Below are 112,809 nucleotides of genomic sequence, written 5' to 3'. Positions count from 1 at the left end.
TCTCTCCCCCTCTCTCTTCTCATCTCTCTCTCTCTCTCTCTCTCTCTTTCTCTCTCTCCTCTCTCTCTCTCTCTCTTCTCTCCCCACTCTCCCTCTCTCTCTCTCCTCTCTCTCTCTCTCTCTCTCTCTCTCTCTCTCTTTCTCTCCTCTCTCTCTCTCTCTCTCTCTCTCTCTCTCTCTCTCTCTCTCTCTCTCTCTCTCTCTCTCTCTCTCTCTCTCTCTCTCTCTCTCTCTCTCTCTCTCTCTCTCCTCTCTCTCTCTCTCTCTCTCTCTCTCTCTCTCTCTCTCTCTCCTCTCTCTCTCTCTCTCTCTCTCTCTCTCTCTCTCTCCATCTCTCCTCCTCCTCCCTCCTCACAGCCTCCCCGCCTGGCGCAGGCATCTCTCTCCTCCGGCGGCGTCATGACCAACGAGTCCCCGGAGCCGGAGAGCAGAGCACGACCGGCGGGGGACCATGCCACCATGCTCACCCTCACCTCCTCCTCCCCCGCATGGAGCCGTGCAGAGCCCGCAGCAGCGTCGCGTCCTCCTCCCTCCTCCTGGAGCTGTCCTCCTCCCTGGAGCTGTCCGTGCAGACGCGCATCTTCAAGATCATCGTGATCGGAGACTCGAACGTCGGGAAGACCTGCCTGACGTTCCGGTTCACCGGGGGCAGCTTCCCCGACAAGACCGAGGCCACGATCGGCGTGGATTTCAGAGAGAAAGCGGTGGAGATCGAAGGAGAGACCATCAAGGTAGATATATAGGAGGAGGACGGAGGAAAGGAGGGAAGGAGGAGAGGAGGTTAAAGGACGGATGGATGCCAACAACAGCAGCGCTTCGGTTTTGTGTTTCACACAGGCCGACATCACATATAGTTCATAACGCGACCAAAGAGGATTGTTTTCTCTGTCGATAAAAGCAGCTATTTCTGTTTTCCACCCAGAGACGAGAGCGCGCGTCATTATTCCACACGCGATGTGATTTGTTTATTTGTGTTCAACTCGACATTTAATATTGCGATCAGATTGACAAGCTGTGAAACAGGCGCCCTGTGTGTTTATTTCTTATGTATCAAAGATGCTTTGATGATGAAACACAGATCCTCATACATATCCCACATCACTTCGTTTGTTTGTGTTTTTATTTGATCCACAAATGACACAAGGTTGTTTTTTCTCTATTTCATCAAATTCCCCCCTATTAGAAACAGTCAGGATAAAATAGGCCTGCCTTGCGATCTGTCTTTACGTAACAGCAGAAAGATTTGTATATCAATCGATAATGATGACAACAGTGTTTTTATCTGTTTATTTGTGTTGATGTTTTTCCTGGTTTAATCTGGGAAGAAATTACCATCAGTCAAAGCAGATGGTTGGTGACGTCACACGCCATTTTTGTCTTCATTAAATCATCACTAAAGACAAAAAAAATCCTCCTTGCTTGGACGGACGGACGGACGAGCCAGACAGACAGGGTCAGAGCAGACACAAGGGCAATAGCCTCATGCTGCACAGGTTTGCTACTCTCTGGCACAGAGATAACGTTGTGTTGTAGTCGATATCGCCTACCTATGCATTAAAAACAAAAAAGAAAATGAGCTCATCTCTTAGTTTCATTTCAAACCTTTATTTAAACTCGAAAGGCAACTGAGGTTTCCCTCATTTACAGTCACGTCGAGTGTACCTAGTACAGAGTTTAGCAAAAAGAAACGGCATATAAAATCATAACAATAAGACAACAAGATGAGGCAAAAAGCAAGGATAACAAATCAATTAAAACATGTACAACTTTAATGACAAAGGTTGGAGATCGAGGTTTTAAACTGCAACAGAGGGGAGAATCTCAAGGGACAGTTGGAGTTCATTCCATGGGCTAGAGGGGCATCATAACAAAATGCAGATTCACTCTGTTCAGAGCAAAGTCAGGGACCTTAAATTAAGGACCGTCCACGAGTTAACGCGTGTTTCGATTCCACCCGTTGTGGACCAGAGCCACGAATTAACTCGTGGCAAGTTGTTATTGTTTTATTCCATATTAATAACGGTATTAACATCCCCGATCGACTTGCAGGATCTAACCGCATATTTGATTTCCGAAACATGCAATACCGGCCAGATCCTCTTAGGGGAGTCATCGCTCCACTGCAGTATCATTGAGGCAGAATGGGGGGGAAATTTTTTTTATTGTCTAGGGGCGTTTCATATGAGCCTGGATCCCAGCCGAACATCCTCCATCTTTGATCACGTTACCGAACGCAGATTTCAGCCTGGAATAATGGGATTTATGATCAGCCAATTGACATATCGATCTACCAGATGCCGATGAATAATGACAAAATGCTGCCGGCGATCACATGGGCTGACTGTAGGATACTATTCACCCAAATTACAGCCGGATTGGACATTGTTGTAACACGCAAGCGATCGATCAGTGAATGTGGCTACTTGAACGCACACTGTATTGCTAATCAATAATACTGATCGGCGTCCCCCGCCGCCCCCATTTCATCCATAGATGCTCTGTAATAGTCCGGATGCTAAGCAGTTTGTTTTATTTCATTCGTATATATAAAACAGAAATGGCGTTTGATATAACGTGACTAGCCTTTAGCCTCATATCTTCCCAGAAAAAAGACGAGACGAAAACTGCGATAAAGCTTATATTCACAACGCTATAAAATGACAACCAACCGATGGATTTTTATTTTCTTTAAGCCATTATGAAGGCACGGTTTATGCACTCAAGTGACAATGAGAATGGACAGATAGCAATACTATAAAGTATATATGTAGCTGTTAGAAAGTACATCGGTTTGTTGACAAACCCTGGTCGTCCAGAACCATATTACACTGTAAACCGTGGTCGCCAATGTGTTGGACCAGGCAGTCACTAGAACGAGTTCCATAAGTTCCAAAATTCCATTCCAATAATGATGTAGTATAAGGAGGTAGCTTACCAATAATGATGTAGTATAAGGAGGTAGCTTACCAATAATGATGTAGTATAAGGAGGTAGCTTACCAATAATGATGTAATATAAGGAGGTAGCTTACCAATAATGATGTAATATAAGGAGGTAGCTTACCAATAAGGGCCTTCGAAATGAACAAATACCAGTGTTTGATTGATTGATTAATTGCAAAAAAAAAATATTAAATTTTTTACCTACTTTCTATAGAAGCAGCTGGGAGGTGCACTGTTTTAAGTGAGCGTTGATTATTGAATTGATTGATTGATTGCTAATTTTATTACTGTCCGCCTTGTTTCCAACTGGTTAAGTTTAGGCACTCCTTCGAAGTCGCTCTCTTTCAAAGTTGGTTAAGGTTAGAGTTTGTCTTTAGAGCAGGGCGATAGACCACCAGCCCTGATTCCAAACTCTAACCTTAACCAACTTCGAAAGAGAGCGACTTCGAAAGAGTGCCTAAACTTAACCAGTTGGAAACAAGGCGGACAGTAATAGAATTAGCAATCAATCAATCAATCAATTCAATAATCCACGCTCACTTAAAACAGCGCACCTCCCAGCTGCTTCTATAGAAAGTAGGTTTACATTTTTTATTTTTTTTAATCCCCTCTTATAGGGCAAAGAAAACTTTTTTTTATTTGTTTTACCCAGTGGCATCCTTTCACTAAAAGGCAAGGTATGGCGAGGAGGGGGGGGGGGGCTTTTACCTACTTTCTATAGAAGCATCTAAGAATGAAGTTCTATAGAAAGTAGGTTCAAAACAAAAGAAAAGTTGGATGTGTTAGTTTGTTGGATGTCTAGTTGAAAGACAGTTGGATGTGTTAGTTTGCTGGATGTCTTAGTTGAAAGACAGTTGGATGTGTTAGTTTGTTGGATGTCTTAGTTGAGAGACAGTGAGAACAGTTGGATGCACTTCCGAGCTGCTTCCACATGGAGGCAACTTCTCTTTTTTTTTGGGAACAACTTTTTCTGCGGATGGTCTTTTCAATAAATCTTCAATTAATGTGTGTTTATTGTATAGCAATAAGGTTGGATGAATGCGCCAGTTGTATAAAAGCCATTACACCACGTGCAGTCGTGGATTGTGAGAATTAGACCATGCCTAGGGGGGTCTAACGACCACCCCTAGGCATGGTCTAATTCTCACAACCCACTCCTGCTCGTGATGTAATCAGTGTTGCAGTGCTGGTATAACGCGGTATAACGGCGTTTTACCTCGGTCACTGAGGCTGAAGTACGCGCAATTGCGCACGGATATGTTCCCGCGTGTACGCGCAGTCACGCACACAAAAATCCGCTGTTCCCATTCGTTGTAACTAAGTATCGGCTCGGCCCGCGGCCACCGTTTTTACATAACAAAAGCACAGGTAGAGTAGGCTGACCAAACGTCCTCTTTTGCCCGGACATGTCCTCTTTTCACGCCCTGTCCGGGGGGGGGGGTTATTAATTCATCGAAATGTCCGGGGTTTCACTGTTTTTCAGTTTCAGTTTCAGTTTCACGGCCCTTTGCGAGCATCTGAAGGCTCGGGGCTGCATTTTTCGCAGAACATATAAATTACCGAATAAAGCGCTATTCGTTGCCGTTCGAATGCCATCTGGATCGCCAAAATCCGTGCCTCGGTTCTCGAGTTACATGCCGATATGTCAGGCATGCGACTTTTTACATGGCATTATCCAACCGGACTCCCGGAGAAGCATGCAGCTGCAGAGCCGCAGAGCCAGCGGCGCTCTCTGGGCCGCGCGCTGACGGCCGCGCTGTGAGGCAATTGTATCCAGCTGCAGGACGAGAGCACCAACACTCTCAGGACCGCAACACTTTAAGGACCCACACTTTAAGGACCCTCGCTTCCATTGGCTGATTTGGGTCACATGACCGTCCCACCCAATGGCTGAATTGATTGATTGATTGATTGATTGATTGATTGATTGATTGATTGATTGATTGATTGAAAACTTTATTAACAGATTGCAGAATGGGTACAGTACAGCTAAATACATACAATTGTTAAGGGGATGCAGACCAGAGAAAGACTTTCGTCTTGTTTACATCAGGGTCCCCCATTTTCAATTCATCATAACATATAATGACATACACGACATACAGACAGTACTGCTACATCTATACATTTATGACATATACCAGATTTGCAAATACAGTACTGTTTGTGATACAAAAGTTTCATACGCTGCTACCTTTTTCAGCTTATCTATTTCAAGGCAAAAAAATAATAATAATAATCAGTGCCAAAAGAAACTGTGCATGCGCGCACGCGCGTGGAGCGTTTGACCTACTGTCAATTTGCCACTGCACCACTGGATGTAATGCTTTAATATCCTATATAATTGTATATGAATTCCTCTTGTTTCTTTGAAGTACATTGTTTACAGCTTGTTATGTTTTTTTGTTTTCTTTTTTGTGGCCATCTTGGTCTATATACTTATTGTTAAGTATACTATATACTTATTGTTTATGTGTCTTGTAATACCATATGGGCTGGGCATACATCTGTATGTAAGACAAACATATATATATATCAATCATATACATATCAATCAATCAATATAGAATATACAAATTGACAACAAGCACCCATTAATATCTACCAGGAATTCCAAGTCGGAAGCTTATAATCTTTCAAGACGTGTCGATACTCAGTTTTTTGTGTATAGCTGAAGCTAAATGTGTCAAGTTACCAAATATTGGACCATGAGAGGTCTGACCTATTGGTGACATCACACATGCAACTCAGATTTCAGGGAAGTGCAGAGAAGCTCTGCAGGAGAAGAATGTGAAAAAGATGCATAAACAAAGTCATAGATATCAATCTGTATAGACAAAGTCATAAATATCAATCTGTATAGACAAAGTCATAAATATCAATCTGTATAGACAAAGTCACAAATATCAATCTGTATAGACAAAGTCATAAATATCAATCTGTATAGACAAAGTCATAAATATCAATCTGTATAGACAAAGTCATAAATATCAATCTGTATAGTCAAAGTCACAAATAACAATCTGTATAGACAAAGTCACAAATAACAATCTGTAGGCTATAGTCAACGTCACAAATAACAATATGTATAGTCAACGTCACAAATAACAATCTATATAGTCAAAGTCACAAATAACAATCTGTATAGATAGTCACAAATAACAATCTGTAGGCTATAGTCAACGTCACAAATAACAATATGTATAGTCAACGTCACAAATAACAATCTATATAGTCAAAGTCACAAATAACAATCTGTATAGACAAAGTCACAAATAACAATATGTATAGACAAAGTCACAAATAACAATCTGTATAGACAAAGTCACAAATAACAATATGTATAGTCAAAGTCACAAATAACAATCTGTATAGACAAAGTCACAAATAACAATCTGTATAGACAAAGTCACAAATAACAATATGTATAGTCAAAGTCACAAATAACAATCTGTATAGACAAAGTCACAAATAACAATCTGTATAGACAAAGTCACAAATAACAATATGTATAGACAAAGTCACAAATAACAATCTGTATAGACAAAGTCATGCCTCCAAGATGAGTCAATCATAAAAAAAAACTCATTCTTGAGTGGAGGGGATGTTTAAGTATTTCATGTTTGTTATTGTCCATTTGGCTGTCTGTCATGTTGTTGTCAACCAGGACATGCTCATGTGAGACTTATTTGATACATCTAATGATCTAATATTAAAATGATTATTATTATTATTATTTATATTTATTTATATGCAGTACTTCACTTGCATCTTGGTAATTATACAATATATTAATTATTAATTATCATGTACTTATTCATTATAATAATATAATTTATATATAAATTATATATAGTGGCTCGGGAGGTAGAGCAGTCGTCTGGTAATCCGAAGGTTCCCGGTTCGATTCCCGCTCCTCCTGGGCAGCGTGTCGAAGTGTCCGGCGTGAGCAAGACGCTTAACCCCTAATTGCTCCTGATGAGCAGGTTGGCACCTTGCATGGTCGCCTCCGCCGTCGGTGTGTGTGAATGTGTGAGTGAATGGGTAAAATGAGAGGAACAAATTGTAAAGCGCTTTGGATAAAAGCGCTATATAAATGACGCCATTTACCATTTATATATATATATTATATATATTATTAATGACATAATAATACAATTCTCCCAGGTTCAGGTGTGGGACACTGCAGGTCAGGAGCGCTTCAGGAAGTCGATGGTGGAACATTATTACCGCAACGTTCACGCTGTGGTCTTCGTCTATGATGTTACCAAGATGACCTCCTTCCGTAACCTGCAGAGCTGGGTGGAGGTCTGTAACCATCACACTTTCTTTCTTTTTTTGTGAAAGGATGAAGGAAAAACCTGTTACATGTATAAACTGCTACAGCACCACTACTTAGAATGATTATTATTTCCGACAACCTGGTCTGAAACTGGGTCAGAGGTCAGGGGTCAGGGACAGACTGTTTATTGACTGGGTCCAGGCTGACTTCAGACTTGATGCACTGCCTGCTTTTTGTCTCTCTTGCTTGGTGTTACTAGCACACATACTGCTGCTACTACTACTACTAGTACTGCTGTTACTATTACTACTATACTACTACTACTACTACTACTACTACTACTACTACTACTACTACTACTACTACTACTACTACTACTACTACTACTACTACTACTACTATTACTACTATTACTACTACTACTACTACTACTACTACTACTACTACTACTACTACTACTACCACTATTACTACTACTACTACTACTACTACTACTACCACTATTACTACTACTACTACTACTACTACTACTATTACTACTACTACTACTATTACTACTATACTACTACTACTACTACTACTACTGCTATTACTGCTACTATTACTACTGCTACTACTACTACTACTACTACGACTACTATTACTACTACTACTGCTGCTACTACTACTACTATTACTACTACTACTACTACTACTACTACTGCTACTATTACTACTACTGCTACTACTACTACTACTATTACTACTACTACTACTACTACTACTACTACTACTACTACTACTACTACTACTACTACTACTACTGCTACTACTACTACTACTATTACTACTACTACTATTACTACTACTACTACTACTACTGCTGCTACTACTACTACTACTACTACTACTACTACTACTACTACTACTACTGTTACTACTACTACTACGACTACTATTATTAGTACTACTACTACTACTGATGCTGTTACTACTACTACAGCTGTTACTACTACTACAGCTGCTACTACTACTATTGCTGCTACTACTACTAATATAGCCTGACACATCAGAACCATGGCATGCAACAGAAGCTAGCCCTCCATAGGGTCGTAATGCAGCACACCAAGCCTCATTGATTTATGATAGTGAAGTGGTGGTGTCTCATCCTGTAATAAATGACTGGCTCTGTGATCACATTAAACAGTGGGGAAACAAACACTTACCTTGTATGCATAGATATAAAAGCCCCAGTGTGCTTCGTTACCAGTTACGAAATCATCTTTATTATCACAGCTCCAGGAATTCATTACTGGATGAGAGACAGGACACCACCACGTGACCATGGTAACAAGACACCACGTCACCATGGTAACTCACATTGACTTTATTGACGACTATTTCCGCTCAGAAGTTATTGGTTTAATTCTTGGTGTGCAGTGTTCAGACCCAATGGTCAAGTCAAGTTTATTTGTACTGTATAGCACATGATCATCATCATAGACATGACATGTCTCAATGGACGTCACCAGCCCACAATGGAACACATGTTCTATGGCGCGACCCCGGTCAGTCGCCTTTGGTTTAGCTCCGCGACGATTGTGCACATTTATAGCTATTATGTTTGTTTTTTTCTACTCTTTTTATTAAAACATCACTGGCGGGTATGTCATACGACCGCCAGACACTTATGGACCTAAACTCCGGACTCAAAGAGGAGTTTGGAGACACTTTATGCCCAGAATGGCTAACAGAAATCAAGCGGGAGAACGGCAACAAAGGAAACGGCAGAAAGAGGCATAGAGGAAGACGAGGAGGTATCAGGCTTAGATTAAAAAGATCTGCTTACCGTCCAGCAATTCCATCCATCTTTCTGGCGAATGCACGTTCGTTGGAGGGAAGGATGGACGACTTGAGAGCGAGGGTCCGATTCCAACGGGAGATGAGACACGTTAACATCATGTGTTTCACGGAGTCATGGCTCAAGCCAGCGACGCCGGACAACAGCGTCTCTCCATCGGACAACTTCACCGTCCTGAGAGCAGATCGCACGGCAGCCTCTGGGAAGAGCATCGGAGGTGGGGTCTGCATCCTCACGAACAATCTCTGGGTTAATCCCAAAGAAGTACATGTCCTCTCAAGTTCATGCTCCCCAGATATGGAACATCTCTCAATCCTGTGCCGTCCGTTCCACCTACCCCGTGAGTTTACCGCGGTCATCATGTCCGTCGTATATATCCCCCCACAGGCAAATACTGGCAAAGCGCTGGTGGAATTACACGACCACCTCAACAAACAACAGATCAAGCATCCGGAAGCCGCGATGATAGTGGCTGGTGACTTCAAACAGGCGAATCTGAAGAAAGTGATGCCGTCCTTTTTTCAGCACATCGCCTGCTCCACGAGGGGGAGGAACACACTCGACCATTGTTACACCCCGTTCAGAGCCGGCTACAAAGCTGTAGCGGCTCCGCCATTGATGGGTGCTGCAAGCGCGAGCGATCACGACTCCATTTTTTTAATCCCTGCATACAAACAAAGATCGCGTGACGCCGTCGTGTCACGTGAGACAAAAAAGTGGTCTGACGAATCAGAGGCCACGCTCCGGGATGCGCTCGCAGACACGGACTGGGACATGTTTAAAGGAAGCGCCAGTGACGTCAGCGAGTACGCTGATACCGTTGTGAGCTACATAACAACAGTAGCTGACGGTATTGTCCTCACAAAAAAGGCGCGGGTTTTCCCAAACCAGAAACCTTGGGTGGACAGCACTATTAGAGCAGCCCTGAACTCTCGCACCACGGCTTATAACCTGGGCAGAGAGTCAGGAAATATGGAAGAGTACAAGGCTTCAGTCTACACTCTGCGCAAGGCTGTTAAACTTGCTAAGAGGACATATGCTGAGAAACTGGAGACACAAATGGCACAAAACGACACAAGAGGCTTGTGGCGGGGACTGAAGACAATAACTGACTACAAAGTCAGCGCCCCCTCAATGGGGAGCGACGACGCCTCTCTCGCGGACAAACTCAACTCCTTCTACGCTCGGTTCGGTGTAGACAGTGTCGCCGCGAGCCCTCTGGCTAGTGACGTCACTGGCGCACCGGCTGTTGTGGAGGGGGGGGGCAACCGCGGGGGGGCGGGGGCGCTCTCTCGTTGTCGGAACACAGTGTGAGAAGAGCATTTATGCAGGTGAACACCAGGAAGGCTGCTGGCCCAGATGGTATAACAGGACGCATACTTAAGTCCTGTGCCAACCATCTTGCCCCGGTGTTCACCGCCATATTTAATCAATCCCTGGCGGAGTCAGTGGTCCCTGCCTGCTTCAAGATGTCTACCATCATCCCTGTACCGAAGAAACCCTCCCCAACATGTCCAAATGACTACAGACCGGTGGCACTCACCTCTGTGGTCATGAAATGTTTCGAGAGGCTGGTCAAGGACCACATTTGTGCCTCCCTCCCCAGTGATATGGACCCTATGCAATTTGCATACAGGACAAACAGGTCCACTGACGACGTGGTCTCCCAGGTACTGCACAGCACTCTCTCCCACCTTGACCGTCAGAAGGGGGGCTATGTGAGACTGTTGTTCATTGACTACAGCTCAGCGTTCAACACCATAGTCCCCACCAGACTGGTGGACAAGCTGATCGAGCTAGGTCTGAGCTCCGCCCTGAGCGCCTGGGTACTGGACTTTCTGAGTGAAAGACCCCAGGCGGTCAGGGTGGGGGTCAGACCTCCAACACCATCACCCTGAGCATCGGGTCCCCCCAGGGCTGTGTTCTAAGCCCCTTGCTGTACTCACTCTACACACACGATTGTGTGGCCAAGTTCAGCTCCAACTCCATAGTGAAGTTCGCAGACGACACGGTGGTGGTGGGGCTGATCTCGGACAACGACGAGAAGGCCTACCGGGAGGAGGTTGAGGTACTGGAACGCTGGTGCCAGGACAACAGCCTGCTCCTGAACATTGGTAAAACCAAGGAGCTGATCGTGGATTATAGGAGAGGACAGCAGGAGACACACACACCACTTCTCAGTTACAGTGGGTGACAATATTGTCACAAGGAAAGAAGATATTACCTACCTGGGTTCCATTCTAGAGGCAAATCTTTCCTGTGACAAAATGGCATCCAATGTAATAAAAAAAGTCAACCAACGAACACGATTCTTGTACCGGATCTCCTCACTGGTAAACAAGAATACCCTGAAGACTCTAGCAGGAGCACTCATTCAAGGGTACTACGACTATGCTTGCACCTCATGGTACCAAAGCACCTCAAAGGCGCTAAAAACAAAATTACAAACATCTCAAAACAAACTGGTCAGACTACTGCTTGACCTTACTCCTAGAACCCACCTCACCCCTGCCCACTTTGACAACCTAGGATGGCTTAGAGTAGACGACAGAGTACAGCAACTTGCAATGGGCCTGGTCTACAAGATACACTACACGACCAAGGTACCCATGTACATGACAAAATACTTCCCAAAGGTCAGTGAATACCACGATCACAACACCAGAGGGAGCTCCACAAATCATGTTAAACCCAGATTCGGCTCAAACAAGGGACTAAACACGTTTCGCAATTATGCCACATCAATGTGGAACGCCCTACCCAAAGCTGTAAAGGAATGTGAATCACTACCCACTTTCAAAAACACTCTCAAAAAACACCTAAGGGAGACTGCAACTCGAAACTGGCCCCTGTAAATGTCTGAACACAACCCCCTCCAATGTACAGTAAATTACCAAGTATGGTCCTGTCAATAATCCAATGTACAGTGTTGTTTGTACAGTTGTACAGTGTCCCCCACCCACCCCTCCTACCCAACCCCCCCCCCCCCCCCACTCCTACCCAACCCCTCCCCCCCCCCCACTCCTACCCAACCCCCCCCCCCACCCACCCACCCAACCACCTCCAATGTACAGTCCCCCCCCACCCCCACCTACCCAATCCAATGTACAGTTTCTACGCCTAATGTATATACTCTTTTCTTTCTGGACTCTTTTTGTATCACAAACAGTACTGTAATTGCAAATCTGGTATGTCATAAATGTATAGATGTAGCAGTACTGTCTATCTGTATGTCATATATGTTACGATGAATTGAAAATGGGGGACCCTGATGTAAACAAGACGAAAGTCTTTCTCTGGTCTGCATCCCCTTAACAATTGTATGTATTGAGCCGTACTGTACTGTACCCATTCTGCAATCTGTTAATAAAGTTTTCATTCATTCATTCATTCATTCACTGATGATTAACGGGGCTACCGTGGACAGGGTGAGCAGCTTTAAGTACCTGGGGGTCCACATCTCAGAGGATCTGACATGGTCAACACACATAGACACAGTAGTAAAGAAAGCGAAGCAGCGCCTCTACCACCTGAGACAGTTAAGGAAGTTCAGAGTATCGGGGAAGATACTCCAGTCCTTCTACTCAGGAGCTGTAGAGAGCATCTTGACCGGAAACATCACTGCCTGGTATGGAAACAGCACGGCACAGGACAAGAAGGCCCTACAGAGAGTGGTGCGCTCAGCCGAGCGTACCACGGGTATTGCGCTACCTACCCTGCAGGTTCTATACAACAAGAGGTGCAAATCCAGAGCCTGCAGAATAATGAAAGACCCCCACCACCCCAATAACAGCCTGTTCCAGCTGCTGAGGTCAGGCAGACGCCTGCGAACCCCAGCTACTAGGACGGAGAGGCTTAGGCTCAGCTTCTTCCCCCAGGCCATCAGAGCCTTGAACAATGAACATTGAGTGCCACAGAAACTGAACTACCCACACACAAGCACACACACGACACGCACGCTGTGCACGCTCACACACTAGCAGCCACTTTAACACTCATGCCACACACACGCACACTTATGGCCAAGAGGAAAGGCCACTTTAAATTAGTATAACAACAGGAACAGTGTATTGCACTACTAAAGCTACCTAGCATGTCCTATATGCTCTGTAAATACTATGTCCAGATACCGAGATGTCACACCATGTTACCTGTTTATTGCACAATGTTGTTTTTTTATTGGATTCTATTTTATGTTGTACCACTGTATTGCACATCGTCGCGGGCAAGACCACCCGCATTTCATTGTATACTTGTATGCCGTGACAATTAAAACTCTTGACTTGACTTGACTTGGAACACATCTACTGCCAAATGAAGATAAGGAAAAACCTACACAAAAACGTTATGGTCCCACTCCCAGGTTACATTGGTGACATTGTGAATCTGTATCCAGGTTACTGTACATATCAATGGCGGTGGGATCTTTACCCTGCCTTATCCTGGGAAAGTGCGTGTGTGAATGAAAGAACATACAAGGACACACTTCTCGGGGGGGATGATGACTGTAAACTACTGAGGAGTCGGTTGCAGTCAACCAGCACATGCTTGATTGATTGATTGAAAAGTTTATTAACAGATTGCAGAATGGGTACAGTACAGTACAGCTCGATACATACAATTGTTAAGAGGATGCAGACCTGAGAAAGACTTTCGTCTTGTTTCCATCAGGGTCCCCCATTTTCAATTCATCATATGACACACATGACATACAGATAGACAGTACTGCTACATCTATACATTTATGACATACCAGATTTTCAAATACAGTACTGTTTGTGATACTAAAAAAATTCAGAAGAAGAGTATATACATTTGACATAGAAACTGTGCATTGGGGAGGTTGGGTAGGTGGGGTGGGGCTGTACATTGGAGGTGGGGGGGGGGGACACTGTACATTGGAATACTGACATACATTTGACATGGAAACTGTACATTGGAGGAGGTTGGGTAGGTGGGGTGGGGTTGGGTGGGGCTGTACATTGGAATACTGACAACGCCATGCTTGGTCTTTATTGTACAACTGCTAACAGGTCTGACCCTTTAGCTCAGCTGGTTAGTGTAAACTACAGTCAACCAGCACCTGCTAACAGGTCTGACCCTTTAGCTCAGCTGGTTAATGTAAACTACAGTCAACCAGCACCTGCTAACAGGTCTGACCCTTTAGTTCAGCTGGTTAGTGTAAACTACAGTCAACCAGCACCTGCTAACAGGTCTGACCCTTTAGCTCAGCTGGTTAATGTAAACTACAGTCAACCAGCACCTGCTAACAGGTCTGACCCTTTAGTTCAGCTGGTTAGTGTAAACTACAGTCAACCAGCACCTGCTAACAGGTCTGACCCTTTAGCTCAGCTGGTTAGTGTAAACTACAGTCAACCAGCACCTGCTAACAGGTCTGACCCTTTAGCTCAGCTGGTTAATGTAAACTACAGTCAACCAGCACCTGCTAACAGGTCTGACCCTTTAGCTCAGCTGGTTAATGTAAACTACAGTCAACCAGCACCTGCTAACAGGTCTGACCCTTTAGCTCAGCTGGTTAATGTAAACTACAGTCAACCAGCACCTGCTAACAGGTCTGACCCTTTAGCTCAGCTGGTTAATGTAAACTACAGTCAACTAGCACCTGCTAACGGGTCTGACCCTTTAGCTCAGCTGGTTAGTGTAAACTACAGTCAACCAGCACCTGCTAACAGGTCTGACCCTTTAGCTCAGCTGGTTAATGTAAACTACAGTCAACTAGCACCTGCTAACGGGTCTGACCCTTTAGTTCAGCTGGTTAGTGTAAACTACAGTCAACCAGCACCAGCTAACAGGTCTGACCCTTTAGCTCAGCTGGTTAGTGTAAACTACAGTCAACCAGCACCTGCTAACAGGTCTGACCCTTTAGCTCAGCTGGTTAGTGTAAACTACAGTCAACCAGCACCTGCTAACAGGTCTGACCCTTTAGTTCAGCTGGTTAGTGTAAACTACAGTCAACCAGCACCTGCTAACAGGTCTGACCCTTTAGCTCAGCTGGTTAGTGTAAACTACAGTCAACCAGCACCTGCTAACAGGTCTGACCCTTTAGCTCAGCTGGTTAATGTAAACTACAGTCAACCAGCACCTGCTAACGGGTCTGACCCTTTAGCTCAGCTGGTTAATGTAAACTACAGTCAACTAGCACCTGCTAACGGGTCTGACCCTTTAGCTCAGCTGGTTAGTGTAAACTACAGTCAACCAGCACCTGCTAACAGGTCTGACCCTTTAGTTCAGCTGGTTAGTGTAAACTACAGTCAACCAGCACCTGCTAACAGGTCTGACCCTTTAGCTCAGCTGGTTAGTGTAAACTACAGTCAACCAGCACCTGCTAACAGGTCTGACCCTTTAGCTCAGCTGGTTAATGTAAACTACAGTCAACCAGCACCTGCTAACAGGTCTGACCCTTTAGCTCAGCTGGTTAATGTAAACTACAGTCAACTAGCACCTGCTAACGGGTCTGACCCTTTAGCTCAGCTGGTTAGTGTAAACTACAGTCAACCAGCACCTGCTAACAGGTCTGACCCTTTAGCTCAGCTGGTTAATGTAAACTACAGTCAACTAGCACCTGCTAACGGGTCTGACCCTTTAGTTCAGCTGGTTAGTGTAAACTACAGTCAACCAGCACCAGCTAACAGGTCTGACCCTTTAGCTCAGCTGGTTAGTGTAAACTACAGTCAACCAGCACCTGCTAACAGGTCTGACCCTTTAGCTCAGCTGGTTAGTGTAAACTACAGTCAACCAGCACCTGCTAACAGGTCTGACCCTTTAGTTCAGCTGGTTAGTGTAAACTACAGTCAACCAGCACCTGCTAACAGGTCTGACCCTTTAGCTCAGCTGGTTAATGTAAACTACAGTCAACCAGCACCTGCTAACGGGTCTGACCCTTTAGCTCAGCTGGTTAATGTAAACTACAGTCAACTAGCACCTGCTAACGGGTCTGACCCTTTAGCTCAGCTGGTTAGTGTAAACTACAGTCAACCAGCACCTGCTAACAGGTCTGACCCTTTAGCTCAGCTGGTTAGTGTAAACTACAGTCAACTAGCACCTGCTAACTGGTCTGACCCTTTAGCTCAGATGGTTAATGTAAACTACAGTCAACCAGCACCTGCTAACAGGTCTGACCCTTTAGCTCAGTTGGTTAGTGTAAACTACAGTCAACCAGCACCTGCTAACTGGTCTGACCCTTTAGCTCAGCTGGTTAGTGTAAACTACAGTCAACTAGCACCTGCTAACGGGTCTGACCCTTTAGCTCAGTTGGTTAGTGTAAACTACAGTCAACCAGCACCTGCTAACGGGTCTGACCCTTTAGCTCAGTTGGTTAGTATAAACTACAGTCAACCAGCACCTGCTAACACCTCCCAGGTTTCAAATCCACTTGGTTACAATAGGAAAGATAAAAGCTAAGAAACCCTAGAACGAGCATTTCCAGGGATATTCCTCCAACAAGGATGCCAAGACAAGCAATAGGTGTTGAAGTGGGCAACAATTTGGTAACAAATTATGTGAGTGAGGTAATAATAATAATAATAATAATAATAATAATAATAATAATAATAATAATAATAATAATAATAATAATAATAATAATAATAATAATAATAATAATAATAATAATAATAATAATAATAATAATAATAATAATAATAATAATAATAATAATAATAATAATAATAATAATAATAATAATAATAATAATAATAATAATAATAATAATAATAAATAAATAAATAATAATAATAATAATAATAATAATAATAATAATAATAATAATAATAATAATAATAATAATAATAATAATAATAATAATAATAATAATAATAATAATAATAATAACAACATTAACAATAATAATAATAATAATAATAATAATAATAATAATAATAATAATAATAATAATAATAATAATAATAATAATAATAATAATAATAATAATAATAATAATAATAATAATAATGATAATCAATACAAGGAAAATCATAGATAGGTAACAGGTAAACAGAGACAACAGCATAAACAAAGTACATGAAGTTAGCATAGATGTTGGCTTAGCGTTCCATGGGTCTTCACGGTTAGGCTGCTACTACTATTGATGTTAGCCAGAATAATAATAATGTAAATAGTAATGTTGCTTCATGTTGTCTTGTGTTCCAGGAGTGTAATGGTCACCGGGTGTCGGCCTCAGTGCCGCGAGTTCTGGTCGGAAACAAGTGTGACCTGGTGGAGCACGTTCAGGTCAGTGTGTCTGTTAGAACAACAACACAATATAACACAACATAACACGTTCAGGTCAGTGTGTCTGTTAGAACAACAACACAATATAACACAACATAACACGTTCAGGTCAGTGTGTCTGTTAGAACAACAACACAATATAACACAACATAACACGTTCAGGTCAGTGTGTCTGTTAGAACAACAACACAATATAACACAACATAACACGTTCAGGTCAGTGCCTTTCGTTTATACGGAAACGGTGTTTTTACGGGGTGAAACCGCAAAAAAGTGAGACTACCTTCCAGGGTGGAATTCCTAGAAACGCAAAAGCTTTGCGCTCTCGTCTAAACTGTCGAACCGTATAAATCTGTTAAAACGATGACGAAAGGGTTGTCACGGCTCTGGTCGCGCGTACTGCTTACGTCACAGGTAGCAGGTATGCGCCAGTAGCCGAGACGTAAACAAAGCAAGTATGTCTGACTATATCAACGGAGATCACCTGAAGGCTACATTGGCAGTACTTTTAACCCTTTCACTGCCACACGACAGAAGGTTAACCCTTTACTATCACACAACCGGCTGTCGTGTGGCAGTGAAAGGGTTAAATACACAAGAATCTGTCCCGCGGCGTGAGTGGACCCACTGTCTGTGAGTGACTCTGCTTTGGTCCAATCACATTCCCCATCCACAGTCTGCGAATCAGAGGCAGAGTAGGGCGGGTCTTCACAGCACGTCATGTGACATATGCGCCAATCGTGTGACAGCGGGGCTCCGTCGTTACAGCGTCGTCTGCACGGAGAATTCCACCCCAAAACGCTCGTCTAAACGTAAAATTAAAAGTGAAACCGCAAGACGACTTTTGCTGTTTCTGTTCACAAAACGCTCGTCTAAACGTAGCCTTAAACTAGAAAAGTAAATACAAACTAAATTAACAATGTAACTTACAGTTTACAGAAGGACAGTTTCCTTCTGAAGCACAACATAAGAAATGTCTCATCCTTCCAGTCGGGACCATTTTGTCACATAGTGAGAGGTTCCACAGCTCAGGCAAACCCCCACCAATTGGTACAGTGCTTGAATTTTGGTTTGGCTCTTCTCGTTCTTTGTTATGCTATTGGTATCCTATTGTTATGCAAAGACAAGTAGCTAGATAAGTACCGGTACTTGGCGCACGGCACGACGAGTCGAGTGAAAGTTGTGAACGCATTTTTGTGTGCACGCAGAAAAGTGGTGGAGCGGCGTGGTACCGCGTGGCATCGCGCGGCATGAGCACTGTACCTCTGGTTAGGGTTTGGGCGAGGCTATCAGAAACGTGGTGGAGCGGCGTGGTACCGCGTGGCATCGCGCGGCATGAGCACTGTACCTCTGGTTAGGGTTTGGGCGAGGCTATCAGAAACGTGTGTCTTGGTAGTTGGTAGAGTGCCCTGGGTTTGCTCCCCACCAGGGGAACTTCAATGTTTTCTGAAAACGTACATGTTTGATACAATTCATAAATATATTACTTATTGCTATAACATAATGTACAGTATGTACTTTCTTTTTCCTGTGGTCGATTAGTACTTTATTTACATCTTTTAAGCGAGATCAGGCCTCCGAGCTCCACACATGCACTTGGCAGAGACTATAGTCAAGACACACCCAACCAGCAGCTCATACAGAGACGCTTTTGTCCCAACAGAGTAGGCTACTTCTTCTTTCTTGTCTGCACACACACACACACACACACACGCACGCACGCACGCACGCACGCACGCACACACACACACACACACACACACACACACACACACACACACACACACACACACACACACACACACACACACACACACACACACACACACACACACACACACACACACACACACACACACACACACACACACACACACACACACGCACGCACACGGCGGTTCTATGGTTTAACACTAGAAGAGCATGGGGCTACGCCAATGGGCATTGAGATTCTAGAATTAAACGACTCTTGTACCATTTAAATCCTCTCTCCTTTCATGACTTCTCTTGAATAAGTAACAATAGTGGATAACTGCTGTACATTTGGGTGTAGCTTTTCAAATCATCTGGCTGCCCTCGGATTCTCAGAGACTCACATTATTATTCTGAGACTACCGGCCCAACTTAAAAAACAAACAGGCGTTCCCACTCACTTGGAATCGTTGACACGTATCAGAGTCCAGCTGTTTCTGATACCGCCGCTGGTTATGAAAAGCGTTCCTAGCGCTTCTATGACTCAAGTGTGGGGGAATAAACAAGGATGACAGCCACTTGTCAAGAAAGGTGCAGGCTAAGGAGCACATGTTTCCCAAGGAAACCACACCACTGAACCAAAGAAATCATGCAATTTCTGTATTTTGTGTGACAGAGAAGAACGGCCAGACATTTGCTTTGCCCAAGCGAAGGCTATTAAAGGTGTGAATAACAATAATAATAATAATAATAATAATAATAATAATAATAATAATAATAATAATAATAATAATAATAATAATAATAATAATAATAATAATAATAATAATAATAATAATAATAATAATAATAATAATAATAATAATAATAATAATAATAATAATAATAATAATAATAATAATAATAATAATAATAATAATAATAATAATAATAATAATAATAATAATAATAATAATAATAATAATAATAATAATAATAATAATAACAATAACAATAATAATAATAATAATAATAATAATAATAATAATAATAATAATAATAATAATAATAATAATAATAATAATAACAATAACAATAATAATAATAATAATAATAATAATAATAATAATAATAATAATAATAATAATAATAATAATAATAATAATAATAAACGTTATTGTATAGCATCTTTCATACAAGAATTGCAGAAGTGCTTCACAGCAGTACTGTAGACTAATAAACTAGTCATATTTGATTTAATTAGATTAAAATACAATGAGCATAACATTTGCATAAATATTAGCATATAATTTATCAAATAAAAGCAATGCATACAGTGCAGACATAAAATGAGTATATAAAATAGACAGAATAAAAGCAATGCATAAAGTGCAAACAGAATAAAAGCAGCACAATAAAGATTTACAGTGCAATAATCAGAATAACATAGTGCAATAGTGCAGTGCAATAAAATAGCTCTTATTTACAGTACAATAAATGAATGACAGCGTTCGTCACACTTCTGCATGTCTATGTAACAGAGAGGAATGGCAAGAGGAGAGGATGACTGACTGCTTTGCGTATATATACCTGGTAGGGCTGTCCCGACTAAGGATTTGGATGGTCGACTAGGATTGGCCAAAATTTGCCGTTCGTCGACTATTGGTCGACTTAAAAAAAAAGAATAATAATAATAATAATAATGTTTTTTAATTTTAATTTTTGTATCATTCCATTTGGGCTGTGGGGGGTGCTTAACCCATTCTCTGCCGGAGCTTATATCCATCCTTGTACCCTCTCTGCCAGCGCTATTTGTCTATGGAGATGTTCACCTTCTTTGCAGGGCTATAACTTTTTAAATTGTATTGCTAAATTGACATTACTATGGCCCATTCAACATCAATTATCTAGCGTTCAGGATGTAGGAACGTTTTACTTTTTCATTCACACATTCATACTAAAATACCGTCCAGAGTATAAATATGTTTTTATCGTTTTCTGCTGTATTTCATAGAACGTGAGATATAGGCACAAATCCCAGGGGTGCCCAACCTTTTTTGAACCAAGATCTACTTTTTTATTTACCACCTAGCCGAGAGCTACCAGCCAAGATTTTACCTGCTCTCGGCTAGTATTAGTATTAATAGTATTAGTAATACCCATTCAATATGCACATGACAAAACATATTATATGGCATATGGCATGTTGTGGGACTTGTACAGCACTTTGTTCAACTTTGTCAGTGCTGTAAAGTTTAAACCTTTTTAAATCTTAGACAAACAAAACACGTTGCTTTCATGAAATATTGTAAGCCGCCATTTGAGGCTTTATAAAAGCAGCACAATGAACACAAATCTGTCAGTGCCGAGTCCGACCTCATCTTAAATAACAAACAGCATTGCTTGTTGTAGTTAACAAAGAGAGGCAGAGTTGATTTTGCAAAAATAAAAAATAAAATTATAATCAAATTTTATTAATCGAGATCTACTTGAAATCAGCCCGCGATCTACCTGTCGATCGCGATCGACTGGTTGGGCACCACTGTATTAGATTATCAAATGCAGTTTGATACCGATCAACGTTATATTAAAAATGTCAACTGTACATGATCCTAAACGTCATGACTGGTCATCTGCTGGTGACCGGAGGGGGGGGGGGTCGTTTATAATTCAATGACCGACGTTAAATGATTAATGTAGTATGGGTGATATATAGATCAGAGCAGTTTGTATGGATAATAATAATCAAAAACGCTGAAACTCACGGCAGCTTCCTCTTAGCGATGGGGGATGATACTGGAGCAAAAAGATCGCTATTATGGGATGTTGATCTAGGTGATCCAGTTCCGGTTTGTATAATACTAATATACGTCCAAATAATGTTGTTTATTGAGTTATGGCAACGGATCGATATCCATGGTGTCTGGATTGAATCTCGGGAGCGATAGCGAGTGGCCGGACGGAATACGGGACGGACTAAGCACTTCCGGCCACTTCCAGTTTTGGTAACACGTTTGGTAACGAGGTGGCGGTATTGAAGCGTTGCAGAGTTGAGCGGAGTCCTACACCACCAGCCAAGACTCCGTGGGTGAAATGTGAATACCATGACGAAAATATGAAATATTGATCTCAAAGACGCCTTAACAAGTCATCGGCAGACAACGCATGGCGGAGAATGACGTGTTAACACGTCATCAGCAGAGAAAGGGTTAATGTCTGAAGGAGTCGACTGAAGGCTTCTTGTCTTCTGCAAAAGCATGCAATTGGTCCACTGATGGATACATCTTGATATTTGTCTATAGTCTAGTGTGTTCATTAGATGGGTGAAATGCTCTTTCAGTGCCTCTGTGCCTGTTTTCGTAGGCAGTTAGCCTCTGGTATGCGTGCCATTAGCGTTAGCCACGCTTCTAGGCCTATTTTCTTTTGGAAAGAATGATAAAAAAATAAATAAAATAATTTTTTTTTTTTTTATATTCGACTAAGAGGTTGGCCAGTCGACTACGGCTCCTTTCGACCGATTAGTCGACTAATCGATTAATAGGGGTCAGCCCTAATACCTGGTAATGAAACATAATTTGTTGGTGGATGAAATAGCGGGGTGCACATTCATGACCCCAAGAGGAAGAAATATCCTCTAGTGCCACCATCAGGCCAAACCGTCCATTTTCAAATGAGTGTATCGTCTCACATATATCATCGTACATGTGACTGTGACATAGTCGTACAGTCGCATAATTTGCTGTGAATATCCATGACCCTTGGAGGGAGAAGCCTGTTGATTTTAGTGACCCTGTGACCTTTCCTCTGGCACCACCATATCGCAATATCGGCAACTCTTCTTTCCAGCCATCTACCCAGTAAAATGTGAAAGTAATGGCAAAGTGTAGAGATTGTCAGGCCTCTGCGGAGTTCTGCACCCTACTGAGTGCATCCTTCTAGTTGTTAGACTGAGGTAGACTAAGGTAGACTAAGGTAGACTGAGAATGAATGAATGAATGAAAACTTTATTTAACAGATTGCAGAATGGGTACAATACAGTGCGGCTCGATACACACACTTGTTAAGGGGATGCAGACCAGAGAAAGACGTTTGTCTTGTTTACATCAGGGTCCCCCATTTTCAATTCATAGTGACATTTATGACATACACAACATACATGTCATCCTGTCCATACATGTCAGTATATCCTTCTACTTGTTAGCCTAAGGTAGACTGAGTGCATACTTCTACTTGTTAGCCTAAGGTAGACTAAGGTAGACTGAGTGCATACTTCTAGTTGTTTGACTAAGGTAGACTAAGGTAGACTAGTTGTGTTAGACCAGGGTAGAGTAAGTGGCTTACAGACTAACGTTCCTCTCCGCTGTGTTCAGGTCCCGTCCAACACGGCGCTGAAGTTCGCCGACGCCCACAACATGCTGCTGTTCGAGACGTCGGCCAAGGACCCGAAGGAGAAGCAGAACGTAGACTCCATCTTCATGTCTCTGGCCTGCAGGCTGAAGGCCCAGAAGACCCTGATGCACCGAGACGTGGAGAGAGAAGACGGGAGGGTCAGACTGACGCAGGAGGCAGAAGCAAAGAGTAACTGTCCCTGTTAAACAGCAGCGGAGGAGGAAGAGAGAGAGGGAGAGAGGGAGAGAGAGAGAGAGCGAGAGGGAGAGAGAGGGAGAGAGAGACAGAGAGACAGAGAGAGGGGGGGCAGAGAGAGAGAGAGAGAGAGAGAGAGAGAGAGAGAGAGAGAGAGAGAGAGAGAGAGGGAGAGAGGGAGGGGGCAGAGAGAGAGAGAGAGGGAGAGAGGGAGGGGGCAGAGAGAGAGAGAGAGAGGGGGGGGGGGGGGAGAGGGAGATGAGGGATGGAGAGGAAGAGATAGAGAGAGATAGGATGGGAGGAGAGGCTGAAACTAAAACTGAATCGAGGAGAAACTAGTCTCTAGATGTTACCCTGATGATGAAGTTAACACAGCGGAGAGAAGCAGAGATGATGGGAGAGGAGAGATGAGGAGAGAGGTGAAGACACAATAAACTGAAACCAGATGAATCTTCTTCACCGAGGAGGTGGAAGTATTCTCCTGCAGAAGTGAATAGAGCTTTAGACAGTACAGACAGCCGCGCAGGGCCTAAACGGAGTAAACATAAAGTCTCTCACCCTGGGAGCCAGGCTCATTAAAACATACCCATTCTGGAAACCCGGTGTGGTCCATGGACCGCGCTGGCAGAGTGAGCCCGTTTAGACCCGGCTAGCTCCTCTGTCACATCTAACGGTTGCTATTAAGAGGAGTTTTGGGGACATTTGTAATGTCTCGATAACAGACGTACTGTATACATGGCCAGTTATGTCTTCTCTATGCTATGACCAAGAGTAGTCTTTTAGTTTCTTCTGTCCTGCCGCGCATCTGCAGAGAACTGGGACCAACATTGTGAGTAACATTGTGGTTGTTATTAGCGAGTAGAATAAAAAGAAAATACAGTCGGATGGAATTGTCCCGTCTGTGTTGCCTCAACATGTCGGGCCACGGCTTAAAGGTGATGATATATACGGGCAGCTTTACCTCTCAGTTGATTCGCAGAGTTGGTCACCTTCAGCGTTGAGAAGATTATGAAGGCACGGCCTTTATCTGAGGTTTCACTGACTCTACTGTGATAATGTAATGTGTTCCGATCCTGTTAACGACTGTCTAAACAAAGCATTAGGTATCGGGACAGTGGGCTGAAGTAGGTAGGTCTTTTTGAAGTATTAGGTCAGTAAAGCTTAACTTGGTCTTCTTAAAAACGTCATTGACTGGTTGAATCGTCAACGACACTGTCGGTGAGTCAGTAGATGGGACCAAATCCAATGCTTAAGCCTTTTAGACCGTCCTCGGTGACTGAAATCATGAAGATCGTCACGCCCAGAGCCACGGATTCACATGGGTTTGCTACATCTCTGTTGATACGTAAAGGAACACGCCGACATTTGGGGAAATTCGCTTACCGTCTTCTCCAGTCAGAGACAAGAAGATAGATAGACAGCAGTTTCCTCTCTGTGCGTTCAGTAGAAAGCTATCTGGCTGCATGTTAGCCTAGCTTAGCACACAATGAATGGAAGTGGACATGACCGGTTAGCCTTCGGGAGAGGTGTTAGTTGGACAATGCCTATAGGCTAACCGGTCATGTCCGCTTCCATTCATTGTGTGCTAAGCTAGGCTAACGTGCAGCCAGATCGCTTTCTACTGAACGCACAGAGAGGAAACTGGTGTCTATCTTCTTGTCTCTCTCTTGAGAAGACGGCGAGCTAATTTCCCAAAATGTCGCCGTGCTCCTTTAAGTCCCGCAGATACTGGGCCATGTTCGCCGCACTGCTACAAACCGTCGCTTCTCCCCAGGAGGAAGGGTTTTGTATAATCCTGCATGCAGGACGGGGGAAGGGCTAACTCACCTGTCTTTTAACGTGACAGCCCGCAGAGCAATCATCTCTTTGAATACTAATAATTACTAATAATCTCACCACCACATGAACATATTCGCCCCGAGAAGGACGTCACTTTCTCGGGCGGTCGGAGCTTTAGTTTGGCCGACGTCTCGCGACGTCGAGTCCGATGTTTTTGTAGACCTTGATGTCACGACACGTGTCTCAATGGGTTTCACAAGAGGCCCGCCACGCAACACCCCCTGATGTAACCACTAACGGAGTTAACCCTTTCACAACAAGGTATACTAAGTAACCCTTTCACAACCACACTACAGAAGGTTAACCCTTTCACTGCAGAAGGTTAACCTTTCACTGGCACACGACAGAAGGTTAACCCTTTCACTACCACACTACAGACGGTTAACGGTCTGTAGTGTGGTCGTGAAAGGGTTAACCTTCCGTAGTGTGGTTGTGAAAGGGTTAACCATTTGTCGTGTGGCAGTGAAAGGGTTAACCTTCTGCATTGTCACGGTGAAAGGGTTAACCCTTTGGTAGTGTGGTAGTGAAAGGGTTAAGGAAGAACGTCAACAACAACATCAAGATAGATGGATAGATGATTCTCTCAGCTCCGTGAGATGGGGGGCAGGGTGGAGAGAGGCAGGGCGCCGGGACCAGGCACGCTCAGCAGAGACACTTTCCGTTCGTACGCAAAAGGAGGCAGGGCAGGACACTGCTTTCACCCCCAGGAGAGGACCCCATACTTACAGACATACAGACTCCACCACCACAGAGGGATAGACTCCACTAACAACAACACATACAGCGCTGAAGAACAATGAAGAACACGTGTCGTCCATCTGATGCTTAGTCATCAACCTGGGCTATGTTCCTGAATTCCTCGCTAAGGCCAGCAATATGTACGTTAAGATGGCTGAAGGTGGGAATGACTCAGAGACATACGGACAAGGCAGTGGGCGGGTGAAGGGGCCGGGCATCGACTGATAACCACGCAGCTCCACGGGATGGAGCACAGCACCACCTCAAGCACATGGAGGGACCAAACTCAGACTCCACCAACAGACACGAGAGAAGACAAACACACACACTCACACAGACACGCCCACTCACACAGACACGCCCACTCACAGAGACACGCCCACTCACAGAGACACGCCCACATACAGGGACACACACACTCACAGAGACACACCCACACACAGACACACCCACATACAGGGACACACACACAGAGACACACACACTCACATAGACACGCCCACTCACAGAGACACACGCTTACACAGAGACACACCCACACTCACAGAGACACGCCCACTCACAGAGACACGCCCACACACAGAGACACGCCCACTCACAGAGACACACCCCTACACAGAGACACACCCACTCGCAGGAGAGGCAGCCATGTTGACTCAGTCCTGCTCCAAGTGTCCTGCTCCTGTTTCTAAGCAGCTGGTCAGCTAAGTTAGCTGATGTTTAGAACCTTGGTCACCACGGTGATGCAGGACATTGTTCCATATTTACAGACAACAAACCTGACCTTTACTTGTAGAGCAGAGGTAGCAACATGGTGTCCACGCCGTGACCTGGACGAACTCTATCTATGGCTCTGAATTAGCTACAGTACGTTTGTTGAACTCTTGACTGTAACTCCGAATATACGCCTACAAGCATTAACCCTATGAAAACAACGTGCCTGTATTTTAATTTAAACTTTACTTTGAAGAATAGACATCTGAAATTAAGTTTCAAATGATTTGGAAAAAGAAGTAAGGTGTATCTCAGTTACTATTGATTACAGTGTATCACCTCTGACCCCGTACAACTGAATTTAGTACATTTTAAATAAATGCATCTTAAAATGATCACAAATAACCCAAATCCAGTGTCAGACTTTTTGTCAACGTGTGGTTTTTTCTTTCTCTCACAGCAGAGTATGTTGTGTATGTCATAAATGTCTATATGAATTGAAAATGGGGGACCCTGATGGAAACAAGACAAACGTCTTTCTCAGGTCTGCATCCCCTTAACAATTCTATGTATTGAGCCGTACTGTATTGTACCCATTCTGCAATCTGTTAAATAAAGTTTTCATTCATTCATTCATTCATTCATTCATTCATTCATTCATTCATTCATTCATTCATTCATTCATTCAGAGCAGAGGGCAGGGGGAGTTCACAGGTCAGCTCATCAAGGCTTCCTGAGATGGCCTCTAGAGCAGCGGTTCTCAACTGGTCTAGCCTCGGGACACAACATTTTCCTTAGTCATTAAGTCGCGACCCAATTTCTTTTTTTAACCACTCAGATTCTTTTTTGCAGTAATACACAATCTTTCATGCACTGTTAAAAACATGAAATAAACACAAAAAAGTGCAACAAAAGTGCAACTAGGGCTAAAAACCCAATGAAATTAAATAATAATAAATAATATATGCTGCTTCTCTTCAAGTTTCAAGTTTCTTTAATGGTTGTCATACAGAAGTACAGAATACTTTTATACAAAATGCTTCTTACTGTTACGCTCCAGAGACTGTGCTAGACAAGATAAGTATGAAATAAAATAGTATAGCATGTAAAATAGAAGTAAAAATAGAAGTCACAGTGTTCAGTATAGACATATGTACAATGTTCGATGCAGAATAGAAGTAACTGAGTTACCATACAATATACAATATACTATGCAATGTACTAATATATAATACTATATAGTGCAAAGCAGACTTCTTAGCTTAACATAACAGACCTAAGTTTGGGGGAACTAATGGGATAACTGGGGTAAGGGGTTGCACCAAAAGTGCAACTAGGGCTAAAAACACAATGAAATAAAATTATTATAATAATAATAAATAATATATGCTTCTTAGCAGACTTCTTAGCTTAACATAACAGACCTAAGTTTGGGGAACTAATGGGATAACTGGGGATGCAACAAAAGTGCAACTAGGGCTAAAAACCCAATGAAATACAATTCTAATAATAATAAATAATATATGCTTCTTAGCAGACTTCTTAGCTTAACATCCCAGCGAACTAATGGGATAACTGGGGATGTTGTTTGCTCCTGACAAGAGTCTCAAAGTCTGGGGTGATGGTAGACAAAGCAACTCTGAGGTCGTGCTCAATGTCCAATCTGTTCCTCTGCTTTGTCTTTATTTATATTTCTTTTATTTTTTTATTTTTATTTTTTTTGTCAGGCCACTGAACTTAGAAGCAGGCCAGGACAGTGTTTCTAGTTGTATTCTAAAATTCTATTCTATTGTATTCTAAAATGTGACTATATGGTTTTATATTAACTTAATAAATAAACAAAAACGAAAAATCTACTTATTTCAACGAACATTTCAAACTAAATAACAGATTATGCACATACAACGCTGAAAACAACCGAAGCAACAATAGTATTTTAATGAGGCTATTATTATTATCATTATTATTTTGCAACAAGTTAGCCCTCTCATAAATAGCACATATAAATGAATAACTAACTTGAACTAACTTAATAGGATTGAAGTGATATTTGGCTTAAAAAATCGGTCGCCTGGCAAAAAAAAATAAAATAAAAGCCAGACGATGTGCATTGGGCCGCGGCTCTCTGACGCCTTATTTTCTGGGCCCCGGCCTGAAAAGTTTGGGAACCCCTGAGATAGGAGTGGGTCTGAGGCGGCCAGAAGATGCAGAGCAGAGGGGTCTTGAGGGTGTCTTGAGTCTCTAACTGACCATGTTTGCATTGTACTTTAATTTTCAACTGTGTCATGCTTACAGTTCATCACAATGAATAAATAAAAAACGGATGAATATAAAGGTATAAAATTGTAAAAGTAAAACATGTACACAATGATAAAATAGGCATAGATAAAAATACAGGTAAAACACATATAGAAAGATTAGATCAAATCAGTTAAAGGTGCTATAGATACACATTTTATGTAGATTAATAATAAAATAAAAAAAAGCATAATAATAATAATTACATTCACAGAGCTTTTAGAAAGGTGTGGCATAAAATAATAGCTTTTCCCCAAAAACATTATTGACACATATATTGATACAAAGATTTTGGCACAGAACAGATTGCAGAATGGGTACAGTACAGTACAGCTCAATACACACAATTGTTAAGGGAATGCAGACCAGAGAAAGACTTTCGTCTTGTTTACATCTGGGTCCGCTATTTTCAATTCTGAAATGAATGTTGTTATGTGCATGTTGCATACATGTATCCCCTCCCTACTTCCCATTTCCCTGGGGAGGTCCCTGTTTCTAGAAGAAACTGGCTTGTTCACTCGTCAACTTTCTCTTTTGCAACCTAAAGTTGAACCTAAAATATGTTTATGACAACTAAATGGTAAATGGCTGCATTTATATAGCGCTTTTATCCAAAGCACTTTACAATTTGTTCCTCACATTTTACCCATTCACACACCGATGGCAGAGGCAACCATGCAAGGTGCCAACCTGCTCATCGGGAGCAATTAGGGGTTAAGTGTCTTGCTCAAGGACACTCCGACACGCTGCCCGGGAGGAGCGGGAATGGAACCAGGAACCTCCGGATAACCAGACGACTGCTCTACCTATACTGAGCCACTGTCGCATTGAACTAACTAGTATACATTCGTTTGTATAAACTAGTTTGACAGTTTTATCTGAACTTAGTTCAATGGTACAGTGTACGATAATTGCAATAATTACAATAATTGTCCTACCATATGCAATCCTATCTAAGCACACCATTGTTTTGGTCTGACATGCTGGTGCTCTAGTGCGACATCTAGTGATTAACTGTTAACTGAATGTTATCTATAGCACCTTTCAAAAGATTACAGTGTACCAGGAAGGTTTAAGATCATGGCCCTAAACTGACCATAGATCAGCAGATAATCAATTTTCAGCTCATGCTGAAGATCATTCCAGGATGGTGGTGCACTAAAACAAAAGGCTGACTTTCCAAGTTCAGACTGTGCATGAGGGACCTTAAAGGAACACGCCAACAATTGGGGAAATTAGCTTACCATCTTCTCCAGAGAGAGAGACAAGAAGATAGATACCAGTTTCCTCTCTGTGCGTTCAGTAGAAAGCTATCTGGCTGCACGTTAGCCTATAGCTTAGCACAATGAATGGAAGTGGATAGTGCCGGTTAGCCCCTAGGCATGGTCCAACTAACACCTCTCCCAAAGGCTAACCGGACATTTGTAGGAATAAATAGATAAAAATATGGTCATGTTTAAAAAGTGTTTAAAGTGTCTAAAGTGAATGTATAGACATGAATAGACAATGAATGTGGCTCTGAATTTATGGGACTATAAAAACACTTTCATTAATCCCATTGGAGAAATTCATCCTCTGCACTGGACCTATGCTAACTATTTAGGAGCAGTGGGCAGCCACACAGCATGGCGCCTGGGGACCAACTCCAGCTGTAATGTAATACAGGGCAATGGCAGGATATACCTAGCATGCAGGTCTATTTTATGATACCTGAAGGAAAGCCAGGCAAACACCCCACAGAAAGGCCCCCTGCTGTGGTTTGAACCCAGGACCTTCTTGCTGTGAGGCAACAGTGATAACCACAGCACCACCACGCTGCACTAATGGCCAGTTAAAGGTTCAGTATGTCTACTTTTTATTTTATTTTTTATTTACGATTGTTTAAAAGGACAGTGACATACTGTATGTTTGTTTTGCCTTCACTGATATAATGACTTGGCCAATGTGTTATATGCAATTTCTTTACTTTCACTTTTATTAATTTACTCATTCCTAATTTCTCATTGGCCAGTTGATTTTGTTCAACTTCTTTAGAGTAAAACATGTTTTTTTGGTAAGTTACAGTCTTTTTTAAATGTTAATTAAAAATGAATTCATACATATATACATGTATCACGTGTCGTGGCCTCTATCACGTTGTGGTAGGTAAGGCATGATTAATTGAAAATGGGGGACCCTGATGTAAACAAGACGAAAGTCTTTCTCTGGTCTGCATCCCCTTAACAATTGCGTGTGTATTGAGCTGTACTGTATTGTACCCATTCTGCAATCTGTTAATAAAATTGTCAATCAATCAATCAATCAATCAATCAATCAATCAATCAATCAATCAATCAATCAATCAAGGTCGCTTGTTTTGGAGAGCCAAGTCGCTTCCCAGTGAGCTGTGGTGTTCCACAAGGAAGCATACTAGGACCGCTACTGTTCCTAATTTATGTAAATGACATGTCGTCAGCTTGTGACTGCAACTTGTTCCTGTTTGCGGACGACTCAGCCCTGCTGGTCTCTGACAAGAACAAGTTACAGGTTGAAAAAACCCGATATGGCTCGCCGCTGGCCAATAACAAACTATCATTACACATGGGCAAAACAAAGTCCATTCTCTTCGGTTCAAATAACAAACTCAGCAAGACCGACAGCTTCTCAGTTACAGTGGGTGACAATATTGTCACAAGGAAAGATGAAATTACCTACCTGGGTTCCATCCTAGAGGCTAATCTTTCCTGTGACAAAATGGCATCCAATGTAATAATAAAAAGTCAACCAACGAACTCGATTCTTGTACCGGATCTCCTCTCTGGTAAACAAGAATACCCTGAAGACTCTGGCAGGAGCACTCATTCAAGGGTACTACGACTATGCTTGCACCTCATGGTACCAAAGCACCTCAAAGGCACTAAAAACGAAATTACAATCATCTCAAAACAAACTGGTCAGACTACTGCTTGACCTTACTCCTAGAACCCACCTCACCCCTGCCCACTTTGACAACCTAGAATGGCTTAGAGTAGACGACAGAGTACAGCAACTTGCAATGGGCCTGGTCTACAAGATACACTACACGACCAAGGTACCCATGTACATGTCAAAATACTTCCCAAAGGTCAGTGAATACCACGATCACAACACCAGAGGGAGCTCCACAAATCATGTTAAACCCAGATTCGGCTCAAACAAAGGACTAAACACGTTTTGCAATTATGCCACATCAATGTGGAACGCCCTACCCAAAGCACTTTCAAAAACACTCTCTAAGAACACCTACGGGAGACTGCAATTCAAAACTGGCCCCTGCAAATGTCCTAACCCAATCCCCTCCAATGTACAGTAAATTACCATGTATGGCTTTGTCAATATTCCAATGTAGTGTACAGTGTCCCCCACCCACCCCCTACCCAACCAACCTCCTCCAATGTAGCGTACTGTACCCATTCTGCAATCTGTTAATCAAGTTTTCAATCAATCAATCAATCAATCAATCAATCAATCAATCAATCAATCAATCAATCAATCAATCAATCAATTCCTTTGCACTTGTTTCACAAGTTGGTCCTTTCTCTCGCGAGATCTGACACAACACCGGTCAAGGGTCACGATGTGTGTTTACATCAGCAGCTGCTGCAGCCATATTATCATACTAGTATCCTCACAACAGTCTGTCCAGTTAACAAACGGACTGACTGACTGACTAACTAACTGACTGCTCTCTGCAGGAGAATAATCCCATCAAAACAAACCCGAGTCTCCCGAAGAGTAGACCCTGTTCAGGAGGAGGACAGGCTAACAGCAGCAGCAGGGCTAACAGCAAGCTAACTGCAGCTAGCTAACAAGCTAACGTTAGCATCCCGTCTAACTGGACGTTAGCATCGCTAGCTAGCTGCTAGTGCTAACGGAGCTAGCTGGCGCTCCTCTGCCCGGCCATGGAGGAGCTGGTGGTGGAGGTGAGGGGCAGCAGCGGCGCCTTCTACAAGGTAAGAACCATAACCATAACCATAAAACCATAACCATAAAACACACCTACTTTAAACACATTAAACACCTCACTAACAACCCCAACCCAACGTTAGCCTCCAGCTAACAGCTTATAGCAGCAGGGACGTTAGTTAGTTAGCAATGTACAGTTTTTACGTCAAATGTATATACTCTCTTTTCTGGACTCTTTTTGTATCACAAACAGTACTGTATTTGCAAATCTGGTATGTCATAAATGTATCTATGTAGCAGTACTGTCTACCTGTATGTCATGTATGTCATATATGTCATTATGAATTGAAAATGGGGGACCCTGATGTAAACAAGACTAAAGTCTCTCTCTCTGGTCTGCATCCCCTTAACAATTGTATGTATTGAGCCGTACTGTACTGTACCCATTCTGCAATCTGTTAATAAAGTTTTCAATCGATCAATCAATCAAGCTATTATAGAGTAACAACAGTAGACCGGCTAGCTGCTGCTGGGCTCAAACCACTAAGTTAATATAACATTGATTTGATTGAAAACTTTATTTAACAGATTGCAGAATGGGTACAATACAGTACGGCTCAATACACACAATTGTTAAGGGGATGCAGACCAGAGAAAGACTTTCGTCTTGTTTACATCAGGGTCCCCCATTTTCAATTCATCAGGACATATAATACATACACGACATACAGGTAGACAGTACTGCTACATCTACACATTTATGACATACCAGATTTACAAATACAGTACTGTTTGTAATACTGGATATCAACAAACCGCGTGTCATTAACCAGGTTTAATTGAACCTTAACTAGCCTTAGTAACCAGGACTACTCTCACTGGCCTAGCGGCTGTTTATCTGGTGGTGACCTGCTGGCTGGGTATCAAGCCTATGATGTGTGTTTCTAGCCTAGACTGTTTGTCTGAGGGGCTGGTCTCAGTGTTTTGGGATGGTGTCCTGTTACTGTAGCCGGTAGACAATACAGTGGGGAATACATCCATAGGGAAATCCTTTGGATCCAGAGATTAAAGCCACCTTGTTGTAACGTAGCACAGGCAGCTGCCAATTACTGGAGAGCTAACGGCTGGTGAACTTGAGAACTGTTAGTGCACTGTTGTTAGGACTATCTGACTCTTAATTAGTGATGCACCGATGTAAAAATTGTGGCCGATACCGATAACCGATATTAATATTGCTGTTATGGCCGATACCGATATTTACCGATATCGATATCTCTGTATAGAAAACACTTTTTTATGATAATCAAATAAAGAGCTATTTTCCAAAACGAATAATTTTTTTACTTTTGTAACTTATTTTCAGAAATGACTGATATTTTGAAACTATTTAAGGCCAAAACATGTAATAAAAAAAAAAAAAAAAAAAAAAAAAAAATTATATTTTATATTTTTTTTAATATCGGCCCTATCTTGATATCGGTCCGATACCGATGTGTAAAAAAACGGCCATATCGGCCGATATTATATCGGCGGCCGATATATCGTGCATCACTACTCTTAATAATAAACATTGTTGTTAGGACTGTCTGACTCTTAATAATAAACACTGTTAACACTGTTGTTAGGACTATCTGATTCTTAATAATATTAACACTGTTGTTAGGAATCTGACTCTTAATAATAAACACTGTTGTTAGGACTATCTGTTCAAGTTTCAAGTTTCTTTAATAGTTGTCATACAGAAGCAGGGCTGTACGCTAAGCTTTTTCACTAGGGGCACACTTGCCCCTAAATGAGAAATTTAGGGGCAAAGAATATTTTTTAGGGGCACATTTTTAAATAACTATTTTACCATTATAGTAGGGCTGGGCGATATGGCCTCTAAATGATATTGCGATATTTTTTGGCCATATCACGATACACAATATATATCGCAATATTTTGACATTTCCTAAAGCACTTAAAAATGCTTGATTTAACCCTTTGATGCATACAGTCACGCCAATATGATGATTATAATAAGTCCCTGCAACATATGTTTGCATTATTAAACCATGAAGATGCTTTAAAAAATTATTTAATGAAAATGTACTAAGAGTAGTCTACTGACACACTAATAAAAAAAATTATTTACATCTAAGACTATTTATATAAAAACTCTTGGGTGCCCTTTTTTTGCACAGTACTGTGTTTTCTATCCACTTTAGCCAAACACACACACACATATATATATATATATATATATATACTACTGTGAGAAAATAATAATTACACACAAAGGGATAATGGCTTATAGCAGACTTAATGATTTTAGAATATTTCAGATAATGAAATTAAATGTTTATCATCAACTATCGAGTTAGTATTTATACTGTCTGTAACGTTTGGCTACTTTAAATCATTGAATGTAGAGAGAGAGCGAGAGAGAGAGAGGGGGCGAGAACGCACAAGAGAGCCAGCCCCCCCCCCCCCCCGGGTTTTGTTCTAGGTTCGCGTTTTGATCGTCTAAGCTGCCGTAGGTGATGACGTCACACTCGAATGTAAACAGGAAGAGTCTAACACGGAGATGGAAAGTCACAGTGGATGATATACAGAAACGAATAACTAATAAATATGAAGTTATGTTTAAACTTCTGTTGTCAAGCGTTGTCACTTGTCAATATAACCCACCCCCTTTCCTCACTTTTCCACCGTCCCTGCTTCACTCGGGACCACCAGCTAACGTTAGCCTATAGCTCCGCCGTCCCTGCTTCACTCGGGACCACCAGCTAACGTTAGCCCATTGCTCGTGTCAATTAAATTGCATGTTATTAAATGTCCGCGCTGGTCTGTCTAATGAAATTACAACCGCAACATTATGTCGCCTGTACAGCCCTGGTTGTAGGCTAATGTTAGTGTAGTGAAATGCGAATGAAGGGGTGAAATCACTATTCGCAAGCTTGCGAGTAGATATAATTTTTCATTCGCACCGGCCAAATTAGGGGGCAATTTGCGACGATCTCGTCGCAGCGTACAGGCCTGAGAAGTACAGAATACTTTTATACAAAATGCTGTTACGCTCCAGAGACTGTGCTAGACAAGATAAGTATGAAATAAAATAGTATAGCATGTAATAGAAGTAAAAATAGAAGTCACAGTGTTCAGTATAGACATATGTACAATGTTCGATGCAGAATAGAAGTAACTGAGTTACTATACAATATACAATATACTATGCAATGTACTAATATACAATACTATATAGTGCAAAGCAGAAATGGGATGAGGTACAATTTAGGTACAATTTACAGTAAGGTGTACGAGTTGTAGTGCAAATCCCAATAAATATAAAGTGTGTTTAGGTGATCTAAAGTGTGGAGAGTGGGTGCTGCAGTGTGTTGTTTGTTTAAAGTGAGTGTGCGCGTGTGGATGTGTGTGCTGTGTGCATTTGATGGTTGTTGCATAGTGTTTATTGTTCGTTGAGCAGCCTGATGGCCTGGTGATAGAAGCTTCTCCTGAGTCTTTCTGTGCTTGCCATGAGACTCCGGTATCGCTTGCCTGACCGCAGCAGTTCAAAGAGGCAGTTGTTTGGGTGGCTGGAGTCCTTGATGATTCTCTTAGCCTTACCCCTGCACCGCTTGTTGTAAATGTTCTGGAGGGTGGGAAGCCCCCCTCCAATTGTGCGTTCGGCTGAACGTGCCACTCTCTGTAGTCTGCTACGGTCTTGTGCGGTGCTATTCCCAAACCAGGAGGTGATATTGCCAGTCAGGATGCTCTCTATTGTACATGAGTAGAAGTTCTTAAGGATCTTCTGACTGACTTGGAACTTCCTTATGCACCTGAGGAAGTAGAGGCGTTGTCGTGCCTTCTTCACAACACTGTCAATGTGTGTGGTCCATGTCAAGTCCTCGGAAATGTGGACTCCGAGGTACTTAAAGCTGTTGACTCTCTCAACCGGTGCCCCGTCGATGCTGAGGGGGCTGCAGTCCCTGACCCCCGACCTCCTAAAGTCCACAATCATCTCCTTTGTTTTGCTGACGTTCAGGGAGAGTCTGTTCTCCTGGCACCATCCCGCCAGGACCTTGATCAGGCCCACCACTACTGTGTCGTCAGCAAATTTGATGATTGACTGTCTTAATAATAAACACTGTTGTTAGGACTATCTGACTCTTAATAATAAACACTAGGGATGCCCCGATCACGTTTTTTGCCACCGATACCGATCGTCGTGAGCCATATCGGCCGATACCGATCCGATACCGATCGTTTTTGATTAAAAAGAAATTAAAAATTATTTTATATAATTTTTTTTTTATAAAATATATATATTATATAATTAGACTTGTACTTGTATTATCTGCGAGACATCGCCACCACGCAACAAGTCAAAATGCTCGCTATCTGCAAACCGCGCCACTGTCTGTGTACTCTAGTAGCCTCCAGCTCCAAAAAGGATTCTCCGGCGCTGCAGCTGGGCCCTATTGGTATAACGTTACTACTGTCACATTCAGCAAGCCCTCAGCTCGAATACGCATTCAATCAATGTTATAAGACATTGATATCAGGAGCTATCTGTAGCTACTGCTAGCCGGCTAGATGACGTTAAGACAACTATTTAGTTCAATCGGACATTTCGTTTTGAACTGTGAACTAACATCAGCTAACGCAAGCTAACGCAAGCTAACGGAGATATCAACATGGACTACTAGACTTCCTGGGGCATTTGTTGATATCCGGAGCTATCAGTAGCTAGCCGGCTAAATACCGTTAGTCAATGCCTACTAAAAGTGAATAGTTGACTGGGTAATTTTGTTTAAACAGTAACGATAGCTAGGTAGCTAACGTTAGCTCAGGTCGAATGCACTATCTAGACTCAGCAGAGGAGCCGCCTCCTCTGTGTTTACAAACTCTACACGGGTACGGGTGGGGCTAGGGAGGAGGAGCAGTTTGCAGGTCCTGTGCGTCTGAGACAAGCGAGTGTGATATCCACTTGATCAGTTTCCGCGATCGGCGAATAAGACTCATTATTAGGGATGGGTACCTTTCACATTTGTACCGGTACCTGTGAATCGATACCGGTACCCAACGGTACCTTTTTTCGGTACTTTAGTCTCAAGAAATTTAATTTACCTACCTCAGTTTTTTTTTTTTTTTTTTTGGTTTCTCACTTGATTCGATACTCGGTAGTACCGACGTGTTTCGGTTCGGTACCTCAAAAGTACCGAACTCGGTACCCATCCCTACTCATTATCGGAATTCCCCGATCGCATATTTATACTGATTATCGGCCGATAACGATCGGTGGCCGATCGATCAGGGCATCCCTAATAAACACTGTTGTTAGGACTATCTGACTCTTAACAATAAACACTGTTGTTAGGACTATCTGACTCTTAATAATAAACACTGCACATACTCTGGTTTGGACCACCATCATCACTACTACTGTCTGATTGAATCTTGCCACCCACTACTGTTTACTACTACTACTACTACTACTACTACTACTACTACTACTACTACTACTACTACTACTACTACTACTACTACTACTACTACTACTGTTATCACTATTGTCATCATTACTTGCACTTTGTTCTATCTTCTATTATTCTATTGTCTATGTATCTTCCTGTATCTTACCTGTATGCATGCTGCTATGGCACTTGGATTTCCCCAAGGGAATAAAGTAATATTAATAAAGGAACACTTGACTTGTAGATGCAATCTGTCTCTGTGTGTGAGGTTATGGATTTATCCACACTAGACTCTTGAAAATCTATTCGATCACATTTATTAAATGTTGTTATTGGTTGCCTATTAAATAAGAATGTAGACCACAGTGCCTTGTCGATGCAACACAGCTACGTTGATGATTATTTCTGGTTATGTAATGGTGTCCCTACTCTTCAAAAACAGAAGTCCCACGCAATTGTATCTAGTGTCAACATGGCTCTATTCGGGGTATTTTCAAAAGCAAGAATACTGTCATGTGCCATGAATAATCAATAATAATAATAGCTTAATTTTATATAGCGCCTTTCAAAAGACCCAAGGTCGCTTTACAAATAACAAAAGTAACAAACATAGTGGACAGATACAACATAAAAAGTGAGAAATTAGGGGTTAAAGGCCAAGTTGAAGAGGTGGGTTTTGAGCAGTTTCTTTTTGAATGAGTCCAGAGTTGGGGCGTTGCGGAGTTCTGCGGGGAGGGAGTTCCAGAGGGTGGGAGCTGCCACACTGAAAGCTCTGTCCCGAAGGTCCGCAGTCTGGTTCGGGGGATGGAGAGCTGACCAGTGTCCGTGGATCGCAGGGACCGTGACTGAGTGTAGGGGTGGAGGAGGTCAGTGAGGTACTGAGGTGCCAGAGCGTGGAGGGATTTGTAGGTGAGCAGGAGGGTTTTGTAGGTGATGCGGGATTTGATGGGGAGCCAGTGGAGGTGGATGAGGGTGGGAGTGATGTGCTGCCAGGGTTTGGTGCGGGTTAGAACCCTGGCAGCTGAATTTTGAACATACTGGAGCCTGTCCAGGGTTTTGCTTGGGACCCCGGACAGGACCCCGTTGCAGTAGTCCAGGCGGGAGGTGACGATGCACTTGTTGTGTCCTGTTGTGTTGACCGGTAGCTGTATCTAGGGCAGTGGTAGCTGTATCTAGGGCAGTCTTACTTGATATGTGGTCTGTGAATAAATGTGATTAAAAGGATGCCCCGGTCGATTGGCCAGCGATCGGTATCGGCCGATATTCAGTATAAATATGAGATCGGTGATCGGTGATAATGCTTTATTTTCGCCGATCGTCAAAACCGATCGAAAAACATGATCCAATTCTTAGCGGAGATCTCACTCGCTGACTCTCTCAGGCACACAGAGCTGCACACAGAGCTGCGGCGACCTGCTCCTCCTCCTCTTCCAGCCTCTCCCGCACCCGTGTAAACACGAGTCTAGTCTAGGCTAGTGGGACCTCCGTGAGCTAACGTTAGCTACCGTTACAAAATGACCCAGTCAACTATTCACTTTTAGTTTAATACATGATGAGGCATTGTCTAACGGTATCTAGCTGGCTAGCTACTGATAGCTCCTGATATCAACAAATGCTCCAGCAATAGTCTAGTACTAATGTATGATACCTCCGTTAGCTCACGTTAGCTCACTGTTCAAAACGAAATGTCCCATTCAACTAAATAGTTCACTGAGGCGTTGTCTTAACGTTATCTAGCCGGCTAGCAGTAGCTACAGATGGCTCCTGATATCAATGTCTTATAACATTGATTCGATGCGTATTCGAGCCCCGGCTTGCATCGCAGTCACAAACGGGGCTAGCTGAGGGAGTAGGGTATATCTGCAGAGCCGCAGATATACCCTGCTGAGGGCATGCTGAATGTGATTTGATCAAAGCAGAGTATACACACAGACAGTGGAGATAGCGAGCATTTTGACTTGTTGCGTGGTGGCGATGTCTCGCAGATAATACAACTAAAAGTATAATTATATAATATATATATTTTTATAAAAAAATAAATAAAAAATGTATATAAAATACCTTTTTTTTAATCAAAAACGATCTGTATCGGATCGGTATCGGCCGATATGGCTCAAGACGATCGGTGATCGGTATCGGTGGCAAAAAACGTGATCGGGGCATCGCTAGATCAAATAGATGTTCTAGAATCCGTGCCATCTGTGCAGGTAAAGTTCAAGTTCAAGTTCTTTAATAGTGTCATACAGAAGTACAGAATACTTTCATACAAAATGCTTCTTACTGTTACGCTCCAGAGACTGTGCTAGACAAGATAGTATCAAATAACATAATAACATAATATAGCATGCATTTAGAAGAAGAAAATGAGGTCACAGTGTTCGGTATAGACATATGTACAATGTTCTGAGTTACCATATAATATACAATACACAATACTATGCAGTGTACTAATGTACAGTACTATCTAGTGCAAAGCAAAAATGGGATGAGGTACAATTTTAGGTACAATTTACAGTAAGGTGTACGAGTTTTAGTGCAATCCTTCATCCATAAATATAAAGTGTGGGGAGTGGGTGCTACAGTGTGTTTGTTTAAAGTGGGTGTGTGCTATAAGTGTGTGGAGTGGGTGCTACAGTGTGTTTGTTTAAAGTGAGTGTGTGCGTGTGGATGTGTGTGCTATGTGCGTTTGGTGGTTGTTGTTGTGTAGTGTTCATTCATTGTTCGTTTAGCAGCCTGATGGCCTGGGGATAGAAGCTTCTTCTGAGTCTTTCTGTGCTCGCCTTGAGACTCCTGTATCGCTTGCCTGACCGCAGCAGTTCAAAGAGGCAGTTGTTCGGGTGACTGGAGTCTTTAATGATTCTCTTAGCCTTGCCCTTGCAACGCTTGTAGTAAATGTTCTGGAGGGTGGGGAGCCCCCCTCCAATTGTGCGTTCGGCTGAACGTGTCACTCTTTGTAGTCTGCTTTGGTCTTGTGCAGTGCTATTCCCAAACCAGGAGGTGATGTTGCCGGTCAAGATGCTCTCTATTGTACATGAGTAGAAGTTCTTAAGGATCTTCTGGCTGACTTGGAACTTCCTTAGGCGCCTGAGGAAGTAGAGGCGTTGTCGTGCCTTCTTCACAACACTGTTAATGTGTGTGGTCCATGTCAAGTCCTCGGATATGTAGGCACCGAGGTACTTAAAGCTGTTGACTCTCTCAACCGGTGCCCCGTCGATGCTGAGGGGGCTGTAGTCCTTGACCGCCGACCTCCTGAAGTCCACAATCATCTCCTTTGTTTTGCTGACGTTCAGGGAGAGGCTGTTTTCCTGGCACCATCCCGCCAGGACCTTGACCTCTTCCAGGTAGGCCCTCTCGTCGTTGGCAGAGATCAGGCCCACCACCACTGTGTCGTCAGCAAATTTGACGATTGTATTGCTACTCCGCTGAGCCACACAGTCGTGTGTGTACAGGGAGTAGAGGAGGGGACTCAGAACACAGCCCTGGGGGGCCCCTATGTTGAGGGTGATGGATGAGGAGGTGCAGTTGCCTGCTCTCACCACCTGGGGTCTGCCAGTCAGGAAGTCCAAGACCCACTGGCAGAGGTCATAGCCCAAGCCCAGGTCCCTGAGCTTGGCTATGAGTATGGAGGGGACTATGGTATTGAATGCCGAGCTGTAGTCGATGAATAGCATTCTCACATAGTTCCCCTGCCTCTTGTCCAGGTGTGATGCTGCTGTGTGCAGCACATGGGATATGGCGTCCTCCGTGGACCTGTTGGGGCGGTATGCAAATTGCAGGGGGTCCATGTTGATGGGGAGGGAGGAGCAGATGTAGCCCTTTACTAGCTTCTCAAAGCACTTCATGGCTATGGAGGTGAGAGCTACAGGGCGGTAGTCGTTGAGGCAAGCAGGCTTGGATTTTTTGGGTACAGGGATAATAGTGGACTTCTTCAGGCAGGTGGGGATGACAGCCTGTTCTAAGGACAGGTTAAATATGTCAGTGAATACTGGGGCCAGTTGGTCGGCACAGACTTTTAGGACGCGGCCGGGGATGCCGTCTGGACCTGCTGCCTTCCTGATATTCACTTTTTTAAAGGTCCGCCTCACCTCATGCTCTGTTACCCTGAACACTGCGCCTCCATCAGCAGCCGACCCCCCCCCCCCCCCCATTGCCGAGGCTTGTGAGCTGGTGTTGTTATTACCAGCATCAAACCTTGCATAGAAGGTATTGAGGTCATTTGCTAAGGAGATGTCACTGTTCAGTTTGAGGGAGGCGCCTTTGTAGTCTGTCATTGTTTTGAGCCCCTGCCACATAGCTCTAGAGTCAGCTTGTTCAAACTGGAGTTCAATTTTATCCCTGTAGCGTCGTTTGGCCTCTGACACTGTCCTCCTTACGTTGTATCGCGCCACCTTGTGGTCATTCATGTTGCCTGCCTCTAGGCCGTCGTTGTATGCTTTGGTGCGCTCTCTCAGAGCTTCACGGACGGATTTGTCTACCTAGGGTTTTTGATTTGGGTAAACTTTCATTTTGGTAGTGGGGATTGTTTCTTTCACCCTAGTACAAACATAGTCCAGCACTGTCTCCGTGTAGACATTAATGTTATCTGTGTCGCGGAACACATTCCAGTCTGTGTGGTGAAACACTGACCGGATCGTCTCCTCTGACGTCACATCCCATTTCTGCACCTCTCGCGAGACTACGGGAGTACTTTTAATTCTCTGTCTGTACTTTGGTGAAAGAAAGATGGATGCGTGATCTGACTTACCAAAGCCACTATCAGAATGAGCCTTGTAGCCACCTTTAAATTGCGTGTAACAGTGATCTAGGATGTTACCGCCTCTGGTGTTGCAAGTCACATGCTGATAGAAGTCAGGCAATACCTTTCTCAGATTGGCGCTATTGAAATCTCACAGAACTAAAATGGCGGCGTTAACATTCGCCACTTGGATTCTATTTACCTCTATTTACCTCTATAAACCTCACACATCCAGCAGAGACCTAAGCAGATCTGTGTTTTGCGAGGTGCCTTCCATCGCTGGACCTTAAGATTTCTCTATGGATCTATTCCTGACAGTATATGGTCAGAAACTGGCTATTTGTCTACTGGCTAGTTGTCCTGTCCTGATATGAATTCAAAGGGCAGTTCAACAGTAGTTGTTTAGTGCCTTGCTGAAGGGCAGTTTCTTACCACCATGACACCCTGCCGCCTCAAAACAAACTGAGCTTTCATTCTCAGAGGCAGTGAGTACCCTACTAGAGAACCCTACTAGAGAACCCTACTAGAGAACCCTACTAGAGAACCCTACTAGTAGTAGCTCTTTTCAACCTAATTAGTTCTGGTTCTTGAACCGTTTCTGTTCAGGATTCTTGGAACCTTGCTGCTGATATATTGTTTTTATGTTGTGGGACTTGTACAGCACTTTGTTCAACTTTGTCAGTGCTGTAAAGTTTAAACCTTTTAAAATCTTAGACAAACGAAACACTTTGCTTTCATGAAATATTGTAAGCCGTCATTTGAGGCTTTATAAAAGCAGCACAATGAACACAAATCTGTCAGTGCCGAGTCCGACCTCATCTTAAATAACAAACAGCATTAACCCATTCTCCGCCGATGACGTGTTAACACGTCATTCTCCGCCATGCGTAATCTGCCAATGACGCCGTAAGGTGTCTTTGAGATCAATATTTCATATTTTCGTCATGGTATTCACATTTCACCCACGGAGTCTTGGCTGGTGCTGTAGGACTCCGCTCAACTCTGCAACGCTTCAATACCGCTACCTCGTGGCCGATCGACGAGTTGCCAAACCGGAAGTGGCCGGAAGTGCTTGGTCCGTCCCCTATTCCGTCCGGCCACTCGTTATCGCTCCCGGGACTCAATCCAGACACCGTGGATATCGATCCGTTGCCATAACTCAATAAACAACATGATTTGGACGTATATTAGTATTATACAAACCGGAACTGGATCACCTCGATCAACATCACATAACTGGGATCTGTTTGCGCCAGTGTGATCGCCCAACGGTAAGAGGAGGCTGACGTTACTTTCAGCCTGTTTGTTTATTATTATACATACAAACTGCTCTGATCAATATATCACCCATACTACATAAATGATTTAACATCGGCCACGGAATTATAAACGACCCCCCCCCCCTCCGTTCACCCGCAGATGATAAGTCATAACGTCTAGGACCATGTACAGTTGAAATCTTTAATCTGGCGTCGATCGGTATCAAACTGCATTTGATGATCTAATATATGCATTTATGGCTATATCTCACGTTCTATGAAATACTGCAGAAAACGATACAAACATATTTATACTCTACACCGTATTTTTGTATGAATGTGTGAATGAAAAAGTAAAACGTTCCTACATCCTGAACAATAGATAATTGATGTCAATTTAGCAATACAATTTAAAAAGTTATAGCCCTGCAAAGAAGGTGAACATCTCCATAGACAAATAGCGCTGGCAGAGAGGGTACAGCGATGGACATAAGCTCCGGCAGAGAATGGGTTAATGTTGTAATTAACAAAGAGAGGCAGAGTTGATTTTGCACAAAAAGTTACTGTACAGTTCAAAGTTGTCTTTACCTTCTGTTTGGTATCCACAGTTTAAAACCTGACAGTCTTCCCTCCTGCCTGACACCCACTATGACCCTTCGAACCTCCTACTCAGGGCAAACCTCCCTCTCAGGGTGCAGTTCCCTCTCTCAGGGTGCGGTTCTAGGCCTGGGTCCTACACAGTTTTAAAGCCTGATAGTCTTTCTTGCTTGATACCCACACAGTTTAATACCCGACAGTTTCGAACCTGTAATAAAAGCAATAGACGGAGTAAAATAGTGCAGTGCAATAAAAATAATAATACACCAAGACTTGGTCTGTAAAGCCTTTCACATTTCCTGCTGGCCAGTATGACTACTACCATATTGTTTATACCTGTATAACTGTCCATATTAATATTACAACTCTGTACAAACATCTGATTAGCACTATACTCATCTAATTTATATATTTTATACCCAGTTTAATCACCTGTGTGTGTATCATGTTATACACTTTACTGTTACATTTGCACTCTGGTTTGATGCCAAACTTATTTTCGTTGTACTGTACTTGTGCTGTATGATGATAATACATTTGAATCTAATCTAATCTAAAACTGACTGACAGCTGTATGCCCCAACTCGCCTGGGCAAAAAAAAAAGGTCCCTCTCGTTTGGGATTTAAATGCAGTTATGCACAAATTACTAACGTTAACTGAACTTAGTATTCCTTTCATGTTGTATGACAGTAAATGGAGACAGCGGAACGGAACCCAATCCATGTACTAGGGGTGCAAGGGGTACTAGAGAACCCTATCAGAGAACCCTACTAGAGAACCCTACTAGTGAGCCTCTAACCCTGTTCAGTCAGGTAACTCCATGATGAGTCCTCTCGCTGTTCAGATGTGTATCTTGTATCCAGATCGATCCAGATTGTATCTAGATCCAGTTGAAATGGATTTCGGTTCACACCTGGCATCAGAATATATCTCAACATGTGTACTACTGAGTGATCACTTGTGATCGGATTTCGCTTCCCTGCTCAATATGCAGTTGTAGTAATCTACTAGTAGTAATAGTATTTATGTATTTATGTACGCAGCAGCAGTATATATGCAATGTATGTACTGTGTGTATGTTGTATTAACAGTTAACACATATCTTTTGAATGTATTACTGGTATTTAATTTTTTTTTTTTATATCTTTATGTTTTGATTTTACAAAACAGGGTAAGTTCTCGATAAGCCTCTACGCTTCTAAACTTCTCCTACACAATATGGTTATTATGTATTTTTTTTTAACTTTTTTTTAAACTCTTTGTGTTTAATAAATAAATACAAAAAAATATTTCAGAAATGAGAGTAGATTTAGTTACCGGAAGATTGGTCTGTCTGTAGGTAGGTTAGGTTAGTTTAGTTTAGTTTACCAGACAGGTTGGAGCCAGGTGTTGTACCTTATGTTAACTGATTTCTCTGTTTCCCTACAGGCCTACATAAAAGATGTCCAGGACAGTTCTGTATTGGTGGCGTTTGAAAACAAGTAAGATGGCTGCTGCTAACCCTAAGATACTGAGAGACTAAGTTACTAACCATAACACTAAGACACTGAGGGGCGAATTCGCAAAGGGATTAATGCGTGGCTTTTTCTGACGTTATGCCTGTGCAAATAGCCCCCAAACAAACCTTGCTATTCACAAAGCACTCGCAAAGGTTGAAATGCCGTGCCAACTGCGTTGCCATCATCATTGTGTCTCTGCGCGTCTGTGCTATTTGCGGGTATTTAAATGAGGTAATATGGGTGGAAAAAATTTGCCCCTTTCTATGCAAATCAGCCTCATTGCAAAAACACTCCAATTCACAAAGATTGGCGCTAATTGCCACATGCAGTGGAGTTATTTACGTCTTTAGAGAGTTGGCGGTAACTAAGCACATTTATAAGGGGTGTCATGGCCAGCGTCTCCGGTGATCTGGTGGGTTAGGGAATAATCACAATAAAGAGAATAGAACTCATATGCTCCAGAATAAACTTAATTATTCATTATTATTAATTATTATAATTTATAACATTTCGTCAGGTCCGTGAGGAGGAGTAGATGCTGGAGACACGGTCAATGAAAAGTGTATTCTGGAGTATATGAGAATGCGGGTTCTACATTAACATTAAATACAACTTAATTTCTCTCTAAAAATATTCCCAAATCTGAACATATTTTCACTGGCACAGTGTGCCTAACTTCGGCCTAAAGATCCAGCAATCGGCACCGGTGGACAGGTCTGCTCAAACAAATTTATTTTGGGATGACATGACAAACAAATGCAATGACAAAAGATGGTGACAAAAACAAAGGATGCAATTGTGTCATGAAAATACAAATTAAGAAAGCTCTATACATTACGAAATAAACGAAATACAAAATGGTGAAAAATACTGTTATGTCTTATCTGTTAGAGAAACAAAGAGCTATTGATCCATCAGGACTTCCAATTCGCGATCAGAGAATCAAAGCTTTGTTTTCTGTCTGCCATTGTCCCAGGACATGCATACTGTGGCATGGGCAGTATTTATACTATTTTGCCATATCAGGAGCAAATTGCGGAGCAAACTGCTCCGTGTGCCAACTGCGCTGCCAGATATCAGGAACAAATTGCATGCCTTTTGGGCGTGTTTGCGCTAGTATATCATAGCAATATCTTTAGTGAATAGGTCCTTAAGACGGAGCACATAGCGGGCGCAAATCACACGCAGTTAAGGGTGCTATTAACGTCCGCAATCCATTCTTTGGGGATTCGCCCCCGAGACTATTAATTAACCCTAACATACGGAGACTACTAACTAGGGATGTTCGATATTGGCTTTTTTACCGATATCCGATATACCAATATTGTCCAACTCTTAATTTCCGATACCGATATCAACCGATACCGATATATGCAGCCCCCCCCCCCCCCCCTCCACATTATGCATACTTTTCACAATAAATAAAATAAGAATTTGTTTTTACTTGCTTGCCTGGGTAAATAAAGGTTAAATAAATGTAAATTTTTTATTTTTTTTTAACCCGATACCGATCATTTCCAATATTACATTTTAATGCCAGTATCGGCCGATAATATCGGTAGGCCGACAATATCTGACATCCCTACTATTAACCATAAGATACTGAGACTACTAACCCTAAGATACTGAGACTACTAACCATAACCATGTATATGTGTGTGTGTGTGTGTGTGTGTGGTTCCAGCTGGCAGCCCGAGCGTCAGATTCCATTCCAAGACGTGCGGTTTCCTCCTCCCACTGGATTCCAGCAGGAGATCAATGAAAGCGACGAGGTGGAGGTACGGAGTTAAAGGATCATCTGTATCGCATGAAATTAGAGGACGTGTTATTAGTCACATGTCGTCTCTCTGTGCGTCTCTCCAGGCGCGATTGGTCTAATATTTGCCCTGCACACCCATGACCACTACAGGGAGGTGTAGTCTGACGTCGCTTTGGACCGCCCGCACGGTCCACCCGTATAGGGATTTATCATTGGGGAACATGGATTATCGGCTATTGTAACAATTATGCCTCATGAACATTGGCAAGCTTTTCCATTTGTGCACAACATTTGTTCCCTTCTATCACTAACATCATTTTTTTTATAATTTTTGGTTGAAATAAAATTTGACGTAATTATTTTACGATTTAATTGCGAATATTTTCATGTTGAGCTATAGATTGTGGATGAATACGCACAGAAAGGTACACCATGCAAATGTTCATGCTTTATTTGTTTTAAAACGAGACGGTTTAGAAATGGGCAATGAGGGGTAATACATTGCGATTTCAACCGAGGTGGACCGGCCGGAAACAACAATGACGTAACCACTACACCTCCCTATAGGAAGACCCATCACACTACAGGAAGACCCATCACACTACAGGAAGACCCATCACCACTACAGGAAGACCCATCACTACTACAGGAAGACCCATGACACTACAGGAAGACCCATCACCACTACAGGAAGACCCATGACACTACAGGAAGACCCATCACACTACAGGAAGACCCATCACCACTACAGGAAGACCCCATGACACTACAGGAAGACCCATCACACTACAGGAAGACCCCATGACACTACAGGAAGACCCATCACCACTACAGGAAGACCCATCACCACTACAGGAAGACCCATCACACTACAGGAAGACCCCATGACACTACAGGAAGACCCATCACCACTACAGGAAGACCCATCACACTACAGGAAGACCCCATGACACTACAGGAAGACCCATCACCACTACAGGAAGACCCATCACACTACAGGAAGACCCATCACCACTACAGGAAGACCCATCAGGGCACTACAGGAAGACCCATCACCACTACAGGAAGACCCATCACCACTACAGGAAGACCCATCAGGGCACTACAGGAAGACCCATGACACTACAGGAAGACCCCATGACACTACAGGAAGACCCATCACCACTACAGGAAGACCCCATGACACTACAGGAAGACCCATGACACTACAGGAAGACCCATCACCACTACAGGAAGACCCATCACCACTACAGGAAGACCCATCACCACTACAGGAAGACCCCATGACACTACAGGAAGACCCATCACACTACAGGAAGACCCATCACCACTACAGGAAGACCCATCACCACTACAGGAAGACCCATCACCACTACAGGAAGACCCATCACCACTACAGGAAGACCCATGGCACTACAGGAAGACCCATCACCACTACAGGAAGACCCCATGACACTACAGGAAGACCCCATGACACTACAGGAAGACCCATCACCACTACAGGAAGACCCCATGACACTACAGGAAGACCCATGACACTACAGGAAGACCCCATGACACTACAGGAAGACCCATGACACTACAGGAAGACCCATCACCACTACAGGAAGACCCCATGACACTACAGGAAGACCCCATGACACTACAGGAAGACCCCATGACACTACAGGAAGACCCATCACCACTACAGGAAGACCCCATGACACTACAGGAAGACCCCATGACACTACAGGAAGACCCATCACACTACAGGAAGACCCCATGACACTACAGGAAGACCCCATGACACTACAGGAAGACCCCATGACACTACAGGAAGACCCCATGACACTACAGGAAGACCCCATGACACTACAGGAAGACCCCTCACCACTACAGGAAGACCCCATGACACTACAGGAAGACCCCATGACACTACAGGAAGACCCCATGACACTACAGGAAGACCCATGACACTACAGGAAGACCCATCACCACTACAGGAAGACCCATCACCACTACAGGAAGACCCATCACCACTACAGGAAGACCCATGACACTACAGGAAGACCCATCACCACTACAGGAAGACCCCATGACACTACAGGAAGACCCATCACCACTACAGGAAGACCCATCACCACTACAGGAAGACCCATCACCACTACAGGAAGACCCATCACCACTACAGGAAGACCCATCACCACTACAGGAAGACCCATGACACTACAGGAAGACCCCATGACACTACAGGAAGACCCCATGACACTACAGGAAGACCCCATGACACTACAGGAAGACCCATCACACTACAGGAAGACCCCATGACACTACAGGAAGACCCCATGACACTACAGGAAGACCCCATGACACTACAGGAAGACCCATGACACTACAGGAAGACCCATCACCACTACAGGAAGACCCCATGACACTACAGGAAGACCCCATCACCACTACAGGAAGACCCCATGACACTACAGGAAGACCCATCACCACTACAGGAAGACCCCATGACACTACAGGAAGACCCCATGACACTACAGGAAGACCCATCACCACTACAGGAAGACCCCATGACACTACAGGAAGACCCATCACCACTACAGGAAGACCCATCACCACTACAGGAAGACCCCATGACACTACAGGAAGACCCCATGACACTACAGGAAGACCCCATGACACTACAGGAAGACCCATCACCACTACAGGAAGACCCCATGACACTACAGGAAGACCCCATGATGCGTCTGGCTGGATTAATATCCAGCTATCAAGTTTGCGGTGCACATTCAGGACCCCTGTAGGATGCACTCTATTGATGTTGCTGACCCTGTGACCTTTCCTTTAGTGCCACCATCAGGCCAAACCTTCAATTACAGAATTAGTGTATGTTATGATGCTTTCCTTTAACTCATTTACTGCCAGCCATTAGCCTTATCCCGTTCTAGCTGGGCCACGCTTTAAAGATAGGGGTGCGTCACCTTGTTTGTAGAGCTATATCTATATTCTATATTATAGATATGGAGACAATACTCCATTCCGTCAGTATCTTCCGTCGAACATGCAAAAAAAAAAAAATGTATGTATACGTTTGCGCGTTATCCCATGGTGAATATTGTATAATTTCAGAGTGATCCGGGCTAATTCCTGAAAAGCTGAGTTGTAGGGCGCTACGTGAAATCTGCTAAAAGCATTGGCGTTTCATCCCTGGACACGCTACTATTTCCAAATCAAATGTATATAATAGGTATTATGTTTCATCATGAATGCATGAAAGGGGGGGGGGTCGTTTCTGATGCTTTGATCGGCAGTAACGGCATTCGTTTTGAACACCACACACGCTGATCAGCTGGATCGATATGAAATCATTGCAGGATCAAGGTGGAATTGACGTCAGATAGTCCTTACCTTTGATCAGGGTTATTCCAAAAAGAATATTCCAATTGTCTAATCGCGATTTCCAGTATTGGTCCCCAACATAATCCGGCACAACACATGCATCGAGTGCATTGGACGCGTTTCAATGTGATCGGGTGAACCGCTAGACTTGCCTGACCCAAAATACTGCGCCCGGAGGGAATACAATTTAACACACAGTCTGGAACAGGGTTTACTGCACTCTCGATACTGCCACCTTGCAGGATCTGGCTGGTACTGCACCCTCGGGGTCCCAGTATGCCTTTTAACACTAACATATAGGTCTGTGACACTGAATAGAATATTAAAATCAAAAATAAATATATATACGTGATTGGCGTTCAACGGTTGTCGAGCAAACACGTATATATACGTGGACGGCGCAGATTGAGTTAATGTGGATGATGATAATATTAAAAAGTAAGACTTTCAAAACATATGACCAGGAGGCGTTGACGATAGTTCAACACACAGATCAGATTCCTCAGATCACATTCCTTTTATTGTCACGTCATTCAGTACTTTACAGCAAGAAAAGAGTGAAATTCACTTTGTTGTGGTTCCTCAACCATAGCAGCATCCAATAATATAAATAAAATTAGCATAGAATAAGATAAAATATGACTAATAAAGATGACTATATATACAGTTCTAAAAAGTGTGCAGTGCTGCAGATGTTTATTTATTTTTTTGATCCACTTTTTCTCCTTTTTCTATTTTTCTCCCATCCCAATTTAGCCATGCTAATTCTCCCCTCCCCTGTCTTGAACGTTGCTCCCATGTGCCCCCCACTGGCCGGTTGTAGGGAGGATAGAAGCCCATCACATGTCCCATCCGATACATGTGGAGGCAGCCAGTCACATCTTTTCACCATTTCCTGTCTCTGCTGTGCAGGCGTCCCCCAACCGACCTGTAGGAGTCGCTGTTTACAACGTCCAGATTACCACCCATCGACTTCCCACCCGCTGACTCTGCCAATTGAGTTAGTATGACGGCCGGCCCAAGCCGGAGGCAACGGCGACAGCCGGATTCGATACCGGTGTCTCGTGCGTTGGTGACGAATGACGAGCGCAATGTCCGCCCTTGCTGCAGATGTTTATCAGTAGGTAGGCCCACTAGTACTGCAACTAGAATAAAGGACAGGAAAGGGTAGAAGAGGGGAAGAGAAGAGAAGTGAGCCTTAATTTACGAGGTCTTATATGGGACAAGGCAAACAAAGTATCAGTTTCATCTCCACATATGGTATAACTTAGAATGCGCTTCTCCAAAAATCTTTCAACTCTTGATTTACACCTACATTGCTACAACAATAACGTACATTGTGTGACCTTTAACCTCTAATAGTCTAACATTAATATAAAACGGGAAGGGATTAGAGGAGGACGGGATACAGAGATGACCGCACCAGATGTTTGTTTACTCCCCTCGCAGTGTGTATCTTGAATACCTTTCATCCGAGTCTTTTCCAATTTGCGCTGCACATTCATGACCCCAAGAGGAAGGATCCCATTGGTTTTAGTGACCTTGTGAACCTTCCTCTAGCGCCACCATCAGGCCACCACCCGATTTTCACCAAACTTGACACGTATATTTGCCTTACCGTGTAATAGTGGGTAATAGCGTAACAGTGTAATAGGAATAATGTGGGGGTATCTGGTCTATATTTACCTCATCTCTTACACTTAAGCCCCACCTAACAAGTAGTCTAACCCATAGAAACACATAGATACACCACTAAAACCCGAACCCATAGAAACACATAGATACACCACTATAAAGACCCTAACCCAGGGGTGCCCAACCTTTTTTGAACCAAGATCTACTTTTTTATTTGCCACCTAGCCGAGAGCTACCAGCCCAAATTTGACCTATTTTAGTATTAGTATCTAGTATTAGTAGTAATAATTGATTAATAATACTCATTCAATATGTACATGACAGAAAATATTATATGGCATATAATATTTTCTGTCATGTGCATATTGAATGAGTATATAATATAATATGATATTTTATATATCATTGTAACGGTGTAGTGTAGGAATTACAAGAATGACAAGAATGTTATTATAATGAAATGAATGAATATTATCAAACGGAATTGTTTCTGTATACACATTTATAAAGCGATCCAAGGCATATTTAGCCATTTTTTATGCGTTCACATGCGCTTTTCAAGAATAAACAAAAACGAGACTTAATGGGAAGGGTGTCCTTGTACATTTGAACATAGTTCCATGATACGTGGCTGTGTTGTGCTGAGAAAGAGGCGCAGATCCGCTTCTACTCTGAGGCGAGGTCTGCATTTATTTGTTTTATTAATGTCAGAGACGAGAATCCCGCTTCACAGAGAGGTATGTTGATGCAAACGGGACAAGCTTTCTCAGCGCAGCATTACACAGCACTGGGTAGTCGTTCCGGTCTGATATCCAGAACTTTGCGAGGGCCTGTCCAGTGAACTTGACTTTCAGTAGCTCGTCACACGAAAGATCGATCAACGCCTCCTGCTCAGACAGAGGGAGGCCTGTTGCGAGCGCCATGTGCAATGAACGGATCTTGGATCCAGTTGTTCAAATTGTCCGTGCTCTTTCTTTCGGGGAAATAATTCCAAAATTAATCAATGAGCCCTTCTGTGTGGCTACAGATGATGGGCTTCAAATCACCGTTTTAAATTCAGGATGCTTAGTTTCCAAGTGCCGCTGTAATTTACTTGGTTTAAAGCTCTCGTTAGAAAGGATCTCGTAACACAAAACGCACTGTGGTCTCGGGTCATCTTCTTGGCCAGTCCAAGTAAATCCATATGCCAAAGTATTTAGGATCATAACTTCTTTTACTCCGTTTCATAGTAGTTCTGGTATCGCTACTTACTAAATTCTGCCTTTCTCTTGGCAGCATTTGGAACACACGCAACGTGACGCGCCGCTTCTGACAACGGACCTATCCATTGCGAGTGTCCAGGTTAAATTAATCAACTTTATCATCAGCTTTATATGCTTGGCCTGGAAAGCCCCCCCCCCCCCCCATCATATACCTGCACAGGGCTGTCACGCACGCTCGCGCATGCACGTCGCCGCACTTTGCGCTCCTCTGACTCACAAAAGACCAGACGTGGCCTCAGTGATTATACCTGCGCAGGATGTATGATGTGTGTTGGAACACTGTGCCTCCGTTGATGCAGGGGCGAGACATGGCTAGGGTTGGGCATCGTTTGGATTTGAACGATTCCGCTTCCGATTCCGATTCTCCATATCGATTCCTGTTCTAAACGATTCTCGATTCCGATTCTTTGAGGTGCAGGTCAAAACAGGTGACAGCTTATTTCGAAGGAGATTTTTAATAATTTTTTTAATTTCAAAAAGAAAATCATACTATTCACATTTTCAGTTGACTTGATACAGTTTAATTTGGTTGCTGTACTGTAACTAGGGTATTAAAGTAAAAAAAAAGTAAAAAAAAAAAAAAGTAATAAAAAAAATAAAAATAAAATCGAAATTTAGAATCGAAATTCAAATATGTTACTTCCGGTTCCAGAACCGGAAGTTAGGAACCGGTTCCTATTAGAACCGGTTTTCGGTGCCCAACATGGCAAATACACACAGCGGCCAGGTGGAAAACTCCATCTGAGTTGGGCTCGCGGATTTGCGCTTGATCTACCTAAATAATCTCACGGTCTACTTGAAACCAGCACGCGATCGACTGGTTGGGCACCACTCCCCTAACCCATAGAAACACATAGACGCCACTAAAACCCGAATCCATAGAAGCGCATAGATACACCTCTAACCCATAGAAACACATGGATACACCTCTAACCCATAGAAACACATAGATAGATACACACCACTAATCCCAACCTCATCCTAGCTACATGGAATTCGGCCAGTTGTTTTCCTGGACGTGGACGTAAAATGCAGTGGCTGAAAATGATTGGAACGCAAAAAATTAATGTGTGTGTGTGTGTGCTAGGTGTATTCCAGAGCCAATGACAAGGAGCCATGTGGCTGGTGGCTGGCCAAGGTCCGCATGGTGAAAGGAGAGGTGAGACCTGTCTGTCTGTCTGTTTGTTAATTAATATTTTTACCCAGGGACAGTGCACATTAATGAACATCTTCAGTTTCCACATCAAGATACAAGATACTTTAATGCCACACAACTATGGTTGGTGGTAATTGTTTTTGGTACAGAATGTTAATTAGCACTGGGACATCAACATGAAACGTCAAACGCCCCCCCCTCCCAACTCCCAATCCACACAATAAATACATAAATAGTATACATACAGGACAGTCGCATATAACCGTGTCAGTCAGTGTCGGATGCTTGCCCGTCTGTAGGGCCAGGGCGTTTAGTGTTCGGACTGCAATCAATGTAAATGTGCCAGCTTTGAGCTAGTTTCCATCTGTAGTCCCTGCTTACCGTGCATGTCTTCATGGTGAGGGAGGAGACCGGAGTACCCAGAGGAAACCCACACGAACACAGGGAAGAACATGCAGTGTTTCCCCTGAAAAAAAAATTCAGCAGCGGTGCTGTGCCTCTAGGGGGGTCCGGGGGCATGCCCACCCGGACTTTTATTTTTTTTATTTTATTTTTTTACATTTTAAAGTTAAATGCATCAATCTGGTGCACTTTGAGGGCAAAATAAAGAGGCTAGATCTATGATGAACTTTGTGCTCAAAACACAAAATCGACTAGCCTGCAGTGCTTTCTCCCTGCAGCCTTTTCCTCTGGTCAGTCTTTTACATTAAACACCCCCCCCCCCCACAGCCAAAATTAAATGATAAAAAAAAAAAAAAAATTATATATACGGTATATATTTCTTTTTAATATAATTTTTTTTAAATAGTCTAGTTCATAGCAGCGACGCTGCTGAATGCATATAGGGGAAACACTGACATGTAAGCTCCACGCAGAAAGGCCCCCTGCTGGGGTTTGAACCCAGGACCTTCTTGCTGTGAGGCAGCAGTGCTAACCCCTGTGCCACCTGTAATAGCTAATTTCATTTCTCTTACCCTTTCCTTCAATGTATGATTAGTCATGTTAAATGACAGTAGTCTCCAGGCCTATAGTGAAGGCCATTCTGCCAAGTTGTGCACCTGGCATATGTACGTGGGAGAAATATGGTATAAAACGTCTTGTATTTAGATTTGTGGGCAGCATCTCCCGGGACAGACTGCCTCTGTGTACTCATGACATTGATAATGCTCTCTACTGCAGTACACTTTTATTAAACTATACTTTTGAATGAATGAATTATTTTATTTCGAATGTTTACAAATAAATAAACAAACAAATAATTTTTCGAACATTTTCACAAATAAACAAACGAAAAGGATAGGTTTGAAGCCGAAGGCTTATAGAGCAAACTACCCCTAATTCAAAAAAACTCATTCAAAAAAGTTAGTTTTCAAAATATTTAACTTTAACTTTTGATCAGCCTCAGTTTTTACACTTTATTTCAGCCCTCTCTGAATTTTAGCCACTACACACCGTGCCACCCCGTGCTGTCTGTCTCTCTTTTTCTATCTAGTCTATCTAGTTCTATGTTATATAGTATGCAGTGTGTGATGTCACTCCCTCCCTCTCTCTGTCTATGTCTATATAGTTCTATGTTATATAGTATGCCGCGTGTGATGTCATTCTCTCTCTCTCTCTCTCTCTCTCTCTCTCTCTCTCTCTCTCTCTCTCTCTCTCTCTCTCTCTCTCTCTCTCTCTCTCTAGTTCTATGTTATAGAGTATGCAGCGTGTGATGCAACTCTGAATGAGATCGTGACATTGGAGCGTTTACGACCCGTCAATCCAAACAGTCCCGCCTCCAAAACCTCTTTTGTGAAGATCGAATTGGACGTCCCAGAAGACCTCAGACAGATGTGAGTTATACACACGCACGTGCGATTGCACACACACACACACACACACACACACACACACACACACACACACACACACACACACACACACATACATATCAATTTATCATTTATCATAAATACCCTAGTTCGTACCCTAACCCTAAACATAAAAACCCCAGTCCTGACCCTAACCCTAAACATACCCTAACCCTAAACATAAAAACCCTAGTCGTACCCTAACCCTAAACATAAAAACCCTAGTTCGTACCCTAACCCTAAACATAAAAACCCCAGTCCTGACCCTAACCCTAAACATACCCTAACCCTAAACATAAAAACCCTAGTCGTACCCTAACCCTAAACATAAAAACCCTAGTCGTACCCTAACCCTAAACATAAAAACCCTAGTCCGTACCCTAATCCTAAAACTAAAAACCCTAGTTCGTACCCTAATCCTAAACATAAAAACCCCAGTCCCCCTAACCCTAAACATACCCTAATCCTAAACATAAAAACCCTAGTAAACCTTGGACAATGCAAATCCATAATGTCAATGTAGCCTAGTTGTTTTAAACGTTTCAGCCTCAATCTGTCTACCTTTTATACAAGAAGAGTTATTAAGGTTACGTTATTTAGCACATTTGGCTATAGTTTAATCTTTGAATGCATACAATGTATTTGTATATGTAACTTGTATTTGTATATGTCTGTGCTCAGGTGTTCTAAAGAGTCGAGCCACAAGGACTTCAAGAAGGCAGTGGGAGCGTTCAACGTCACCTACGACTCTGACAAGAAGCAGCTGGTCGTCCTGGTGGGTCCACTTTCTTTTTCACTTTATTCGGATCTCGTTTCAGCCCCACGCCCCCGGTTAAATGACCTGAGAATTACATTCCACAACACACTCCGGCCAATTGGATGCTTCTATCATTCTGTGCTGCCAGTGTTAGTCTGGGGTGGAGTTTTACGTGGTACGTGTGAAAACATTAGCCCCCACTGACGCACAGACTGAAGTAGACTAAACTAAAGTTTCTACGGGTCTCCCGGGACCAGAATGCCTCTCAAGCCTAACTACATACAGTACATATTCTGGCACAGTAATGAGCAGGGGAAATGTCTGTCTAGCTTACACATGAGGCGTCTCCAAGATTTAGGAAAACTATTGACATTATTGTATTGTTGTATTATCAAACCGTGTTAACTTAATTGAACGTAATGACACTTTCATTGAATAACTTCAAACATTCAAGACGTTTCTTAAAGGAAAACTCCAACATTTTGGGAAATTAGCTTATTTGCCATCTACCCTGGAGTTAGACAAGAAGATACATACCTTTTTTCTTCTCTGTGCATGCAGTAGGAGTAGGAAGACGAGCACCGTTAGCCTAGCTTAGCGTCAGGTACTGGAAGTAGGTTCCTCCATTAGCCTAGTTCCCAACGTCTTCCTACTCCTACTGCATGCACAGAGAAGAAAAAGGTATGCATCTTCTTGTCTAACTCCAGGGTTCCCAAAATGTTGGAGTGTTAAGATACATACCTTTTTCTTCTCTGTGCATGCAGTAGGAGTAGGAAGATGCGCACTGTTAGCCTAGCTTAGCGTCAGTCACTGGAAGTAGGTTCCTCCATTAGCCTAGTTCCCAACGTCTTCCTACTCCTACTGCATGCACAGAGAAGAAAAAGGGTATGTATCTTCTTGTCTAACTCCAGGGTAGATGGCAAATAAGCTAATTTCCCAAAATGTTGGAGTTTTCCTTTAAGGGAATCCAAATAGATATCCAAATATAATATCTCTGTGAGCGAATCTCTCAAAGTTTTATGCGGAAGCCTCGAGACATGGGATAGGTCCTCGCTCGTGAAGGCCTGCCTCCAGGAATGACAGATAAACGACCTGCGTGTGGAATGCTCCTGTCTATGGGAAGGGGAGGCACAGGTATGGGCAGGGTGATAGTAGAAAGACATCAGAAAGATACAAATCTGATCTGAAAAAAGTCCAGGTCTGAAGGAGGACTGGGTTGACCTGTATTCAGACACTTATTGGGCCAATATTAGGGTTCTAATGTTCTGGAAACAGAGTGCTCTGGGCACCCCGGCCTCTGGGGCCCCCTGGTGGTTAAGGATGGAGGCCAACTCTTCCTTGCCAGCCGTGCATTTCTCTAAGCTAGAAAAGCCTGGGGCTTTAAAAAGTCTTCTAAGTACTTCTGAAAAACTAGAACAGAATTCTAAACCAGGTTAGGAGTGTTCGGAGTCTGCCAGAGACCTCTGTACAAACACTAATCTGCTTCAACCACTCCTTTTTACCTGTATGGTCAGACAAGACCTACCATTCATTCATTCAATCTTTATTTATACTTGATAAATACAAGTAGTTAAACTAATTTACAGTGTCGTCGATATGTTACATTCACAAGTGTCATAGTGCGTTAAATACAGAAACATCAGACAATCAGAACAACTACATTATTGTGGTGACCTGATTGGTCATCAAGGTTCTAAAGCAGGGGTCTCAAACTCAATTTACCTGGGGGCCGCTGGAGGTAGAGTCTGGGTGAGGCTGGGCTGCGTCAAATATTCCACAAAAAAAGGGTTTAAAGTATTCAAAAGAAAAGTACAACTGATCCAATCTACTCACAAACTCACTAAAACCTCACAAACACCAGCAACTGAGCATTCTCAGTGGTGTCAGTGGACTCATCCACAGCTATGGAAATGCACTGTGCATTTTTTCTTTTTCTATCACAAAGCTGTTTAATCAAATCATCAGCCAGTATTTCAGTTATTCTTGTTGCTGTGCGATCTGAGGAGGATTTGCTTTTGTTTGCCTTCAAACATGGTCTCCATCACTTCAGTCATACATCATTTAATTATTTATGCATCAGAGAATGGCTTCTTGTGTTTAGCCAACACCCATGCCACTGAGTGAGGACTTGGTTGTTTTTTCTCGTTGTGACATAGCTTTAACAATAATTCTGCTTGCAGCTTGATATGATGATTTCATTCCATTTATTTTTGTGGTTCTTAGCACTGAATTTTGAGGAAAGGCTGCATCAAAATAACTGTTTTGTTTTGTAGTGGCGTTTCAAATATGCCACTCTTCACAACAGCTACCGTTTCTTGGCATATTAGGCACATTGGTTTGGTGCTGGGAGGATGCACGCATATTTTTCAGTCCATTCACCTTTGAATTGCAGCGATTGTCACTGTCGACTTTTCTTTTACTGGCCATCTTTGAACATGCCACATTTTTCTACTAACTGCCTGCTGGCGAAACTAGGTTACTAGCTACATTTATCTCACGGAGATAAAACTGGGAACTAGGTTACTAGCTACAGTACCTGCAGATTAGACTACCTGTAGATGCGCTGTCAACTCTCGCTCTGACTCGGACCCGTTGAAAGACGACACGTATTCCGTGAAGACCCGCCCTACTCTGCTCTGATTCGCAGACTGTGGGTGGGGGGGGGAGAAACGCTGACGGGACGCTGAATGTGATTGGACCAGAGTAGCCAGACAGACATAGACAGGCAAAGCACTGCTTGCAGAGGAGACAGTGGAGAATTTCGAGGATGCCTGCCATACGCACTGGACATATTTTCCTTCCACTTGGTATCACTCCGGAATCACGTTTCAACCAAGTCACTAACGTAACGTTGCTGTCATGAGCCTGCGCTATGGTAGCCTACAACTTTAAGTGATAAATGAAACATCCAACTCGCACAACGACGTGGCAAAAAGTTGCGCACGGGCTGCACTAACACTAAACTTTGATGTCAAGTAGGGGGCCGCAAAATATCATCCAGCGTGCCGCAATTGGCCCGCGGGCCGCGAGTTTGAGACCCCTGTTCTAAAGAGTGTCTAGTTTAAAGGGGACATGCATTATAAATGTCTTTCTTCAGTGTATAGCATTGTATTATTGTAATAGGAGTTAGTATCAATGTGTCTGTGTCTCTAAATACCATATTGGCGGATTGCCGTCATTCAGGTCATTCATTTCCTGCTCCATTTAATCAGGTCTGATTTGACTCGCATCGTGACGTCACATGGCCAGGATGGAGCGGATAGTGATCCGATTGGCTCTGTGGTTGTAGCGCACCAAACGGGGTTTGACAGAGCGAGCGAGAGAGAGAGGGAGAAACAGATACACCCTCGCGACAGAGCACACATACACACACGCGCGTCGGGCTGTCGTCTCTCGGTCTGTCTCTCTCTCTCCCCCTCTCTAACTCTCTCGATTCGGGAGCATAACTAACGCCCCGTCTATAGCGCACAGTGGAAGACTTCCTCAAACGGGAGAGGGAGAGAGAGAAAGAGAAGGGGACCTGCGTATCTCACACACGCAGCTTTGTTTACATAGTGCTCTCTCTCTCTGTCTGTCTGTCTGTCTGTCTGTCTGTCTGTCTGTCTGTCTGTCTGTCTGTCTGTCTGTCTGTCTGTCTGTCTGTCTGTCTGTCTGTCTGTCTGTCTGTCTGTCTGTCTGTCTGTCTGTCTGTCTGTCTGTCTGTCTGTCTGTCTGTCTGTCTGTCTGTCTGTCTGTCTGTCTGTCTGTCTGTCTGTCTGTCTGTCTGTCTGTCTGTCTGTCTGTCTGTCTGTCTGTCTGTCTGTCTGTCTGTCTGTCTGTCTGTCTGTCTGTCTGTCTGTCTGTCTGTCTGTCTGTCTGTCTGTCTGTCTGTCTGTCTGTCTGTCTGTCTGTCTGTCTGTCTGTCTGTCTGTCTGTCTGTCTGTCTGTCTGTCTGTCTGTCTGTCTGTCTGTCTGTCTGTCTGTCTGTCTGCCTGCCTGCCTGCCTGCCTGCCTGCCTGCCTGCCTGCCTGCCTGCCTGCCTGCCTGCCTGCCTGCCTGCCTGCCTGCCTGCCTGCCTGCCTGCCTGCCTGCCTGCCTGCCTGCCTGCCTGCCTGCCTGCCTGCCTGCCTGCCTATATATATCTTTTTTTTCTTTCAATGTTGTATATATTCAACTTTATCCACAAAGAATGTTTTATTGATTGATTGATTGATTTATTGATTGATTGTTTTATTGATTGACGTGTGTGTTTTGCAGTCGGTGAACGAGATGACCACTAAGCGGGCCAACATGATGAGTGACATGCACTTCAGGAGCTTGAGAACCAAACTCACGCTCATGCTGAGGAACCAGGAGGCTAGCAGACAACTAGAGGTACACACACACACACACACACACACACACACACACACACACACACACACACACACACACACACACACACACACACACACACACACACACACACCTACACACATACCTACACACTGTTCTGTATGTCTTCCTTTCGTTCCGTCTGTCTCCTGGGGGCAACAGTGGCTCAGGAGGTAGAGCGGTCGTCTGGTAATCAGAAGGTTCCCGGTTCGACTCCCGCTCTTCCTTGAGCAAGACACTTAACCCCTAACTGCTCCCGATGAGCAGGTCGGCACCTCGCACGGTTGCCTCCGCCAGTCGGTGTGTGAAGGTGTGAGTGAGCGGGTGAAACGAGAGGAACAATTGTAAAAAGCGCTTTGGATAAAAGCTGTTATATGAATGCAGCCATTTACCATCTTCTACGGTTCGATTCCTCCCCGACTTCATATCGAATTGTCCTTCACCTTGACACCTGACCCCTAAGCGCTCCCGATGAGCAGTTTGGCGCCTCGCTCCTCAGTGTGTGTGTGAGTGTGTGTGTGTGTGTGTGAGTGAATGGGTCAAATGAGAGGAACATTGGATAAAAGCGCTATATAAAATGCACCATTTACCATCTTTTAACGGTTCGATTCCTCCCCGACTTCATAACGGAATTGTCCTTGAGCGAGACACCTGACCCCTGACCTTTCCCGATGAGCCGGTTGGCACCTCCTCCGCCCTCGGTGTGTGTGTGTGTTAAGCTCAATAAACTGACCGGAATTTCTCACATTTGTCTGGGAGATTGAAATCTTCCAGGACACGGAGACCGGCCCCAATATTTTCTAACGGAAACCCTGATATAGATAAAGATATGTAAAAAGGATTATGCAGGTATGTACAGAGAGATGTGGATATATATATATATATATATATATATATATATATATATATATATATATATATATATATATATATATATATATATATATAAATGCAGGTGTATAAGTAGGTATATAGAGGGATTATATGCAGGTATATTCAGACAGATATGGATACATATAAATATATATATATTAAGGCTGTCAAAGTTACGAGGTATTAACGCGTTATCGCCCGATTCTATTAATTAACTCACGATTAACTTAAGACATTTTTTTTTCTTTTTTACTTTTTTTTTTATTTAATTTTTTTTTTACTAGACTTCACTCAGGTGTATTATTGATGCTCTCATTGATACTATGTTTGTTTCTGAAGTGTGTGTGTGTGTGTGTGTGTGTGTGTGTGAGTGAGCGAGCGTGAGGCACATGTTGTAAAGTGCTCCTGAGTCGTCCGCAGACCCATTAAAAAGCGCTCTATGATAAACGCAGTCCGTTCAGCGCCTCTGTCCGCCCCGTCTGTCTGTCTCCCTCCAGTGCTCCCGGCAGCTGGCGTCCAGGTTCCACGAGCAGTTTGTGGTCCGGGACGACTTGATGGGCCTGGCCATCGGCACCCACGGGGCCAACATCCAACAGGCCCGCAAGGTCACGGGGGTCACCGCCATCGACCTGGACGAGGAGACCTGCACCTTCCACATATACGGAGAGGTAGGGAGGGGTGGATGGATGATTTTATTTCTGTCTTTTTTTTTTTCTTTTTTTTTTAAGCATAGTTGTAACTGAGGGGTTACAAAACCCTGACTGTATTAAAGATTGTGATAGATTAAACCACTGCTAGTTATGTACTTTAATTACTGGCCAGACAGTACATCAAATATAGATGGTGAACACCCACAAGAACACGGCATTGACAAAGAAATAGTATTTGAGGGTAATTTATTATTATTAGGCAACGTTAGGTTACAGAATGAGAATTAGGGTCGCGCTTGTATGGCGAAGAATATACGTAAAGTCAGTCACTAGCATGAGTCACTAAGAATAGCAGGAATCCTACGATGGGTCTAAGTTGACACCACCTGTCGTATAGTAGCAACTAGATAGATGAAATTACCTACCTGGGTTCCATCCTAGAGGCTAATCTCTCCTGTGACAAAATGGCATCCAATGTAATAAAAAAAGTCAACCAACGAACTCGATTCTTGTACCGGATCTCCTCTCTGGTAAACAAGAATACCCTGAAGACTCTGGCAGGAGCACTCATTCAGGGGTACTACGACTATGCTTGCACCTCATGGTACCAAAGCACCTCAAAGGCGCTAAAAACAAAATTACAAACATCTCAAAACAAACTGGTCAGACTACTGCTTGACCTTACTCCTAGAACCCACCTCACCCCTGCCCACTTTGACAACCTAGGATGGCTTAGAGTAGATGACAGAGTACAGCAACTTGCAATGGGCCTGGTCTACAAGATACACTACACGACCAAGGTACCCATGTACATGGCAAAATACTTCCCAAAGGTCAGTGAATACCACGATCACAACACCAGAGGGAGCTCCACAAATCATGTTAAACCCAGATTCGGCTCAAATAAGGGACTAAACACGTTTCGCAATTATGCCACATCAATGTGGAACGCCCTACCCAAAGCTGTAAAGGAATGTGGATCACTACCCACTTTCAAAACCTCTCTCAAGAGACACCTACGGGAGACTGCAATTCAACACTGGCCCCTGTAAATATCCTAACCCAACCCCCTCCAATGTACAGTCATTTACCTAGTATGGTTTTGTCAATAGTCCAATGTACAATTTTGTTTGTTTGTACAGAGTCTCCCCCCCCCCCCCTCAATGTACAGTTTTGCTTGTTTATACAGTGTGCCCCCCCCCCCCCCCAACCACCTCCAATGTAAATTACCCAGTATGGTTGTCAATATCCCAGTGTACCCAACCCCCCCCACCCAACCTCCTCCAATGTACAGTTTCTACGTCAAATGTATATACTCCCTTTTCTTGACTCCTTCTGTATCACAAACAGTACTGTATTTGCAAATCTGGTATGTCATAAATGTATAGATGTAGCAGTACTGACTATCTGTATGTCATGTATGTCATATATGTCCTGATGAATTGAAAATGGGGGACCCTGATGTAAACAAGACGAAAGTCTTTCTCTGGTCTGCATCCTCTTAACAATTGTGTGTATTGAGCTGTACTGTATTGTACCCATTCTGCAATCTGTTAATAAAGTTTTCAATCAATCAATCAATCAATAGGGCAACACTGGTACCGCCTGGAGACAATGGGTTCCCTCCGGGGGTGTAAGGCCTGGAGGGTAGAGGAATGTTCGGGTACTCCGTCTGATTCAATGAGGAATAAAGAGACTCCAGGTACAGGAGTCGGTCCTTGTAAATCCCTTGATCAGCAGCAAAGTAATAATTGTAATCCAAATGCTCGACAGCATTGATGACAGCTAGCCAGCCTCCGTCCACGAGGCCAGCCCGAGTTGTAATCCTCACGAGGTTGAATCCCAAACGACAGTGGAAATCAACGATGCTCTTCTCCGGGTACCACGTTCCAAATCAATATAATCCAACCAGTAATGGTTCTGCAATCGCCGACGTCGATTCTCCTGTGTACATGTCCAACGGTTCTCCGCCTAGGACTCCTCGGGTGTGGGCGACGTATTTAGGCCACACACCCTGGCTAAGTACACTAGCTAAAGACACGACGAACCGCTGGGTAATGCTACACACGAACGAACTGTGGCCGCACGATATACAATAAATGAACGACTATTCACTTCACATTAGATTAAGTCGAACTCAACGTTACTTCATTAAACTCTGACACTTTTACCATTCTATTCGCACGCGGTTCTCAATGCTCTGTTAGACGCAAGGTTGCTCACTTCACTGCACGTTGACTCGTGGTGAAGGTGGGTAAGGTACTGAACGAAGACACGAAGCTAAGAAGCACGGTGTGCGCACCTTGCGCTGTATTTATACTTAAGTGAATATCTAGTCCCAAACCGCAGTCCTTGTCTGGTATCACTACGCTGACTCCGGGCATGTTCCGACATGCCTGAACTTGTCTTTGAACCTGCCGTTGGGGGCTGGCGCCTGGGGGCGCTGTCCAATAGGAGAGCGAATATTACTCTGGTTTGAACGCAGGTAAAGGGATATTCCGTGTATATATATAAATAATATACAAAGTATATCAAACAATAAAGGTAGATTTTCAGTTTAATCTGGCCCTTCACAACAATAGTAGTAGATAAAAATTAAATGACCGGAATACCCTTTTTACATTACATAATTTACACACATAAAAAAATACAAAAAAGAAACATAATTCAGTATATCATTTAGCAAAGGTTACAAACGTTTCATAGTTTATGTACAAAACGTATACACGTTTTTTTTTAACCTTGCGGGCAGAAAAGTGGCCTTTATAATTATATATGTTTTTCTTTTTCTTTTTTCCCTTTGTCACTATTTGAATACAGTTATGTTATAGATAACATACAATTAGGATAATAATGATGGATATAATGAAAGAGATGGGAAGATAGATCAATAGAATTCTGATTGACAAGCTAAAGCAATTGGTTTTGATAGTCTATCAGTGAGCTGGATACAATCCTACCTGGAGGGGAGAGAACAGATGGTGGAGGTAAACGGTACCCTATCCCCCCCCTTAGTGAGCTGTGGTGTTCCACAAGGAAGCATACTAGGACTGCTACTGTTCCTAATTTATGCAAATGACATGTCGTCAGCTTGTGACTGCAACTTGTTCCTGTTTGCGGACGACTCAGCCCTGCTGGTCTCTGACAAGAACAAGTTACAGGTTGAAAAAACCCTCAGCTCGGAACTAGGCAAAATCTGCATGTGGCTCGCCGACAACAAACTATCATTACACATGGGCAAAACAGAGTCCATTCTCTTCGGTTCAAATAACAAACTCCGCAAGACCGACGGCTTCTCAGTTACAGTGGGTGACAATATTGTCACAAGGAAAGATGAAATTACCTACCTGGGTTCCATCCTAGAGGCTAATCTTTCCTGTGACAAAATGGCATCCAATGTAATAAAAAAAAGTCAACCAACGAACTCGATTCTTGTACCGGATCTCCTCTCTGGTAAACAAGAATACCCTGAAGACTCTGGCAGGAGCACTCATTCAAGGGTGCTACGACTATGCTTGCACCTCATGGTACCAAAGCACCTCAAAGGCACTAAAAACCAAATTACAAACATCTCAAAACAAACTGGTCAGACTACTGCTTGACCTGACTCCTAGAACCCACCTCACCCCTGCCCACTTTGACAACCTTGGATGGCTTAGAGTAGATGACAGAGTACAGCAACTTGCAATGGGCCTGGTCTACAAGATACACTACACGACCAAGGTACCCATGTACATGTCAAAATACTTCCCAACTTACTTACTTACTTACGCCTGCTACCCCTTCTGGGGCATAGGCCGTCAACAAGTGATCTCCAAGCATCTCTGTCTTGAGCTGTTCTCTCCAGTTGGTTCCAGGTCATCTTCATGGTCTTGGTGTCTGCCTCCAGGTCTATGCGCCAGGTGTTTCTCGGTCGGCCCCTTTTCAGCTTGCCCTGCGGGTTCCATGTTAGGGCTTGTCTGGTGATGGTACTTGCGGGCTTTCGCAGGGTGTGGCCTATCCAGCGCCATCTGCGTTTCTTAATTTCTTCTTCAGCGGGCAACTGGTTTGTTCTCTGCCAGAGTTCGCAGTTCGCAGTAGCTGTAAAGCTGTAAAGGAATGTGAATCATTACCCACTTTCAAAAACACTCTCAAAGAACACCTACGGGAGACTGCATTTCGAAACTGGCCCCTACAAATGTCCTTACCCAGTTGTACAGTAAATGACCAAGTATGGCTTTGTCAGTATTCCAATGTACAGTGTGTCCCCCCTACCCAACCCCCCCCCCCCCCCCACCTCCAATGTACAGCCCCCCCCCCCCCCCCACCCAACCCCACCCCACCTACCCAACCTCCTCCAATGTACAGTTTCTACGTCAAATGTATATACACTCTTTTTCTGGAAACTTTTTGTATCACAAAGAGTACTGTATTTGCAAATCTGGTATGTCATGAATGTATAGATGTAGCAGTACTGTCTATCTGTATGTCGTGTGTGTCATATATGTCAGGGTTCGAAATTAACGGGGGCTTGGGGCAAAATGCCCTCGAAAATTGACCAAATGCCCTCGAAAATCAGTTAAGGGGGGCAATAAAAGCCCCAGACAGTTTACTAATTATATATATAATTATATATATGCTCTACAGTGCGAGCATTTTCCCCGTATTTGCCCCTAATAATATGTGTGTGTGCAAACCGGAAAAATCATTTACTTGCAGAGTGAAGATTACAAAACAGCTCCGCTGTTAATAGTTAAGAAACTGGACTGAAATTCAGTTTTTGGGTGGAATGCAAAGAGGGAGGGAGGGAGGCGGGGCCCACTGCGTGTTAAGGGTGCTTGAGGTGCGAACACAGACAGACAGACAGAGAGCTCTGCTTTTCAGCAAGCATGCATAGTGCTGTGTAACATTAAGTTACACTGCTATCTTAACGTTAGCAAGCTAAGCATCTGCATAGCGCGACCTGTGTAATGTTAAGTAACTTGTGTTCGGCGGGGAAAGACCGTTCCATTTGTAACACAACTCCAAAGAATAACATCCAAATGATCCCGATGCGCATTTCCTTCATTCCACAGCGCTGAGCGCGCAACGTATTTCATTGATCGATCTGACAACAACACAACTTGCCCTCAGGGACAATCATATTTAATCTATTTAGATAGAGTATGTATGTATTATTTACAGATAATTGAAGGTACCTCAAAACATGAAACCAAGCCATGTCACACATCGTGTGTGTGTGTGTGTGTGTGTGTGTGTGTGTGTGCAAATCTGATATGTCATAAATGTATAGATGTAGCAGTACTGTCTATCTGTATGTCATGTATGTCATATATGTTATGATGAATTGAAAATGGGGGACCCTGATGTAAACAAGACGAAAGTCTTTCTCTGGTCTGCATCCCCTTAACAATTGTATGTATTGAGCTGTACTGTACTGTACCCATTCTGCAATCTGTTAATAAACTTTTCAATCAATGTGTGTGTTACTTGAACAATTGTCACTCTGCTCCTAAATTTCTGTGTGCTCCTAAATTTGTATTTAGATTTTATTTATTAACATTTTAATTAGGAGCACATGTGCTCCTTGGGAAAAAGGTTAGCGTAGAGCCCTATATATGGAGACATTAACACTTTGGCTGCCATGAAACGTGTTTGGACGTCATTGCCGGCCATGCTCAAGTTGCCGGAGGACGCTTTACAGCGTCCTTATATCAATATTTCAAAAATCTGCGATCGGATTCATATGTCCCCTCCGCTGGCCTGAGATCCACCAGGAGGACCCACTGAGCTCTCTGGCGGTTCAGGAGCGCCATCTGGTGGCCGATCGGCACAATCGCTTAAACAGGAAGTGGCATAGAGGTTGTGCTGGACGTCCGTATTACTTCCGGGCACTCGCTATAGGTCCCGGCATTCTAGCTCGTCACAATACACAGTGATCGATTGCCAATAACTCGATAAACAACATGATTTGGACGTATATACCATTATACAAGCTGGAGATGGACCGGGTAAATCTACATCCCATAATGATAAGATTTCTACTCTACGATGATCGCCCAACGGCGCGCGGAGACTGGGGTGAGTTTTAGCGTGTAACGTTACCGTCTTCGATACTAACTGCTATTATCAACATTTGACCCACATTAGATGATTGGTATAACGCTGCCCACGGAATTATAAACGCCCCCTAGCCCATCCGGTCAACATCAGATGACGTGTAGTAACTTCTAGAAGTATGTCTAGTTGGAATTTTTTATATCGCGCTGATTGCCATAAAACTGTATTGCATCATCAATATAATGCATTTGGGGCTATAGATCACGTTCTGGAGAAAGCTGCAGAAAGAGATGAAAACATACTTATACATTAGACCATTCACTATGAATATGTGAATGAAAAAGTTTAACGTTGCTACACAATGAACAATACATATAGGACTTTGAATGGGCCCTAATAATGGCAATGTAGCAATAGAATTTAAAAAGTTATAGCCATGCAAAGAAGGGGTACTTCTCCATAGACAAATAGAGCCGGCAACCTATGGTATATCATGAATTTAACCCAAGGCAACCAAAGTGTTAACATTACGTTATCAAACATAGGGACGAAGACTGTAAAAAAAAAATTCAACAATGTTTTATAATCTTTGTTAATTTTCATTATAAAAATGTTGTGCCCCCGAAATACAAAAAAAAGCCCCCGAAAATCAATTAAGGGGGGGCAAAAAAAGCCCTTGATTTTTTTTTTTAATTTCTAACCCTGATATATGTTATGATGAATTGAAAATGGGGGACCCTGATGTAAACAAGACGAAAGTCTCTCTGGTCTGCATCCCCTTAACAATTGTATGTATTGAGCTGTACTGTACTGTACCCATTCTGCAATCTGTTAATAAACTTTTCAATCAATCAATCAATCAATAGAAGGAGACCGCTGTGCCCTCTACTTATATAGAGAGTTTTTATTTATTTTTATGTATTTATTTAACCTTTATTTAACCGGACAGGTCAATTGAGAACAAATTCTTATTTACAACGATGGCCTGGTGAGAGGACAAAAGGAAAGGGAAGGGTAACAGGGAAGGGGACAAAACATATAAATATAGAAAACAGACATACATGATACATCACAGAGGTAAGGGAAATAATAACATCAAACAAAAAAAATAAATTACATGGTAGGTATTAGGGATGCCCCGATCACGTTTTTGCCGATACCGATCGTTTTTGGTTTTATAAAAAAAATATATATATAATTTTTTTTTAATAAAATATATATATTATATAATTATACTTGTAGTTGTATATCTGCGAGACATGGCCACCACGCAACAAGTCAAAATGCTCGCTATCTGCAAACAGCTCCACTGTCTGTGTGTATACTCTGCTTTGGTCAAATCACATTCAGCATGCCCTCAGCTAGCCCCTTTTGTGACTGTGATGCAAGCCAGGGGCTCGAATATGCATCGAATCAATGTTATAAGACATTGATATCAGGAGCTATCTGTAGCTACTGCTAGCCGGCTAGATAACGTTAAGACAACGCCTCAGTGAACTATTTAGTTTACTGGGACATTTCATTTAAATAGTGAGCTAACGTGAGCTAACGTTAGCTACCTAGCAAACGGAGGTATCATGCACTCGACTATTGCTGGAGCATTTGTTGATATCAGGAGCTATCAGTAGCTAGCCGGCTAGATAACGTTAAGACAACGCCTCAGTGAACTATTTAGTTTACTGGGACATTTCATTTAAATAGTGAGCTAACGTGAGCTAACGTTAGCTACCTAGCTAACGGAGGTATCATGCACTCGACTATTGCTGGAGCATTTGTTGATATCAGGAGCTATCAGTAGCTAGCCAGCTAGATAACGTTAGACCAGTGGTTCTCAAACTTTTTACACCAAGTACCACCTGAGAACGTAGCTGGCTCTCCAAGTACCACCATATGGCCGACGTTAAAATACAGTCTATTCAGCTATGCACAGTTCACGCAGGAGGCAAATGTATTCCTAATACCATTATTTATTGTTAACTTTTGCCAGACACAGCCACAATGTACAAAGGGGTAGCACTAGAACTAGCAAACTCTTCCACACAACTCATACAATGCAAGGGGCATTGAGAACATAATAACTAACACTCTCACATAGCAAGTGAGAAAATTAAGAACAACTGTATTTCAGCAAATGTACTTAATTCTCTCTCTCTCTCTCTCTCTCTCTCTCTCTCTCTCTCTCTCTCTCTCTCTCTCTCTCTCTCTCTCACACGCAGCAAGCAATTGTCCTTCATTCTCTCTCTCTCACACACACACACACACACACACACACACACACACACACACACACACACACACACACACACACACACACACACACACACACAGCATGTTGTTGTCCATTGACAACTCGCATAAGCAGCGCCGGACTGGGGAAATAATTCAGGCTGGGAAATATAGTGTGAAATATAGTCCCAGTCAGGCCACTTTCTAAGTGGGGGTCCCCCACCAGGAATTATTCTGGTGCAGGATCTTTTTTATTTTTACCCTTTAAATTCCAGTGTTTGTGATGGGCATCACAAATTATATAAAAAATTTAAATAAACACATATTCAATACATTTTTTAATTGTAACCCTTTAAATGCCAGTTTGTGTGATGGCATCACAAATGATTGTAAAAAAACCCCACAAAAAGTAAAATATTTTCAATATATCAAATGCAAAGTAAATTTTTCTGGGGGGGATTATTACAGGCTAGGCATATGTCAATGATTAGCAACAACACAGATTTTGATGGATTTTTTGTAATGTCAGATTTAACAACAACTATTTTCAGAAAAGTGGTAGTATTTCATTTTTCTATCTGACATTACAAAAAAATTAAAAAATAAAAATGGTTATGATCAGGGCTGAAGTTGAATAAAAGATTTATGACTGTTTAGACTGCATTACTCTCTGTCACATTGATCTCCTGGTTGTTCCCCACGTAGGTTATCCAACTATCGCGCCACCACAACTAGAAACACTGGCCTGGCCTGCTTCTAAGTTCAGTGGCCTGACTGCACAAAAAAGAAATTATAATAATTCTTAACTTATTATAATTTTTTTAACTTTTTTCAAGTACCACCAGCAGTTCCACCAAGTACCACTAGTGGTACACGTACCACAGTTTGAGAACCACTGCGTTAGACAATGCCTCATGTATTAAACTAAAAGTGAATAGTTGACTGGGTCATTTTGTTTAAACAGTAACGTTAGCTAGGTAGCTAACGTTAGCTCACAGAGGTTGCATGCACTAGAGCAGACTATTGCTGGAGCCTCTGTTGACACGGTCTAGGAGGGCGAGGAGGAGGAGGAGGAGGGGGAGAAGCAGTGCGCTGCAGCAGCTGTGTGCCTGAGAGAGAAGTCAGCTAATAAGAACTCTGCTAAGAATTGGATCATGTTTTTCAATCGGTTTTCACGATCGGCGAAAATAAAGCATTATCGGAATTCACCGATCTCATATTTATACTGAATATCGGCCGATCGATCCGGGCATCCCTAGTAGGTATGTAGTAATACATGAAGCAGAACAGAGACATGACAGTTGCAGGTGTGTGTAAACAACTCTGAGATAGAGTCCTTGAAAGTAGTGAGTTTTTCCATTTTGCATCTCGTTCCTGCTGGGAACAGCACACTGGATGGATGGATGGATAGAAAGATGGATGGAAAGAAAAACCGATGTGCCTTGCCCATATTTAGAGGTAGAAGGAATCTTGTGCAGTTGTGATCGGACCTGTATTCGCCGAGCCGACTTCTTAACTTGTGGGTGCGTTTGTTTTACTCATCAGGACCAGGAGGCTGTGCGCAAAGCGCGGAGTTTCTTGGAGTTCTCCGAAGACGTCATCAAAGTTCCCAGGAACCTTGTCGGTAAGAATCCCATGTGATCACCAGACTACTGAACCCTGTCAACCAACCTATGAACAACCTCATCGGGCGCTTCAACTGGGAAGCCATGTGTAGCTTAGGCCAGTGCTTCTCAAACTTTTTCTGTCAGGCCCCCTGTCATGTACGAAGGTCTAAGGCCCACACAGGATAACCATTGGAGCTGGCTGCACATGAGCAATAGCAGCCTCTCTCAGTAAATGCGTTCAAAACAATGTCCCAGGTCGGTAAAAAAGACACAACACAAGACGTTTTCCAAATAGTAAATTATATATTTATGGTGATAGGGATTTAAACCTCCACCATAATGCACAAGGGGAAAAGGTAGGGGAGGACAAACAAGACATACATCTATACAAACAAACACTTAGTAAATAATATAAATACAATTGTGCCCGTCATGGGACACAAAGAGAAACCACAAGATGTCACTTCCAGACAGCTAGACGAGAAGGCAGCCTCCTCACTCCACTCTGAGACGTGGCAGTGACTTTCAAATGAGGGCCCCGTGTGTGTGTCATCTTCCAGATTATATCCACTCATCCAACTGACTGCCCACAGGTGTAATCAAGCAGGTGCAATCAGCTCAATCAGGGGGATGAGTGGTATCTGGGAAAAGAGAAAAGAAACAGAATTAACAGATGACACATCACACAACCAAGAATAACATAACCCATACTCATGATACTAATCTGATGTTCACATGGTCTTCCAAAATACAGTAATAATGATAATGACCAACCCACGTACGTCACACCCCCCTTTGGCGGACCAAAATATTTTGGGCCCCCCCCCCTCAAAATAGTCATGAAATGGGCCATGTTTAAATTTATTGAAATAACACCAATATCGTGACCTTTCAAATTGGCCCTATATTTAGTTTTCAGAGCTGTCATGGATGAAAAGCCAGCTTCACACAGATACTGTATGTGGTGCTGAATGGTATCAACACCTTAACTGCTGCATCATGAGATACTTGGTGGGCCATGAGATGAGATACTTGGTACTCAGCACCACACTCTGAAACTAGCTCTCTAGGTGGTATCAGATGAGATTTCAAAGAGTTCTTCCAAGAGTTTGGATGGAGATGTGTCAGGAAGCTTTGTCTCAATGTTGTCTGTAAAGTTTTTTGTATCCAGAGTAACTTGGTGATCCTTTTCTGTGTTTTATTAAATAATGATTTTCAGATTTTGAGAAATGGTATTTGAGAAACACTGGCTTAGGCTATGATTGATCAAAGTAATTAATGATGATCTATAAACGGGGTTCGCACAAGGTCCTTGAAGTGCTTAAAGTGCTAGATTTTTTTACAAAAAAAAGTCGAGGCCTGGAATTCCTTAAACACCCCATTTTTTAACAAGGTACTTGAAAAGTCCTTGAAATTCAAATCAACCATTCGCATTGAATGTTTTGTACATCCATGATCAAATTGTTCTTAGAAATAGTTTTTTTTGTACTGTTTTAATAAAATCTGACGAGTCGCTGTCTCGCGCGCTCCAACTGCTTTTCCTCATTTCTTCGCGTGTGATGCTCTAGCTTGCTCTAGCTGGCAAGCAGGCAAAGAAGATGCTTAAAAAAACAGCATTTAAAAGTGAATTGTATCCTTCAAGTGACATCCTTGAAAATGAAAAATAGTGCTTGGAAAAGTACTTAAAAGTCCTTGAATTTTATTTAGCAATGTCTGGGAACCCTGTATAAAGATCCACAAGTGCAATTGCAGCACTTGGCAAACCGTGCCACTGAGAGGGCCATGAGTATGTTGGGTTCTATCCATCTGTTTTATCTCTGTTTTGTGATGGATCAATGTAGCAGGGCCCTGTTCTCCCAGTCCTTTAGGGGGCTTTCTCACTAACCATTCGGGGTTGAATCACAGCCCGATTGCACCCAAATAGGGTCTGGTCGTCCTACTGAGAGTGAGAACGCTCCCCCGCGTCCCCGGGGACGCTGATTCGCTCCAAACCTGGACCGCTGGAATAGGTGGTTCCGGGTGCGCGCCAGTGGGAGCGGGGGGGTGTGGTAGCTTACTGTCATGCTTTCATGCTTGCTTGAATTTTGGGCAGATAAAAACATACAGCAACAACTGGACAATACCCGCAAAAACTATATTTATGGGCAATTTGGCGAGTTCAGGCCTCAACCAAACAACCATGTGGAGCCTCACGGCTCAGTGCATGAAGCCACGTTACAAGCACAAGACTTCCCTGGCTCGCATTAGGCCTGGCAATTTTTTTGCCATTGCTATGTCTATACATTAGTTTCTTGTTCGAATGCATTTATTTCTATAGACCACTGGTGCCCAACCAGTCGGTCGTGATCGACCGGTAGATCAATGACATGTAATATAATTGACGCGAGCAATGTTGGCTGCTAACTAGTAATAAATAGGCTAAGATAACTAGCGTTAGGTTATTTGTTTCTTTATATCAGCATCTAGTTTCCATCACCGTATGTTAAACTCTTCCTGTGTTGACGTTCGAGCGTGACATCATCGCCTACGGCAAGCGTACACACTCAAAACGCAAACCGTAAACAAAACCCGGAGCGCACCAAGACTGCAGTGTGTACGCAAACTAGAGGGGGAGAGGGAGGGGGGGAGTTCACACCCAAGGACGGAGCGAGGACGGAGCGGAGCTGATTCGACCCCGAATGGCAGTGAGAAAGCCCCCTTAGTCTCCCAAAGCTTTTGATGTTCTCTGTGATTGGCCAACCGAACCAGCCAATAGGAAATTGTTGATGTTGGCTGTCTTCTCCTGCAGGGAAGGTGATTGGTAAGAATGGAAAGCTGATCCAAGAGGTGGTTGATAAATCGGGCGTGGTGCGGGTTCGCATCGAGGCGGAGAACGACAAGAAGCCCTCAACGCCCACGGACGACGAGGTTAGTAGCGGGGCAAGGAATCTGGAATATCATGGAATTCTGAGAGCCGTCTTCTAGACAGGGAATCTCTGGAATGTCATGGAATTACATTTTTAATACTTTTTTTTTGCCTCAAATCTTGCGCCTCCATTCCAATGAAACGAAAGTAAGCGGCACCTTCCCGCCTCCATTCCAATGAAACGAAAGTAAGCGGCGCCTCGACTCCACCTCTCTACAACAAGCATGTGTAGATTATCTGTGTTGAAAACAACAAGGACATGTGCAGCAGACATGTCGACGAAGAAGCGAAGCAATGCCGTTTGTTATTTAAGACTGTCGGACAGATTTGTGTTCATTGTGCTGCTTTTTTAAAGTGTCCCGACCCATATAAAAATATGTCTTAATAAATTGTGCTTAATTAAGTCGAATTCTGCCTTTGTCTCTATCAACTACATATAAATATTTATATAATTGTTTGCTTGATAGACGAAGGTTGCAACATAATTATGTAATGTCATGTCGTTGGCATAGCTGTCAACACTACCGTTTTCCCCGGGATTCTCCTGTTTTTTCAACCCTCTTCACGCCATATTCACGGTTCACGTATTGGCACGTATTTTGTACTTATTAATTTTTACAAAATGGCTGCAATTCCCCTCCGTGACGACAGGTGGCAGCAGTGTAGATTAGAACGTTATCACAGGAAGTCAGACCGGGAGACGGTTGCGACCCGAAGAAGAATAAGAACAGAACAGCGAGCGGATTTGCTCAGAGCTCAGGGGAGAGACTGATGCACCGAGAGACTGATGCATCGGTCCGAGGGTGTCAAATCAACTTAGCCAGTGTCTCTTGATTGCCCACTCTGTGGATTTTGTCTCTGGAACAAAGGGTTTGCAAATCTTCTGTGGATAAAACAATACAAAGTTACTGTATGTGATGCAGGAATGTGTAAATGTCTTGGTGAACAGCCGTTTGCTCTGCGCCTCCCCTGTAAGGTTCACGCGTCCCCCTCCTTCACTCTGACGCCCAATTTCCTGAATGCGATTTATAAATAATAATTGATCCATTTTAAAAGTTGTTGTGAATTGTCATGGTATGACAAATACAGTTACTGGTAACTCGCAGGCATTGCAGAGATATTGAGGAAAAACACAAAATCGCATTGGCTTTTTTTCTATCTCACATTTCTCTGTAGACACACACACTGTTCCAAAAATGATATTCCCACTGCTAAATTAATGACTATAGGTATTTTTTATAGCTTTAACGAGTTGTAGTATTAATATGTAGCCTACAGTGATGAAGGTATAAAGACACTATGGTAATACATTGATTGATTGCTTTTATAGTTTCACAAACGCATCAAGACAAATCACAAACACAAAGAAAAAAGAAATAAAAAGAACAATAGTATGTTGCCAGACACTGTCACATCAATGAACAAACATACACCATGTCATATGCTATACACTAAGGACGCAAGGGGCTGATTCTCTGACATATATACACACATTACATATATACACATACACATATATATATATATATATATATATATATATATATATATATATATATATATATGTATATATATATATATATATATATATATATATATATATATATACACCAGCGCCGCCAATAGATAAAAAAAATTAACTAATCAATCTCACAATTTTCTGTAATCAATCTAGATTAATCTAGATTAAAAACAGCATTTTTCTACATAAAACCGAAGCTTGTAACAGATATTTACTTGAGTAAAATCATGGAATTAATGTAAAATCAACACAAAGAAAGTATATATAGATTCAAAGACTATTTTAATAGCTTTCTTTGAATACAGTTTCTCTCCTGTGAAATACAAATGTTCAACAAAACCATAATTTACATAGCATTTACACTTTAAAGTAGGAAAAGTTTACCCTACAACGAATGGCTGGGTACATACAGGTTTTGACCAGCAGATGGCAGCGACGAGGCAGCTCCATTGGGAGGGGGCGGGGCCGGGTGGGAGGGGGTGGGCTGAGGGGGCGGGGCCACGATAAGGCGCGGGGCTCAAACGTGCAGGTTTTTTCAAATCCCAATGTTGACAGCTATGTGTCGTTGGCTGTGAGAGCAGCCCCACTGCACCCACCCGAGTGAAACCTTGTTGGCTACGTCACAGTCACGAAAGGGGCTACTTAATTAATTAATCCAATCCACTTTATTTATAGAGCACATTTAAAAACAACAAAGTTTACCAAAGTGCTGTACAAGTCCCACAACATAAGATAAAAAAAAAATTAAAAAAAAAATGATTATTATTATTTTTGTCTCGAAGCTTCAGATTAAAATTGAAGCTCGGCCCCGAAGCTTCGATTGCCAAAAAAAGCTTTGAAGGTCAGCCCTAGAATTCAGGGTTGTCTTCTAGGGTTAGGGTTAGGGTTAACCGGCCCGGACACGGAAAGGATTGACAGATTGATTGCTCTTTCTCGATTCTGTGAGTCAAGTCAAGTCAAGTCAAGAGTTTTAATTGTCACGGCATACAGGTATACAATGAAATGCGGGTGGTCTTGCCCGCAACGATGTGCAATACAGTGGTACATATAATAGAATCAAAAGAAGAAACAACATTGTGCAGTAACAGGTAGCAGGTAACATGGAGTGACATCTCGGTATCTGTACATAGTTATTTACAGCGCATGTGTGACATGCTAGTTAGCTTTGGTGGTGCATGGCCGTTCTTATATTGAGCTTTAAGTTCCCACCTCTACAGAGAATGACTCCCATTGGGACACAATACTGTCGGACAAATAACATTAACTCATTTACAAGTTGTATTAAGTTTAGCAAATAAGGGAACAGATAAATAACATTTCAATGCAGTAAAAAAAGCAATATTTCGGGTTTTGACGCACCGTTATATAAGCCGCAGGGTCGAAAAATGGGGAAAAAGCAGCGGCTTATAGTCCGAAAAGTACGGTATATATTTTTTTTATGTGTCTATTCATTCTGTTTAAACCAATTGGGTTTTTCTTCACAGTTGCAGATAAAGATTAGGCTACACTAATATTATAGTATTAAAACTGATGAGTTATATTCATTCATCTGAGAGCACCACAGTCCGTTGAGGTTTTTAAAAGGGGCCTAAAAACATTTATTTTTAACAAGGCCCGAATTATTCTTTTACTTTGAATTTGACTTCTAGACATTTTTTATTATTATTATATCTTTTATTTTTATGTTCTTCCATTTCATTGGTTGTTTTATTCATTTTAATTGTTTTTATTCATTTAACTTTTTATCTTTATCTCCTGTAGCACTTTCAGATTTTCACAAATATAAAGTGCGGTACAAATTGAATTATTATTATTAAATAAAGTTTATTTAATATTTTTTTTAAAGGACACATTTAGATCATCAGATTAATCATTTTATTCAAATTGAGGATTTAGTTTGAGGATATTTATATAAAAAAATATATTTTTTGATATTTTTTTAAGTTTTTTTTAAGTTTCGAACGTCCATTAGAAAAACCCTGACGAAGTTCGAAGCCCAAAAACTGGCTTCGGGGACAGCTCTAATACAGACACCACACACACACACTTCTAGTGGTGTCTCAGTGGCTCAGGCGGTAGAGCAGTCGTCTGGTAGTCAGAAAGATCCCGGTTTGATTCCAGCTCCTCTCGGGCAGCGTGTTGAAGTGTCCTTGAGCAAGACACTTAACCCCTAACTGCTCCCGATAAGCAGGTTGGCACCTTGCATGGTCGCCTCCGCCATTGGTGTGTGTGTGAATGTGTGAGTGAATGGGTAAAATGTGAGGAACAAATTGTAAAGCGCTTTGGATAAATGCACCATTTTATGATTGAGAGGGATTATGTTTGTAATGAGTCCATACATTGTTTTAAAGATAATTCCACTCATTGTCATGGGACTCTTCTGGGTTCAACTCTTGGCTTTGGAGGGTTTTAAAATGGAGATATCTGCCTAATCCTCAACAGAATCTTCTTTTAGTTCTATATTCTATATATTTCTATATTCTGCATGTAGGGTGTGTGTGGGGGTCTGTCCCATCTAGTGTAGCTATGGGGACCGAGTGGAGCCCATACTTCACTACAGATCACATGATCAAATAATATATCAATACAAATGTTTACTCGTATGTTCTGACTCTGTCTGTCTCTCTTTCTGTCTCTGTCTCTCTTTCTTCCTGCCTCTCTTTGTCTGTCTCTATCTGTCTCACTCCCTCTTTCCGTCTCTCTCTCTCTCTTCCTTCCTCTCTTTGTCTGTCTCTGTCTGTCTCTCACTCCCTCTTCCGTCTCTCTCTCTCTCTTCCTTCCTCTCTTTGTCTGTCTCTGTCTGTCTCTCACTCCCTCTTTCCGTCTCTCTCTCTTCCTTCCTCTCTTTGTCTGTCTCTGTCTCTCACTCCCGCTTTCCATCTCTCTCTTCCTTCCCCTCTTTGTCTGTCTCTATCTGTCTCACTCTTTCTGTCTCTCTTTCTTCCTTCCTCTCTCTGTCTCTCACTCTCTCTTTCCGTCTCTTCCTTCCTTCCTCTTTCTGTCTCTCTTTCTTACTTCCTCTCTTTCTGTCTCTCTCTATCTCCCTCTTTCTGTCTCTTTCTGACTCTCTTTCTGTCTCTCTTTCTGTCTCTCTTTCTGTCTCTTTCTGTCTCTTTCTCACTCTCTTTCTGTCTCTTTCTGTCTCTTTCTGTCTCTTTCTCACTCTCTTTCTGTCTGTCTGTCTCTCCCTCCTTTCTGTCTCTCTTTTGGTCTCTTTCTCACTCTCTTTCTTTCGGTCTCTTTCTCTTTCTGTCTCTCTTTCTGTCTCTCTTTCTGTCTCTTTCTCACTCTCTTTCTGTCTCTCTTTCTGTCTCTTTCTGTCTCTTTCTGTCTCTTTCTCACTCTCTTTCTGTCTGTCTCTCCCTCCTTTCTGTCTCTCTTTTGGTCTCTTTCTCACTCTCTTTATTTCGGTCTCTTTCTCACTCTCTCTCTCTCTCTCTGTCTCTGTCTCTCTGTCTCTGTCTCTGTCTCAGGCGTTGGTACCGTTTGTCTTTGTTGGAACGAAGGAGAGCATCTCCAATGCCAAAGTGCTGCTCGACTACCATCTCAACTATCTGAAGGTAAACGACCCCTAAACAATAAAGTGTTGACGTGAACATGAACACAGTCAGGGTGTTTTCACATAAGGTATGATTGCATTGGTAAAATGTGGGGAACAAATTGTAAAGCGCTTTGGATACAAGAGATATGTAATTCCCTCGAAGCCCCTGCAGACACAAGTGGGTTTCTTGCTACAGGTTTATTGAAGCCTTGTTACTCCAATCCACGGTGAAAACTTAAAAAAAGAAACATAAGCTACGTTAGTTCAACACAAAATAATAACATGCACAGCATGAGAAACAACACTTTACCAAAGCAAAATACAAACAAACACTAAATACCTCGTTGGCTGCATGCTACACAAAGGGGAAACGTCTTCAGTCTTCTGTTCTTGTTAACAGTCATTATTAGTTAACTGATCAACTTGTACCGGAGCGTAATTCTGACTATCCCTGCTGCTTGCTCGCAGGTGTCGCAATTAGTAAAAAAAAAAAACACACGCGAGAGCAGCCCAGCGGGACACTATATATAACTGAGACGTCAAAATAAAGGTACTATAAGTTGTAGCAAATTAACACTATGGTCGCCAAAAACGCCTTACCACGTCATTCCCCGCCATGCTCATTCTGCCAAAGACGCCGTACCACGTCTTTGATATCAATATTTAAAAAATCTGTGATCGCAATCATATTTCTCCCCCGGTGACTTGAGATCTACTGTTGATCCCCTCTCAACTCTCCAACGGTTCAAGAGCGCCATCTGGTGGCCGATCGGCGGATCGCCCAAACCGGAAACAGGAAACGGAAGCTGGTGCTCATTCCAATTCGGTCCGATCATCACTCGCTAATAGTCCCAGGACTCGAGCTAGACACAATGGATAGCAATCCGTTACCAATAACTCGATAAACAACATGATTTGGACGTATATACTATTATACAACCTGGAGATGGATCGCATATTTCTACATCACATAATAGGAATATTTCTGCTCCACGCTCATCGCCCAACGCTACGAGGAAGCTACGGTAAGTTTCAGCGTTATTTTTTAACGTGTTCGATACAAACTGCTCTAATGATCATATCACCCACACTAGATGAATCATCTAACGTTGGCCACGGAATTATCAACGACCCCCCCCCCCCATCCGGTCAACATCAGATGATAAGTAGTAACTTTTAGAAGCGCGTCCATTTGAAATGTTTTATCTCGCGCAGATTGCTATCAAACTGTATTTGATCATCAATATAATGCATTTAGGGCTATAAATCACGTTCTGGAGAATGCTGCAGAAAACGATAAAAACATACTTATACTTTAGACCGTATTTTAGTATGAATATGTGAATGAAAAAGTATAACGTTGCTACACCCTGAACAATAGATACTTGACGTTGAATGGGCCATAGTAATGTCAATTTAGCAATACAATTTAAAAGTTATAGCCCTGCAAAGAAGGGGAACTTCTCCATAGACAAATAGAGCTGGCGTGGGATGGTTTATTGTGAATATAAGCCTGGCGACCAAAGTGTTAAATAACAAGGAAATAAGAAATGCAACATACATACATTCTCAAATATTACACTAGGCTTACAAAACTTAAAGAACATATAATGGCCATAGTTACAAGATATATAAATGCGGGCGGCTGGGTAGCGCAGCAGAGACACTGGTATCGAATCCAGCTGTCAGCGGTACCTCCGGCTTGGTCGGTCATCCATACTAACACGATTGGCAGTGTTAGCGGGTGGGAAGCCGGTGGGGTGTGTATCCTGGTCGTTATAAACAGCGACTCCTACTGGTTGGTCGGGGCGCCTTCTCAGCGAGGAAGGGAACTGGGGGAAGTAGTGTGATCCTCCCACGCGTTACGCTCCCCCAGTGAGAGTCCTCGCTGTCAGGTGAAAAGAAGCGGCTGGCTGACTCCACGGCACGGTGGTGTAGTGGTTAACACTGTCGCCTCACAGCAAGAAGGTCCAGGGTTCGATTCCCGCTTGGGGACCAGGTTTCCATGATGCCAGGTACCCAGGTGGGGTATCTCCCAGGCCTTTCTGTGTGGAGTTTGCATGTTCTCCCCGTGCTCGCAAGGGTTTCCCCCCCGATAAGATAAACCCAATGGAAAAACATGCACAACAACAGATCGCTAACGCTGTGGCGTCCTTGACGAAGACGGGCAGGAGCACTTGGATTGGTCCCCGGGGCGCGGCTCACGTTGACGCCCTATATGCTCCCGGCTGCCCATTGGGGGAAGGACGACGGGATGGGTTAGGCGCAGAGACTCAATCGCATCGGTGACTGAGAAAAAGACAATGCATGTGTGTGTGTATCCTGGTGTGTGTGTGCCGCTCCAATTGCATGTCCAGTTCGTTGCATGCCAAATAAAGACCCCTAAAGAGGTCCTCCATTATTATTATGTATCGGAGGGGACATGTGATAGTATCTATCAACCCTCCCTAGACCGGCAAGTGGGGGGCAAATGCGCGCAACGGCCAGGAAGGGAGGTAAGGGAATTGAGTTATCCAAGATGGCGCCGTCCATGGCAGCTGTGGCGTTGCTATGCATTGTGTTCTGTTTGTTTTGTTTAGTCCCAGCGTCCTGTGTTACTTCTTACACTAAAGAAGAACTGCTGAACATTGGGAAATCAATCCCACTTGACATTTTCCCTCAACTACTCACCCGCTCCACGGATCTGTTGGATGTGCTCGTGAGGGGAACCGCGGTCTTCACCCAGGCTGTGAAGTGGGTCAGGCGGCAGCGCGGCAAAAGGGCTGGCTCCCTGGCTCGCCGCCGCCGGAGAGGATCTCGTCCTCCACTCCCGGGTATATTCCTCTCAAACGTGAACTCTCTTTGCAATAAAATGGATGAGCTCCGGTCCCTCGTAGCAAAGAACAATGACTTTCGCTCAACAGCAGGTGTTCGCGTTCACGGAGACCCATCTGTCACCTCTCATCCCCGATGAAGCGGTGGAGCTGGAGGGTTTCTCCGTGCACCGGGCTGACCGTGACTTTGTGGCAGTAAACAAGTCTCGAGGCGGGGGGTTGTTGCTCTTTGTAAACGCTTGCTGGAGCTCGGATGTTACAGTGATGGACCAGCACTGTTCCACTAACTTAGAATCCCTATTTTTACTCTGCCATCCATTTTACTCCCCCGTGAGTTCAGCTCTATTATCCTCGCGTGTGTGTATATTCCACCCAACGCAGATGTAAACGCTGCACAAGACGCACTGGCTGAGCAGATTCTAAGAGCTGAACTAAAACATCCTGATAGTCTGGTGATCGCCCTCGGTGACTTTAACCAGGCTAATCTCAGCCGGGCTCTCCCGAGGTACCGGCAACAAGTTACATGTCCAACCCGGGGAGCGAACACGTTAGACCACTGCTACTGTACAATTCATCGAGCCTACCACTCTGTCTCCCGTGCTGCGCTGGGCAACAGCGATCATGATTTAATCCATTTGATCCCTTGCTACAGGCAGAAATAAAAAAATCTGTAAACCTGTAGTAAGACGCTTCAAAGTGTGGTCCGGTGACGCTCGGGATAAACTCAGCGCTTGGCTGGAGCGTGCGGGCTGCGACCAGGGCTTCCTGGAGTGGGCGGGGCCAGAGGCCGGCAACAACCTGGACGATTACACAGAGACTGTGACGTCATTTGTCGGCTTCTGGGAGGAGGTGTGTGTCCCCTCCCGCTCCAGGAAAGTCTACAACAACGACAAGCCCTGGTTTACAGCCCAGCTGCGTCAGCTGAGGATTGGGAAGGAGAAAGCCAGACGGAGTGGGGACAAGGCTAGTTTTAAGGAGGCCAAGTACAGATTCGAGAGAGCAGTGAAGGAGGCGAAACAGCGCTTCTCGGGGAAACTGCAGCTGCAGTTCTCCGAGGGGAACTCCTCCTCAGTCTGGAAAGGTCTCTAAACCATCACCAACTACAAGCCAAAATCCCCACAGACGTCTGACAACCTTCTACTGGCAAATGAGCTAAATTAATTTTACTGCCGGTTTGACAAGGAACCCCCGGCCCCCTTTCCTCACACCCCCAGACCACAATCACCCCCCCGGTCCCCAGTGGTAACCCTGTCTCCCCTACCACGACCCCTCCCCACCCCCCCCTTCCCCTTCCACTCTCCCGCCATCCCTCCCCCTCCTCCCCCCCCCCCTCTCTGTCACAGAAAGAGAGGTGAACCGCCTGTTCAAGAGTCAAAACCCCCGGAAGGCAGCCGGTCCTGACTCTATTTCACCCGCCACCCTGAAGCACTGCGCCGACCAGCTGTCCCCAGTGTTCACTAACATTTTTAACACCTCACTGGAGCTGTGTCGGGTCCCAGCATGTTTTAAGGCCTCGACCATCATCCCCGTCCCCAAGAAGGCCAAGGTCACAGGCCTTAACGACTACAGACCGGTCGCCCTGACGTCTGTGGTCATGAAGGTCTTTGAGCGCCTTGTCCTGGCCCACCTGAAGTCCACCACAGACCCTCTTCTGGACCCCCTGCAGTTTGCATACAGAGCCAACCGTTCCACGGACGATGCTGTGAACATGGCTCTGCATTATGTCCTGGAACACCTGGACACTGCAGGGACCTACGCCAGCATTCTGTTAGTGGACTTCAGCTCGGCCTTCAACACCATCCTCCCGCACATCCTGGAGCACCAGATGTCCCTGCTGCAGGTGCCGGACTCTACCTGCAGGTGGATTACGGACTTCCTGACAAACAGGTCACAGCGGGTTAAGTTGGGAATCAACATTTCCGATCCCAAGTCCATCAGCACTGGCTCCCCACAGGGCTGTGTTCTGTCCCCACTACTATTCTCCCTGTACACCAACAGCTGCGTCTCTCTGCACCCCTCGGTCAAACTCCTGAAGTTTGCGGACGACGCCACCCTGGTGGGTGTCATATCCAGGGGGGACGAGTCCGCCTACAGGAGGGAGATCGAGAGGTTGCTGAGCTGGTGCAGCTGCAACAACCTGGACCTCAACGCCCAGAAAACAGTGGAGATGGTAGTGGACTTCAGGCGGAAGGCAGCCCCCCCCCCCCCACCCCGATCATTCTGGGAGGCACCCCGGTGGTCTCTGTGGAGTCCTGCCGCTTCCTCGGCATGACACTCTCCCGGGACCTGAAATGGGAGCTGAACACCATCGCTCTCAATAAAAAGGCCCGGAAGAGGATGTACTTCCTACGTCAGCTGAGGAAGTTCAGGCTGCCGAGGACCATGATGGTCCAGTTTTACACCGCCATCATCCAGTCCATCCTCACCCTCTCCATCATCACCTGGTTCCCTGCAGCCACGGTCAGAGACAAGGCCAAGCTGCAGCGGATGATACGCTCGGCGGAGAGGGTGATCGGCTGCCCCCTTCCCTCACTCGAGTCCCTACACTCCACCAGGGCCTTGAGGAGGGCGAGGAAGATCATGGCAGACCCCGCCCACCCGGGTCACAACCTCTTTAGCATGCTCCCCCACGGCAGGCGGCTACGGCTGCCCAAGACACTAAAGTCCCGCCACAGACTGAGTTTCTTCCCCTCAGCAGCTCGCCTGGTAAACGAGTCAGGTGTCCCCCTGCTCCCCCCCCCCTCTATGGCGAGCTGCTAGGGCTGGACTTCTGGACTTGAACTTTGTGTTGCACTGTATCCATGTCCCCAACCACTGCACTTTCACAGTCTTATTGTTGTCTCACTGTTCTGTCCTGTCTTGCACTTTACTTAAAATTATTTATTTACTGTTGTATTGTTCTTAATTGTGAAAAAAGTATGTAATGTCAAATCACGTTCCATTTTGTACCTGTATAAAATGGCGAATAAAGTAATCTGAATCTGAATCTGGAAGAGGCTCTGGACGAGCGAATAAACGACTAAGATGGCAAAGCTTTCTCCTTCTTTCAGGAGGTGGACCAACTCCGTCTAGAGCGACTTCACATCGATGAGCAGCTCAGGCAAATAGGAGGAGGAGGAGGAGGAGGAGGAGGAGGAGTGGGGTCTCGGAACCCTAAAGACAAGACCTTTATATTCGACAACGGGACGGGGGTGGGCCTGGGGCGAGGAGGAGGAGGAGGGAAACCGTACATTGGAGGAGGAAGAGGAGGCCGGGGGAGGAGAGGAGGAGCTGCTTTTGCATCAGGTAAGACTGTCCAGACCATATAATGTAGACCGTGTTCCACACACTAACTACTAACCAGGTCTCCAGTATGGCTGACCTTCGATTTTTTTTTGGAATTCAAAGCTTGGGGGGGGGGGGGGGGGGGGGGGGGGGGAGAATCGGTTTTAATTCTAAGCTTTGAGATAAAAGAATATATATATATATTATAAAAAGAAATGTATTATTATTTTTTTTTATTTACATTTTTTATATGTTGTGGGACTTGTACAGCACTTTGTTCAACTTTGTCAGTGCTGTAAAGTTTAAACCTTTTTAAATCTTAGACAAACGAAACACTTTGCTTTCATGAAATATTGTAAGCCGTCATTTGAGGCTTTATAAAAGCAGCACAATGAACACAAATCTGTCAGTGCCGAGTCCGACCTCATCTTAAATAACAAACATCATTGCTTGTTGTAATTAACAAAGAGAGGCAGAGTTGATTTTGCACAAAAAATTTTAAATAAAAAACATTTTTTTTTCCCTTTTCTTTTTAATATATTCAAATTTTATTTTCATATTTGCATCCCATGCCCATCGAACGAAGCTTCAAAGCTTCAAAGTATTTAAGACAGCCCTACTAACTACTAACCAGGTCTCTCCAGTGAAACACCTGGCTTGTCCTGGTTCTGTACTGCAGCACGTTGGGTTTGAAATGGAGCAGCTATGACTCAGCTTTAATCTGAGGGTGTTTAACATCCATATTGGGTGAATTGTGTTGGAATTGTCTGACTCAGGGTTTCCCATTAATTACCTAGACTGTGGCGGCCCATTTGGCGACCCATTTGGTATAATGAATCAAAAAATATATGTCAATAAAAAAAAGATCTTTTTACTATTTTTTTTAAATATAAAGTTTATCAATAGGGATGTATCAGTAGTATTGGCAGTGGTAGTAGTCGTAATAGTAATCCAGTATATGTTTTTATTTTCTAAAAAATAAACCAGTTCAACACAGATAACCACTTTTGCTTCATTTCTTTGATGGCTCAAATGTCTGCTCTAATCCAGTGGTTCCCAAACCTCTCCTCGAGACACCCCAGCCGTTCCATGTATTTGTTAAATTCCACCACCAGCACACCTGATTCAACTAATAAAGGGCTAGTTAAGTTGAATCAGGTGTGCTGGTGGTGGAATTTAACAAATACATTGAACGGCTGGGGTGCTTCGAGGAGAGGATTGGGAAGCTCTAGTCGATTTTGTGTTTTGAGCACAAAGTTCATCATAGATCTACCCTCTTTTATTTTGCTCTCAAAGTGCACCAGATTGATGCATTTAACTTTAAAATGTAAAAAAAAAAAACAGGGGGGCATGCCCCCGGACCCCCCTAGAGGGTCGGAGGTTCACCCACCACAGTCTCTGAAAATCCTGTGGGAAACACTGGTCTGTCTTACTGTTGGCTGGTCATTATGGTCGTCTTACTGTCAGACTGGTCATTATGGTTGTCAGACTGGTCATTATGGTCTGTCTTACTGTCAGACTGGTCATTATGGTCTGTCTTACTGTCAGACTGGTCATTATGGTTGTCTTACTGTCAGACTGGTCTGTCTTACGGTTTTGGTTGTTTCATAACTGGAAGCTGCAGTTCATTATAGATCCAGCGGGGGGAGACATTGTATAGCCTAGCCAGCCGACACCAGAGCCACCACCCTCTTCCTCCCACACTAATGCTTCCCCCTTCAGCCTCAGCATTTCAAATAGATGTTCTTATGGTCAATGGTCGTACGACTGTCAACGGTTCTTACTGCAAACAATATTTCTGCTGAGCATGTTAGGCATCTGTTCTTTAGACCAGTCGTTTAATAGTTTACAATAATATTAATGAAGTAATGAAGCAATAGGCCCACCAGGGTTTCCGTTAGAAAAAATTGTTGCCGGCCTCAGTGTCCGATAGATTTCAATCTACCGGTCAAATGAGAGAAAATCCGGTCAGAGTTTATTGAGCTTAAAAACAATTGATAGGCAAAAGAATGACAACAAAACAAAAGAATGACATCATCAAGGCATGTAGATTTATAATATTTTTACTTAAAACTAGGCTACTTTTGCGTATAAAGTCATTATATTCCAAATAAAATAAGTCCAGAGACTCGTGCTGCTGCCGACTTTAAATCAAATGGGTGTCTGTGGGCAGTCGCCCGACATTAATAAACAACAGTCTGTTATAATCACATTTTTATGAGCTAACGAATTCCGTTATATTGGACATTTGTATTAATTATATCAAGCGAAGAACTGTGAAATTTGGCACAGAGAGACGGCAACATTATCGTGGGTTTGCGTGACGACTCTCCACCTCGCAACGACTTATTTGCAAAGAGTATGGCGCTGCAGAGCAGCTGATTCAGCTGTTATTGGCTCTTTTCTGGGGACCGCACAGCAGCGCCCCCCACCCAACATTGAATTGAAAATGGCTGAATTGGAGTACTGCTGGAATACTGCATTGTGCTGCTGCTGCTCCGGCTCTGCAGCTTCACAAAAGTTCGCACACCCAGCACTAAGCTCTCGCTGACAACGTCGTTGTCATTATTAGAAGCAACGAGGAAACAAATGTAATGATCGTTTCGTTCATCGCATAGGCTATTTAATTTTAGCCTATTTTAATACAATTCAAATAATCAAATTGTGCTTAGACTCAGGGAATTATTTTCACCGGACATTAACACTTTGACTGCCATGAAACGTGTTTAGATGTCATTGCCGGCCATGCTCAAGTTGCCGGAGGACGCTGTACAGCGTATATCAATATTTCAAAAATCTGCGATCGGATTCATATGTCCCCTCCGCTGGCCTGAGATCCACCAGCAGGACCCACTGAGCTCTCTGGCGGTTCAGGAGCGCCATCTGGTGGCCGATCGGCGCAATCGCTTAACAGGATGTGCCATAGAGGTTGTGCTAGACGTCCGTAGTACTTCCGGGCACTCGCTATAGGTCCCGGGACTCTGGCTCGTCACGCTACACAGTGATCAATTGCCAATAACTCGATAAACAACATGATTTGGACGTATATACCATTATACAAGCTGGAGATGGACCGGGTAAATTTACATCCCATAATGATAAGACTTCTACTCTACAATGATCGCCCAACGGCGCGCGGAGACTGGGGTGAGTTTCAGCGTGTAACGTTACCGTCTTCGATACTAACTGCTATTATCAACATTTGACCCACATTAGATGATTGGTATAATGCTGCCCACGGAATTATAAACGCCCCCTAGCCCATCCGGTCAACATCAGATGACGTGTAGTAACTTCTAGAAGTACGTCTAGTTGGAATTTTTTATATCGCGCTGATTGCCATAAAACTGTATTGCATCATCAATATAATGCATTTGGGGCTATAGATCACGTTCTGGAGAAAGCTGCAGAAAGAGATGAAAACATACTTATACATTAGACCATACTTTACTATGAATATGTGAATGAAAAAGTTTAACGTTGCTACACAATGAACAATACATATAGGACTTTGAATGGGCCCTAATAATGGCAATGTAGCAATAGAATTTAAAAAGTTATAGCCATGCAAAGAAGGGGTACTTCTCCATAGACAAATAGAGCCGGCAACCTATGGTATATCATGAATTTAACCCAAGGCAACCAAAGTGTTAAGACCGGAGAGATTAAATATGTCGGACTTCAACAGATTTTGCCGGTCAAATACCGGTAATTACCGGCTAACGGAAACGCTGAGGCCCACCGCTGGGCTCTCTGTCTAATCTTCACCATCTCTCCCAATTCAATCTGTATTTATTCATCTCATGGATCACGGAGAGCAAAGCTCTCACTTACAGTGAGGACGAGGATTTCACAGACATATTCAAGTTTCAAGTTTCAAGTTTCTTTAATAGTTGTCATACAGAAGTACAGAATACTTTTATACAAAATGCTTCTTACTGTTACGCTCCAGAGACTGTTAGACAAGATAGTATGAAATAAAATAGTATAGCATGTAAAATAGAAGTAAAAATAGAAGTCACAGTGTTCAGTATAGACATATGTACAATGTTCGATGCAGAATAGAAGTAACTGAGTTACCATACAATATACAATATACTATGCAATGTACTAATATACAATACTTAGTGATGCACCGATGTGAAAATTGTGGCCGATACCGATAACCGATATTAATATTGCTGTTCTGGCCGATACCGATATTTACCGATGTCGATATCTCTGTATAGAAAACACTTTTTTATGATAATCAAATAGAGCTATTTTCCAAAACGCATAATTTTTTTTACTTTTGTAACTTATTTTCAGAAATGACTGATATTTTGAAACTATTTAAGGCCAAAACATGTAAAAAGAAGAAAAAAAGGATAATTTTTTTTTTTTTTTTTTTTTATATCGGCCCTATCTTGATATCGGACCGATACCGATGTGTAAAAAAACGGCCATATCGGCCGATATTATATCGGCGGCCGATATATCGTGCATCACTAACAATACTATATAGTGCAGAGCAGAAATGGGATGAGGTACAATTTAGGTACAATTTACAGTAAGGTGTGCGAGTTGTAGTGCAAATCCTTTATCAATAAATATAAAGTGTTTGTGTGATCTAAAGTGTGTAAAGTGGGTGCTGCAGTGTGTTTAAAGTGAGTGTGTGCGTGTGGATGTGTGCTGTGTGCATTTGATGGTTGTTGCATAGTGTTTATTGTTCGTTGAGCAGCCTGATGGCCTGGGGATAGAAGCTTCTTCTGAGTCTTTCTGTGCTCGCCTTAAGACTCCGGTATCGCTTGCCTGACCGCAGCAGTTCAAAGAGGCAGTTGTTCGGGTGGCTGGAGTCCTTGATGATTCTCTTAGCCTTCCCCCTGCACCGCTTGTTGTAAATGTTCTGGAGGGTGGGAAGCCCCCCTCCAATTGTGCGTTCGGCTGAACGTGTCACTCTTTGTAGTCTGCTACGGTCTTGTGCAGTGCTATTCCCAAACCAGGAGGTGATGTTGCCAGTCAGGATGCTCTCGATTGTACATGAGTAGAAGTTCCTAAGGATCTTCTGACTGACTTGGAACTTCCTTAGGCGCCTGAGGAAGTAGAGGCGTTGTCGCGCCTTCTTCACAACACTGTCAATGTGTGTGGTCCATGTCAAGTCCTCGGATATGAGGGCTCCGAGGTACTTGAAACTGTTCACTCTCTCAACCGGTGCCCCGTCGATGCTGAGGGGGCTGTAGTCCCTGACCCCCGACCTCCTGAAGTCCACAATCATCTCTTTTGTTTTGCTGACGTTCAGGGAGAGGCAGTTCTCCTGACACCACTGTGACAGATTCTCTACCTCTTCATTGAGACGGTAAAACACAGAATGAAGACGAGGAAAAGAAAATCGGCGTAGATAAATTAGACCATGAATAGATAAGAAAAAAGACTTGTAATCGTGTTTTGAAACTGTCTATAAGTTAGTGGGATATGGATTTTTTTATGGAGAGTTGAAGATCATTCCAGGAAGCCGGGGCGCGTGTATGCTTTCTACAACGCAGTTGGGCGATTTGCGATTCTGATTGGCCACTGACGTTTCTGGTCATGTGACATGTGCGCCCAATAGCGTGACGAGCTGTGTCTTTGCCCATTTCCGCGTCGAACAGCCTGCAAAGCACCTGGCGTTCTATCGCCATGCTCTAAGACAAACTCTAACCTTAACCAACTTCGAAAGAGCGCCTAAGCTTAACCAGTGTAGACACTTGCGGTCCCAGGATTGGGCGTACATGTCACATGACCAGAAATTACCTGGCCAATCAGATTCGCAAATCGCCCAACTGCGTTGTAGAAAGCATACAAGCAGCTGGGGCACTGAAACAAAAGGCTGACTCTCCACTTTAGGAAGCTTGAGCACAAGTGTCAAATAGGGCTCATAGTTCCAATCTAGCAACATTGTGATATATATATATATAAAATATTTAATCGCGATTAATCGCATGATTGTCCATAGTTAACACTTTGGGTGCCGGGGGGCGTCTTTAGACGTCTTTGCTGGCGATGCTAAAGTTGCCGGGGGACGCTGTACATCGTCTTTATATCAATATTTCAAAAATCTGCGATCGGATCCATAATGTCCCTCCGCTGGCCTGAGACACAAGTGTGATCTCCTCTCAATCCTCTAGCGGTTCAAGACCGCCATCTGGTGGCCGATCGGCAGATCGAAACCGGATGTCAACCTTTAACCCGGTAGGGACTCACTCCATATGGGGTCCGGGCACTCGCTAATGTTAGAGAGACTCCGTCTTCACACAGTGAACATCGATCGCTGCAAATAACTCGAAAAAAACAACATGATTTGGACGTATATATTATTATACAACCTGGAAATGGACCGACTATTTCAACATCCCATAATGGAAAACTGTCTACCCCACGCTGATCGCCCAACGGCCCGCGGAGACTGGGGTGAGTTTTAGCGTGTAATATTACCGTGTTCGACACTAACTGCTATGATGAACATTTGACCCACATTAGATGATTGGTATAACGCTGCCCACGGAATTATAAACGCCCCCTCGCCCATCCGGTCAACATCAGATGACGTGTAGTAACTTCTAGAAGTACGTCTAGTTGGAATTTTTTATATCGCCCCGATTGCCATCAAACTGTATTTCATCATCAATATAATGCATTTGGGGCTATATATCACGTTCTGGAGAAAGCTGCAGAAAGAGATGAAAACATACTTATACATTAGACCATACTTTACTATGAATATGTGAATGAAAAAGTTTAACGTTGCTACACAATGAACAATACATATAGGACTTTGAATGGGCCCTAATAATGGCAATGTAGCAATAGAATTTAAAAAGTTATAGCCCTGCAAAGAAGGGGACTTTCTCCATAGACAAATAGCGCTGGCAATCTATGGTATATCATTAATTTAACCTTAGGCAGCCAAAGTGTTAACTCGCGATTAATCGCATTTAAAAAAAACATTATTTATCTACCTTAAATGGATCTTTTTCAAGTTCCAAGTTTTAATACTCTTATCAACATGCTTTAAGCAGCCATTTAACACAAGAGGATGACCCTCATGCATTGCAAATTTGCATCAAATTCAAAACAGAGTGATGCACAAAAAAAAATAAAAAATTTAAACAATGAATAAAGTGTGCATGAAATAATAGGGGAAAGAAAACGTTAGGAACTTGTTACATTCACCCACACAATGGCTGAGTAATCACCTCCCCCCTCTCTCTCTCTCACACACACACTCTCCCAGCTCTCTTTCTCTCTTTCCCCTTCCTCATCGCTCTCACCCCCCTCTCTCTATATATCACACACAGACACACACACACACACACACACACACACACACACACACACACACACACACACACACACACACACACATCAGAAACAAACATAGTATCAATGAGAGCATCAATAATACACCTGAGTGAAGTCTAGTAAAAAAAAAAAAAAATTAAATAAAAAAAAAAAGCTTAAAAAAAATAAAAAATAAATTCTTAAGTTAATCGTGAGTTAATTAATAGAATCGGGCGATAACGCGTTAATACCTCGTTAACTTTGTATATAGCCTTAATATATATATATTTATATGTATCCATATCTGTATGAATATACCTGCATATAATCCCTCTATATACCTACTTATACACCTGCATTATATATATATATATATATATATATATATATATATATATATATATATATATATATATATATATATATATATATATTAGAGGTGGGCATAGATACATTTTTTTAATCTAGATTAATCTATCTGCAATCCTGGATTTAATCTAGATTAATCTAGATTAAAATGGCTAAAAAAAAAACAAAAAAAAAACCTGCCGAAGGCATTCAAAATATGTGTGTTCTACCCAAATAATGACCAGAAGTAAGTCCTTACTTTTTCTTTCCTCCTTATGTTTCTCAGGCCAGGTGGCCCATTACACCATGAGCCCATCTCCCGTTTCCAAAATGCATTACAGACTGTTTGAAAAAGCTGTTTTGCTATGATAATTGGTAATGAAATATCAAAATAATGTTCAATAAGATGTACTTGTGTTTAATAAGTTGTTTTATTCAGAAGTTAACACAAATAAATAATATTACCAGTACAGTACAGTATCTAGCACACTCTCAGGAGCAAAACAGAAAGAATCATTTCAAACTTGAACTATGTGACATGGCTTGAATCAACTGCTCCAGTGGAGTTGCTCAGTGGCCAATGGTGTCAACTGTGGTTGTACTGGGCAGCTCCCAGGTGTGAATGGAACTGTGTGAATGTGAAGCAGGGCGTTCCTGAAAAAGAGCATCTCTGCTCAGCGAACCTACCCTGGGTGAATAAAGGTAAAAAAAAAAATGTGTTAAAAAAAAAACATTTTTTATTTATTTTTTAGATTAATGCGTTAATTATATTATCGCGCGATACTAGTATAGCGTTAACGCAGCACGTTAACGCCGTTAACGGCCCAGCTCTAATATATATATATATCCACATCTCTCTGTACATACCTGCATAATCCTTTTTACATATCTTTATCTATATCAGGGTTTCCGTTAGAAAATATTGGGGCCGGTCTCCGTGTCCTGGAAGATTTCAATCTCCCGGACAAATGTGAGAAATTCCGGTCAGTTTATTGAGCTTAAAAACAATTGATAGGCAGGCTATATAAAGAATTACATCCTCAAGGCATGTAGATTTATAATATTTTAACTTAAAACTAGGCTACTTTTGCGTATACAGTCATTCATATATTCCAAAAAATCCCTCGAGACTCCGTGCTGCTGCTGACTTGAAATCAAATAGGTGTCTGTGGGCAGTCGGCCCGACATTAAACAGCAGTGTGTTATAATCACATTTTATGAGCTAACGAATTCCGTTATATTGGACATTTGTTTTTTTGTATTTTATTTTTTTATTCTTTTTTAAACAAACATATAAACAAACATGACAACACACGATAAGATATACAAGCATTAATTGTCAGGGCACATCCAATGAGTTCACATTTTAGTTAGTTGTCTTATATAAGATATACCCCTAATACCTGTTATCTAAAAAAACCTACACACATATGCTCAGCTCGAACCCCCCCCTCCCGGACCCCACCTTGAGAAGTACCTCCACTATCCCTCGCACCTAACCAGACACTACCATTATAATTATATAATTATTATATTGGACATTTGTATTAATTATATCAAGCGAAGAACTGCGAAATTTGGCAGAGAGAGTCGGCAACATTATCGTGGGGTTCAACGTTGCGTGATCGCTGAAACCAATGACAATCTCCGCCTCCCAACGAAGCGATAAACGAATCCCAATAGTATGCAACTGCAGAGCCGCAGAGCCAGCGGCGCTATCAGGTCCGGTCTGAGGACCGCTCAGCAGCGCCACCCACCCAATGGCTGAATTGGCAATGGCTGAATTAGAGTATTGCACTGTGCGGGCACAACTGTGAGCTCTGCGGCTCTGCAGTTGCATGCTTCACGCTAATCCACCATCAAGCTCCCGCCCCGCCAATCTCATCAGCAAACCACAGGCCGCGAGGGAATTATTTTCACAGGACATTATGACCGGAGATATTTAAATATGTCGGACTTCAACAGATTTCCCCGGTAAAAAAACTGTAATTACCGGACAACGGAAACCCTGATCTATATCTGTACATATACCCTTATCTACTCTCACTAGTTATGCTGCTGGATACAGTGTGACTTACTGTACTACCATAGTGTCTTTATACCTGTATCAGTCTACATATTTATACTCGGGGCCCGTGTCGACCGGGGACGTTTTATGAGTTGTCAGCTCCTTTCTGTCATTCATTTCTATGCTACAGACGCGACAGGCGCGCTCCTTTTCCCAGCGCCGCGCCTCGCGTTTTAGCGCTCTCGGCGGCAGCGTTTTTGGGCGCAGCGCTCCCAGCGCCTAAAGTTGAAACTAGTTCAACTTTTGGAGAGGAGCGGCTCTCATCAAGGTAACTTTTTCCGACCGACCAATCAACATCGAGCAAGCGGTGGAGCCACGGCAGTCGCGAGACTCAGGAAAACGCTCTGAGCTTTTTTTCTTTGCTTTTCAAAGCGGTCCGCCTTGGAAAAAAACGTTCCGCTATGGACACAAGCCCTCACTCTGTACATACATCTGATTAGCAGTGCACCATTACTCAGTAGTACTAATTTATATATTTTAGACACAGTTTATAATCACCTGTACATTAATATTAGCCTCTCTGCCAAAGGCCAACCCACTTTATCACACAGGATGCGGTGATGGTGGTGTCCGGCAGTGTGGCTACATGAGTAGAGCTCCGGACTCATGATCGGAAGATCACCGGTTCGAGCCCCGGTCAAGGCCGTTGTCGGAAAGTGGTGTTGTTGTCCAGCAGGGGGCACTCACAATGCCCCTGTTACGGTGATAGGGACACCGACACCGTACAGCTGCGAGTGCCGTCCTTCTGATGAAACGCTAAACTGAGGTCCTGACTGAATTCGGTCGTTAAAGAACCCAGGACGCCTATCGTAAAGAGTAAGGGGATCCCCGACGTTCCTGGCCAAATTCCCAATCAGGTCTCTGACATCAAGGCGACCTAATCGACCCCCCCCCCCCCCCGGTGCCAGTGTATGGCAGCCATTGAGCCTGTGTAGCCCAAGGTTGGGTGCTACCAGTGGTGGTGAATGAGGCACTTCACCCTACACTGTGGGGAGCGCTTTGAGTGTCTAGAAAAGCGCTATATAAATGTAATGATCATTCATGAGTGTTGTGTTTATAACCAGTTTATCTCAGAGCAGAATGACGGACCGTGTCTAGAGGTTTCAATGTGGAAGGAGCAGCAGTTCTATACATTTCATATCCATAATCCCGGCCACTGCCACCAAGCCTCTTCAACTCATTCAGAACGCAGCGGCCCGCCTGATCTCAAACCTACCGAAGTCGGCCCATGTCACCCCACTTCTTAGGGACCTGCACTGGCTCCCCATTGCCGCACAAATCCGTTTCAAGGCCCTTGACCTGGCATACCGTGCGGCAAAGGGAACCGCTCCCGCCTACCTCCGGTCAATGGTCTCTAACTACACACCCTCAAGACCCCTCCGCTCTGCATCTTCTGGCCGCCTCAGACCCACTCCTATCCGAGCTCCGGGAGGGTCATCAAGGAGAAGCCGCCTAATCTCAGTCCTTGCCCCACAATGGTGGAATGAAGTGCCCACCCCAGTTAGGACAGCCGAAACCTGTCCAATCTATCGCCGCCGACTAAAGACGCAAACAGCAGGTTATATACCTGTAAACTCCTCCCATGAAGTAGTTTCACTTTTGCTACGTACTGACTGGTGATTGATCGATAAAGTGATGAGGTAATGGTAGTTCACTCCCTAAAAGCGCGGTGACGTAGCGGTTGAGTATATTACAGAGCACAGATTACAAAGTACTCCAGTATAAGAGTACAGAGTCCTTGAGCTTCTAGTTAGTTCTGGTATTACGCTACATTTAATAATGTCCTCATGTCTTTAAACAATGGTGCTTTATAGGATATCAGCTATCTGTGATAGGAGATGTTTCTGCGCTCCCTGTGAGAATACACATAGATAACGTGTTCTCAGCAGATTTCCAATGAATGGGATTTGTCCGAAACTGCTTTAAGGCACTATGAGTCCTGCACAATAAGGCCTTCACTCCTTATAATAATAATAATAATAATAATAATAATAATAATAATAATAATAATAATAATAATAATAATAATAATAATAATAATAATAATAATAATAATAATAATAATAATAATAATAATAATAATAACTTTATTTGTATAGCACTTTTCATACAGAAGTCGCAGTTCAAAGTGCTTCACAACAGTGAGAAATACAGGCATAAGCGAGCATAAAAAAGATAGATTGAGCAAGGTAAGGTAAATCAGTGTTTCACATTAGGATCTAGCATCCCAATAGGCCTCTCTGTTTACAGTTTCATTCAGTAATACAAATAATAAAAATAGAATAGACAGAGTAAAAATAAAAGTGCGGTTTGATTCAGTTTAAAAATAGGCTAAACATAATGAAATAGAACTGACATACAACAGGGTATTTAACATACAACAGAGCAGTGCATCAGTAAAAAGTGATAAAATAGTTAAATAAAAATATAACAGAGCAGTGCATCACTCTTAACACTGAGTTTCTTTACAAAGTACAGTTATAGAACAACAGAGCAGTGCGTTGCTCACTCCTTATCATAATGTATAAGGGTGTTCTTCATTAAATCTTTACTGGGTGAGATTCACTCAAGAGGCGCTTTTTAAACAATGGATCATGATAAGGCCTGCCACTAGGCAAGGCCCATTCCAGACTGAGGAATTTGTGTCAATTAAATGAATTAATTTAATTAAATACCTTCACTAGTACTCATTATATAAGACCACGTTTTTTCCATGAATTCCATCGCCTCCTGTGTTGCCGTTAGCTCCGCCCCACAGCGGTTCTGATGAGAGGAACAGCTCAGAAGCCTTGCTAACAGTGAACGTGAAGTTATTTTCTTTGATTAAACTAGTTTTGTTTGGAAAAGGCTTCCTTTGCGCCACACGCCTTCAGCTGAATTCCACAATATCAATAGGAAATAGAGGATATTGTTGGATTTGTGGCAGTCGCAGCAATTGTCTTTCAGTCTCTTATCGATCGCAACATGTTTCTGCACTGAAACAGATGTGTCCTTCAGTTATTGGTGTGGAATTGTGGAATTCTCCATAGCGATCTTTCAAAAAGAATTATACAAATAAAATATTGACTCATTATCAAATATGAATCTTTTCTTTTCTTTCTTTCCTTTTTTTCTTTTCTAGTTTAATCTGTGAATTGTTTGTTTGTTTGTATATGGTATGAATTATTTTGTGTAAATTAGGTTGTACGCCGACCATCAAGTATTACTGGTTTAGTTCAAGGAATAGGGGGCAGGTAATTATAAAGATCCTTCCTGTTCCCTTGCCCATGGTAGAACTGGATTTATGTTTTTGTATGAAAACTCTATGATTTATATTACTTCCATGTGGCAAATAAAACTCTGAATCTGAAATCTGAATCTGCAGTAATCCTGCCGAGGTATGGACATTAGGGGTATAACGATTCGACCTCACTTCGATTCGATTACGATTCTTCAGGCAACGATTCAATGCATCATGAAATCTCTTCATTTGACCACGATTCGATACATTTTCTATCAGTTAATTAATTCCCCAAAAATGTTGAATACACAAATGTAGCTGGGGGAACTGATTCACTCAGCATGAATAGGTCAATAAAAACAATACAAAAAAAATCGTATATATATATTTTTATTTCAATTCTAATCGATTTTAACATTTTCAAATCGATGCAGTTGAATCGTCACATTAGGATCGATGCATCGTTACACCCCTAGTAAAGGGTTAACCTTCTGTAGTGTGGCAGTGAAAGGGTTAACCTGCTGTTGTGTGGCAGTGATGGGGTTTAACCTTCTATTTATTGTCGCAGTGAAAGGGTTAACTGTTTGGTAGTGCGGCAGTGAAAGGGTTAAGTAAAGATTGACGCGTCGTCTTTGACTTCTCAGGGACCAACTCGGAGGCCTCCAACGCCTCGGAGACCGAGTCAGACCACAAAGACGAGCTCAGCGATTGGTCGCTGGCCCCCACCGATGATGCGTTGATGACAGGAGGCGGGACCTTCCCCAGAAGGACGGACACGAGGAAGAGGGGAGGGCTGGGAGTGGGTCCGAGGGGGCGAGGAGGGAGAGGAAGAGGCGGAGCCTTTAAAGGTGTGTAGTACCGCGGCAACCTTTCAGCCCATTCATACAGCTTGTGTGCCCTTGAGCAAGGCACCGAACACCCACTGTCGGACCTTGTTGTACTGGGAGGCGTCTGCACCTCCACAAACCCTCTGTCTGTCTAACCTGTCTGCCTGTCTAACCTGTCTGCCTGTCTAACCTGTCTGCCTGTCTAACAACCTGTCTGCCTGTCTAACCTGTCTGCCTGTCTAACAACCTGTCTGCCTGTCTAACCTGTCTGCCTGTCTAACAACCTGTCTGCCTGTCTAACAACCTGTCTGCCTGTCTAACAACCTGTCTGCCTGTCTAACCTGTCTGCCTGTCTAACCTGTCTGCCTGTCTAACCTGTCTGCCTGTCTAACAACCTGTCTGCCTGTCTAACCTGTCTGCCTGTCTAACCTGTCTGCCTGTCTAACCTGTCTGCCTGCTTGTCTAAGCTGTCTGTCTATCTGTCTGTCTGTCTGTCTGTCTGTCTGTCTGTCTGTCTGTCTGTCTGTCTGTCTGTCTGTCTGTCTGTCTGTCTGTCTGTCTAACCTGCCTGTGTATTTAAAGGCAGAGATTCAGAACTTAGAGATAGGGATGGACCATACAGATACTGAGTCCTAAGTGATACAGAGTACTGATCCGATCCTGTACTTTTACTAAAACAGTGAGGTTTCAGTAGAGATCCGTTTGAAAGATAATTTGTCGATGCAAAGCACCTCTAGGACCAGCAACGTCACTAACTCACTTACCGACTCAGAATCTGATGGAGAGGGAGGATGATGGAAAGGACCAAGTACAGAACCCTGGGGGACACCTCGTGTGACTATGGGCGTGTCGGAGGAGTGATTGTTTAGGGAAATTAAGTGTGATCTGTTGTTGGAGAGGTAGAACCAGAGCCGACTGAGTGCAGTGCCTTCAAGACCGAGGTCTTCCAAGTCTGGTGAGCAAGATGTTGCGGCTCACGGCATTGAAGGCTGCACTCGGGTCAAGGAGGATGATATTCATATATATATTGGAATGCAGGTGGGTTTTAGAGTTGTGTAGCGACACCAAGGTTTTCCAGGGTACTTTTTTCATGAAGTTATTGTTATTGTCTATCTAACCTGTCTGTCTATTTAATCTGTCTATCTAATCTGTCTGTCTATCTAACCTGTCTGTCTGTGGTATCTCAGCAGAGGAAGGTCAGTGGAGTGACCCGCGACCTCGAACCATCAAAGAGACCAAGATCAGACCCCAGGAGGATTCACTACAGGTGAACACAGGAGTTATAAAGACTCAACTAACTACAACTATAGGATTCACTACAGGTGAACACAGGAGTTATAAAGACTAAACTAACTACAACTATAGGCTTCACTACAGGTGAACACAGGAGTTATAAAGACTAAACTAACTACAACTATAGGATTCACTACAGGTGAACACAGGAGTTATAAAGACTAAACTAACTACAACTATATGATTCACTACAGGTGAACACAGGTGTTATAAAGACTAAACTAACTACAACTATAGGCTTCACTACAGGTGAACACAGGAGTTATAAAGACTCAACTAACTGGAGACATACAAACTAAACCAACTAAAGAGTTATAAAGACTAAAGTAAAGAGTTATACAGACTAAACTAACTAAATGGTTATAAAGACTAAACCAACTAAAGAGTTATAAAGACTAAACCAACTAAAGAGTTATAAAGACTAAACCAACTAAAGAGTTATAAAGACTAAACCAACTAAAGAGTTATAAAGACCAAACCAACTAAAGAGTTTTAAAGACTAAACCAACTAAAGAGTTATACAGACTAAACCAACTAAAGAGTTATAAAGACTAAACCAACTAAAGAGTTTTAAAGACTAAACTAACTAAATGGTTATAAGGACTAAACCAACTAAAGAGTTATAAAGACTAAACCATCTAAAGAGTTATAAAGACTAAACCAACTAAAGAGTTATAAAGACTAAACCAACTAAAGAGTTATAAAGACTAAACCAACTAAAGGGTTATAAAGACCAAACCAACTAAATGGTTATAAAGACTAAACCAACTAAAGGGGTATAAAGACTAAACTAACTAAATGGTTATAAGGAGTTATGAAGAAAGATTAACCTAACTCTCTCTTTCTCTCAGATCCGTGTGGACGGGAATAGCGAGCCTAGCGTGCAGCACTCCGCAGGGGGCAGGGGGGGAGGGGCCCCCTCCTCCGCCCAGGGGGGCGTGGTTGCCGGGGGCGACGGCCCCTCCCGTAACCACCAACGACCAACGCTCAGAGACCGAGTGGTGAAGAAAGAGAAACCGGAGGGACCCCTCCCCCCGCAGCCCCCCCTGCCCCCCCCACTCGTCAATGGAGTGTCCTAGACCACCGGACACACACACACACACACACACACACACACACACACACTGTCACACACACAGGCAGGTGCACGTACATACGCACTCAAGGGTCTAATTCTCTCTTTTTCCTCTCGGTTTTTCTCCAACCTTCACACATACGTACAGTACACACAACCACAGTGCAGGAGACTGTGCTTTAGAGACTGGTTCAGCCAGAGAGACTCGCTATCTACTGCTCTGTGTTCTACTGCTCTGTGATCTACTGGCTCGGTCTGGGATTTACGAGATTAACGACTACCTGCTACCAGGGCTGCGATCGAATCAGACCAACGTGTTCCCGACCTCAACCCTTTGATACGAGAGGTTCGTTTAGGTAACTCTTAGATATAAGGAGTTAGTTAGGTGTCCCCGACCTCAACCCTTTGATACGAGAGGTTCGTTTAGGTAACTCTTAGATATGAGGAGTTAACTTAGTTACCCTTACCCTTTGATATGCTCTCCCAAAAGTACCCCGGTGTAAACATGGAGGTCGACCGAGGGCTCGTTCAGGTCCAAATGAACCCTGTGTGGAGGACGGGTTGTCCCTCGCATCATCCCATCTATCATTACCGCCTCTGATCCGGGCTACAGAACAACGTTCCCTCTGGTCCAGGTTCGGGTCCAGGTTTCACTTGGGTCCATATCATAATCATTTCATCATAATCAATCATCAGCACTTAGAAGGCGTGAAGGGAGCGGGCTAATTTAAAAAGAAGAAGAAAAAAATAATGCAGCCCTGGAGAGAAGGAGGGGAGAATGAGATAAGGGGAAGAGGAGGGGAGAAGGAGATAAGGGGAAGAGGAGGGGAGAAGGAGATAAGGGGAAGAGGAGGGGAGAAGGAGATAAGGGGAAGAGGAGGGGAGAAGGAGATAAGGGGAAGAGGAGGGGAGAAGGAGATAAGGGGAAGAGGAGGGGAGAACGAGATAAGGGGAAGAGGAGGGGAGAAGGAGATAAGGGGAAGAGGATGGGAGAAGGAGATAAGGCGGAGGGGTGTAATTGGACAGTCTGGTCAGGATTGGTTTGGTTCTCCAGAGGGTTGAATCCCAACTCCGTTGATTAAAAGGGCAAACATTCTCAACCCAGAGTGCCGTCCAGAGGTTTAGAGATAGATAATACAGGAAATATATTTAGGTTATGGTTAGGGATGTTCGATATTGGCTTTTTTTTTTTTTTTATATATATATACCGATATTGTCCAACTCTAATATTCAGCCTGGTCCTCTCTCCGGACCCTGGACCAGTAGGGTTCAGTATTCAGCCAGATCCCCTCTCCGGACCCTGGACCAGTAGGGTTCAATATTCAGCCTGGTCCCCCCTCCGGACCCTGGACCAGTAGGGTTCAGTATTCAGCCTGGTCCTCTCTCCGGACCCTGGACCAGTAGGGTTCAGTATTCAGCCAGATCCTCTCTCCGGACCCTGGACCAGTAGGGTTCAGTATTCAGCCAGATCCCCTCTCCGGACCCTGGACCAGTAGGGTTCAATATTCAGCCTGGTCCCCCCTCTGGACCCTGGACCAGTAGGGTTCAATATTCAGCCAGATCCTCTCTCCGGACCCTGGACCAGTAGGGTTCAGTATTCAGCCTGGTCCTCTCTCCGGACCCTGGACCAGTAGGGTTCAGAACAGTATTGTTATAATCTTCATAATGGTGTGATACATAATAGGTTCCATCTTCTCCACAGGGTGTTTGGACCAAGGGGGAACGTTGAGGGATTTTTTTTTTTTTTTTTTTACGTTTCTTTTATTTTGCCATCCGTCTTTCTTTCCTGCCCTGAGGTTTGGCTTAAAGGAGTGACAATCCTTTTTTAGTGTCTGCATCGAGATGTAGACTGGGGGGATGTCCATCACCGCTGACCTTAACGTCTGACCACAACCCTTTATATACCGGCCAGTAAACATCCAGTCCAACTGGGGGAAGCTACTCACCCATCACTGGCGGAACGTCGACAACTTAAAAAAGAGTCACATCCGATTGTAAATTATCCAAAATAGCAAATGAGGGTTTTGCTAACTGTATATAATGATGTCATTATTTTAACCCTTGAGAAGAAGAGCCATACTATATAACTATAGTATAGTATATAGTATATATACTGTATATATACTATACAAGTCCATCTTGAAACGTTTTGGATGGCCTCTCGTGTGTTTGCGGATTTGCAAGGTCAATCCAGATCACTTGGTAGTGTGAATGTGAAGCACCCTAAAGTATTCAAACTTTCCTGTCTTTTTATGAAAGTACACAACCTCTCGTCTTTTAACGTATGAATGTACAGAATGCACTAAGTTACACTCTTGGATAATTAGGTTTGAGAAAAAAAAAATCCTTCTGAAAACTTCAAATGGACTCTTATGGCTCTTTGTCTGAAGGATTCGTTTGTCTGGAAAGAAGTGAAATAAGATTATTTTGTCCCCTTTTTCTTTTCTTTTTTTAACGAATGTTTCAATTTAACTTAAAAAATGTACAGTACATCCTTTTGTGTTAAAATGCTCTGGGCTTAACTGCTAGAGCTCTTGGTAATGAACGGATACAGGTGTTATTGTGCTGGCAGGGTGACTCGTGTGATTAGGGTTGTAGATGTTGATAACTGGCCTCCAGGGAACCTAGAGGCTGGCCCCTAACTGTAACCCTAACTGGAGGCAGAGACCACTGAACAGACATTCCTCCAAAAAAAAATGGAATCCTCACGTTAGTCAAGGAAACTATAAAAAGAAGGAAGGGTCGTCACGTCACTCTGTAGCGTGTGTGAACGCACGTCTGCGTTCGGTTCGGCCCGACATCGAGTTAAACGGGATCAATCATCTCCTTGTTTCATGACCGCTGTCATTCACACAGGTTATTACCTCGGATGTCAGAATCATCTGCAATGTGTTGCATTGTTTTTTTTTTATTATTATGTTTTTGGTCGATTTTTATTTTTATTTTTATTGTTTTTTTATTTTTTTTACTACCGGGCAGTCCGGTAGAGAGAGAGAGGAAGAATGGAAGACAGAGCAGGGGGAAGACATTCGGCAAAGAACGCCGGGTCCGGGAATCGAACCCGGGTCGGCCGTGCACTCCAATGTGTTGCATTGTTAACTAGCTAACGTTTGATATATTGGTCGATGTATATTTCCTCAGATTGTATATTTAGAATTTTAATACAGGCTTCAATAGAACTGGCACCAAGGTCCGACACCAAGCAGAGCATAGAACGCTGGTATTCTGACGCCATGACCCTTCCTTCCTTTTATAGTTTCCTTGACGTTAGTCCTCTGATCCAGCAACGTTTTAAATATTCTTCAAGCTGATAAAAGCTCTAAGTGTGTTTCAAGTGCCAGAGAGCATGCCACGCCTCCTTGTGTCTGCAAAGATCTAGTGATGCATCCTCCACCCGCTTTCATTCAATCAAATCAAGTCAAATGTATTTGTAAGGCCGACAACACACTTTAATGTCCCCATGGGCCGGACACGTCTTCTTTAAACAAGTCAGGAAGAAACATCACAATAAATCAAGAGCAAAACATAAACACCCCGCAGGCAGCGTGAATATTAAAGGCAACCAACTTGTGTTTTGCTTTTCTCTGATTGGCCGCGACCCCCCGCCCCCACGCGCAAGCAAAGTGGCAGTCGTCCCACGTCCCGACCCAAATGAAATCCAAGGAGCAAGCGAGCGGCAGCGCGGGCAACCAACTTGTGTACCAACCAACTTGTGTTGAGCTGCTGTTCCAACCAACTTGTGTTCAGCTGCGGTAGCAGTTGAGCGCTATGAAATGCGCTGAACTAGAAAGCGTAACGTTATTATGTTTCGCGTTTTTAACAACCAACTACCAGATTCACTCGTCACTGTACATCACCTCTGAAGTATAAACAAAGCCCATACAGTTATGAAATGCGCTGAACTAGAAAGCGTAACGTTATTATGTTTCGCGTTTTTAACAACCAACTACCAGATTCACTCGTCACTGTACATCACTTCAGCTCCAGAAGCAGCAGCAGCACCGTTGTAGGAAGCCCTTCAATGACAGCGCTCTCATATTTTGCGAATGCATAAACTGTACATCACTTCAGCTCCAGCAGCAGCACCGTTGTAGGAAGCCCTTCAATGACAGCGCTCTCATATTTTGCGAATGCATAAACTGTACATCACTTCAGCTCCAGCAGCAGCAGCGGGCTCCGTTGTAGGAAGCCCTTCAATGACAGCGCTCTCATATTTTGCGAATGCATAAACTATATCTTAAATTATGGCTATGTGTCTAATATGGCTGTCGCTTATCAATGACTTCGCGACAGCCATATTAGACACATCGCCATAATTTAAGATATAGTTTATGCATTCGCAAATATGAGAGCTCTGTCATTGAAGTGGGTGGTGGCACTAACAGTAGCGATTTTTATTGTTTTGTCATGACCAAACATAATCCCAACATAGATAGGAGGTGTACTGTATGTCAAATGTCGGTCATGTGGTGGAAGAGTTTAGTACAGTCACACAACAGAACACCAGTGTTTCTAGTAGATATGTTTATTAATATAAATAAACACCTCTGTCTGAACTGGTTCGACCAGCGCGTTGGTTCGACCAGCGCGTTGGTTCGACCAGCGCTTCTGCCGCGTCTCTCAGCGGAAAAGGGCGTGTGCTAGGGCGGTCACGTGGCCGTGTGGCCAATCAGAGAAACGCTGAACGAAAAGCTGAACCCACTTGGTTGCCTTTAATATTCACGCCCACAGGCAATGTGGAGGAGAGAAACCTTAGAAGTGCCGTTCAAGGGGGGGGGGGATCTACACAGTGCTGGTAACCAATCACTGATGACGTGTCAAGACCACATGCTGACCTGCCTAAAACCAGAGGTCCTCTTAACCCTAATCCAGACTGACCTGACCAGAAATCCTCTTAACCCTAATCCAGACTGATCTGACCAGAGATCCTCTTAACCCTAATCCAGACTGATCTGACCAGAGGTCCTCTTACCCCTAATCCAGACTGACCTGACCAGAGATCCTCTTAACCCTAATCCAGACTGAACTGACCAGAGATCCACTAACCCTAATCCAGACTGACCTGACCAGAGGTCCTCTTAACCCTAATCCAGACTGATCTGACCAGAGGTCCTCTTAACCCTAATCCAGACTGATCTGACCAGAGATCCTCTTAACCCTAATCCAGACTGATCTGACCAGAGATCCTCTTAACCCTAATCCAGACTGACCTGACCAGAGGTCCTCTTAACCCTAATCCAGACTGATCTGACCAGAGATCCACTAACCCTAATCCAGACTGACCTGACCAGAGATCCACTAACCCTAATCCAGACTGATCTGACCAGAGATCCACTAACCCTAATCCAGACTGATCTGACCAGAGATCCTCTTAACCCTAATCCAGACTGATCTGACCAGAGATCCTCTTAACCCTAATCCAGACAGACCTAGCCAGAGGTCCTCTTAACCCTAATCCAGACTGATCTGACCAGAGATCCTCTTAACCCTAATCCAGACTGATCTGACCAGAGATCCTCTTAACCCTAATCCAGACTGATCTGACCAGAGATCCTCTTAACCCTAATCCAGACTGATCTGACCAGAGATCCACTAACCCTAATCCAGACTGATCTGACCAGAGATCCTCTTAACCCTAATCCAGACTGATCTGACCAGAGATCCTCTTAACCCTAATCCAGACTGACCTGATGAGAGGTCCTCTTAACCCTAATCCAGACTGACCTAGCCAGAGGTCCTCTTAACCCTAATCCAGACTGACCTAAAACCAGAGGTCCACTAACCCTAATAAAAGTCAGGAGAATTTGCTGTAACAAGCTCTGGCTTTAGGCCACTACTGCTTAGGGATGGGCATTTTTAAGAAAAATCCAGATCGATTGATCGCATGATATACTCGATTCATCGTGTATTACTCGTGGAGAATAATTTTTTTTTGTTCATTCACGTATATTTAACCCATTCTCCGCCATTCACGTGTTAAGGCGGGTTTCTCCGCCATGCGTTGTCTGCCAATAACTCCGTAAGGCGTTTTTGAGATCAATATTTCATATTTTCGTCATGGTATTCATATTTCACCGACGGAGTCTTGGGTGATGCTGTCTGGGCCATCACAACTCTGCAACGCTTCAATACCGCCACCTCGTGGCCGATCGCCGAGTTGCCAAACCGGAAGTGGCCGGAAGTGCTTGGTCCGTCCCCTATTTTCGTCCGGCCACTCGCTTATCGTCCCGGGGCTCAATACAGACACAGTGGATATTGATCTTTGCCATAACTCAATAATCAACATGATTTGGACGTGTATTAGTAATATACAACCCGGAAATGGATCGCATCGATCAACATCCCATAATAGCGATCTTTTTGCTCCACTCTCATCGCCCAACGCTACGAGGAGACTGGGGTGAGTTTCAGCGTTTTTCTTTACCATTTTCAACGACCCCCCCCCTCTCCGTTCACCCACAGATGACCAGTCATGACGTTTAGGACAATGTACAGTTGAAATTTTTTATATAACGTTGATCGGTATCAAACTGCATTTGATCATCTAATATATGCATGTATGCCTATATCTCACGTTCTATGAAATACAGCAGAAAACGATAAAAACATATTTATACTCTAGACGGTATTTTAGTATGAATGTGTGAATGAAAAAGTAAAACGTTCCTACATCCTGAACGATAGATAATTGATGTTGAATGGGCCATAGTAATGTCAATTTAGCAATACAATTTAAAAAGTTATAGCCCTGCAAAGAAGGTGAACATCTCCATAGACTTATAGCGCTGGCAGAGAGGGTACAATGATGGGTACAATGCCCGGCAGAGAAAACCAACAAACAGTTAGAATCTTACACATACATGTGAAACAAATATGTTAACAAAAAAGATTTATTTTGAATTTTCTTTTCATAAAAATCATTAATAATTTAAGATCGAGTTTTCTCATAGCCGCGAGTAATCGATTACTCACGCCCATCCCTACTGCTTAATGTTATTGTTTTCTACTGCATTCTACCAAAAATGTAGCCGTGGCGACTGAAGATCTGACCACTCAAACCTGCATGAAGTTACTTACCACAGATTCCCTGAGTGTTTGTTCTCGGGAGATAATTCCAAGTGATTGATGACGGAGATAGAGAACGTGTCTCTAGTTTCCCTGGTGACAAGTAGCAAGAGGTCACTGTGAAATAAATACATTTTGGTCTGAAAATACTCACTGCTTTTTTGGGTTAGAAATAGAATACTTAGATGACAAACTCGCAAGGGAATCTGTGGTGTGGTGAGTATCTTCATGAAAGTCTGTGCACATTTTAGAATGGACATAGATGCAGCCATTGTGACGTTGGCCATGGGTTTGGAAATATTGGCAGATGAATGGTCCCTCGCCATGACTGAGATCCTGCAGATTAGCATGGTCAGATCTAACCCTATCCCTCAGTCACTATGATCAGATTTAACCCTATCCCTCAGTCACTATGGTCAGATCTAACCCTATCCCTCAGTCACTATGGTCAGATCTAACCCTATCCCTCAGTCACTATGATCAGATTTAACCCTATCCCTCAGTCACTATGATCAGATTTAACCCTATCCCTCAGTCACTATGGTCAGATCTAACCCTATCCCTCAGTCACTATGGTCAGATCTAACCTTATCCCTCAGTCACTATGGTCAGATCTAACCCTATCCCTCAGTCACTATGGTCAGATCTAACTATCCCTCAGTCACTATGGTCAGATCTAACTATCCCTCAGTTACTATGGTCAGATCTCAGTCACCATGGTCGGATATTAGTCACCATGGCTACCAAAAATGATTCTGCTTCTGCATGTGTTTGAAGCAGCCAATGTCCCAATGTCCAGAGTTGTACATTTTGGGAGTCAAAGAGGGTATCAGGGTTCTGGGTAGGAAGAGAATTTGGAACAGCCCCCTTTACAATCAACGGAATCAAAACATCAGCTGTGCAGTATAACCCAAGACCTCGGATGATAAAGTAGCTGTAAGTGGTATTTGTTTGTTAAAATAAGTGGTATTCGTGTTAAAATAATAGCTCTACACTCCGACAGCCATCACTGAGTGTTTGGTCAGTAACATGAGTCTCCTTGTCCCTCCTGCTCTGCATTAAACACAGAATAAGTTTTCTGGTATCCCGTTCCCACTTTATCCAATCAGGAGAGAGAAGTGATTGAAAAATAATAAATAAAAACTTGTTTTGATCAGCTTGAAACTATTAAAATAATCTGCAAGTGCAGTAAGCTAATTTGCCTTGGCAAGATTTCTAGAGTTCTCTCCTGATTCGATAAAGTGGGAACGGGATACTAGAACATTTATTTTCTGTTTTCTGCAGAGCCGAGGGACTGTTACTGACCAGACATTCTGTATCAGTGATGCTTGTCAGAATGTAGAGCTATTCTGTGTATACTTGTACAAAAAATTAAATGTCAAGCTACAGGTA

The 112,809-nt window shown here is 43.2% G+C and overlaps 2 protein-coding genes across 3 annotated transcripts; both read left to right on the top strand.

Annotated features, from left to right (window-relative positions):
• The first annotated feature begins 425 nt into the window (after positions 1 to 425).
• rab33a (RAB33A, member RAS oncogene family) lies at positions 426 to 23,582 on the top strand. The gene is made up of 4 exons (XM_084332166.1): positions 426 to 731; positions 7,110 to 7,250; positions 17,234 to 17,314; positions 23,356 to 23,582. The coding sequence occupies exons 1-4, from the start codon at positions 489 to 491 to the stop codon at positions 23,578 to 23,580; spliced, it is 690 nt and encodes a 229-aa protein (XP_084188292.1). The 5' UTR covers positions 426 to 488; the 3' UTR covers positions 23,581 to 23,582.
• A 9,319-nt stretch (positions 23,583 to 32,901) lies between these two features.
• Positions 32,902 to 105,119, top strand: fmr1 (fragile X messenger ribonucleoprotein 1). Of its 2 annotated transcripts, none has more exons than XM_084331873.1 (15): positions 32,902 to 33,129; positions 46,559 to 46,611; positions 48,314 to 48,407; positions 55,757 to 55,828; positions 57,509 to 57,657; positions 58,357 to 58,450; positions 62,669 to 62,785; positions 64,156 to 64,326; positions 74,119 to 74,197; positions 76,969 to 77,087; positions 82,081 to 82,167; positions 88,012 to 88,246; positions 101,802 to 102,005; positions 103,175 to 103,251; positions 104,129 to 105,119. In XM_084331873.1, the coding sequence occupies exons 1-15, from the start codon at positions 33,079 to 33,081 to the stop codon at positions 104,354 to 104,356; spliced, it is 1,830 nt and encodes a 609-aa protein (XP_084187999.1). In that variant the 5' UTR covers positions 32,902 to 33,078; the 3' UTR covers positions 104,357 to 105,119. The 2 variants fall into 2 exon arrangements, with proteins under 2 accessions (XP_084187999.1, XP_084187998.1); XM_084331872.1 differs by having other exon boundaries at positions 103,172 to 103,251.
• The last annotated feature ends 7,690 nt before the right edge of the window (positions 105,120 to 112,809 follow it).

Source organism: Notolepis coatsorum (assembly GCF_963971535.1).
Source record: "Notolepis coatsorum genome assembly, chromosome: 16".
Classification (NCBI taxonomy): domain Eukaryota; kingdom Metazoa; phylum Chordata; class Actinopteri; order Aulopiformes; family Paralepididae; genus Notolepis; species Notolepis coatsorum.
This window is presented reverse-complemented; position numbering and strand designations above follow the sequence as displayed.

Coding starts and splice junctions, on each gene's coding strand:
- rab33a (XM_084332166.1), top strand. CDS start 489: ATGGAGCCGTGCAGAGCCCGCAGCAGCGTCGCGTCCTCCTCCCTCCTC. Junction 732..7,109: donor TCGAAGGAGAGACCATCAAG/GTAGATATATAG, acceptor CAATTCTCCCAG/GTTCAGGTGTGGGACACTGC. Junction 17,315..23,355: donor ACCTGGTGGAGCACGTTCAG/GTCAGTGTGTCT, acceptor CGCTGTGTTCAG/GTCCCGTCCAACACGGCGCT.
- fmr1 (XM_084331872.1), top strand. CDS start 33,079: ATGGAGGAGCTGGTGGTGGAGGTGAGGGGCAGCAGCGGCGCCTTCTAC. Junction 46,612..48,313: donor TTGGTGGCGTTTGAAAACAA/GTAAGATGGCTG, acceptor GTGTGGTTCCAG/CTGGCAGCCCGAGCGTCAGA. Junction 57,658..58,356: donor CCAGAAGACCTCAGACAGAT/GTGAGTTATACA, acceptor GTCTGTGCTCAG/GTGTTCTAAAGAGTCGAGCC.